Source organism: Scatophagus argus, chromosome 24 (assembly GCF_020382885.2).
Source record: "Scatophagus argus isolate fScaArg1 chromosome 24, fScaArg1.pri, whole genome shotgun sequence".
Classification (NCBI taxonomy): domain Eukaryota; kingdom Metazoa; phylum Chordata; class Actinopteri; family Scatophagidae; genus Scatophagus; species Scatophagus argus.
In genome coordinates this window covers 8,179,607-8,323,785 of record NC_058516.1, presented here as the reverse complement: position 1 = coordinate 8,323,785, position 144,179 = coordinate 8,179,607, and positions in this window count along the sequence as shown.

The following is a 144,179-nucleotide window of genomic DNA, read 5'->3' as shown; positions in this document are numbered from 1 at the left end:
ACAAACACACAGATACACACACACACACACACATACACACACTTCCCATAAGAGAAGGCAAGCAAACTCAGCAACTGTGATTTTGTTTTACCTCATTCATCAACCATGAACATCCAGATGCATGCACATAAACACGCACTTTCTGCGCTCATCTTCGCTCCTGTCCTCTGCACTGGAGTCGGCCATTATCTCGGTGTGCCCTTGTTTGAGTGTGAAACATTTTCATCTGCTATGACTCATTGCTTTGAGAGTATACCAGCTGCCCAATGCCCAAGTGTATGATCATGGCATAAAGCGTACGGAGGCAAGCGGTGGCTGGCAGGGACGCCTCAGCAACGGACTAATTAAGCTTCTAACAGAGAAAAGGCAACAGGCTTGAAACTGCAGATGGTGAGCAAAGGGAAATTGTCATAATATAGGCTTTTCTTTCTGTCAATAATAGATGCACCCTACAAACGTACTACATCCATTATAAACTGAGCTGCAGGATGGGAAATAGAATTGTATGAATGTGTGTAACTGGGTAAATCTGACACATGACATGTGCACAAGCGCCTGGAATAAAGAAGATCAGAATGGTGTTTATGCTTATCTGGGGAAGCCATTATCTGATTAAGTTCAAATGCCAGCTCATGCTGCGGCGTGGTGTAGTATCATTTCCTGCTGGAAACACCAAACGACTCTCTGTTTGCTCCACCGAGTGATTAATTAATTTCACACGACTGTTATGTGACACACGCACTTACTGACTCGTTTTTGTGAGTCCTAACTCTCACGTCAGTTATAACTACTGAGTCTGCAAACTGGCTTTTGTGTGTCACCGTTCATTTGCTGCTTTTCTTTGCCTTATTGTAAAAGGGAACATTGTTGGTTTCTTGGAGAGCTGCTTGAACAAAAGATGCAATCTGTAGGTGTCACCTTGGACTGTAGGAAAAGGTGATGGGCATTTTCTCTCTATTCTATTCTCTGTGGTTTTTAATTTATAGATAATAAAGTGAGGAATTTAATTTTAGAACCATTGGCAGATAATGAAGTAACTGATGAAAATAATCAGACGCATCAGATGATGGGGATGAGGTCAGGGCTCTATATGGGCCAGTCAAGTTCTTCCACACCAAACTCATCCCACCATGTCTTTATAGAGCTTGCAAATAGTAGAGGGCCTTCCCCAAACTGTTGCCACAAAGTTGGAAGCATAGCCTTGACTAAAATGCCTTGGTCTGCTGAAGCATTAAGATTTCCCTTCACTGGAAGTAAGGGGCCGAGCCCAACCCCTGAAAAACAGCCCCATAAAGAAGTCTGCCTGAATACTTTTGTCTATATAGTGTAGCAGAGAGAGGGAACTGAGAAGGAAGCAGTGACAATTTCAAAATAAAATTTCAAAAACATCTTGGATCATGGGGGTCTGGTACCTTTTCTTTTAAGTCTTTAGTTATATTCTGTGCTGTACTTGAACCATTTTTACAGTTAGGCATTCAGAAAATGACAAGTTCACACATACATGTAGGTGGCCAAAGGTTAAATGTGTCATGAAAAGATATCATTAGTCATGTATTTCCGGTCAAGTACTGGAACAAGCAGACTAATGTTATATCAGTGGATGCACAGAGTGGTAGAGGAATTTGCTTAACACATTTCTAAAAATGTTTTCAATCAATAAGTTTCTTATTTTCTGGGAACTCCCTGAAAATCTGTTTGCAGCACTGGTGCCACTATGATGACTGAGTAAGCAGTGGCTGTTCATGATAAGTATGAGAGAGATCTTATAGTGAGATGTACATGATTTTATCAGTCAAGTGTCACTTTAAAAAGCCACGATTGTGACAAAATTCTTTCCGAGTCAGAAAATGTCTGTCTAGACCTAAATGTGCAAAAAAATAAACAAGAAAAAAAAGACAAATGGCTGTTCTGATCCGATCCGATAACTCGATTCAGTTGAGTAGATTTTCAAAAGACAGCACATCTTTTTGACGTGTGTTTATGCTTTTTTTATATCACAAATCAAACATTTTTCTCCTACTATTACAACTCCTGTCCCTGCCCGTACTCTTATGAACTTCAGTATCAGTCAAGAGTACATGTTAGTGTAGATAAGATTAACAGAATCCTTATACACTTTGAGCTTTTTTGCTTTGAGCGTGTGTGTTTGTTCTCTGTGGTCAGCAGCAACTGCTGTTCATGTTGTTCTGCTGCCCAAAATTTCAAACCTAAATAATTTTATCTTGGCTGCCAAACATATGCCTGAGTTGCTAATCAGCCTTTCATCACCTTGTCACTTTGAAGCCGCATTTTCATTGGGCTAAGGGCACTGCTACTTGCGTGATCAGCTGTGTTGTAGCACACTTGTAAGGGTAAAAAGAGCAGAAGAAAAAAGAAGTAAAGCAACAGCTTCCTGTAGAAGATGTTAAAACCCTCGCACTTTATTTTCCATTACTAGAGACCAGCTCAAGGTGTGAAAGTTACAAGCCCATGAGCTGATACTTGATGACACCATTCAACCCCACAAACCTTTTTGGGCTTAACACATCATGAAACGCACATCAAAAACGGTGTGACACTGCAGCAGGTATTCATAGTCAATTCAGCCGGGACCAAAGGGCATCAAATCAGCCTCCATTTGCATGGTGCATTTTAAAAGTTCTGGTGAGGGAGCCGGGCAGGGGATGGGAATGTCTGCGATTGCAAATGACACACTGCAACTGCTCCACACATGTAGAGTGTATTTGTATGTATAGTATATTTCACGCTCTCATGCTGGCATTTTACACACTTTGTGTTCTGCATGTTTGAAACAGAGCGTAAACACGGCCATGCTGTAACATGATTTGTTATATGGCTTCGGGTTTATGTGAGACTCTTCAGTCCATTTTATAATGTAACAGTAATTAGATGCTTCCTCCAGACATCATGCCTGAGTGCATCATCTATTTTCCCGTGTCTGAATTACAAAAGCATTGAAAGAGTAATTAAGTACATAGTCCATCAGGCAGACAAAAAGACGTCCCTTTACTACCAATAAACATGAAAATCACAGTTGTAGTCTTGCATTGTACAGTCCATTATGCTGAGATGAAGAAATATTCCTGACATGACTGTGGTCTTCATGGTAAAATAGGAGTGTACCATCTATTGCATCCTCTGGAAGACAGCTACTGTTTTCCCTAAATCTGTGGTTCAGTCACTTTCAGAGCTGAATTCAAATTACATTAAATGTTGGACCGTAAATCCACAAAAAGCTTTTCATGTTTCCTGTTTTGCCTAATTTTGAGATTTAGATGGAAACTGTTTTGAAGAGCTCATTTAAATAGGAAAATAAAATAAAATTGTCTCTGATAATGGCTCATTGGCTAAAGAGCGCCTCACCCATCTCTCTGTTTGATGCTCCTCAGCACTAATGATTTATGGGTGACACGTCCAGGCCTAATTGGATCTTTGAAATACCTGTCTCCTTTGTCTGAAGTGCTTTAATGGCGAGCCACTGCTGCGCTACCTTGATGTGGTGCTCTAGCTCGCACCACACTTTCCTTCTCTGCTAACACAGGAAAAGACCACTATGCTCACAAATAAACAAAGAAACGCACCCCACTTGCACTTACATTAGCCCATAGAGATGTTCTTGCACACAGACATCCATACGCACACAAATGTCTCCCTGGAGAGATGTTGCTAGGCAACAGAAAGAAACCACCACTCCCCTCCCCTTCTGCACCCCTCATTTCTTTCTCTTTATTATCTTTACTTTCTCTATTAAAGGTGAAAGGATGAGGAAGGCAACAGAGATATCAAATAAAAGCAATATTTCCCTTTGGTGTGGCATATTTGTTGTTTGGCAATCTGTATGTCCATGTGAGCTCATGAAAGTTGTATTGTATTTATTATTATGGGTTTGATGCTTTTATATTGTTAGGATCCAAGCTGCTAAGCCACCTACAAGCACTTGCTTTTGAAACATGCATATTTCCAAACATGTCATGTCAGTAGATGGCATCTCTTTTGATGTCAAAAAAAGTTTGCACACCCATTTTTACATTTTTGGGACTTTGTGGTTCATCAGCTTTGTTGATGGTGCAGAATCACATAATGATGTTTCAAGTCATGGCTTCATAACTTCAGCCCACAATATCAGATTTGTCATTGTGAACTGCTCAGTGGACACTCACAGACAACATCAACATATAAACCCTTCTCACAGATGAATGGACTTATGATTTTCAATATCGAAAAATATGACAGCTATTTCAGGAAGAAGCCCAATTTCCCCCTGAACTACCCTGCAAAATTGATTCCTGGATAAATTTTATGAGAAAAAAAAGGCCATGCAGAACATTCTTGCTTTGCTGATGATTAGTTCATTGGTCTACAGACGGTATCATTAGATGAGGTGGTGCTTGTTATAACATACCAGTCACGTTTAACATTAATTGATCAAGGTAAATTTTAATTGTGTGGCAGCGGAATGTGTATGATGATGACTCAATTTTTCTAAGTGAGCTGATAGGTCAGTCAGTAGGATGATCTTCTAAACAAAACCAAACTAATTCATAAATTAAAATTTGCAATCTTAGAGATGAATACTAAATACTGACTTGCTGAGGCAACATATATATCCATCCATTTTCTATACCGCTTATCCATCAGGGTCGCGGGGGCGACATGTATAGATAAAGATAATATCACCTTTCAATACAAATTTTCAAGCCCGATATTGACCTTACTTTTAGCTCTGCTTTGGTCTCCAATGCCTCCTGAACAAAATATCTGTCTCTTTAGCTGCTAAATGTACCACTACGTTCATTCAATTCAATTCAGTTTATTTATATAGCGTCAATTCACAACAAAAGTTATCTCATGACACTTTCCAATCAGCGCAGGTCTAGACCGAACTCTTTAATTAAGTTGTAATACAGAGAGCCCAACATTCCCTCTTGAGCAAGCACTTGACGACAGTAGCGAGGAAAAAATGCCTTTTAGAAGGCAAAAACCTCAGAGTAGACCCTGGCTCAAGACGGGCGCCCATCTGCCTTGACCAGTTGGGTTGAAAGAGAGAGAGAGAGCAGTAGAGAGAGAGAGAGAGAGAGAGAGAGAGAGAGACAGACAAGGAGAGAGAGAGAGAGGGAGTTGGGACGTGAGAGAAGGAGCACACAAGCAGAGATGCATAGCAGCAGTAATAATACTAGAAATATTGGAACTGTAGATAATGATAATGGAGTACACAGGAGGTACTATGGTGATTATGATAGCAGTATTAGTAACAGTAATAATGGTAGTAGCTGTGAAAAGCAGTAACAGAATTAAAATAGATTATGACTAAACAGTAGTAATTGCAGTGAGTTTTGAGCAGGACTGCAGCAGGAGGACCAACCACGATCCATGGGAATCTGCGAGACGGGAAAGCACAAGGACTCCAGGGAAGAAGTTGGGTTAGTGATATGCATTAATGGGACATAAGGAGAGGGAGAGGAAGAAAGAGCTCAGTGCATCATGGAACGGCCCCCGGCAGTCTAAGTCTATAGCAGCAGAACTTTCCTTTTCCAGGACTTTCCTTTCCAGGAAAGTTTTTAGTCTACTCTTAAATATAGAGAGGGTGTCCGCCTCCCGGACCGAAACCAGAAGATGGTTCCACAGTAGAGAAGCTTGATAACTAAAGGCTCTTGTTCCCAATCTACTTTTGAGGACTCGAGGAACCACAAGTAGCCCTGCATTTTGGGAACGCAAAGCTCTGGTGGGATAATAGGGAACTATCAACTCTTTAAGATAGGATGGTGCCTGACCGTTCAGGGCTTTATATGTGAGGAGGAGAATTTTAAAATCTATCCTGAATTTTACAGGTTTACGTTGGTAAGCTAGATGTGAACTACCGTACCTGTTTGGCTGGGAGCGGCACTGATGATGGTGGTGAGAGTATTCCAAAACAGTAATGTGATTAACCATAAAACAAAAGCAAGGTGCTGAAAGATGCTAAAACGCTCCATCAAGCTGAAGGGAATTGTAGGACTGTGAAAAAATATACTGATTTGTGCTGCTTTTTGTTTCTAATCCAACTTTTCAGGGACTTTAAACTCTGGTTTTGAGATGCTATCCAACAGGGAGAGCCTAGTTCTCTTTAGCAGCCTCATCAATTTTAAAAAAAAAAGTTTCAACTTGTTCAGCAAGCAGCCAGTGAGAAATGTGATTTAACAAAGAGGTCACATAAAGCTTTGTGCTATCACCCATATTCATCAAGCCATATTAAAATCTACTTTACTGAATGCGCTTCCTTCTTAGTCACCTTCAAATTCCCATTCCTAAATGAATCCTATAATTAAAAAATAAAAACAGCCACAAGATCGTTCTCTCATTTTCGGTCACAAAGAAACCCTCCCCACGTCCTTGAGTCCTTGCCAAGACTAATGACAAGTCTTGTCTTCTCTCCATTTGTTTTTCTCATGTCCTCTGCTGCATCGCGACACAGTTGGAGAGAGATTACAGTTGTACTGTTGTACTGGGTGCTGCCTGTCGCTGTACAAATGCCTGTCATTAATTTCACAGGCAGAAGGCAATTTCAGAGAAGTGGATAAGTCCTGATAATGATGCGAGCTCTGTTGTGCTGTCAAGCTGGGGAGAGAAACATCAGGTCAAAGACGTTCCTTCTCCTCATTCGAACTTTTGTCTGCTTGTTTGAATTTAAAAAAAGACAACATTTGCCCCAAAACTTGTGTTGAGTTATCTCACAGAATTGAAATGCTGTAAACTGACAGAGCTGAGATGAATGAGTGAAATAGAGTGGTAGATACTGAATGAATTGCCTTAAGATCAACCTGGAGTTAATGAGGAGCTGACATCTGAAATCAAATGTCTCTTGTAGGTTTGTTTCTGTCTCTCAAAGAGCTGCTCAGAATCATCCCCAACCATGTATTCATCCATCGGGCTGCCTCATTCTCCTCCCTATAATAACTCAGTATGTGTGATTGCATTAGAGTCGTGATAAATGTTAAATAGGAGCTCACAGCTGAGTGCATCATCCCAAATTACTCTGCAGATGACGCCAGTTACAGATGGGACCAGGAGGAGCATGTTGTTTTTAAACGGTCTTGCCCTGTTGTTTTCACACCGAAAGTGAGGACACACAGCTTCTAAATCCACAGAGTCCTCCTCTTGCTGTCGCCTACTGATGAGATTGATGCCTGTTCAACCCCACAAAACATTTGATGAGGTTTCACATATTCTAATGATACATTTCTTTAAGGTATTCTGGGATGGTTTTTGGGTTTTGTCAGCCAATCTTTTTTTTTTTAAAAAAAAATGAGTCCTGCGGACATATTTCCCACTGACTGCACACACTGTGAATGGCAAGAAAGACCAGAATGTACTGCAGGTTTCACAGCCATTACTATACCCTTACAAGCTAAAAGATTTTGCCATTGCCCTACCCATAGACGTTGACATTTATTTTTGGAGCTAGGTTCTTTTCAACCTTCTCCATTGGTGCATGACTTTTTATGGATCTACATAATCTATGTGCTAAAATGAAAAATAGTGAAATATATTAAATGTATTGCTTTAACTTGTATTATCTTCCTTTTTACATGTATCGGCCCATTGGTCGTGCTTTTGGCCCTTTCCTTCAAGACTTGTTACTACATTTTCTTTTGCTTTCCAGTTCTCACTATGGAAACTAGTTTGTGGAGTCTTTGTGGTACAAAGAGTGTTGTCTTATGGGTTGGATGCCAAGGCATTGCTTGTTTTACTGCTATACCCCAATGGGAATGTCAGATGGACTCTGGATAGATTGATAGATAGATAGATACTTTATTGATCCCGAGGGAAATTCAAGCTAGTACCACTTTGTCATGTATGCTTGATGGATGGGAGAACCCTTGTGGAATTATTTGAATGTATTTAACTGCAAAAAAACATATTGTCTGTGTCAAGTTTGATTATCCTCCAAAACACAAATAACTACATATATATATCTTCTATATTTTTTTAACAAGTCAAAACTGAACATGTCAAGATTTATTTAGATCCAAAAGAGTGCAGTAGGATGAGTTCAGCCTACAGAAGAACAAGTTTTTCTTCCGGATGGAAAAATAATTTCTTGAGTATGTTTAAAGAATGTATATTTTTGTTGTATTTCTCATTATTTATGGTGCATTTAATCAAATGTGGCATTTCAGAGATGTTAAATACTGTGTGTCGGCCAACCTCGTATTAAGAGTGTTGCTTATCTTCAAAAGCAGGTGTTGCAAAGGGGATGAAGGGGGTCGACTCATGATCAGGGTCGTTTCACATTCTGGCCAACACGATACGTACACTGGCTTTACTAGTCTGTTATGGCAGAATAAAGGCAAACAGAGCGCACTGAGTGAGTCAGAATTTACTTGGCAGCAGTTGGTGTTTTGACCTATTTTTTAATCTTTGCCTTTCTTCCAGAATACGAACTCCGGGCGTGATGCCCGTTTCCCTGTGCAGCACATCGATAATAAATAAGCCATAACACCTCTGCAGCTTTTACAGAAACAACTGAAAAACTTGTCTCACAAATTTCATAATAATGCTGAAAAGCACCTCAGTACGTCTGATTGTCTCCCCCACTTTGCTGTGCATTTTAATTGGCTGTAGGTGTGGAAAGCAACTATAACCGCAACAGTCAAAGTTGAAGCGCTTTGGCGGCTTGTCTGTGGAGCAGCAAGACCGCTTTCCTCCAGTGCTCTGCAAATCTACAGGCCTGACAAATCCTTATTAGGGGCTTCTACTGTACATCACTGCAATATGTGTGTGTGTGTGTGTGTGTGTGTGTGTGTGTGTGTGTGAGACAGAGATTGTGTGTGTGGATTTATGATTTTGCACAACCAGCCAAGGAAGCCTATTTGACCAATTAAACCAGGATGTATTTGCTCTGAGTGTGTGTGTGCATCTGCCGTGTGGGTGTGAAAATATTTAGAATCCTCTTGACACCCAATTAGGGAGCAACCTGACATGACCTCCAACTTCAAGAGACACCAAAAAGCTCACTTGAAACAACGACTTGGAACTGCTTGACAAAATGGCTCCACTAATGAGCGCCTGTAAACACAACTTTATTCTTGCTGATTGGTATTTATAAGGAAAAAAAGCTGTATATTTGCAGAATATATGACTTTAATTACCATGCATAATAAATGCAGAGAGACCAGTCATTATACCAGTGGTGATCAGACATTTTGACTACATCCTGCCCACCCGGTGTGCATACTGTTCTCTAAAATAAAGGTTTTCAGTTATTACTAACTCAGAGTCTCCGTTTCATCTGATGAAAGTATAAGGACCTAAACAAGTTCAGTCTTTTCTCTCTTGCTCATATAATGAATTAAAAAGAAGAGAATAAGACCTGCTACAAAAGATTATTTTGTGAAAACCTTGAAAACCTTGGGTTTTTGCAATAATGTGGCTGTTCTTTGAAACATACTGCCCACCTAACCTGGACAATGTACCCCATCACATTTGGTAAACATTTCAGGAACGTCTCCAGAACCACAACAACGAAATAAGCCGAACCCACCTCCCCCCTCCAGGTGACCCCAAAACACCCCCAGAGTTCCTATGTCTCTTCCCCTGAGAGGTTAGAGCTATTTTGGCAGCACAACATATTAAGTAGGTGGGATTAATGTTGTGGCTCATCCATGTATACTGCATATTAAAGTGAAAGATCTATTATAGCTTCTCTGGTTTATTGTATTTGTAACAGAGGTTGGACCCCATCCAAAACCAAACTGTGGAAAAGCCTACCCGACCGTTATGTGTATAAATGACCTTTCCAAAAAAGATATGCGGTATGAGCACAACGAGCACTGATCTAAAAGTCAAACTACTTCGAAGAAGTAGAAGTAGAAGTTTTCAAATACACCCTCCCTCAAAGGCTTCTTGTGTATTGTAACTAATCAAAAAGTCTTCCACGTCATGTTCACTTGAACAGCTTATTCTCTGAAGACACTCACCATCTCCGTCAGACGAAAGTAAAAAGATTGATGGTTTTGTTTCCTCTTTGATAAATCAAACGCGGTCGACAGCTGCCTTTATACGTCATGTCAGCCCCGTATGCTGAGCAGTGAAAAGCTTTGTCAGTCTTCGTAAGTTATCTTAAATTTGCTTCCGATCTTTCAATTCAACATTCAATCATTTGTCAAGGGACTCCATCGGAGTAGTGGCCACTTTGATTACATTTAAAGTAGCTATTTTAGGTGGCATATAATTTGCCACCCACACATTCGTTGATGCTGTCACAAACCGACAGACTTTTTTTGTGGCAGTAACACACTGTTTAAGTGATGAAACTGGAAATAAGTCACACTCAGCAGAACCATGACCCTGTCGGCTCCTGTCCAGTCTGGTCATTCGATTTTGCCCCATTGATCATGCTCGTGAAAACAAATAGACCAAGTGATCAAAGCAGACATGGGAGTTCCCATGGTCATGGACTAAGGAACATATCAGCTGAAAGGAGAGAGGAGGCTGGTGAAGGATGAAAAAGAATATGAAAAAGTCAACGGGAGATCAACACTGCTGATCCAGCTTTTTAATCTCCATCTCTTTAATATATATGACACCACACAGGCAACACAATAGTGCTGCGTGTGTCTATCAGCTCTCACACTCGCTACACAAACAGATATGTAGCCACATGGGAATACGTACAGTCTGCAGACAATATCTGTTTTCTCTGCTGCACGCATACCATCAGTCACCTCATACCAAATCACAGTTTGAGATGCAGCCTTTCTATACTTAAAATGCAGAACCTTTTCCAAAAAAGAAGGGGGATTTATACGTACAATGCGCAACTTTTCATCTCTGGCAACATATTCTTTGCATACATGCATCCATAAAGTCATCACAGGAGCTGACAGTGGATGCATTTGCAATTGGTCTTTGCTGTGGTCTTGAACAATTCCAGCTCATATTTAGCTCTGCTGTTCAGTTTTGAGAGACACAAACTGTGGTGTATTGTGTTCTCAGTTTGTATTTACTGTTATTTTAATGAGGGAAAAATCTGCCTTTTACAGCTGATTGTAATAAAGTACATATAGACTTGTTCTATTCTTTTATGGGTCTGAAATTCAAGAGACAAAGAGACTGTGGCACTATAATTAATCAAGTCTTTATTAAATAAGCTGTAATGGGATGCATGTAAGGAGGTCAGGCTTCTGCACAAACACACACACACACACACACACACACGGGGCAAAGCTGCATGAATGCATCCTGCAAAACAAACAACTCATGCACACATTCTATGCACACTCAAACACACACACACACACACACACACACATCCAGTGTACACTCATAATACACACTATACCTAATTGTTAGAGTGCTCAAAGTTGCTGACTGACCACTTTTTCAATCAACCTGTGCATCCCATCGGCCCCCATCTGCCCAATCCATTAAAGTCTCCCTTTGTGTCACACCATCACAGAAGCAGCTTGGACTCCAAGTCAATCTAGACAGAGATGATTACCAAAGGGGTTCTAATTAGTTGGAAGTGATTTTGAACTGTTATTCATCAGCTTTGTGGGACGACTGATCCCAGATCACAGACCAGCATCTCTTTGATGGCCACTTTCATAAAGATGTTAAGAAGACTAAACTGATTACAAACTAAGGCTGATTTAAAAAGCTTTATGGTTGACTTCCTTGAAAGAAAGATCAAGCTAAATAAATAAGTAAAAATTATTAGAGGAGTATTATTAATTTGTAACTTTTTCTGAGTAAAAACAATAACAACAATTGAATTTTACATGTAAATGAAAACTCTTGGTGGGTTTGCATCTATATGCTGTGTCCTCGGGCAACAGATTTCAAATGAATCCTGACCCAAGTTCACTTTCAAAGTTTTCTTCAGCTCACTTTGAAACTAAAATTTGCTAGAACTCTTTTGGTCGACTAAGTGGCATATCAAAAGAAGCATGGAGGGGAAATTATATTATATGCTAATAAGAAGCAGCTTGTGGGAGCAGCGGTTTAAGTCTGGCAGATAGAGACCAAATTTTATTTCAGAATGTGTATTAATCAAACCCAAACTCATCATCATATGATCTCACAGGCAAAACTGCATCAGTATTCATACATCATCACGTGTAATAAGCGCAGGCCCTGCAGGAGTGTTGTTGGCGGAAACATTACTAAATCAAGCATGCTGAACGCAAGAAGCAAAGGTCGGCTTATTGACACCACTTAAAATAATAGATGTTTTTATTTGTGTTTCTGCAACAGACACCCGGGGTTAATAAATGTCTGCATTCATCTGGCAATAATGGCCACAACAGGCTGCAATCATTAATATGGATCGGAGTGCATGTCATGTATGAAGGTGTTGGCAATGAAGCTTCCATCAGATGGAGATGATGCATTAAACACATGATAGGGTTTGTTGTGCAATAGTTTTGATCTCATTAGGGGACAAAACTCTCCTGCAAGCCTCCTGCAGTTTTACTGAAATTTTAAAATAATTACTGAAGTATGAAGTATGTTTTTTGTGGTATAAGATACAGTGTGCAACCAAAAGAAATTAAAAACACTGATTTTTCATTTATCCAATGAAAGATAGCTTTGGCTTCTACCTAGTTCTGGCAGTGATGTTGGACTTGAGCATTATAATGAAGTTCACATTTCTTTTTAATATTTAGAAGCTTCTGCCTGACTGAGTTAAAAAGAAGAGCTCTGGTAGGACTTCACATAAAACATTGGCAGAACAGTTTATTTCTTCCATTAACTATGCTGATTTGTGTATGACAGTGCTGGAAGTGCCAAAAAATACACAATGTATGGGTACACACAATCATTAAAGTTGGGGCAATTTTGTATGGCAATGCTTTGAGTGGTTGCCCAGGTATTTTGTTTTGATATGATGGATAATCTGTGAAAAAAGTCGAAACAGATCAGATAGACTCCTGAATATTAATACCAGATGACAAGCTCATCGTGTTCTTCCCTGTGGAATTATTTTGAATTAGTGTGAAATGAGAAGCTGGTGAGAGAGATTCATGCTAGAGGGGAGGAAGAAAAAGAAAAAAATAGAAATCAAAGTTGAGTTTACTTTGAAAAAATGATATGGGGTTTTCTTTATAGCTTCTGGAGGAAATGGTTCCCCATACCAGGTCAGGGTTAAGTACAGTATGCCTAACAGGTATGGCCTCATGGGTAATTCACCTCAGACCCATAATTCAGGGAAATTAAGCAGCACGCTATCAGGTTATCCAGCTGCCTTACAAATTACGAGCAAGGCCACTTTTAGTCTGCACCAGGAGAGGGACAGTCAGATGTTTCACCTCTGAGCTGCTCTACCCCTCCTGACGCATTTGGCTGGGGAAATCAGAGACATAAGCCTATGAAAGAAAAAAAAAACATTGCAACATGTACCATTACTACATTACGCTATGCATATAAGATGCGATTTGTTTTCAAAATTCAGTTCTCTCAGTCTAAGCTCCAATGGGAGTCTCCTGTATTGTTATATTACAGCAGTACTATTATATACCATAAATGTGCTTGTCATATTTCAATGGATTGATATAGGCTAAAAGAAACCTTTCTATCTGACAGATAAAAAATGAAAACTAAGTGTATTTCTGTCTTCTGTGACTGACAATTAATCTTTTCAATTTATTTTTAGTATTATAAGAGGGACAGGTGTGCTCAGCCAATTTATATACAGCCATAAACTGAGATGATGCTGATGTAACCAATCAGATCTATCAGAATGAGTGTTTCTGTGACTGGTCCAACTTGGCTGCAGCTTTTCTATTCTCACTGCTACTGCTGCTGCCTGCTCGTGTCCAATTTTCAGGCCACGCACAGGAATTATTCAAACTTTGGAGGATTCATGAATTAATTCAAGATGGATCATTGGAATTTGGAATTTAGGCCTAATTCAATTGACACAACACAACAAACTGCAAACTATTATTACTAAACTGTTATTTTTGCAACTACTATTACTAAATTCCTGATATTCAAAACACCCCAGATAACAGATGACCAGCTCCCAGATAATTAAATGTAATGATATTTGCGATTTGGTAGTGGAGAGCAGAGACATTTTGTACGAAACATGGAGACAGAAACCCAAATTACAACAGAGCACTGATATCATCACACGTACAAATGTGTGTGAGAGTGTGTGTTCCTACAGCTTTTATGGTTTCCAGGGCATATGTACTGGGTTTTCAAGTAGGACAACTGGATGAGAGATAAAAGACAAACCCTCTCGATGCTATACAACGTATACACAGTATACTGGCCAGAAATAGCCAAGTTCTTGAGCTTCATCTAGTTGTGCTTCATGCCTTAGTAACAAAGCACAGCTTGAATAAAACCTGCCTTGATCTTTTCATTGGTGTAGTAAATTATTACAATACAATACCTGAGGTATGGAGGTAGAAGAGGGTTTCTCTTCCCTCTAAACGTTTGAACTTCAAGGTTTGATTGCATTATATTGCAAAGCCCTTAACTGGGCTTACGAGATGGTAGAAAGAACTTCTCAGGTGTGCTACTTGACAAACCCTGCTTTGTTGACCATTTTAATTGACAACATCTGTAATCTGAGCAACCTCTGTATTCCTGATGGCTGTCTTGTGTTACCGTGCATTAGCCCCTTTTTTCTGTTTTTCTTCTGCACCACCTACACGCCTCTGAGCTTGTCGACCACACTGACCCCGCTGAGATCAGGGTGGAAATTCAATGGCGCAGTTGGGAGATTATATATGTGTGGGTTTTTTTTTTTGGTTTTTTTTTTAGTTTTCTTGTCTCTGAGTACAATATACCCTCATATTATTTTCCAGGTAGAATTTCCTGTGATCTGGCTGTGCCTTTGGAGTGTGTATATAGTGTGCGTGGGTTGTGCAACTCATATGTGCAGGAGAAAGCGAGAGCGACTTGGTTGCTGTAATGATTAATGGGGGAAACTTTCAGTGCTGATTCCATTCGGATAGTAGTAGCCAGGCGCAAAAAAAGCAATCTTACTTGTCGCTCTGTTCTGCACAATTGATCCAAAAGAAGAAAAAAAGAGGCAGTGGAAATATGGAAAGCTCTCAATTCTGACCCTGTGTTTGATTCTACTATTACACACACACAGAGAGAGGCATGTTTTCCAGCTTCAACTCATAACACAGCCACGTGAGCTCACGGACCCTGAAGAGAATAAACCAACCTTGCTCTGACAATCACTTGCAACAGCTTCTTTTATATTCCAGGCTGATTGATCTAAGCATTCAGCATCTGGCATTTTCACATTTTTTCCCCCCCTCCTTCTAATTAGCTGCTGATGCTGACATAATTAGTTACCACAGATGGACTGAGGATGTCTGGCTGACACTATCTCACTCACACAGCCTTGTGGCGCATTTACAGCTTTGCATTGTGACAGTGCTCGAAGGTGTTTCAGTCTGGACGGCCTTTGTTTGCTTTGGATCTGCTGCATTAGTAAAGCTCACTGACATTGTTAAAAGCCACCTTTGTGCATTTATCTTGGCATTTATCCAGCTTAAATGACAATAGGAAACTTTTTTGTGTGTAGAGTTTGAAGATATTGTTCACACCATTTCATTATTTGATGAGAATTCAGAATTTCCTCTGTTCTTAGGGTACTTTTTATTTCCAGGACATAATGATGAATATGTTAGCCAGCTTACAGCATGTTCCAGCTGTGGACAGCAGTCAGCAGGGAGCAACAGGTGAGACTGACAGCTCTTTATGTGTCACAAAGTATTTTGTGAGCTAAGAGACAAGTCAGGATCACGACTCTTTGTACTGAGAGACTTCTGAATGAAAACTGATAGTGCAGTTTGAATTCTCAATAATAAATCTGGATCTTAAAAGAAGGGAATCTTCGTACTAAAATCTGTTTCTCTGAAAACTATACATTAACAAATAAGTCATTTAAGCTCTTTTAAAATGGAGGGTATTCGTAGCTCTGCAGACTTATTTGGTCGTACTGACAGTGAGTAAAATCTAAACAACTAAATCCACAATGTGCATCACCAAACTTGTTTTTAATGAGGGCTCAGATGACTTAGTGGTAGCCAGACAATTAGAGCCATGGCAGCCACGAACCAAGGCTCTAATTGGCTGCCTTGAGATCTGTATTGTTTTCTTGTTTTTTTTTTTCTTTTTTTTTTTTACATAGTTTTCAGAAGGGAATGATATTCTTTTTGTACTGTGGTGTTCTGATGCAGTTGATGACGTTTGCTTGCTTGTGGTGTGTAACTTTTTGCGATTGCACGCCCACTTTGACCAAAAACTTGTTTTTCCTGACCATAACATGATCTGCGTGTCTGTCCCTGAAAAGTAAACAGCTGAAATATACTCAAATTAGCTGAGGATGTTTAATGGTTCAAGCCAAGTGTCAGCATTATAGAAGGCTCAGGGCTATTATGGTTTTGCTGTTATGTGGAGCAGAGACCCAATATCAGAACATTGCAATATTAATTAACTTATCACAATGTATCACTGTCACCAAGCCTGAAATGCTAAGGCCACTGGGAGAGAGGCTCGCATTATGTTTTTCATATGAATTCTGCTGACTTGGAAAAAAAAAAAAAAAACACGAATAGGTCAAATTGGGGTTAGCATGGTTATTATGCATTCATGCAAAGTTCAACACTGGGAGCCACAAAAGCTTCTTCCACTAATGTGAACAATTTAAAGATCATCGTAAGCAATTATCCCAAAAATGCACTCATTGTAGTGGGTTTGGATGGTAACACTTAGGGGCAAGGCATTGTATTAAAAATGAAAGACTGTTCATATTTAAAGATAGATATCATGGAAATGATAGTATGTGTGCCTCCTAACTGTGGGCTTCATCAAATAACAGCATTTTCACAAAATCCAATTTGATAAAAAGATGATGATAAAACTGGCAATAATGAATCTATTACTGAGGAAGCACAGTCTATGAATTCTGGTATGTTGTTTGGGGGGGAAACTGCACAAGCAAAAGACCATGTGTTGAGGCTTTGTCTGTGTAAAGACCAAATCTCGCTGATGCAGTGCTTGTATATTGCGGTATTGCACTCAATAAAATGAACTGCAGAATGATTCTTTTTCAATGTGGCAGTCTTTGATAGAATTATCTTATATAGTTGTTTAAAATTTCCCAAAAAAAGTCTGCTTTTTTTTTCTTAAATTTTCAAATAGATGCTCAGTGGGGTTGAGGTCTGCTGCCTGCAGAAGGAAATCCTTGCAAGTCAGCTCTTCCTCAAGACTTCAAATAGGCCTGGCACAGCTTTGATGCCTGTTTAGGCTTACGGCGTGTCACTGCAGAACAGAGTGAAAGTTCTCTTTGGTCACTGCGGAGTTCATCCTGTGCAACCAAAGAATTTCACTCTGAACTTTGTCTTGACTTTGTCTATTTCTCTAACATCCTCAATTAACAGGTTTAAACTTAGTTTCATTTTATTTTATTTTTCATGTTTTTTTAGACCTCTGTGGTTGTCCAAAACAAATATAAAAAACCCCAGAATGAGTCACTGTTGCAGTGCTTGACATGTTTGCTTGTTAATATGAACACCGGCTGTGGTAGTTTATTTTAAGTAAACCCCACAATCCCGTGTGCTGCTGCCACACGCACTGGAGCGACAGTAATTGCTATGGCACACTGATAAAATTAGCCTGTTTGGCAGTTCAACATTCATATTCACTATTCATGTACATTTTCGTTCAGGCATGATCACTTTCTGTTTATCCTCCCAACATAAGCCCGAAACAAACAAAGAGGAGAGTAAGGTAAAGCAGAAACTTATAGACAAAAGTACCGGGGTAACTGACCATCACACCGGCAGAGACTTTAATGACATTGCATCCTAAACACAAAAACAGCTTTGCAGCCATAACAGTTTCCTCTTTTCTGGAAAGGCTTTGCACAAGACTTTGGAGTGTTTCTGTGTGAGTGTTTGTCCATTCATGCAGTAGAGCATTTGTGAGGTCAGACACCGATGTTGGACCAAAAAGGTCTGGCTCTCAATCTCCATTCCAGTTCATCCCAAAGCTGTTGGATGGGGTTGAGGTCAGGACTCTGTGTGGGCCAGTGAAGTTCTTCCACACCAAACTCATCCAGCCATGTCTTTATGGAGCTTTGCTTTGTGCACTGGGACACAGTCATGCTGGAATAGGAAAGGGCCTTCAACAAACTGTTACCACAAAGTTGGAAGCATAGCATTGTCCAAAATGTCTTGGTATGCTGAAGCATTAAGATCTCCTTTCACTGGAAGTAAGAGGCCTTATATCATAGCCCCATACCACACCTGAATTCAATAATAAAGAGGTGTGTGCCAATGCTTTTGTCCATATGGTGGACATCCATTTGGCCTGTAGGGTCTTTTAATATATGCAGGGCTAGTTGTTAAGTTAAACAATATACAAGCAGATCTCCCAGTAACAGTCAGATGATTACATACTCTACTGCAACCCTGTCTCTGAGAAATGTTATTTATATATAATTTGTAACAGCAAATATGTTTTCTAGGTAATGCCACCTGGATTGCATTTTTGATTCATATAATTAGTTAATTAAGTAATTGGTGATAAAATGGCAAGTTACAAGCTGTTCTGCCTTACTGGTATTTTTTATATCTGGGCCTTATGCTTCTAGATTTTGGTGTGTAAATGATTCATGCTTAACAAAGTTTGGGAACTGGTCCACAAAAAAAAATCTTGCAGGTTTTCAGTCCAGCTCTGTTAAAAATATATTAACATAATTTCTCAAAGACAGGGTTTACTTCTGAATGCTGAAAGGTAGTAATGATTAATTAATTAAAAGTCTGCATATTGTTCTGAGTGGGACACAGAGTGAAAAGAAAGGGAAATACAACACAGACTGCACCAGACTGAGCAGTATTACTGCAAAAAAGGGCTACTATAGTTTTTAAAGTTACATAATTATTTTCTGATTTTAGTCCTATGATTGGATAATTAAGGCAGCATCTTTGTATTGAACTGTTGTGATGCTTGTTCATACGCCCCATGAAGGTCAAACAGACCAAACTGTCATAAATTATTAAAATACCAGCAGTAACTGGGGCAGCATGCAGGAGGATACTCATTTTTATTCAGATGCTCCTGTCACATACTGAGGTGTGTAGCTGTTTTCATTTTTCGGGACATTTATGACCCTCAATCTGATGCTCTGAGACCTCTTCTGGTCTCCAACCCAAGAACCTGCAGCAGAAAATAGTCCCCAATCATCCATGATTCAGGAGACCAGTCAACCCACACTATGTTTTGGCAGGAAGTTTAAAGGATGTCTGGATGTCAAGAAAGTATTCTAGTGTGGATGACGCATTTAAGCATGCATTTGATCATATAAGTATTGAGTGATATTAAAGGTGACATTGAACCCAGTACCCACAGATCACATGCTGTACCAGCCTTGCTCAAATCATTCACAACTCTGCAAGTTCTGGGGACTCGCACATTTCAAACACCCGTGGGCTGTTTCTCAACCCTGTGTGAGCAGAGCCGTGTCAAGTGTGCTCAACAACCACAGCTGGGAGGAGAGACAAATGCTTCCAGCTTCAACAAGGCCAAAAAGAGGCAGCGTTTTTCCTCGCAAGTTTTATATGCCTCCTTAAAGTTGTTGACTGTATGCATATTCCTCCAATGCCAGCATGTGGAAATGTTCTGTCTCCAAAAAATAACTGGAATCCTTGTATAATTTGTGCTCATGTCATCTTGAAGATTTAACTCGGTCCATTTTAAAAAGTTGGCTCTGTTGCCTTGGTTACCCTGACAGCAGGTCACTGCAGTTCACTGCATCCTACTCATCACTGCAATGAAAGAGCAATTCCTAGAAGTGACTTTGAGATAATGATATATCTTCCTCCCTGGTTTTCCTTTACGCAGTCAAGTTGTTGGGGGCAGTTTTACTCTTTTACACTGTAAACATTATTAGGGACAGATTTCATCCAATATCACCAGACAGTACATCCACATTGAGCATAGATAATCACAGATTTTTAGTATTCTGCACAGTTTATAAAATGAATCACACTTGTTATTTGCAAATGCTGGTGGTATACACATTTGTAACCAGAAATGCATCAAACACCCCTACAACTTACGTTTGTACTGATGAGAGTGAGACTTTGTAATCTGAACTGGAGCATGCAGCTGCAAATTACAAAGGCACACATTAGTTTATGAAAATGAATGTTGACTCCACGCTGTATAGTGTTAAAATTATTGATTTAAAACTTAATTTGAACTCACTGAAACTACAGTAATTAGCATCAAGCCTAACTTAAGGTCGAAAGTAGCATCTTTGAAAATAATTTTGAATTTCGTCTACCAGCTCTTACTTAGTTGTTGTTATTGAACAGCTGGTTTATATTTGTATGAAAAGCTGAAACAGCTGTAAACATGAGCGCTGAAACCTGGAGAGCCACAGCTTTGCAACACTGAAAACATCATACTTTATGAGAGTGAAGCAATTATTTCAGATTTTCAGATCTTACTAACTTTTAAATCTTCATTTAAGTGTTTTGGTATATGACAATAATCTAACCTTATACAGCTGGGAATACTGCATTACAAAACTGAGGTGTGAAGCTTGAAAGAAGTGGTTGTTTAGCAACACAGGAAGAGTCTAATGAAAAATGCTATCAATCTGAGTCATCAGACTGGAGAATAAAAGTTAGGATAACTCTTCTGCTCCAATTTTGGCCATTTTTTTCCCTGCAAATTAAAAAATAAAATGCTGTCATGTCCCTTAAAATAATAACTCAACATCAGCTTAAAATGTTTTTTGCTGACCTGTAGTGGCTGAAGGTTTTTCTGCAGTAATGCAGAATCGCACTTAGGTGCAGTCAATGCACTGTGTAGCTACATATACAGCAGATTAAAAATAAAGTAAATTCATCAGTGAAACAAAGCTTTTAAGCTTAATGATCAGTTCCATTCTAAAACCAGGCAATGGAAACCCCTTGACAGTACTTTGGGAAAAGACTGATAACCAGTATGAACCAATATGCAAACTCAGGTCTCAAAGGAATTGCTATTAAATTTGTAATCTTTATGTTGTGTACTACCAGGCATGAAATGAAATGGTTGGGGTTGTGATTGAGAATGTTTTCCATTTTAACAAGGAACAGAAAAGTACACCCAAAGGACACAAGGTACCTATTAAGAAGGAGTTTGTCTGTTTTGGGTTGTAATCCTCTGATGCCTTTGCTTTAATCTTAACTAACCAGCCATGTTTTATTAGAATCTTTAAATAGTACAAACATACAGATGGGTTTAAACCTTTTAACTGCCAAGAGTCCCTGATTGAAACTAAATCACAAAAGCCCTACTGATTAGGACTTGCCATGCTGGGATATGAATGTTAAGTATGAACAGGATATTGTTACTTTCAGCAGGTGCTGGTTCAGGTGCTGACTTCTCTTTAGCAAACTGTGGGAATCAATTATTTATTTGTGTGTTCCATTAGTGTGGATGGCAATCGGGTGCAGTGAAAAAGCCAAGTGTGTTGAGGTCATCCCAGCCCTCTGCACCAGGTGATTTCACTGATTAGCACGGCTTCAACCAGAGTTGAACTAATCAATAAAAACAACTGGGTGTAGTGCTCTGCTGGGCCCGAAACAAACTCGCTCTCTGCCTTCCATTTGACATGGCTGTTGGGGAATCTGTCATCTTTGCATCCATTTATCAATCCTGGAAAAGAAAAAAAAAATGTGATTAAATTGAAAACATGATTGCAAGCCTGTGAAATACTGTGGCACAGCATTGAGCAACAGGTGAAGGCTGATCAATACTGCCTCAATGTCTCACCTAATATCTCCAGCTATATTGCTTGTCAAAGTATAATGCAGCAAGGATGACATATGATGTTGTTTCAAGGCTTCAGAATGCCAGAGTGGCTTCAGAACAGCACTACCCCTGTGCCGCTGCTTCCTTTTGAATTTGCTGTGGTTAAAATGAGCCTTCTGAAGTTTCAGGGTTTGACAATGAGGATCTAAATTAGGTATCAGCATTAAGTCTTCAGATACCTCAGTCCCCTCAGGTGGAAGAAAAAGGTCTATCCCCACAGTAATTTAACTTCAGGGGTCAATGACATGTCTGCTTGCTTTCATTGTTTTGGAAACGATGTCTTCGCTATCATCCGCTCCTATTACCTGCCGTAACTTTCCTTGTCTTTTCTACCACCCCACCCCAACTCCTGTGATTAACCTCATTTCCAGTCATTCTTATAACACATCTTTTTTTCACTACCTGTCATTTTTCACCTGCCCACTAGCTGTCATTGTAGAGTTCCCTGCTTCAAACATCACCTGATCCTGTCACCTGTGCTCCCAGCTGGGCCTCATTACCTGATTAAGTTCTAGAATATAAAGACCAGCAGTGAGCCAGTTTTCTCTTCTTTGGCATTTCAACATTTAGCTTTTCCCTGCTTCAGTTCCATCATCATTATTATTATTTTGTTTTTATTTTCTGATGCTTTACAAGGCCAAAACAGGCCTTGTATTTTCTGATGCTTTTCCTGATAATCTTTGAATCAAAATCAGAATCAGCTTTATTGGCCAGGTTTGCATATACAAACAAGGAATATGACTTTGGTTAGTCTTTGCTCTCAAAGTACACAACAGAAACTTACCACATTAGAGTAAATAAAACACAAGGGGGCAGTAAGAAACATAAAAGATATTATATACAATAAAGATAAAAGACACTATATACAATAACAATGAAGAGAGAGAGGAAGTAGTAGAAATAATAATAATGCTGTGTGGTTAGAAATAAATGAGGTAGATGAGCAGGACATTTGTGATTGTCTTGTCCAGTGTAAGGATGGGGACTATTCCAAAGTGTTCAACAGAGTGACTGCTTGGGGAAAGAAGCTGTCTTTGTGCCGGCTGGTTTTGCAAACAGTTACCTGTATCGTCTACCAGAGAGAAGGAGTTTAAACAGTTTGTGACCAGGATGTGAGGGGTCTGCAGAGATTTTTTTCTGCCCTTTTCCTGATCCCTGACTTCTCCTAAACTTCACTGTCATATCCACAGTCTCTGTTGTATTTAGCTCCAGGTGGTTCTGATTGCAACAATGGTCCAGCTGTTCCACCTCCTGTCTGTAAGCAGACTCATCACTGTCCTATCAAACCAATGATGGTGGTGTCATCTGCAAACTGTCTAAAATCTTTGATCAGAAATTTCTTTCTTTGGGTTCTAGTTTTATCTGGTTGCAACCAAAGCCCCTTCAGCTGTTTCAGTTTACTTTAGTCATTAGTTCTCAGTGAACAGCTAGCCTTCACGGGCCTCATGAAAATACAGTTCAGTATTAGAGCTTTGCACTCAATACCAATGCAGCTATTAAAATAAATGGCTGGCCTATGCACCTGTTTTCCTCATTCACTGCCAGCCTTGGTGGATTAGTCTCAGAGCCACCTAATTTGCTTGGGGATAATTGGGTGTGCAGGGCTCTTTTTGAGCACTTGTTTGTGCCACAATATGATGTTCATAAATCTGTGTGAAGTTAACTTTTGTGCCCTTGGCATAAATGTCGTTTCTGTCTAATGAACAAATTGTCCTTGTAGTCCAGTGTTGGCTAATTTGGGTCTGTCAGGCTGTGTTACAACTTTGGCCTTGATTGGTCAAAAAATGAACAGATCCCTTAAGTATATTAATGGCCTTGTAAATATATTGTGATCAGTTTTTCAATAACAATGGCAGAGGTTCATTTAAACAAAGGAGTGCATGTGCAAAGTGCTGTAGGAATTATTTGAAGAGTTTGGGATCAAATTTTGAACACAATGGCAGCTCCTCAAAGACTGAGAGTTGAGGAATTGCAAATTATGCAACAATACAAAAGAAACAAGTGAGGTTTTCCAGAAATTATTAATGCACATTGTAAAACGTCTTGAGACTTTGCTGATGAAAAGCTAAATCGGCTTAATTATTTTTTTAAAGAAAGGGAATAAAAACTAATTGAAGGAGTAACACAAATATCCCGCTAGCGCTTGTTGCAACTGCTGGTTGAAACAGAATTACTTGCTGATTTCATTTGATACAGTCTGACAGTCATTTCCGAAAACAGCCAAACTGTGAATGTTAATTTAAAATTTGAAGTTGTGAGACAATTAAAAGTTGGTACTGTCCCAGAGCTTTGGAGAGAGAACACTATCTCCTGTTTCTTTCCCAATCAGTCGGTCTCCCTTCATGCCGTTCCAAGGCGTGTTGCTATTCATAGCATGTGTGTCTCAGACACTGAGGTCTCTGATCAATTAAATATGCCTCTCAAGATAACTACATTAATTACACTGCTGTTTGCATGAGTGTCGTTGCGTTGCAGCACACCTGAGACTTCAGACTGAATGGAAGGCCAGAGGCTAAGGGTTTTCTTTAGGGCTTGATTCTTGGATCATTATGTATTCTTCTGGTGCTGTTATGAGATCATTTGAGATCTAATAAGATAAGATTTAAGACCTTTTTTGTTGTTTTCTGAGCTTAGCAGTAACTTAAATTTCATGAGCAGTGATGAGGTCGCATTAGGCTTAAATTTTTGAAGCTAGAAGTGCAACAAGTTTGCCCACATAAGTAATATTTTGCGCTGAGAGAAAAAGTGAAAGTTAAAGAGGAGGGGAGTTGAAGGGGAGATTTGATGGCATGTCAAAGAAGGAAATCCAAAATTAAGGGCCCCTCTGAACTGTATACAGCTCAGCTAAAACTGCTGAGTTATGCACCACTTGTAGGTCCCTGCAGATACTCTCTCTCTCACTCTCATACACTCACACACTCGAGCATGCACACAAACATTTGAGTCAGCGCTGCCCCGCAGTCTGCATCAAAAAGCTCCTCAAGTGATAAGCTTTGGCGAGAAGAACGAGGATTCCATTGCTAATCTCCTAAACATGATTTTTCATACCGCTTTGCACAACATGCCTCTGGATTAAAGACATTCTATTAAAGAGAAGGGGCTTAACATATGGAAGGGGAAGAAAAGCCAGCTGTACTTGTTTAGCTGTCTGAGCTTGAGTTCAATAGCCCCCCCCACCTGTTTTTAAGTGCATTTTTTCTAGTATGTGCTGTGGGATGATCCTTCAAAGTCATAACACATCTGAGCAAGAGGGGTAAAAAACAGAATTAGATACTTACCAAGTTTTACGTCACTATTTACAAGGATATCGAGGTGTCACAACACCTTTTTTTTTTCCATTTTAGCCAAGTCTCATTTTATGAAAATCCTTAATCCTCACAGAAAATAAAGCAACTATTCTTTTTTAAAAATATTATTTCTTAAATATACTATACTACTGCTTTGTGGTGATTATCTTCCCCTCACAGGTCAGCACAAGCTGATCCCATTTTCCCTCTGGTGCAACCAAATGTTGCGTGGGCTGCAATCCGGATCCTTCATTTGAAAGAAGGGGTTGTACACTGGATTGTTTTCTTCTTGAGCATAATTTTAATGAAAACATCTTTCAATGGATGAAACTTGTTGCCTGTTAGCAGTATGTGACATATGGGTGATGTTCAGCTTGGTATATATTTGGTAACACTGACAGACAGATGCAGTATTAGCAATTCTTTGCTGATATCGCAGTCTTTTGATGGGCCTATGATCAGTATGAGACATATCATCACATTTTAACACACACAGTTACACTCAGTTGTCTTCACGCTTACCTTAACAGTCACAAATACGAACAGACAGTGAGCAGTTTTAATGGCAATAGTCACAATAAGGCGAGTTAAGACATGCAGTCAGTTCCCAGCAGTCCAACAGAGCTGGAATTGATCCCTCACACTCACTGGCTGGTTGATCCCTTTACACAAGGCAAACAATATATTTATTGTGCTTCTTTTGGTATGACTCTGTTAATCCATGATGCAACATTGTGTTTTGTTGCTGTGGCTGAGATGACTTTTGTCCCAGCAGCAGCACAGCCCCATCAGAAGTTGTTGTTACTTTGACCTGTAACTCTTAACTTACTTTACAAACTACAAGTGAGGAGTTTAGTGGGTATATAAAAAAATGTTAGACACACATTGGAAGGATAGCGTGAATAAATTGACAAACTTTTTGCACATACAGTTAACATTTTCTTCACCTGTTTCAGCTCTGCTTCTTGTGTGTGGACAGCAGAGGAAAGAAATAACTGTGGCAGTGAATGACAGAAAGACACAGTAAAGACTTGAACTAAGCTGAAATGAACAGAGATGAACCGGATAAATAATATGCTGGGGATTGTACATCTGAAACTGAGCTGTTGGATAATTGACTACAACAGAAATCCAGTCAGAGAACAGAGTCAGTAGTAGTAATAGTAGTAGTCACATTATCAGTGACAAATGCAGAAACACAGCACAGAGGATGAGCTGAAAGCAAAGCGGAGTGGAAACAAACTCAAATTATATTTCAGTGTTTAGGTAGAAGATTGCTTGAATGCAAAACACAAATGTCCAATGGGAAATGAACTGAGGTTTTCCAACTGAAGACTTTTGTTTGTTGAACATTTTAAATTGCATCTCTCCAATGTCCTTTAATAGTCTAACAACTGTCTTTAGTTTGAAAAGACATTTAAAACACGTGTTGCCTGAACAACGACAAACAAAAACAACAACAAAAAAATGAATGTTCGCTGTATTTAATTATATCTGAAAGAAATAATGAAGACAAAAATACAATGTCCAAGGGCTGGGATACAACAATACAAGTAGGGAGACAGTTCTCAATAATATATTACGTATTTTGAAGACTTAACCGATTTTCAGTGAACTTTAGAGAGGAAGCGAAGCAGTGCAGACTGAGTAACATAATGTCAGACAGCATCCTACCCCAAGCTTGACTCTCGTTTACTGCAGACTATGACGGTTTAGGTAGAAGTGGGAGGAAAAAGGAGGCTCTCAGTAGTATCAGATTATATCTACCTTCTATACCTGCAGGCACTGATATGTGACAGTATGCAATAAATGCACCAGTGCTCTTACTCTTTATAAACTCCTACTGCCGCCCAGTATACACACACACACACACACACACACACACATTTGTCTGAGGCAGAAGTTCATGAGAAGCAGTAATATTCTCTCAGTAGTTAAACCTCAATGTTTAGTGCCACAAAAGCACAGACGGTGCTTGTGTGAGATAGTTACCTGCCAAGTCGAACAGCAAATAAAAGAATCTCGGTCAAAACAGAAATGCAAATTTCGATGCATTTCAATTTTTTTTGTAAGCTGGGGAAATGAGGTTTGCCTTTTCTAAGTGTAGTTACATTGTCCTCCTCTTTCCATTTCGGCTTAGTGTTTATTGTAACTCGCTTTACTGTCTCTCTACGCATTTGCGTATGTTTGTCCATTTACATATCTGTTAATGAAAAGCATACAAATAAAACATTTTGAACACAAAGCAAACTTTTTTTACTCAGTCAAAATGTCCACTTAACTACAAAAATTTGCACAAGAAATAAACTGACATAGATGCTGTCGGCAGGACTCAGGATGAGCACACTATGATGAGTTTCACAACAACTTTCAAGAGTTGACAAAGAGCTGATTTATGGAGCTTTGCTTTGTGCATTGGGCTCAGTCATGCTGGAATAGAAAAGGGCCTTCAGCAAACTGTTGCCACAAAGCTGGAAGCACAGAATTGTCCAAAATGTCTTGGTATGCTGAAGCATTAAGATTTCCCTTCACTGGAAGTAAGGGACGGAGCCCAACACCTGAAAAACAGCCCCATAATGAGGTCTGTCTGAATATTTTGTTCTCTAGAGTGCATCTTTATAAGCATTAAAGTATAAGAAATACAGGAATACAGGACCAGAATACAGGAAAATACTCAAACTGAACCACTCATGTGGCCACGAATATGGAAAACAATCTGTGCTGCCATTACAGTCACATTACTTTTGGAGGGTTTCATGGCAGTGAAACAAAGCTTTCATTTTTCCTTCTCACTCAAATTCCCTCTCTGCACTGGCTTACAAAAAGCAGCAGATTTAGAATTGTTTTGACCCATTACTGTCCTGAAATATGGGGAAGAAATGAGACTGGGAGAAAGTGCATATTTTCTGCCAAGGAATGCATTGTTGTTTCAAATTATTGACCACAGTAAAATGGGTGTTGGTGTGTAGAACACCTTCATTTCATGCAATAGACCAGAATTTGTGTCCTGTCACGCTCAAACAGTTAATCTTTGCTTTTAAAGTGTTTCTTTGTTTATAGAACACTTTTTGTTGCAAAATACATCACACAAAGCAACATCTCGTGATGAGCAGATTAAAAAACAAAAATCTGTTTTTGAGTACTTGGCAAATATACCAAACAAAACCAACAAAAGAACGTGTGATGTTGGAGTCATGGAGGCCTGTCAGATGGTCTCTGTCTCTTTTTGTATGATTACAGAGTTGGTTGTGTAAAGATCAAAATAATGTGCATTTACTATATAATGCCATATTCATTAAAATACCCTGAATTAAATTAAATGGACACAGGGTCTCAAAAGACTTTGGCTGATATGACATTGTCAATGTGAGTGTTGATGATTGCCTATATTAAATTGTCATTGTCAACACAAAATGGCAAAAAAATTGAACTCAATATTCCACCCTTGCTGTGATGGAGGTCATAAAAGCCTTACATCAATGATGTGGACGAAGGTGTTCTCTCTAGTAATATGAAATGAAATTGTTTTCTATTGTATTTTATTCTCTCAGTTAATTTCTCAAAAAAAAAAAAAAAGATATTTATCAGAGTGGAGCTGCCTTTTAAATATGATGGTGACTCGGGACTGATTCATATTCATAGAGCAAGAGGATGCAGTCAAATATTAAACAGCAGTGAGGATCAAGTCAGCTCTCTTGGAGATAATGATCCGTGCAAAAGTTAACCTGCCTCAGTCATACTCAATGATCACTTTTGACCATTCTGTGAACATTATGCCCGATGGTGGTGGTGCTCCTCTTGCTTCAAGTGATGAGTCACCCTGCTTCCCTGTTTCTACCTTTTTGCCTCACGCAGTCTACATGAGGCCTACATACACAGCAAAGGAGAGTTGACTGGGTGAGGTACTACCATAGATGATAAATAAAGTGGGTGTAGCCACAGTGACTTCACCTGTTGCTTTGTGGAGTACAGCTTTAGTTTAAATAAACCCCCCCAGCTTCCTCTTGGCTATTAAGAATGCATTGGCTTCAGCATTGGCTTGACTTGTTCAGACCCAGAGGTTACATCCACTTATTGTATATAGAGAGCATCAATCAGGACATGACAATACAATTTAGCATATACACTATGATTTTAAAAAAATGATATGAGACCCATGATTTTCAAATGAAGAGTCTGAAAGGTTAGTGCAGTGAGAGAGGGAAAGTTCATGGGGTATCAGGAGTGACCTTTTTAACCAGCTTCCTAAGTATTTACTGGCTTTTAATTAATTTACCCCCTTCCAAACCTTTTTAGAGCATTTGATTGGCAGCAGCCCAGGCCCATTTCCTTTGCATGACTGCTAGAAAAACAAATAGTGTGGAGGCTTTCGCTGTAATTGGCATCTGGCCCCCACCAGAGAGAGGCAGCACATAATTTCCATGACAAATTACGCAGGTCGCCTCTTACCTATATGACAAGCAATTAATTAAAGATATAGTGGTCTGATTATGAATTGCTTTTTTGCTAAACATGCATAATTGGAATTTTATGTCAACCTGTTCTATTTTAATTGGGATGTCGCCCCTGTTCAAAGAGCAATGTAATTATTTTTCCTTCCACCTATTTACGGTGGCTCAAAGATTTCACCAAAAGTTGAAATTGCTTTAATTAACTTTATCAGACTTATTTCCATCCACGGACCTGAAATGAACTTATTAACTCCTTTTTTTTTGCTCCCACTGTTTATCACTCCAGATATACAAATGAATTTTAGCTTTGCATATTACGCCTGCAACCTTGGATGGTGTAGTTTCATACCTCAAGGGAGAAACGTCCCTGACATCAGAGATACATTCATGTCATTCTAGTAATATTATACAAAACTCCTTTTGAAAATTAACACAATAAATGAGCATGGCTAATGAGCACAAAGTGTCATTTTAGTGCTTCTACTTCAGCTTTCATATCCCCTCCTTACAAGCACACAGCTCATCTTGCTTTAGAGCCTTTCACAGTGTGCAGTCATGAACTGAAAACATGAAGCTTTACTTTCCAACTCCACACTAAAACATTCTATTTCAATGAGTGTTTCTTTGACTGAAAATGTGCAGCAGGTGTCGTCTGGGAGAACTGTAGAAACCTGCAGAAACTCAAAAAGAGTCATGCTTGATGCTCCAGATCAATTGTCCTTTGGACTGGGTAATATTTTGGTATTCTAGACAGGTGGATAATGATCTTAATTAAGTGAAATGGATATCATTAAGAGAGGGAGACAAGACAATTATATCCTACAAAAACCACATTAATATAGGCAGTCACACACAAAATTAGATGCTATACTTAATGGTGGCAACAAAGATATAGCATCTAAATAAATTTGGATTGTTATCACTCGCACTGTTGTTCAAAATGAATGAAACATTGTCACTCAAGCTTGAAGATGCACACGTTATCCTCACACAATGGCTTAGTTTGTGTCTTTCTCACTGAGTGCAGTCATATTTTGTCCAGATTGGCAGCTTATCAGGAGGGTGCAGTGCAGAGACTCGAGTTTAGCATCCATGTAGGGAAGTCCACACTGTGATGTGGCTCCTGTAGTTGATGACAGTATCGAATGATGTCTGTAAACTGCTGCCCGACCTCCTCAGCTATAGGAAGGAGCAGCAGGAAGTGGGACGCAAGGAAGCTACTTCACCTTCATCTGGGAATTTGCGCCACATTGCAAACCTTGTGTTCCCGATCAATTTCACAGACATCTTCTCTGGCATGTTGAGTTTGGAGAGGTGAAAAGTAGGTAAGGGCAAGATGACATGAGAGCAGGCTGGCGCTGAGTGGTTGCTGTAGCAACAGACAAAGAAGCTTGATAATGGACCTTCCAAGTTTCCCTTGGGAAGATACCACTGTTGCTTCTCAGTTTTATTAGGTTTTGTTGCTGTAGGAGTTTCACATGCATACTCATATACAATCTTGCTGTTTTTCAGCTTTTTTTGGAAACACAACATTAATCAGTTTTGTGGAGGAATGTCTAGCTGAACAATTTCACCATTTCTTTGCTCTTCTGAAGCAGATGGAGCAGCTTTTTACTCATCAGTCAGCCAGCAGACACATATAGTGTGAAGTGTTGGGCCAAATGGCATCATGCCACAACAGAGCTCCTTGGTCATTCTGCCCACCCATGTGATGTCAGTAAACCCAGGGACTGTGGCATTTGTCTACATGACCACTTTTACTGGGTCAGCTGCTTGAGTCAGAGGGATCTGAGAGACACTGCTGCGGCAGCGGAGTAAAAATATTCTTTTTGTTGTTGTGTTGCATGGTTGTGAAAGAGTCTGGTGTTTTGCTCTGTTGAAAGCTGAATTACAGTCATTAGCTTTATGAGATTTGGACAGTCTGAGAACTGACATTTTGAAGTTGTACATTTGCAAGAAAAAACTCACAATTTCATCATATTGTTATTGACAGGAAGGTTTGGATACTTTTCTGAAACCTTGACACCTTGCTGAGGTTGCTCTATGTAAGGATAAACTGAGACTCTGCAGACTGATCTGACATTTGTTTGTCTAAAGGGGGTATCAGGTATCTGGTTCATAGAGGTGAAGGCATGGGACATGACGGAACAGTGTGTGGATTCTACTATGTTCAGTCTGTCCCCACCTGCAGATAGCAGGCTCATGACAAAAAAAACACAAACGGCAGGAACAGACGGTTTGTTTGGGGACATTTTGCTCTATCACTGCTGAAATGAGTTATTCATTTTGAATTTATGTGCTGGACTTAGTGGAGGCATCTGTTACCAAAGCCTCAAAAAATTTTTTCTTTTTTCTTTTTTTTTTTTTGTTATATGCATTAACATGAGAGTCTATATACAAGGGGACCACATGAAATCATCCCCCCACCACCCCCCAAAAAATGTGACGTTCAGTTATGATTCAGTGTTTGGCATTCTGCAGGAAGAGGGGAAAAAAATGTGTATGTGTATACATATACATAAAATCTGTGTAGATTGTATTTTATTAAATCACTTAATTAGGCTGAAGTAAATCTAACACTGCAGTGTATGTAGGGGAAAAAATCACACACCATATAGCAAAAGTAAATATTGGAACACACTGATTCTTACTCGGCCACAATCATAGACATGACATTACAAACATCAAATATGGAATTCCTTGAAATACTTCCACATATGATAACAGCGATTTACCTTGAAATTACATAGCACACATGCACACATACCCTGGGCCTGAGAAAACATCTCAATTTACTGTTTCCTGCTCTAAATTTAACAAGGCACTATTCTAACTTGAGCAAATACATTAATATCAGAATTTTTGAAATCATCTTTAGGGTTTCCTGTACCAGTTTTCCCTGCTGAGAGATAATCTGAGAGAGCAGTGCAATGTTACGTCCCACCATATGTGTTTGTTATTTTTTTTTTCTCTCTCTCTCTCATTAAATCGGGGTTGGGAGTAGAAGCCTGCAGTATCTCATGTATTATTTATGGTGAAGATGTGTCGGCTCTGCTCGTCTTCAACTCAGGCTTTTTGATCTTCTTTCATTAGAGGATGTTCAATATTTATCAGTGCAGTTTCCCATTATTCTGCCCATGGATAGGTCCAACTCTTCTCCCCACTTCACAGATGGGCAGTTATCATGGTTTTCTTCCACACATTTGTTTAGGAAATGGTACTGTTATTCCTCTGAATTACTCTTTCTGTTGGAGAAGAGTTTCAACGACCTTGAAAGCGTTTGAGCAGATGTTAGTTGAGAGTCACTATTCATCTCTTTTGAGCCCAGTGCACGATTTAAACTGCACATAAATGACAGGTGTAAACCACAAAGAGAATATCAAACGCTAGACCTAATTTGGCCATTCCCAAACGTTCAATCAGATTATTTAAACTAGTTTCCAACATATCCATAAGTCCTACAGTGCACATTTAATAAGTCCCAAATGGCTCAGCTACTTGTCTGTCTCCCCAAAGAGTATAGATGATTATGCAGATTCATAGTATTTGCTGAATTTACTATTTTTAAATGAAAGTTGTACGGTTTGTAGGTCTATTGCTAAATGTATCCTTTTTAAAAAATAATTAGAGCTCTAACACAGAATACAGTTGGAGTAAAGCAGTATTAATTGTTGTATCATTTGATAAAACAGTTAGGGGAGCTATAGCCTGAGGTCATTGATACAAGGCCAGCTTGTCTACTCTAACTTCACTCCCTCACATCCAGGGTCTGGCTCTCTTTATGGTTGGTGCACCTCTCTTATTTTTGTGATGCCGCAAGGTCAGATCTCATTGGTACGAGCTGTTGCTAGTCAGACTGCCATGTAAGTAATCAGAGCCGGCTTGACAACGTGGCTGTGTCTGACACCCCAGCTGAGGTCAAGCCTTTCGGCGTGTTGCTGCAGCCCAAATGTAAAATTGCGACCCCGTGCAGGGATGTGAATGGAGTGCTTTACTGGCCACTTTTTATGTGACATGACAGAGCGACCATTACAGGAGGCCAAACACGGACCTGTGGTTTTGTTCAACTGACTGTGAAGGGACAAAAATGTAAAAATGGAAGTGCAATGAAAGAAGAAAACCAGTTGCAGGACTTTTTGATTTTAATGAGATGCTGGTTTTCCTATTTACTTGTGGCAGCCTGTCACAATATTAATAATGCCTGCTTCATGTTAAATTTTCGATTTTTGCAGCTGCCTCACACTATTTAACCCATTTTAGCAGTTTTAATTTATACCTGTCCAAGAAAACAATGCTATTTGTAAGTGATGAAACGTCAATCTTCCCTCTCTCCACCCCTACAGTCTTCAGTCAGGCCTGCTCTGCAGAGAAATCAAGTGTTTCAATCAAGCACTTGCTCAGCCATACCCCAGATTTCCACCAAATACGAACTCTGTAAGTCCTACAAAAACCTAACGAATGCAGGTTTAAAAAAAAAAAAAACAAAACAAACAACAAAAAAAAAATCAACTATCTTCTATCTGGCTATCTGGCTGTGCTCACTGAGGAAGAGCCTCAGCAATAAGTTCAACTTTTTGCTGTATATCTCTTTAGTTACTCCAGTCAGTACTTCCCTCTCATAGACTATGCTTGTCAATCATTGCTGCAATTCTTCCTCAACTCCTGGCCAGTGCAGTGCAACAAACACGAGCTGCCAGGAGCTCCACAACTAAACAATTTGATGTTTATTGCTCTTCCAGGATTATGATATTTTTGTTAGGCCAGTGAGACTGTCTCTGGGCATTCTTTGAGATGCCAAGAAAGAGAGTAAACTGGAACATGGATACACAATCCCCCTTGTGCATGTTGGTGGAGCCATACAGCATCAGTGCACAGCGCATCAGAGCCACATTTGGTCAAGAAATGTATAGGAGTACCTTTTGAATTAGCTTCTCTAAACTGTATTGCACTATCTCAAAATATCAGAAAGAAAAAATCCCTCTGCTGTGTAAAGCTGTCCACCTGTCATACTGGCAGGTACACGTGCAAATGACTAAATGATTTGGAAATATTGCACTCAGGCACTCAGGAGGTCTTTGCAATCGCTGCAAAGCCATGCAGTTAAAACGTTCATGCTTACATAATCTCTAATTGTACCCTTTAGGAGAGGATATGAATGCTCCAGAGGCTTCTGTCAGATTGTAAAGGCTTACACAACAACTTGACAAGGTAGTGTAGCGTAGGTGGCTACAAGGAAAGGCTAGGATGTATGCTGTAATACATTTTGTATTTCTCCTCTTCTTATAGGAGGAATGTTGCAGGCCAAACCTTTTTTAACAACTACTGAGAATTGCCTAATACATCTGAAAAGTGAACACAGCACATCATAGCTCTAAATTGTAATCAGCAGGATTTATGATCTCTGCAGAAGATCTCGTCTCTCTCTTACTCTCAGTGATATACTGTACCAGGTAAGTTGGAGATCGGAAGGGAAATTGAAAAGGCATTTCTGATTTTTTAAAAAAAAAGTCTTGCCAGGGGACTTAAATCTCTCTGTCTCACTCATGCCTCCCTTTTCAAAAGTTGAAAAGGAATGGCAGCAGTACAAAGGAAGGCTAGACAGGGAAAAAAAAAACTCAACTTGGTAGGTCTCTGATGTAGTCTCTGAAAGACTTCTCTTGGATGTTTTCACAGTAACGCCTTTCCTTTGCAGTTAAACAGATTTGTTGATTACCCCCAGAGACAAGACTGTGCACCACACAGAAGAAAATGTTTCTTCCTACATATTGCAGATGTCAGCTACTTTTTTTTTTTTTTATTGCTTTGAATGTTCACATATGATTTTGTGCATGCTTCTCGATTTTGTTCTGGAAAAATGGGTGTCAATTATAATACACTGGAAAGCTGAGCTCTTTCATCACATCGTTTGTCTAGATATACAACCTTTGCAAATGCAAACGTTTCCATTTGCAGGTTCATTTAATGGAAATGGAATAGAAATGCTTCCAATATACGGTTTTACATTTGTTTTATATTTTATAAGTGATTGAAGTTAAGCTGAAATTTGACCTTTTTATTACTTTTTGTTGGCAGAAATTTGGTCCTGTTTCCTAGTGCTGTCAACTTCTGTGGTGTATTCATTAGAGCTGGATGTGATTTTTTTTTTTTTATTCTCACAGTGCGCTGGTTATGTTTGTGATTTTTAAGATGAATGTCCCTTTACAGCAATCTTGGAAGCCATAGTGGTGTGTGTACTTCACTGGGAAAGTGGCAGCCAGTTATCCTAGTCTGCTAATGTTAGCACTCATCAATATAGTCGATGTTGTTTTCTCTGGGGCTTTATGGCTTGTAAATAAACAAGCTACAGGGTCAGATCACAGGTTAATGAGTCTTTTTTTTCTATTAAGGCAATTAAGGGTTGGAATAGGTGAAGAAATGATCAGGCTTTACAAGAAGCTGTTCTGAAAGTAACTTTTTTTAAATCTCCAGCTCAGAGTTGATATGGTTGAAATACTGGTTTAGAAGAACAGCTTGTCATCAATTAGCAGCTCTCATCCAATACAGCATACAGTTTCAATTAGGATTTCATTGACTGAATCAAAAAAGACAAGGTCCTTCTCTACATTTAAAAATAATAATAAAATCTGTGTTGTTTTTAATATTGCCTTTCGTTCACTCAAGCAATCCAATGAGGGGTCAGTTGGTCAAAAATTCAATATAAGAGTGAGAAGAGAAAGCCACAATGGCTGAATGTCTACAGATGATTATACCATTTCCCCGGTAACCCACGAGACCCAGTTGATGTGACTGCGTTTACGGAAACGCAAATATGCATGCCGGTAGAAGTGCTATGTTAACTGTGTAACAGAAGAAAGTTTTTTTTTTATTGAACTTTATTGTATACTTTTTCAAACTGTATTGTCGGTATGTGTGTTGGTGAGTGCATCAGCGTAAGTGTTTTATTATGCATTGTGAAATTGCCTGAGCATAAATTGCTCTGAAGGCTTACGGTGCAATAATCCCTGTGATTAAATCAAGAGCCACTAAAATGAAGCACTAGACTTGACAAGAAGCTGCAGAAGGACCCTACAAACTCTGATATCATGAGAAAATTTATGTAAAATTAATATGCAAGCTTTTTTCCAGATTTTTTTTCTCTCTCCCCAAATGAGTGATCCAAATACCCTGTGTGTCATCCTCTGCTGGATGAGATGATCAGGTTCATTAGGTTTAAGTCATGGCAGATGAAGCCTAGCTCTCAAGTGTTTATGTCTCTGTGAGCTGTTTGTTTTCTTTAACTAATGTGAATACAACTTTAAAACATATGAATGTTTCTGTCTGATGTTTCATATCAGATATTCATTGGCAGTGGTGGTTGTTTAACTAAGAAGACAACAACTCCCATACTCCCATTCGCATATTATTTCATGACATCATCAATTGATGCCTATTGCTGTCATTGATTTAATGAGATGATAAAATGTTCTGTCCCTGTTAAGTTCAAGTTCCCCTGTAGTGTTGGTGATATAGGATGACGGTCCCAATGGTACTCTGTGATTGGTCGGTTTTGACACCATGAAAATTGGCCAGCATTCCATGCAAAATGTTTCCTTCGTTGTCTCGAGACCAAGTGAACTATGTAGAAAAGACCCAGAAAAATATGTATACAGATGCTTCCATAAAGGTGTACCATAAAGGTGACACAATTATCAGGCCCAGCTGACTTCACTGAAGCAGCCCTAAGTGATTTTTATGGGTGCTTTCTGTTCGGCTAATGTGGTCTCTTGCTCTGCTCATTTGCGTCTCTTCCTCGCATCTTAGCTCACTTTGAAATGAAGGGAAGAGTCCAGGGAGAGCAATCAAATTCCCTGCAGAAAGAGCCACAGATGGACCTTATTCCTGCCACCACCTGCTGTAAAAGAGTCAGATAGCTTCTAAATCATTTCGGCTGCAACACCTGATCACTTCTATCTTCTTTTTTTTTCTTACACTGACACAGCAGATAGGCAATCAAACAGCCACTCAGTGCATTGTGTTTTTTGGGAGGACCTCCTCTCTGTGGTGAAAACTCACTGCACATTTTAAAGCACTTTAAAGAATAGGTGAACTGACCGACCTCTACCTCCACAATTAGTTTTGCCTGATGCAGCGCTCTCCTGTATTGATCGAGACTCCCTAGCGCAGGCGGAGAGGGAGTGGATGAATGGCTTGGACCTGCTTTCTCGTCCTGATCTCTGTAACTGTGTTTGCCCCATTGCTTTTCTACAATTATGTTTAAAATCTGTCGATAAACATAAACTAAAATATCCATTCTTTTGTTTTTCCATATGCATTTTACAAACTATATAGATCCCCCGGTTTGTTTTAAGTACATATCGTATTCAGCAGTTCTCTTCGTTCTGCCACAACACAGTGCAAGCACAGCGCAATATGTGTTGCCTTGTGGATTTCTTTTTTACGTTGCCTTTCCACCCCCTGTACCTATAAAGCACTAACGCTCTTGCTGTAATGTTCCAAGCAAACTAAATTAATTCAAGCAATTCTGGTGGGATTTTTTTGGTTTTTTTTTTCAAAGAAGAAAATTTAAAACGAAGCTACATAGGCTTGGTGTGACATTTGCGAGTTGTTTGAGTCACTCAATTAACTGAGAAAGCATCCTTTTGCGTGTGCAATTATTCTCAACTTTTGCTTGTTTCCTACTTTAAAACTTTAATATACCAGCACTCTCTTATCTGGTCAACAGCAAGGGGAGGGAAATGAACACCCTGTGATCAGAAAAATAAACATTTTCAGTCTGCATGGTAACATCTCTCTCTTCTTTACTAAAGCCTTTCAGAAAGTGGATTATTATTATTATTTCGAAAAGACAATGATTGATAATGAAAAGCTTAAGAGTATTATGAATTAATATTCTTTTTTATTTCTACAGTTCATGATGGTTCAGGGTGAGATGGGCAAAGCAGTGACTTATATTTTCCAAGCCTCAGCCTGAGACCATTAAATGAGTCAGTTGCATTTGATAGATGAACGAAACATTAGTAGTCTTTTGACTGAATGACATATTTTAGACTGAGGCCACTGATGAATAAAGTACTGGGCTGATGACAGAAGCCCTCCAATCCCATAATCACCTATGATGAGAGGATCATGGTTTCTCTTTCTGGACTCACTGAGTGCAAATCAAAGTAGGAACATGAAGCAGTGATCGAGAGGGTGCTTCAAATTTAACGTGGTTTCTGATTTGACATTAATAAAAATGTTCCTTCAGAAGAGCTGATGACGATGAATAGAACATTTTTTGTCGTCCTTGATGGAGTTTAGATGTCCTTTTGCCCTTCACAGTTTCAGCATCGTTAGCCAGAAGTTGTATTTACCTTGAAATGCTCTTTCTTAAACAGTTCACTCAACAAGAGAACAGAGGCAATAATCACAAAGTATCCAATCTTAACACTTGTAGTTCTCCTAAATGGCACTAAAGGTTCCAGGCTAAGAGTTTCCTCTTTAGTGCAATTAATGAACCTAGTGTGAGCAGCTTTCCTTTAATGGAAGAAGTAAGAAAAGTAAGGCAAAGCAAGGGGTAGGTTGATAGCATGTTTCATTAATGCACTCCACTGGTCAATATATATAGTCAGCAATTTGTGTTGCAAACAACCAACATTTCATGAGATAATTTAGTAATTTTAATGAGGCCCTGGTCATGCAGGGATGCTGAGAAAGAGGAGCAACAATCCTGCACAGACACTTCCCAGACATAACTTGTTTGTGCAATAAAATTGCATTTCAAAGCCATGCTGCATTGAATTTGTGGAGCAGCTGATACCGAATGAATGATTTGTCATGCATGCAAGTTATTATTCCCAGCCTGCATGGGCTCACAAGACACCACAACTACACTTAGTACAATCTTATTTTCCACTAGCAGAGTAGACCTGTGGATCTCAGTTTCTCCAAAACAGTCATACGTTTGGAGATGAAAAGAAAGCTGAACTAAATATCAGTTTGCGTTATGTGTCTGAGCTCTCAGTTTGCTCTCTGCTATATTTTGAACTCATACATGCTGACAGGCCCCGACCACATGTAGAAAGAGAGAGAGAGAGGGAGAGAGAAACATAAATGCAAAGTTAATTGCATGTCCTCCTCTTGGATATAAAAATCACCAACATCCAACAGTAACATGCTGCTTCATGTGGAAATTTCTGGATGGAACACTGAGTAGGGAAGAAATTCATTTAGGTAGTTATTATAGCACATCATAACCAGCAGTCTGTTAACTCACTGGCATATAACAGTGTTCAGCAGTTGAAGTGGAGGTTGGAAATTGCCAGAGCAAAAGAGACAGATTTTTGTTGGACAAGAAGAGGGAGTGCTTATCATTTGTAACTGTGATCTCCTTTATAAGAGATTAGTTCCATTTTGGAATCCATATTTTCAATTATTGCTTTGACAGTAATTAAAACTTCCTTGTTTTTGTTTTTCACAAGAGACACAATTTGAACCTCCATTAATGAAGTCGCACAAACGGGCAACAGGAAATGGGAAAGGAACAGGAAATAACAGCATTCAGTGAGACTGTTCACTTTAGTCATGACAAGTCTGTTGCAAACAAACGGGAGAAGTGCAGCAACAAAAATGGATGTGACATATTTTGCTTTGTTATTGCCACTGTGTATCTTTTCAGCTTGGCTGTCAGCTTGCGTTGGTGTCAGGTATGGCCGACATCCTTAAACAAATGTGAACAGTCAAACAGACGATGAGTTTGGAGCGGAGTCTCTGGTATAAACACAGCATATGTGATGCTTTTTTCATTTCACTACTTGTGTGGGCTTTCATTTGACCAACACCACATTTACAAGCCTAATAGCACCTGCTGCTCTGTAATCAGTAGTCACTGGACAGAATTAAGCCTAATTTACTGGATGTGCAGTTTATTTGACACCACTGGCTACAAGTCTTATCGGTTAAATGTGCTTGTGGTCACTATTGTGGTCAATATTCAAATTCTTAATTTTCAGTTCAGCGTTAAACCAAAGTAGCAAGCCTTTATGATTTAATAGCTCTCCACTTATGACTGTGCTGTGCTGGACAGCTTTGTATGACTCCGCACCAGCAGCAGTGGCTGGCAAGCCCCCAGCAAGCATGCCAAGCTTTAAAGCTGATTTGACATAGTGGCCAAACTATGTAATTACAATGTCAAGTGACACCACACACTGGCCCAAAAGACTTTTCTCCCATGAGCTTACTTTGAGAAATAGGAAGTTGTAAAATGGGAGATAATCTTTTTTTAATTATTATTTTATTTTATTTTTGAGCATCACATCCCTCGGAGAGCGACTTGTTTCAGTTTCAGAATAAGATTCGTATAGTCTGGAAGAGTCATGTGAATAAGTCATGGATAATTACGTGGAAGTCGAACGTCTTTGGCTGAGCAACTTTTGTTTTAAGAGATCCGTGGTGGCCTGTGGAATTATATTTTGGTTTGTCCATCTATCTGTCCATTCCTCCATATCATTCTCAAGAAACTTCTTGCAAGAATTCCTTAGAACTTGGGTCAAACGTTCACTTGGACCAGAAGGAATTATTAGAATTTGCAGGTCAAAGGCCACTGTGAGATTGTAGATTTTTTGTGATATGAGGATCAGCTTCATAAACCAAACATGTAAGCACACAGAAGAAACTTTTTCAGCATTTTTCTCAATGGAAATCGTTCACTGAATTTCAACATGTCGTGATTGCAATAACTTGCATTATCACCAAGAGCTACATGCGTTTCCTTCTTTAATCAAATGCATTCAGTCTTCGCTACTTGATGGGTTGGTAGGCGTGATGAGGTAATTCAAGTTTGTTGATGCGTTATTTATGACCTTTTGGCGATATAGAAGCTGTCTGTATAGACAGCTTATACATCATGGCGATGTGTGTGCATAGGCTAACTTGTCAATTCTGGAAAAAAGCCAAGGTTCCCCTGGTGTGTCAAGAAATTAACAAAGTGCCGGAAAAAATCCAGGGTGATTGAGAGAGGAGGGAGTAAAGAAGAATCAAGGGTGAAAGGAGGATCGGAGGTGAAGTGTAAAATCACTATAATTATGCTTTGATATCAAATTACCATGTATAATTGAAATAAAGTTGGCAGCACTATCGTCTCCCTTAATAGCAGTTATATTGCTAAGTTCTGTTTAATAACCTGCTAGTTATTGCCTGTCCTGTGTAGGATTAGAAGTCAAACCATCATTACAAAACCCATCTACCCTTCATTTTCTATATTGGATCCGGGCTTCACACACTCCCTGTGGTTTTAATTATGGCCTGGTACTTCCCCTGTGTACACTTATGCACAGCACTGGATCTAAGTTGCAGTGATGTGAGTTAGATACAACTAAAAACGAATGTGACTTTACTAATTGATTATAATTGACACAAAGCATTAAGTTGCATTACAACAGTGGAAAATGAAGAGCAAGCTAATTAGAATACAGATCCCACAGTCTTATCTAGAGTTAATCCATGTCACCACTTTAAACTGTTTCAAAAGTTTTGAAAGTCTGAAAAAGTTAAAATGTCTTTATTGTGTAACTGTTGTTGATTTTAAAACCATCCAGGTAGATTATAATATGAGATACAGCAGTGTGGCATGCTATCTTGAACCATTCATCACTGTAAAAGTATTCAACTGTATGTAACTTTTCTCCCAAAGAGCAGCCTCTGTTGACACACAACAGAAACATGAAAAATGATAAAACATATTGTGAAACACTTTGAGACAAGAGCCATTAAATAAAAAATATATATACTGTATATATTGAACCAAGTTTGTTAAATTTGGCTAATATTAGCCACCATACATTTCTAGCCATATATATATATATATATGTTTAATTTTAAATTATGGTTATGGCTGTAAAAAAGGAAACGAGAATGCTTACACAAACAAGTTTTGCCCAACCTTTTAAGAATCTCAGTGGATATAATCTGAATTTATGTAGCCAGATAGTGGCTTTGAATTAGAAGCAACGTGGAGGTGATAAATTCACACCAAAAGGAAAATGCTTGCATGCTGAGAAAATTGTGCTTATACCCATAAAGTACAGCACAAGCGCCTGCAATGCATCTGGTGAGACAGCTTCTATACATGAACCCTGTAAAACTATACACTATCCTCTGTAAATACAATTATCATGTTCATGTAAAATGAATTATAAGGAAACAACTGGATGAAACCATGTGTTATTTCCTTTATGCAAGTATTGGTGAGTGCATTCAAACTGAGATCTGCAGTCAGAATCCCTGACCTACCCGGAGGTCATGTAGATATAATCAAAGAGATGTTGTGTAACATGTCACATGGCCCAAACTGGTAGTACTCGGAGCAAACATTTACAGTAATTCATCATGAAAGCAGACTTCTTTTAACATTTCTACACCTCTACCCTGAAAGAGACGTGCACTTCTGTGGGGAGAAGTGACTTTGTCTCAGCAGTGTGTGACCTGCTGTCCTCCCAAGACCAACCCCGGAATAATGGTTAACCACACTTGCCAGAAGTGAATGTGCCATGAAAATTTCACTGGAAAAAGCACAGCTCAGTCTGCCTGGCAGTGTTTATTTTTTTGAAACATATACATTTTTTTTAACTTGCCTAGAGCCCTCAGAGTACTTAAGGAATTGCCAGTCTATTTTTTTGCTGATACCATGTATTTTTGAATTAATACAGTCTTTTAAAAGCATATTTTAAAAGAATAGTTTAAAATATATGCAGGGTATGCATTTCTATGCTGAATATATTGCTGGTAATAATATATTATCAGGGTTATCAGAGAATGGGCAGCTCTCAGGTCCCCTGAGCAAAGACTAGAGACACATGATTCCACAAACATCGCTCCGTAAATGAAATTTAGTTTGATGTCAACAATTTGACTCAGTCAATCAATCAATTCCATGTATCTTTTGCTAGTAGAGCTGCAACAGTTAGTCAATTTATAATCAATTAGTTAACCGAAGGAAAATGAATCCACGAGTATTTCATAACAAATCAGTCATATGCGAAAATGCAAAAGATTTGCTGCTTTAGCTTCTCAAATATAAAGATTTGCTGCTTTTTCTTGTCATTTATGATAGCAAATGAATGATCTTAGGCTGTGAGTTCCATAAGCTTCTGAATTTAACTTTTCATTTGTAAGCGGAAGAATGTTTGACACCTATACTATATGTCCAGTGATATAAATGGCCTGAGTTTAAATTGTATTCCTTCTTTCTTTCTCTCCACCCAAGCAGTGATGCTAGATACTGCAAATAATAAGTGTTCACATGATATTTTTGTTGAACTGATTTCTGCTGGAGAGTATAAATAACAAAAATAAAAATCAATATTTACTATGCTTTATATTGCATGCATATAGCCATTATTTTTTTCTAACCAGAGGCACGACAACTTCAATCAAGCACTGCCTCTGCAGACAGATGGATTGATAAGCCATAGTGTCAATCATACCTCCAGGTGACACTGTTTGGGGGGGGGGAGCACAACAAATTAGTGTCTGTCAGAGGTTGTCAGACAGGGAGCCACAATGCTGGGTCAACAGCTGCCAGGGATTTGATTAAAGTAGCTGCCAAGTAAACGTGAAAAGCCTCAGAAAATAGACTGCTACTCAATTAAAAATGCATTACCAGCAGATCACTTCTATCCTGGATGTTGAGAAAACAATTTGTAGACCATTGACGGAATTCTGTTTGAGCAACACTATTTATTACAATTTGCTCCAAGTCTGAGTAACAAAAGCAGTACTCTTTCTGACTTTGAAAGTGCACATAATTACCAGTTTTACTTTGGAATTATGACTCGTGGAAACAATTTTTTGTTGAATTTGGGTACCTGTTGACATAAAAGCAGAGCCTTCTTTTAAAGGATGAAATGAAAGTTGCTCTGACAACAGAGAGCCTGCTTTATAGGCTGTCACGATCCCTATAAGCGCTGCTTAGAAGTGACAGTAAAGGTACCATCCTTAATATATAAATCCTTCTCACCAACCAATTGAATGGAGAGCAGATGCCGTGACTTTAATAGGGGTCCTTGCTGAAGGCGATGCTTATAGTGACTGATGTTAGGGACCCACGCCTGGCTGGTCACTCTGAGATCCTTCTGTCTTCCTGTCGCCGTGCATTCATTCACCAGCACCACCCCTCTCTCCTCTCCCCAGTTTCTGTGATTGGAGGTCATCAGTGGAACTGTCAGCATGCAATTTTTCACCAAAAAATGAAATAAAAAAAATTGTAGGCAGACAAGCAAATGGAGTGTCCCATAAGTGTCAGTTTATCCTGTAATACATAATGTTTTGTTGTGCTGTTAGAATATAAAGCTTGCAACACTGGCACAGTTGATCCCCTCAGATCTGAAATTGAGTTTCTCGCCTTAATGAATGTGTGGTCAATAGCACAAGGGGAAGCATTTTGAGATTCTTTTTTTTTTTTTTTTTTTTTTTTTTTTTTGAGTTATGTGACTATTGATTGGTTTGTCGTGTAGACGAACAGAGCTACAAGGCTCTTACTGCAGTCTATTGCTACAGGTCAGAGGTGGGTTACAGCTGCCCTGGAGCTGTTGCTAATTCAATCCAGTGCCATTCTCAGTTTGAATTTCTTTCATTTTTGTCAGAATTTATACACTGAATATTGCAAATACAAAGCTTTCTAAAAAAAAAAAAAAAAAGGAGAGAAAATGTGTTTGTATTTACATACAGTTTCAGAAATAGAGCCTACTATATTAAACTGCAGCAGTGACGAATGGAAATAGATTAGGAGTGAGTGTGATCAATAACTACACCCCAAGTGATGCCAGGGAGTGTCATGTCAAGGTCTCGTTCTCAGGCATCTTTTTATTTTGGTCAGTCTTGTGGGGGATTGATGTGCTGAATAAGATCTTAAAACACTGACCTTTTTAAAGGTTGGAGGACTTATACAGCCCTCTAAAGTGCTATTGAGTGAAAGAAGCAGACATGAAAAATAGTTTCATGATTTAGGGAAAGGTTTGTAAGTACTGTGTGTTTGAAAGCTTTTTAAATGTGACGATTTGCTTCTTTTCTTTGTCATTCAAGATTGTAAATGTAGACTCTTTGGGTTTTCAACCATTGGACAAATGAAGCGACACGAAGACAATACTTTGCACTCTTGGAAATTGTCAGTGTCATGGGTTGAAAACTAAGTCTTTGTTTAGAGTCAAAAACCAAAACTCCTGCCCTGAAATCTTGCAAGAGTTGAGTTGTTGTCATTGTTGCCTCATCCAGACTGTCAAACTCAGCTAAATATTCAGCCCTCGCATTGCACATACATTTTTGCTGAATTTAAAAAAGACAATCTCTGCAATCCAGTCATGTTGTGTACAGTCAGTCAGACTGATCACTGAAGACTGATTTTAGATAAATTGAATCAGAAAGATGATAACATAATTTGAGAGGAGACAGACTTAAGACTAGGTAGACAACAAATAAAGACATCGCAATTTAGGTTACATCGCAAGTCTTCCAGTGAGAAAATATGCATACAGTGAACTAAGATTCAGTGCAGTGATTCATAACAGCAGAAAGTGCATTAACAGACATTCAAGGCAATGACGCAGAAGCAATGTGCAAAATTACTAGGACTTTGAAATCCATCACTGTATTGTATTATTTTCATAGTGGGTGAATACAAAAGAATAGATTTATGTATGAGATGAACTAGAGTAGGCCAGCATTTAGCAGCCACATGTGAGGACAAGCACATTTTCAAGCTATCCTTGCTGCATGATCTGATGTGTATGTGAGTGTGTGCGTTTGCCTGTATGGGATGGATTCAGTGTTCACATTTGTTCGCTGTCATTTATTAGAAGAACCAGACTGCGGCTTCAACCTGCTGGAGGCAATGCGAGCTATTTAAAGAAATCAGAGCCACACCAAGTCTCTAAATGAAGTAGGGGGCGAATGAGGGTAAGACAGAGACAGAGAGGGGAGGGGAGGGATGGGAGGGACAGAAACGGAGGCGCAGAGGAAATGAAAATGACAAGGCGTGTGATGGAAGAAAAGGAGAGGGAATTACGGAAGTCGGGGAAGGAAGAGGGAGAAAGGTGCTGAGAGAAAATGGTTGGGAGGGGAGTATGAGCTGCAAAGTGTTGCCAAGACAAGAAAGGTGCAGGGGTCAGAGTTGGAGAGATGGAAATTTGAAAAGATGGGAGGCAAACTGCCAGAGTGAGCAAGCAGGATATGAAGGAAGAAAGGAAGGGAGCAAACAGTCCTTACTTTGAACTGAAAAGGAAGGGAGACGTAAAGGAGGAATGGATGGAGCAGTAGACAGATTTGAAATGCAGAATTAGAAGGCAAAATGGAGCTGGGAAGGAGCTATTTCAGGGATGATTAAGCCAAGAAAGATGTTTGAAATGCTCCCACAATTTAGCTGATTGTTTATGTGATTTTCTAGGTGCAGGTTGATCTCTGGGTAGCCCATGCTTGGACCAGGTGCAGCCACGACTCAGTCACTCGCTGACATACTTCATGCAAATTGTCGTGTAGAAAAAATTCAGTTGATTATGTCATTTTGGCCCAACCTAAGGATTATAATTATAAATCAAATTATTGGACATTTTTTTTTTTTTACCTTTAAAGGGTTTTACTAGATAGAAGTTTTTACAAGTCAATGCAAAAAAACATAAACGTCCACTAAATTTTATGGTGACCTACACATCACATGCCAAGGTCTTTCTTCTCAAAATCATAAATGTGATCCAAAGGGTGAGACAGGCAATGTCGTAGGTGCTATAGATGGTGGATCATCATGACGCCAGCTTGTTACAAACAAAAGAAACGTCAGGATTAGGATGTTCTACTAGCATTTTTTCCTATCCAATTCCCAACTTGAGCAGATTCGATACCAGCAGTTCAAAGCATTCTGGCTTGCTGAACAAAGTTCATTACTGTAACAACTCTACCCAAAGCATAATATCAACTACAGTACTTGTTTTTGCTTTACAGCAACACTTTAATGTTTGCTATTGTCAAAATGCTGCTTCAGTGCAGCCTTTTGTCAGCAAGAAATTAGACCCCAAGCCAGAAAATAAATTGGGTGCTTTTTTTGTTTTGCTTTGTTTGAACTAAAACCGCAATTAAGCCAAGTCTGCTTGTTTTTAAAGGTGATTCAAATGATGGTGTGCCTCACTGCCCCCAGATATAATGTGATTTAACTGCCTTCATTTTGCCAGCAAGAAAGGAAATTTCCCCAAACAGCAGTATTCTCACAACTGGAAGCTGTGAGAAAGTATTGAGTTTTGTGAATTATTGTGAAAGGTAAAATTTATTAATTTTATTAATCCTGTAGTTTTGCAAAATCCGTGCATTTCATTCATTCTGCTAAGTTCATTTTAAATAATTTATTCTTCATTTTTTATTACTATTATTTGTTATTTTGTATGGTGCACAGGGGAGAGAAAAATCCGGAGTCAAATCCCTTGTATGGTCACACGTACTTGGCAAATAAAGCTGATTCTGATTCTGATTCAACATGATTACATTTTGTCACACGCAAAAAAAGCAAGAAGTGCTAGAAACAGTTTATTTCCAAGAACTGATGGTTAAAAATGTTTTCAAACTGCCCAAGATACTGGTTCTTGGAATGACAGTTTTCAGTGTATTTTTGGATGTACTGTTAAACTCAGCCTCAGTCTGCAGGAGCATTGTTAGCACAATCTACAACTTGAGCACCACATAATTAAGCAGTCATTTAGATAGCAGGCCAATATGCTGAGATTAATGAGAAAACTGTTTCAGCACTCTGCTGCTGAGTGGCTGAGGGGAAGCAACTTGAAGAAACCTTGTTTTTCCATTATTTAATGGTTTGACAAGTGAGAATTACTGACATGACTTTGAAAGCAATACAGTACATTCAAAATCATATTTGGTGTGAAATTAGAGTGAAGAATGATGGGAATTTTCACAACAAATCACAAAGATTTGTGGCACAGGGGAAGAAAAAGGTTTATTCTCTGTTGGATTATTGTCAGATTAAGTGTGATAAAGTGAGACAACACTGAAATTAACTTTAAATTAGCATCAGTACCAGCCAGGATATAATTACTGATCAGTTCTTCACATATGATTTTTATTATATGAGAGGTTCTTAACTTGACATGCTGTATTACATTACACACAATGCAATGCAATTATGTCACATTCAATAGCAGTTCAGGATCAGGTGGGGGGAAGCAGAAAACAGAATGTGCCTGTAGAATAAGAGCAGGAGTACAAACAAACCGAGGCTGGGAGAGTTATCCCAGTTAAGACTCTGAGCCAGGGAAAATCAATATTCCAGAGGAGGGTCAATGGATTAGTTAAGGCCCAGCGACACAGGGGAAGAAACCTTTAAATGATTAAGAAAATGAGAGCGCAGTAATACAAGTGAACAAAAACACAGACAAACGGAAGTCTTGCCAGGCTGGTGTATCACCAACAACTCGAGGGTGGATGGCTATTGGACTACAGGGAACAATGTTGTATCTCTGGCGAATGTTATGCCAAAAATTAAAAATTGGTTGGGTTAGCCTACAGTGGCGTAACATAGAGGGGTTGTGTCTCGAGCAGATATGGCAGCAGCATTTATATTCTGAGCGTAAATTAATCACGCCCTCATGTGGCCCCGGTGTACAGCGGTGTTTGTGACATTGAATGCAAAGGCCTCTTTTGCTCATCAGCTAATTGAAAGGCTAAATGTTATTCTCAGTCATTTCACTGCACTTCAAGGCACACAAAGCCTTGTTATAACATAATTAATGCACATTGGAGGCATCATTAAGAGTCTAATTTAATCCATCTGTCTGCTGGTGATTGCACAGAGCAGGATTTGGAATAAGGAACACTTTGTGTGATTTAGATACACAATACTTTGATAATATTGTGCCCTCGTATTCGGCTATTAGCATATCTCAAGTCACAGTTAAAAATATTTTACAGCTGAACTCCAGTACGGAGTTCTCTTCAGAATGATGTTAAACACTTCAGGGTTGGATCCACAGAGGACACACACAGAGAGAGAATCACACCCAAAACAATCTTCAACAACCCCCCTCCCCCAAAACCAAGCAGCAGTAATAGGACAGGATATGAGGATTATAGGGACAATCCTGAAAGGCTTTTTTGAATGACACTCATGGGGCTGGCCAACTGAGAGTTTGAAAAGGATTATGAGAGACCACTGGATTTATGAGTTACAAAGACATTGTTATCCAGGGCTTGTAGGTCTCTCTTTCTTTATTTGTTTTTCCACTTTTACAGCTTCAAATCCATATTAATACCAGGAATCTGATGACTGATGACATTATCATGTTAGTATTAGTGGGTTTTTCCTGTTCTGGATATGTTTTGTAATTCCAAACACAAATGTATGTCATATGTTCTGACATAATTTAAATCACAAACCCACCAGTCATTGGCTCATTTCCTGCTTCATCCCAGCTGCTGCATCTCTGGCACCCGGCATTACCAGGTGTTCTGCATCCTTATTAAAAAGTAATTTAGGGTATGATTTACACGTGTCGTTTGACTATATTTTCATATGCTCATATACTGGAATCCAATTTGTCCAGATATCTCTGTGCATTTCTGCTTAACTTTCTTTCAAGTTTTGTTTTTTTACTATTATTTTTAACTGTTCATCCTTCATGAATGAACATAGTTGTCAAGCTGCATTGGTGTAGCAACATGCATACTTGACAACCTCCTGAGGTGTCTCAGGTAAGGAGATTACATTCTATAGTACATTTAAAGATCCAATAATGCTGCATTTTCAAGTGAGTCTGTGCTATTCAGTTAGTCTTGAAATTAAAAAAGAAAAAAATTATACTAATTGCAAAGAACAAATATCATGGCCTGTTCTTTCTTGAGATCTTTTATGTCCAGTAGCAGCAGTTAAAGTAGCAGTACTTTAATACAGCTCTGACAGTATAAACAGTGAACATTAAGAAGTGAAGCTGATATCGGTTGCATATAATTAAGCTGGATAACAAACATGACATTTTTTCTGTGAATCCCTTGCACATGTGAGGCCAATCTGAATTCAAAAGGATGAAGCACAAGCTGAAATGAATCTCAGTGGTCCTAATGGAATATGACCAAGGCGTGAATAACTTGAAATGACTTCATGAAATCACTTTGGATCAGAACTTCCAGATCCTTCTGAGATGAAAGGATTCTGGCTGAAGCAGTTCAGTGATATGCTGACTGAAATGCAGAGAAGAATCAAAAATACAGCCCAAATTTCTTAGATACTGGCTTTACATTGATAGATAGGGAGCCCAGGGATTGCTGAACTGCCTCTGAGATGGGATGGGGACAGATGATTAAAACTTCTGTCTTATCAGTGTCAACTACAGCAGAATATCAACCATGCATGAGTTTATGTCGAGGAGAAAAATGTGGATTATAGTTGTTTTTTGTCAGTGTGGTTTGGCCAAAGGCACTTCTCCACATATTGTTCTGATTTCACATGTGCATTTAGCTCGCAAAGCGCATGTGTTGAATACACATTATTTTTTTCAGCCACAGGATTAAACTGTAAACTTAACAAGCACCAAGGGGCTCATTTAATTGTTTATTCCTTTCCAAGGACAACTCTAACTTAATGATATTATCCATAAAGTGCTTCACATTTGTTTGATCTGTGTCATACTGAATAAATTGCTTGTAATATATGCATATTGTATCATCATGAAAGTCCTTCATGTGGACTCTCAACTTACGTACATGAACACACACGCTTTGGTAATCCCATGAGGGAAATTTAGCAAAAGCACACCTGTTGAAGCACAAAGGCTGAGCGTGCCACGGCCAGCGTTTAGCTGTATCGTTTTACATGACGTGAGGCTAATTTAACTTTATGGCGAATACACGGTTCTCATAGTTTTTAATCACGCATCTGCAATTCAAATGCACATTGTGAGATTGCCTCTAAATGAGATCATTCAAAATTAAAATTGAAGTACCTGCGCTGCCCCTTTTTTCAGTTTATTCATTTTCTTCTGCCAACAGGAAAAAGATCATGCTGAGTGTATGCAAAAGAATTTCCCCCATGGGTTATATTCCTACCACTGTGAACATTAATGTTTCTGCTAATATAATAACAATAATTATGTACTATGTATGTAATTATGTATTATGTACTTTTTGCTAATTTCTTTATTGTACCCATTTCTTGACACAGTGACCACAGGCCTCAGATTCACTTCTGCCTTCACATCATTAAAAACTGTATTATTCTGAATAGAACTACAAATGATTCATGAATATTGTTTTAGCTGACAACACATATCTTTTAATTACAATATGTGATCACCTGAAACCTAAATGGCACCTTACAATCAAAGGGACAGAGGACCTACTAGTTTTCAGAGTCATGCTCAGAACAGCACTGACTGTAATTACAGAACAGAGCTTAATTAGAGCTGTGCACTCTGAGTGTGCCAGTGGTAACTAAAGCACCCTTTCAGCCACATGTTGAGGCTGAAGTGAGCATTTAGAGTGATTTTCCCACCACCTTGGGGAGCCCTAGACTTTAATCACAGGGTGTTTGTCTGTTATGATGAACCTACAGCTGTAGCGCCACTGATCAAGTGCTAAATTTACCATATGAATGAGTGCTAAAAAACCTCATCCAATGGAAAGCCTTGCTGAAAAAACTCTTGGACTTTACCACCTGCAGTGTGAGTACAAGCTGCAGAATTCATGCCTTTTACTGAGATTTCTGCCTTGTTTATTTCAGTTTAGTCTAAAATATGAAAACATCATTATTATGCGTGTGACCGCATAAAATAATTTAAAAAGCCTTAAGATGATTTATAATTAGCGTACAACTTGCAAAGTGTGACATTTGAATTTATAATCATCACAGAGTGATTCACAATCTCGTCTTACAACAAGACAAATAAATGCACTTTAGAGAAATGTGTTTTGGACAGTGCATTGCACATAAATGGAAGATAAATAATACACAAATATGAATGCCTAAGCAATTTACAGAATATTTCTCTCTGTTTAGAATGCTGAGCAAATGTTTAACCATGCATTGCAAATACAAGCAACGCTTGTTTTTACTAATTAAACATTGTTGTGCAACATGGTAAAGCCTGGCAGACAGCAATGCCTCACTAAAGATGCTTTCATTCCAATGAGGAAGACTGAGAGCTTGGTGCAGCCATGCGATGTCCACAAGCCACTGTGTACATATAATATAAAAGTCATCTCATGCTGTTTCTGTCACTCACTGCAGCAGGGAAGAAAATATCGTGATTGGCAAAATAAGTGCTTTTCTTTACAAAGCCAACTGAAACATGAATATATAATTAAGCATTCTTTAACAGCCGTGGCTTTGAATGCAGAAGAGTCAATAGTCCTTTTCATGGTTTCAACTAGTAGAAGGAAATAACAGTAAAAGTTTGAAGATTAACAGCTTGTAATTGCTGCCAATATGAATCCATTTCAAGACTGGGCTACTGCTGTGTGCTGAAAACAGGTGCAAATTTCTCTATGATAAGCAGACTTCTTACCACTTAACTGTAGAACAAGCCATCACTTCTAACTACTGCTGGTGTCGTTGGGTCTGACCTTCTGCTTTATTTCTAAAAGGCTCTTCTTCTTGTGTGTATGGCCGCACTGATTTTATCTACCTCCAGCCTACTGCTGGTAGTTATTAGTCCACTTTATTTTTATTTCTACTCTATTTTTTTATTATTAGGTTATTTCATTTTCTCTTCTCCTGCAGCATCCACCAAATTCAAACTAAACAGAGAAATAGCTCCAGTCCACTGTATTGTGTGGATGCTGATATTCAACAGAACAGGAATAACAAGAAAAACAGCTTCAATAATGCTCCGAGTGAACAGAAGGCTGTGTGGCTTGCAGCGCTCTTGCCCTACATGGTGTCTGGGGACCATTTCTAGACATGATCATTTCCACGACTGAATGATGTGATGCAGGCAGCGCCATTCGTGCTCGCTTTGGGTTATCTGCCATTATTAGAGATGACCTTTTCATTACAGGTGAAAATAGTGAATGTTGACAGGAATGGTTCACACCAGCCACTGATCAGCTGCAGTGTGAGGCTCCAGGAAAAAAAAAAACACAGAAAGCCAACAGAAAGCCCCATTTTTCACCTCTTAAACCGTTCCAAAAATTGTTATCTGTGCACAACCAGATGTGACTTTCAGAGCAAGTTCTATATCATCTGTGCATGATAGCGTAAGCAGTACAACAGTGCGTTGTACTGCTTACTAAAAAGTGCTGATCCTTTGCTATCAGCTGGAACAGATTATTCACCTACAAAATGCCAACTGCATCATGTCATGAGCATTTTACCTTTTATCCTTAAAGTGTAGCCAGCCTCGGTGTGGTGACACAACCGGAGCATTAAAATCAATAAAAGTGACCAGGTTGTATTTACTTGGACAGGTAGCTATGTAGATTTCTAATATTTTCACAGGCAAACTAATCAATTTATGTCTAATTTTTTTCTCCAGGGATGTGACAGGTAAACTACCTTCAGTGTTCAGAGAGCACAATTGCCATTTTCTAATCTTTTTTTTTTTAGTTCTCTTGTCAAGTCGACTCCACAGAATTTCAACGTTGGAAAGGAATAAGATAATTAGGGACCTTCAGTCTTTGTAGATATCTTCTCTTTTTTTCCCTCCCTATAACCTCTAGTGACAGAACAATTTGGACTGAAACATTGAACACAGCCAAGACCAAATTATAGCAACAGCACCAGGAGCCGATAACCAATTTTCAACTTGTAACGCTGCAGCTTTGTTCTCAAAGTCATCAAATGGTAATTAAGCTTTCCCCGCTGGGGCTCACAGTTTAGTTTGAGTGGACTAGACAACAGAGTACACAAGTACAAAGAGCCCACAGTGCAGAAAACATATGTAACGAAAAAAGGTACTTTAAATTTAAAGTGCATTTTGAAAAGACCTTTATATTTCAAGTACCTTTATCGTCCATAGTCTCTCACTGTTTTCCAGTGAGTGTGGAAATGATTCAACTTTCCCCTTGGAAAAGACTCACTCAACTGTAACATTAAGTTTCCCAAGTATCTATTACTCCACCTCAGAAGTAGTTTGAGAAAAGGGATGCGATCCAGTGACAGACACTGTCAGAGATTCACAAAGACCTTCAATCTCCAGATATCGGGCTCTGGCAGGGAGTGAGACTTGATAAATGAAAAGGAGTAGAACAAAAGTGCGAAAAGCACTTCAGCGAGTGGCTCCTCCTCGGAGGCCTTTTGACATGTCGACAGCTGATGCTCAGGCAGTAATGGGGGTTAGACATCGGGCTGATGGGCACCCACCTAGCACAACTGAGGTGAAAGCCTGTCCCTTATGCCTACTGTGGATGTGGCAGGTGGCTGCCACCTCTCCTGCGAGCTTGGGTATCCTCAGCCCAACAAACTACTGACAGGGGACAAGTTAGGTCGAAAAAATACTCTGGATGAAGATAACTCCTGTGGGAATTTTAAGATTCAGGAAATTCTCTCTGTGCACCGATTTTGCAACAAGAAATATTCCACTGAGACACATATGATGAACACGTTAATGTCATAATTTTGTCATCTGACAGATTTTTATGTAGTTTAGGTAAGATAAGAACAGTTTCTGAATTTCATTTAATCATTTGACAGTTTAGCTTACTTTAGTTTCAGTTTCCTTTGTCTTGTACCGTTGTAAACTAAGGTATTTTTGTTTACAATATATTTTAGTTTACAAGATCAATCAACAATATTTATACCTACCCTAACTGAAGACTTCAGTTTCTGCTGATAAATATTTTATGTAGGTAATAAAAGAGAGGTTGAAGTGGTTTCCTGCTTGTAGGGCATACCTCTTAACTGATAGAGATAAAGGTGAAAGGATCAATCATACATCACCTCTTACGGCCGTTGTCGTACTGGTCCTTGAATTACATCAAAGCAGTCTGATGTTATCCAGAGAAAATCTGTCTGATCCTCTTGGATCAAATGTTTGAGCAGCTCTATGATGAAAAGACTAGAAACTGACAAAGGCTGCTGGTTGATGTGGCACAGTTTTTAGTCTTTTGTAAGCTTTTGCACAGTACAATAGACAGTGTCTTCCTGCTGTTTCAAAACTTACCAAAGCATTGTATTTATGTTTTAACAGGCTGAACATCCAACTTTGCTTTCAGCTTAGCCCCTCCACCCATCCCCCCTCTGGGCACACCATCTTTAGCCTAATGTCTAAAGCTCTGAACTTTCTCTAAGATCATTTCTTTCATCTCCCTGCATTTTGCTCAATATGCTGAGGCGCAATTAGGCAGACAAGAGCTAATTTATACTCAGTGGTGACAAATGGTCAGTGAATCGTAAAACGATATAATTACCTTTCAAAAAATATGTCGGACCTCATTTAACTGACGTTAATTAGTCAAACTGCTTGAAACTATAGTTGAAATTCTTCCAACTGCGAATGGTCATACAAGTCCTACTCATAATTAGGCTCTAAACTTCTGCAGATATTATCTTCTGGTCCAATATCTTGTTAAGGGTATAATCTGGGGATTTGTTTCCAGTTTTTCAGAATATGTTCAGATATTGGAAAGGGTTGAATGGGTTTCAGGCTTTCCCAGTCTGGTCTGGTGTACAAACTCATACCTGTTGGATTTATTTCAAACCGACTGAGCCGGCACTTTAGGTCAGGTGTAGGTGGAGAAGAGCTAGCAGCGTACAGCTAGTTAGCAGGAGCCCCAGGAGGCCGACTATTGTTCCAGAATTGAGTATTGTACACAGTGCTGCTATACTACTCTGACTGATGCCTGAAGAGTGAATGGTTATCAGTATAGTATTGAGTTGGTGCACACACTTGTGTTTTAATTACAATACGACATAATACCTATCTGAACACCCGAAATGTAGCTGCTGCCATCTTTTCTCAAGTGGCACCAGCCTGAAGTCATATTTCATTTATATCATTTTGATCTCAAATTTTAGAAGAAGAAAAGTTAAGTTGAATCGTTGTTCAACTTAACTTAAGAAATAAAAAATACTATGTGTCACAGGCGTCTGGATGGATTGTGTTGGTGCTACACTGTCATTCATTAAGCTTAGCACATGAACCGTTGTGTCACATGTGCCACCGAGTGGTACAATTTGGTGTGATGAGTTTGTTTTAGTCTATGGATTAATATTTAACTGGTATAAAAATGTATATATTAATCCAACCCTATCATTATTACAAAAAAAGAAAAATCACCAGAAATGTACAAATTGCATATATTTCATTTAAATGTAAGGGATGCTTACTGAGATCTGTAGTACCATTATGTTTTGTACATCAAATAATGTCAGCAAGTAATGGTCATGCTATATATCATATCTATGTTTTACACAACATCCATGCACCAGGGTTGAGAATATTCTTGTTCCTCCCTGATTTTGTTAAAGCAGAAGACTCCTTGACTTATTATTCAGCAGTTTTCATCTTTCATAGTCCCCCGGTACTGATGGGACTAATTTCTGTGTCTGCTATGATTACCCCTCAGTTGGCATCCATTACGGGTGCACGACTCTCATCTCAAGCCAAGTCATCTTCTCCTCACACCCAGCCCGCCCATTACAGGGCCACTGAAATCCATTCCCCGCTCACAGTTCAATCACATGCTGCAGGTTTCCAAATGTTTCGTACCCTCACAGAGGCAAACCCCCATCAGTCAGCTACATCCACAGCTGTGTATAGTTTTTTTTTTGTCTGTTTGTTTTTCTTTTATTTTTCCATTTTTGCTTGCTCACTACACAAATGATGTGTGCAAATATGTTACTGGGAGTTAACGAATTGATGGCCCAGGAACTCAAATGAATGTGTCCCCTTAGTAACTCCACTCTTAATGTAGAGGTCATTAAACTGTTCAACCAGCCCCCTCTTACATCTATCAGGACTGGATTCAGTCAAATTAAAGCACTGGGTTGGCACTAAAAAGCATTTGATATAGTTTGTCGAATTTAGCAAAAGAGACAAGGGAAGTTTGGAGAAATTGTACTGAGTCTATGGTGGCAGTGCATACAAGGAAGGCGGTAAATCCAGTGGCTTACAGTAAGTCTGTAGAGGGAGGTGAAAGGAAGTTTTTCTGTTTAATGCCATTTTATGTACAGCAAAACAGGCTAAACTTGTGTGTTTTTGTGTATGTGTGTCACACCAGGAAATTTACATCATTTCTTCACCTTTGTCCCTGCTTGGTATTTATGAGCACTGTGACAGTGGAATGGTCCAGATTTACTCCAATCAATGGCCGTCACAGAAATGTCTCACAAGAGCTGTTGTGCTGAGAATTATTTTCCTCTCTGCTTTACATAAATGTCGTGCCTTTTTAGCAAGAACTGGCTGACCTTGGAGCAATTTACGCAATTTTAGATTACTTTGTTCGCTTCTCTCTCTCTTGCTTTTGTGTGTACACAGCTCCAAATGGACCCCCAGAAAAACTGGAAAAAGTAAATTCAACACATGGAAAACCTCAGCTGAGTGTCTTGGGTCTTTAAAGTGGTTGCAATAGAAAAACAAGTAATAGGGAGTGAGTAGACTGAAGTTAACATGTTGTTTTTGAACAATTTTGTCCATGCATGCCAACGACTGCAGAACTTCCACTTACTTATAATGACAAGTAATGAGAAGTAAATAAGGTAAAACCTTGATCTCTGTCGTATCAAAGGAGAGGACTCTTAGCTCTCCACCTCACCATGCAGCACCCTTCTCCTACTCTGTAATGGTGTCAAATATATTATTTAGCTGTCTGGTGTCCGGTGAACAGACTGCAGGCCTCCGAGAATGGCTGAATCAATGAAGACGCTTGCAGCATCAAAGCAGAAATATCCCAACTGCCGAGCGGGGACAACAAGGCTGAGAATCAAAAGGCGATATGCTCCCCAGCTTGTTCGTCACTCTGAGATAATTGTTGTTCCAAAGAGTGCTGCTGTACAGGCTGCAAAACAGATTTATGATATAATTACACAAACAAAAGACAAGCAAGCACTCTATCTTGGATGCACATACATGCTTTCAAAAGGTCCCCTCGGTGGGTTGCAAAATGAAAAATAGGAAATCTTTCAAACGTGTCCATGGTAACAGAGCAGCCGAGAACCAACCTTGGGCTTTTTTTTTCTCTTTTCCCAAGTCTACTCCTTCAGAAAATCGTCCAAATTGGTTTGAGGTCTTGTGTTCTCACCAAGAGGGAGTGAAACGCAAATTATTTTTTGCATAACAGCTGAAATGAAACATCTGAGAAAGTCCCAGATGAAGGAGACAAATAGTGACAAGAAGGCTAGAATGGACATTCAGATCGGCCACACGCTCTATGCACGTCTGTCAGCTAGCATCTCAGCTGCTCTCTGTCACCTTCTTTCAGTGTGTGGGCTGATTGTTCAGTGGTCCGTGAAGGGGATTAAAGGACTGGAGAGAAGGAAAGAGGACGGATGGAAGGCAGATCTTTTACTTGTTCATATTCATTTATTTATTTGCTTGAGTTTTTTTGACTTGTCACCTGCCTCTGGTCTCTGAATTCCAATATTCCATGACTGCTAAAATGAGCATAGATACAGTATGTGTGTGCATATGCATTTTGTGAGCATATATGCATGTTTGCATGCTTACATATTTATATTAGACTCCTAAAAATACAAAAATGCCATAATTGACCTTTGCTTTTCATTTGATGCCAACCATGCGGAAAGGCTTTACCATCTTCAGGTCATGCATCAAGGGCTCGACATTAAAGGATGACTTGTCACAAAGAATGTCATGCATCCTGTGGAGTTACATATTGGCTGGCTTTGATGTTTACTCTCTTTGTAAAGCCGCTGGTGTTTGCACTCACATTTTCAGGTGATGTAGTCCATCAAGGAGTGGAATAACAATGTGAGCAAATCATAGAGTCCAATTGCACAGTTCCATCCTTGGGACTGCTTCAAAGACAATAAACGTGTGAAATTTATGCAAATTAATTATCTTTTGTTGTAGGCTAATAAATAAGCTGTTGGTGGCCTAAAGGCTTATTTATGGCCTGGAGCAGAATTTACATTTACATGGACTCCAACACTATACTTAAGTGTAGCTACCTGTACTTAGTTTATATCCATCATCAGTTACTTTATAATTATAATTGTCTTTATTCCAAATTGGAAATTTCACTTTTCCCGGTACATTTAATACCTGTACATCAATGAACCCAGTCACTCCCAAAATGTTTGGCCTGTGAAGCCAAACTTGCTCTTCCTTCTTGCCCATTATTCAATTATATATTCCTCTGCCTTAGCTTGATATTCTTCTGCAGTAAAATGCTGCTTACATTTTGATGGATCAGTAATAATAAGCTTATGTAAGATACCAGTGAGAAGATGAAATATAATCCAGGAAAGCTGATATGACTAATAGATCCAAGAGTTTTAAGGCTTGTTGGGTGCATAAACACCACACAGTGGTTTTTAACACTGCTGCTGGATGACCATGCATTTCTATGACAGATCTCTGCGTTAGCATCCACGCTGTGCCAACATAACGACCTCATTGGAATGAATGGCCAGGTTGCATTTTTTCCACATGCTGTCTGAACACAATCTTAATTCATACAGATCTGCCAGTGAGTGGAAATGTCATTGTTGTATCAATACTTGGCAAGACCAGGAAGAACAAAAAAAAAGTTCATATATTCCAAACATGCTTGGTTTACAGATGCAAGTGTCCCACAGCATCATAAATCTTTGGTACAGTACATTCAATTTATTCTTGGCAGGAGCAGCTATCTTTTCTGCAGGCAATACAAAAAACCTCCAGCACAGGACAGCTTAAAATGAGCACAAATGATAACAGCAATGATAAATATAAGCTTAACAGAATTGTACATGTTTACATTGCTCCTGGCTTGTTTAGTTTTAGCATTTATTGGCTGGTCTTGTGCCAACAAGTGAAATGCCATCGAGGGATTATAACACAATTAAGTTGTATGCAGTGCGACAAAGTTGACTAATATTTTCTAAGCAGTTAATTTCCTGTCTCTCTAGCTGCTGATAAGGCCTGAATGCAATGATGAAATTTCATCTAATAAAAGGCCTCTAGACGGACAATGAGAGCTCTGCGTTTCTGGCACATTAAATGCATTCTGAATTGATCTCGGCATTGATTCATTCAAAGTCTGACCTCTGCAATCTCCAATTACACACATGCAGTGTAGGATTAGACGATATGCAGCACTGTGTCCTCTGGAGTAGAGCAGCGTGCATTTTTATATTATCGGCTGTAATGCATGTCCTTCCCTGAGCAAAGTGAAACTGTCAGCTCCCCGGATAGCGTGTGCATCTTTTTCAATATCACCAGAGAGTGAATCCCGAAAAAGCCTTGATCACCCCCTGTTTGAAATCAGCAATGGATGAACCACCCACTTTTTTAGGGCTTGGTCGACATCAGTCACATTCACTGAAGGTACAAAAGGAGCTTTTCAAATCTTCTGAACTTTGCTGCAACATATGCTGTCACCTCAGTGCCCTGTCACAATGAATTGGGTTGCTCTTTGGTAAACATATTTCCTGCTCGTACTTTGAAGACCAGTTTCTTCCTCTTTTACTCTGTGTGGGCTTGGCAAGTTGAAGTGGGAACAAAATAAAAAGGTCCAACATACTATAGAAGAATAATTTATAATGACTATCTTTCCATCTTTAGCTAAAAAAATAATCTAAACCGAATAATGGATAATTAATCAAGATTTTTACCGTTTCATTCCTCCATTATCCTTGTACTGTAAATCAATATGCTTCTTTTCTGCTAACTCACTTAATACCCATTTACTTAAACATCAGTGTTATATACAGTCTCTCTGTGTGTGTATGTGGGTGTACTTCTGAGCCTCTAAACAAGCTGCATCAACATGAATCTTCCTTTTGATTTCATTGGCTCCATTAGGGGAATGAGGCTGTGGACGAACAACATAGCCCTCGTTAGGGAGGCAGAAAGAGAGGGAGAGAAAGAGGAAGTGAGGGAATCAGAGGTTGTTCTTGTGACATGGCAGAGGGCCAGGGTCGGTGACGGCTGACTAATGACTTTCACTGAAGGTGTCAACCTCGGATTTATGTTGCCCCCCGCCTGAATCCACTCTCAGTATCTTCAAGCAAGAGTTATTCATGAACTATAGGGGCAGGTATGCTGGCAAAAAAAGGCACATGCGCCCTCTTAGATTTAGAGTTGGAGCTGTTTGCCAAAACGAATGCGAGTGTGCGGACGTTGATGTAGCAGTTAATAAAATGCTGGGCAAACTACAAGCTCCAGACGGTGATCATCATAAGGTATCAAGACCACAAATTTAAACAAATGTCAGTTAGAGACACGTGAAAGCATTAATGTGTGCCCTTTCCCCCTCTGCAAAGGATTATGGCAAGCGTTGGAGGGATCGCCCCGTTGACATTGACCTTTAAATGATGAAATCGCACAGTATTATCCAGGGGCTAACTTGTTTGGTCTGCTGTACACAAGGAAGCACTAACAAGTTGGTAATGGTTAATATAATAATAATAATAATAATAATAATAAAGCCTGACAACCTCAAGCAATAATTAACCAGGTTATTGTTAAGGACAAAAAACACACAAAATGACATGAAATACTGGAGGTGCTCTCCTTTCAGCTCGGCTCTCCACAGAGTCAATGAGCTTTGGCTCGCTGCACTAGACGGCTTCTCAGTGAGGTTGTGTGACCTGTGCAGAATAAAAAGGCTCTGAGTGTGGACTACACAAGTCTCTCATAGCTGAACCTTTTTCCACATTCGGGTTATCACTATGCCAGCACTAGAGGGTGCTTCTTTTCATAAATTTGAAGTCTCCAAGCTCAAACAACCTGGCGACATCACTCAGGTTATTTTCTCAGACTTAAGAAAGCTCCTTCAGCGCTCCAGAGGCCATTATGCAGCTGTTTTACAGGCTGAGTGGTTCTCCTCGTGATGAATAAACTGACCTTTAAATCGGCTGAGTGTCTCCTGAAATGGCAGGTTTTGTGGGTGTCCGGGGATAAAACAATTGGGCACAAACTGGAAAAATCCCCATCCAGCTCCCTTCAGCGAGGTCTTAACTTGGCTGCTTTAACACTGTTGGCACTGGTTGCCAGTGAGATGCCAGCATGGCATCAAATTACCTATCCTTTTTGCAGCACCATTGTTGTCTACTAAACATGATAAACCTTCTTTGAATCAGCTTATGAGTGGCAGGTAACCATGTGCACAGTAACGTGTGTCTGAGCCCAATGAACAGAATTGGCAAATTCCAAAATTCCCAGGAGAAGGATTTTAAAATAATCTTAAATGTCTATTTCCAGCTACATCACTGAATAGCTATCACTACTGTACATGCAGAAGCACATTAAGAAGACACATTAAAAGATACTCAGAAATAACAGGTTTTTCCAAGGTGCGATAATCAGTTAATTTGCATACAGTGGCTGAGTCAAGCAACTCCTGCTGCTTGATAGCAAGATGCAGAGGTGCCTTTGAGCATAAACAGGGAGAGAGAGAGAGAGAGAGAGAGTTTCGCATGTCACACATGGCGGATGCTTTTTAATCCAAATAGCTTTCCTGTGCTCTGAATACATAACAGCTCAGGAGGTGTGAATGAGATGGGGGTGGGGGGTTGCAAGAAATGAAAGGGGTGTTGCTAAGACATGATGAGTCAATCATCTGAGACATGTTTGTGTGTCTGCCCGTCTATGGAGCCTGCTCCTCTTGACTGCTCCCGTTAAACCTACGGGTTAAATGCCAAGAACAGTAATCAAAGTGGAATGGTCTCAACGCAGGCCTAATCCAGACTGGCACCAAGAAACAGGCAATCTAAATGTTTTCACTTGGTGATCATCAATCGTGCACAGGGTTGGTTTGGGCCTCACAAAGACACACACACATTTGCACAGACAGACTCATTCATACTGGAAGATTAACTGTGATGTGCTCACACACACACAGACAGAATTTGTGAACATTTCCACAGTGTGATTATCAAGCGCATAAGGACATTTGAGAGTAGGGAGCTGGAGAGCCCAGCCGGTTAGTGAGTGTTTGGCAAGCAAGGCAGGGGAACCGTGATTATGGCCTAAGTGCTATTTTTCCATAGACCCCCAGATGGCTAATTTAGAAAGGTTTAATGCCACCATCATTTGCAAGAAAATGGACAAAATAACCCTGTAGGTATGAAACGAAACAGATATCATGTGCTATTTCTGTGCACATTTCTACAGCAATGGTTCCCAATTCCCCAGCTTTTCTCTCTCTCTCTCTCATAGATACACACGTCATGAGCAATAAATTCAATTAATCAATAAAAATATGTTCTTTTTTTTTTTTAGTTGATTAAATTTTAATAATTTTATAAAAGTGGTTATGTTTTTCATTTTATAGTTGAACTATTAATATAATTTCTCCACAGTTTACCATTTATTTAAACATTTTGCAAACTATTTCAACTATTTATTCATTCCTTTTAGCTGTCAATTTAAGTTGGTAACCCATAACTTTTAGCTTCATTTATCCAGTACTTTTAGCCATCTAAAGAAAAATAAAAACAATCATTTGAACCCTAACTCTACTATCTTTCCACACACCTTCTGCAGCTGAAGTACTAGTATGACTACCTGTGTTTCGGAATCACTGTTGTACAGTGCTTTTGGCTCAATGTCCAGCAATTTTGATTCACCCAGTGGTAAATAACTTTTTTGCTCCCATGCTGCTCTTCATGAACAACTTACTAGCCACCTTGAGGGTTTTCTTAGATCTTTCATGGATTCATCGATGAGAACTCCAACACAGGATGAAATGAAAGAGCACACCAAGTCATTGAGGCCCCCAGGCTTGGTTCATAACGGTCAGCGTCACTTTTTCCAAAGAAATTGTGATGATCAGCCGGCATCACACAACTTGAATGAACAAAGACTCGTATAGAACATTATACATTACAATATACAGAACAATATATTACATTTTGGAGATGAATGAAGATAATGAATAAAACCCTTTTTAAAAATATCTTTTGAAAGATTCTAAGAAGCAGCAAAATTTCACCTTTGGGGAAACTGTAACACCATATTCAAAAGAGCTAACTTAATAATAACATTTATTTGTTATTGAACATGTTGTATATAACTAAAAGCCCAAACAGCTATGAATTTGTTTATTATACCTCAAGCAGTCTTGTGCTTGATGCCAATTAAGTGTGAATTCCAAGAACCGCAGAGTTAGCACAACTTTACAAATAGAGCCATTACATCCAAAAACAAAATGTGCCTGAATAGGTTTTAATCTAATGTCTCTTGAAATCAAAACAGCTTCTAGATTGGTGTGGCTTCATGCTTTTGCACAGTATGTGCATGTTCTTCCTGTCTTTACATGCTTTTTTTCCTTGAATTTTGGGCCATTTAGGACTGATTTTTGTCTTTTCCTTTTTTAAATTAAGTTACTGATACTAGTGAATCAGGGATTTCTGACACTTAATTTGATCTATTAATGCTTTCAACACAAATGTTCTGGTTCATGGACAGTCTCAGTACTCACTGATCCTGTTGTCCTGGAAAAGCAGAGGCATGTCAAAGACGAAAGCTAATTTAGAGCTTTACTTTGAGTCTCACTGTGTACTCGTGCAATGAGTCAGACTAAAACTGCAGCAAAATGAGCAAATTGCAGCTTCAGTTTGATTAGCAGGGTTAAAGAAAAAAAAAGCCCCACTGAATTTTAAGGCAACATCTTGTACTGTACATATAAGAACAAATTGTACAGTGTTTTCTATTTTTAACAAAAAAAAATAAAAACGAAATAAAACGCTGGGGCATTATTCTCTTTTTCCTCTAGTTTTCCCCCCAGTTTGCTACAGACATCTGAACAGAAATGCGTCTGCAGTTTTCTCTGCCAGGCCTTACTTGCAGTGTGTCTCAGTGAAAGGTTCAAAATTTGTCTGTCGGCTGTGTTTAAAAATAGCCTTCACGTGTGCAGTGAAAAGTATTGCATATTGCCAGCTGCAAGCATGCAAACTGCCATGCCAGTAGGAGTGATCATGTGTTTAAATAAGAAACACTGGCTATCATATCAAATTGTTTACTGCAGCTGAGCCAAAAACTTGAAGAATTTTAGTGCTGGATGCTGAAATGTTTTGTTGCATGCCAATATGGGTAGAGGAAAAAGCTTGTTCTTCCAAACTCACTGAGCACACATTTTACCAATAAAGCCTAACAGTGACGTGAAATAAATGACTTTCATTAAAGGCCAAATTGAACTGTAGGACATATTTAAAGAATATTAAATCATGTCCATTGTCTATCACCCAGTGAAATGTTTATGCAACATTCGTGCTTGCCAATCAGTTTAGACGATTAGTAACAGCTATTGGTAGGAAAACAAGTTCAAATGCTCACATGGCCAGAAGGTGCGTGGGCTGGGCCTACGCAGCCATCACGTGCTTAATTTGAAAACTAGACATGGCAGATTGACTTGGGTCAAGGGCAGAACAAAAGTACCTTTGCTGCACCAGCTCTGTTACAACTCCAGGCCAAAAACAAACATTTGGTTATTGACACACACGTGCTGGCCTGCACAAAGCCCGGGTGTGTGCGTGCCCAAGTCTGGGTGGTACACACACACATGTCGTCCCAATAAGCAAACAACCTGCTGTAAGACTTCATGGCTCGACTTTTTTCTGTGAGTTTTGTCACTTCGGTGTGTCGAAGTGTTACTGCTGGAAGCATAAAAGGGGAATCACCAGTCGTCTTGCAGTAGATGTGACAGAGTCATATACACACACACACACACACACACACACACAGGCGCACACATTGCAAAGCTCACACTCAGCTGTAAGAGAGAGATGACACATTATTAAACCCTCGCGGTGATGTACTGAGTCCCACCATCATCTACAGCTTGTATTGTTCCAGTTCCTACTTTGTTGGATCGGTGTGCTGGTTAGCTGGGGGGCTTACAGATGGAAAACTACTATCTGATCTATATGTAAATTTGACAGAGCATATCTGCAGTTTAAATGTATTCAGATATCCTGTCAGAGGTTGAGAATGAGGGTGCAAAGTCCTTATTTGCTGTATGCTGAACGCCTTTTAATATCCCAGAGTAGAGGAGAATTTTCAAATACTGTATGACGTTGACTCCTTTAAACATTATTTACATTATTTGGCACTTACTGAGTAAACTACTGTATATTGTACATCATTAGGATTTTACTGAGGATCTGAGACTCCTTCCTTTAGTTTTTGTTGGTTGTCAATTGTCAATACACCATATCTCCGAAATACCAGAATCACCTTGTAAAATTGATTGTGGACTTAAGTTAGCTCAGGCCTTGGATTTATCAAGTGTCTTATAGCGGAAAATCAGTCCTATCAGTCCCCAAATTCTCACACTGGTGTTTTTGGTCCTACATTTTTCAACTTAATCTAGAAAATGCCCAACATTCAGCAGAGGTGTCCAGAGACCTGGTAGTTTCAGTTTACTAAAAATTAGTTTCCTCATGCTGGATGTAAATGAGAACATAAGCTGTCGCTGAGGAAACACAGTTCCTTGCAGCCTTATGCCTTTTCGTCGAAAACAGAGCTTTGCAGCTGTGATGATACTCAGATTCTGCTGCAGTTTTTGATATTTTTAGTTCTCAGATGAATTTCAGTGTGATTCTGAAAGGCTTGATAAATTTGAGTACAGGTCTGTAAAAAGAAAAAGTGCAATGTCTCTGATTTGATGTTAAATATTTCATGATGTGATACAAGCTATAGGCCAACCATTTTTATCATAGTTCAAAATTAATGTCATTTGAGCACATCATGCTGGTGAGTTCTGTTTACATGTCCTCCTTTGTCCTTCCACCCACAAACTAGTTCCCAAGTGTCCCCGGGCCCCGTGAGTCTTGACAAAGATTAATCTGTTTGTGCCCGTGTACATGTGTGTATATGTGTGTCTAAGTGTGTCTCTTGAAGTTAGTGCTGTCTGTCTCTGAAAGAACCTCTGGTCCCATGAGTAACCAAACTGACACACACACAAAAACATGCACTCACCCCACCCCACCCCCCACCCCCATCCTTACCATAGTATATTCTTGAGGCATGACTAACCAGTGTTGGAAGCATCAAGAGACGACCTTGCATCTAAAACTGAATGCCCCTCTTCACAAATGATTTGTGTCCAAAAGCCACACTTGTCCTCCCTCACACCCTTGTTTTTTCTGCAGGCTCCTTTGAGGAGACTCAGCTTTGACTTGGACTTCCTTTACATTTCTTTTCTTGCACTTTCTCCACTGAGAAATGTTGCATAATACTTTGCTTTAGTCACCAAAATGTCTTAAATGAGAAATATTTTGCAGCTTTTTGTTTTCTTGGGATGCAACCAATAATGAATTGATGTTGGCAACTCAGCTCTGCAACTTTGACTGATGGAACTTTTACTTTTATCCATACTCACAATGCTTTCAGTTGACTGAGACTGAACTAAGGGACTGTCCACTCCTTTGCCTGAGTTTGTAATTTAGTCGGTGTTTAGTGATGTCAGTCTCATTGAGATGGAGTTAAAACACATTTACTTCAGCTGACTCTCACACACACAGGATAGAATGTCATCCTAATACTGTGGATGGTAATCACATTATTTTTCACATTTATTGTAAAATCCCTTGAAAATGAACCAAGTACTTAATCTCGTCATCACTGCAAAATTGTACCTGTACTTTTGCAGGCTCTATTTAGCTTGCAATTTGAGATTACTTTAAGAAACTGAATCAAACTTTACAAAGATGTGTAACACTTGCAGCACCTAATGTAGCTTCAAGCTGCTAGCCTTGGGCAGAGATGAAAAGCTGTCTGTTCACAAATTCACCAGGTCCACACTCCCAAAAATGGTGGTATTCAGACCCAACAGACTCAAGTGATATCACTCTGAGGCAATTTATCACTTTTCCTTTAAGAACTGTTAAGTATTACCCTCAATTATGGCCTTAAATGACTGTTATGGACCTAAAGAGAAACTGATTGAGAAATTTTCTTTAATAATTGATAGAAAGATACAATCTGGAAGATGAACTAAACGTTCTCTGCCTTCAGCACAGCAGAATTTACTTGTATTTGATATAACTAAAGACATGTTTTTACTCTTTTCATCTATCTTCTCTTGTCTTTCAAATCATAGATTTTTTTTCCTCTGCACTAGCAGTATAATAGTTAACCCAGCTGGTGCTATACCCCTCTGCTCCCAGCAGGCCAAATAAATCCTTGCTTTTGTGACATGCTCTGGTATTTGAGCAGAATGCATGCAGACACCCCTCAGCAGACAACATTGATCAAGGGTTGGAGAGACACTGATCTAAATATCTTCACTGCTGGTGGCCTGGTTGCAAACTTTCTGCCGTGTCATTTGTTTTTTCCCCCTTCCTTCGGCTCAGCATAAGGAATCAGAAAAGCTGCCTTTTGGCTAATCTGCTGCTACTTTGTTGCACAACATGGTATTTTTCCATCATGAGCTTTTCCAATACAGCTTTAATGTCATTCTCAAATGCAGAAACACTCACCGTAATTCACATTTTCAATCATATCATCAGCTTAAATCAAAAACGAGGCATGGTGCAGGGGAAAATGTGCTACAGGTAATGTGGTGTTGGACTATTATTATCTTATGTCATCCTACTTGGTTGAAAGCGCTACACAAAAATACATCAGTTGGGCTTTAGTAAGCACCACACTGCCACTGATAGTCTGTCTCTTCAAAACATTACAGATTTGACAGACAAAACTTGTCAATGGCAGCTCCACTCAGAAATACTTATCTTCTTCTGCTCATTTTTATTTTTTTGCACAAAATGATCACAGATCAACTTCTTCTTTGACAGATCAGCTCCTTTAATACAAGTCAAACTCATCAAAGACGTAGTTTCACACAGCAGACTTTTTCAATTTATTAGTGTGGGTATATTCTACCTGAAATAGATAGTTGTGTGTCAACTTTGTTCACAGGGAGCAAAACTGACAAATTATACATGAATTAGCAGGTTCAATCCACAGCGCTGACAGCAGGGTGTTATCCCGCTGTGATATGTCACACAGCGGCAGGCGTGCATTTGATCTGTGTTGCCCACCATCAAAGTGGTAGCTCACAAACCACGAAAAAGCACTGAACTTTGCTAATGGTGCTGCACTGTGGGTAAACTTGCTCTAGTCATTTCAATAAAACACATGATATCCATGTTTGCACTGTAGTCAGCTGTGGACTCACGCTATTACAGGGCACCAGCTACATGCAGTGAAGCCCCAGAAAGATGTGATGCATTAAGATTAAAACTGTTTTATCATTTGAGGTACAATTTAGAGACACATGCAGGCCAACTAATTTTCTAACATATGCACTTTTGTTGAAAAAGCACCAAAGAGACTACCTTATCATATTTTATCTTCCATAGGGGCATCCAAGACTGAGTAAATGAACAACACATACAAGCGTTTTCTGATATTACACCTCTATCAACATGATGACATTTGTCACTGCTACAAATCATTGTTCAAAAGTAAATCACTGAGAAAAACATTAAACTCCAATTTTTTGTTTACCCATCCACCCTTTACTCCCTTCCTAGGTGAAGTTTGTCACTCAATAACAACTTAATTCTAACAACTTCATAATGACGTCCTCATTTACTCCAGTCATAATGACTGTGGCTGTGAGAAGGCTTTGTCATTTGAACATACTTCATTTCTGGGCTTAAACCACTGGTGCTGTCTTTAAAAGACAGTCTCCTACTAGTCTCGTCCTCCTAAAACTAGTACACCAATCAATGCACCTCATTAGACTTTTCAGACATCTTTCAGATTACTGTTTTGATATTTAAATAAAACTGTGCAAAACTGACAAAAACAGACTCAAAAAACAGATATATTCTTCTTCTGAGACAAATGATATCAAGTCCAAATGCGTCTATAACATGCAAATTGCTGAACAGAGTCAGGCGAGGACAGCAGGAACAATGCTTATAATGCTTGTTTGTTGTGTTCACTTTTTGTTGCCAGCGCCTGAAAAATGAGCAGTCTGAATTTTATTAACCAAGATTAAATTGGCCGTAATAAAGTTTGCGTGACGTTATGTTTTGATATTGATTAAAGGGGGGTTAAGATGGATGACCACTGCAGAGGCACTCACGATGGATTGATGCTACACTTCGGAGTGTCTCATGATTCAAAACCATGACGGTAATTCCTTACATTTTCTGGTGGCACTGACAATGCAGCCTGTGAAAACACCCAGATGTCTATTCACAACCATAATTAATTTGAAACTGAATCTGAAATGGATCTCAAAACAGTATTCATCATTTAAGGAAAGCGCACAGTGACATACGTGGAAGTATATTTATCCCTGCTGGTTTTACACGCCCTTCTAGAATAAAGATGCTTTTATTCAAAGGAGCTCTCTGTGCTCTTGTCAAGCCTAATTTGTTCTCCTGCAATGGATCTGTGCATATCAGAGTGACACTACAACCTCTGCCAGCCAGAGATAAGTTCATAATGGAGAAGTGAAACGAGTTCGTCCACAAGAGTGAACAGGTGGGAGGAATGACCTGACGTACTGTAATGAGCATAGGCTTTGTGTATTATCTGAATTTATAATAGCGGCCTAAAACAGTCAAGCATGTTTAGATAGAAATAACAACATAACTTGATTCTTTAGGTTTGTATTGTGCTATTATTTTGATAGCTTTCTATACCTGAATACTAAAATAAAGATTTCTCATCAAGGCAGATTGCAAAGCTTTTATGTTTATGCTTTTTTTTACTCGCCAGGAGTTTTACTGTTTGATTAGTTTATCTGGATGAAGGATCTGAGCTAACATTTTAGATCAGATGGCAATGGTTAAGTCTTCTTTATGAAGATGATTACAAAGACTGAGGCTTTTTGAGATTCAGCCAATATATAGCCAAAAACATCTGGCTTCCCAGAGATCATACTTTCTATAAACCTGGCATAGGTTTACGGTGCGCACTAAGTCAAATTTTTGTCTGACAAGACTTAAACCTGGAGTACCAAAGAGGAGTATGGTGAAGGGAAAAAAGTAGGATCTGATACCAATCAAATAGTTAATAAAAAGTGCTGTCATCATCGATTTGCAGAATATTTTCTCAAGCATGATGTCTGCTGTTCTAAAGGTCAGAGTAGAAAAATCTGACCCCAACCCCGACAGGCAGTTATTGGTTTGAGAGGTAAGGAGCGGAAAACACAAGTGAACACAAGCCTGGATCCTAATCTGAGAAAAATATCCACATCAAGACACTGAAATGGGCAGCCTTGTCAAGTGACTGTGCTCTCTAATCATGTTCACAACATAAGGAACCTTCCTGTATCAGTTGCAAAGTTTACAGTAGAATTTTGAGATGCTGAGACAGGAAGAGAATCAGTGCTGGTTTGAGTAAAACTTAAAAATGTCAGCCCATCAAATTGTTGCTTTGATGTTGCTTTTCATATACTTTAAAGAGGCAAGAATTGGATGGAGCATCTACAGTAAAGATACAGCAACAAACTGTACAGACATTTTACTGGGATTCTATAGAATATGCCCATAGGCATAGTGAATATGTGCATATGTTTGGGGAAATTAAATGCAAATCCTTATCATCACTTCGGCTTTGCCTTCTCAGACAACAGATATTGTGATGTGGAAAAGCACTGGTGATCAACTCTGCTATTCCCAGCTTAGACTTCTCTCTGGAGTGGAAAGCCAGGAAGCAGTAGCTAGACACCTTTTGTCTCATAGCAGCTTCCTAGTTGATTTTCTTGGCAATTGCAGGCAGTGCAACAAGCTGTAAACATATTTGCATATTTTCACCTTTTATGAGGTGTTTTATCAAAGTTTTTATGCCAAGTGAGTTAGAAAGTGGTTGTCTTTTTTTCACATCAGAAGGTACATTTGCATTCATTTTTTTCTGGCCACCTTGGTCAGTGTAAGCTGCAGTTACTTTTACCTCTGTTTTGGTCTCCTCTCTTTTAAGGGAAGCTCTGAAAGATCAGCATCATGAGACTGAAACAAAAACAGCAAAGTTGTGGGATGTAAAATCAAAACAGAGTTTTCAGTGCGCTGAAAGATGCTAAAATGCCCCATAAAGCTCAGGGAGACTCCAAATTGGGATGATTATTTTGTGTTGTGGTCTGTCACTACGAGAGGCACTTTTTCACCTTGCATATATTTATTCCATCCTTTGTTAATAAAATATATTTAAGAGTGCAGCTTTAAAGAAAGTGTTGATGTCACTTAAGAAAACTCAAGGAGTTGCTGTCATTTTATAATTTCATCCCTCACAGGGTTGACCATGATCCTGTTCAGTAAGGCAAACATGGCACATTTAAATTCCGGTTCCATTAGTGCTCAATTAAAAGGGGCAGTCTGTGTGAAAGAGGAATTTAGAAATAACTGTCATGTCGTGACTTCATTAAACATTACTCCCTGTCCATTCTGTCCAGAGATAAGCTGACTAATAGGTCCAATATGAATGGTCTGTCCACCATTATACTCCACCCCTGATTTTATTTTTTTTTTTCCTCTGTAGACCCTCCAGATGCATCTCTGTGGCAAGGCAAATGTCACTAAATGCCAGGCCAGGCTTACCATTCCAGAAGCTAAATGTTAGTTCATCCGTTGTGTCAATTTCCACTCAGCCTGACCAGCTGTTCTCTGGGTTGGCCCTTTTTAACCTCAGTGACAGGAATATGAGATTGACCCTGTGGTCTGCACTGGCTTCAGGATGTCATATATGAGCAATAGATGCTGTGGAGGTGGCAGTGGAGGTTCCCCGCAAAGTTGGGGGGGTTAAATGAAAAAACAGATTTTACCCTCGTGGATATGTAATTTTTGTTTCTAATAGCTCATATAAAGCATAAGTGCCAGATCTAACCAATTGTTGGAGCCCTGAACAATTTGCTTCTTACTGTCAGTCAGTAGAACATTTTATAAGGAAATTAGACAGCTTGTTGTCCCTTTTAAAGTGCACCCCTTTGTTCACTACAAGGGTGATTCATCAAAACATTGGTAGCGTATTTTCACATCCTTTTATGAATACTATATGACTGAAAACAGTTTGTTACATTCTCTTTTGGCTTCAAACTTTGGGATTCAAACTTCCTGGCAGTTTTTACATCTGAACTTATCCATTGAGTGATGGCATACAGAGGACAATGAACCTTTGTTGTTAATTAAAGCTTCATGAAATGAGGCAATTGAAGAATACGCAAGGCCTCAAGCCTCAGTCAGGCATGTTGTTGGAATAAGAATATTGCTTCCACATAATTAGGTTTAATATTGTACTGAGAGGAGTGAATCCGGCTTTATGAGAATTCAAAGCCAAACAGGGGGACCCCAATCAAATATTGAAACAAAGATAACTGCAGAAGAATATAGTAAATAATGAATCATATATAAGGTATGCAGAAAACAGGACTGTTGAAGATTATGGGTGAAATGCCCCTTCAAAAAGGGAGAAGACTACTCTGAGAGCAGACACATCTAGCGGGTATTGCATGCACTGTTAGTTGGCTATGAAGTGAAAATGAGCCTCCTCCTCTGTGGGATTCAGCCTGACAAGTATGTGCAAATGGAGTGAATCTTTTCAAGTATACCCTGGGCAAAAGTTGCCTCTCTTTCCACGGTCTCTCCATCTCTCCTTCTCCCACAGTGACATTCAACATCTGTAGCCACTGTGACACAATCTGCAAGTAATCCATAACCATATATCCGATGACATCTCATCTGAGGGTGGGGTTTACATTCCCGCGAACACAGGGGCAATATCACAGTCCACCAGCCAAGCATCTCCAGCACCTCCAGAACCTTGAAATTAGAACAGCCGAGCAGTGGATATCATTTGCACACATTCAGCTTTTTTTTTTTTTAATCCTCTCTGACACACATTTCCAAGCACACACTAAACTGGGTTGGATGTCCTGTATGTTCCATTTCATCAGCTAATAAATCAAGATAATTTTGACATTGTATTAAAAATCAAATACGGGCTGGTCAGTGCCTTTCAACACCAGTGTCGTGTAGGTTCTTCCGTGACCACAGCTTGTAAATACATCACTGTCCACTGAAAGCAATTCCAGCATGACGTGGTCATGTATTTCTCAGCCGCTTCAGAGGCAACTGTCTCTAATCCTGTAATGAAACACGCCTCATCCTGCCTTAAAGTGACACTTTTGAAAGAGGGAATTACGCATGCTCCATGCTCAACTGAAAAGTTTAGTTCAGCAATAAAACATACCCATGCTCAGTTTAGTACACGAAGAGCTTTTGCAGCTACAGTCTTGCTTAGTCTTGGTCTGGTATGTTTGCACACTTTAGAGAGATAATACTGTTTTATGCTTTTTTCATGTTTATGTTTTCACTTAATGTGTTATGTACCTGAGAGTGGACTACTGATTTCTTCTTCTATCTAGATTGAATCAGTCATTTTTTTCTTGTTCTGTGATACACACAGTGCACTGCACTGTAAAATCCATTAATCAAGGAAAATATCTGGGAAGTACAGAGAATTCTTTTCTCTCTAAAACAGCCGCTCTTATATTGTCCAGTAATGTGTTTTAAGTCTCCATGATAGCATCAAGTTCAGGCTGTATCTCGCTCCAAGGCTATCTCTATGGTAAAGGGTCTGCAATAACTATCCCTATTATGTGTGATGCTGCCAAGTTGTCACCATCTATGAAATAATACCACGATTAGCAGCTAATGGTGAGCCCCTCAAAAGACAGATTTCGAGGAAAGACGCTATTAATTCTTCAGGGGTCAAAAACAAGTTGTGCTGGTGTGTGTGTGTGTGTGTGTGTGTGTGCGTGTACAGTATGAGATTGTATAATGGTGTCCTTTAATCACAATTGGGGTCACTGGAGTATTCCTGAGCAACAGAGAATGTTGTGCTAAAGACATCGCATCAGTACCGAAGATTAGTGTAGATACATAGTGTAGATCGATGGTCTGGAATGGCAGTGTAATTAGAGCTTGTTATGGCAATTTATGATGGGGTAAAAATATCTCAGAGAAGCTATCAGATTAAGATGGTTAATATTTCATTGTTAGAACACTGGGTGATGCAGAAAAACTGCAAAAAAAACGGCATAATGTAAGGTGTTGAATGGATTGGAGAATGCAGTTCTAGTTCTATAGCTGATACGCTATATAGACAAAAGTATCAATCAGGTATCAAGAATGCTATGCTTCTACCTTTGTGGCAACAGTTTGTTGAAGGCCTTTTTCTATTCCAGCATGACTGTGCCCAAATATACAAAGCAAAGCTCCATAAAGACATGTTTGAATGAGTTTGGTGTGGAACTTGACCGGCCCACACAGAGCCCTGACCTCAACCCCAACACCTTTGGGATGAACTAGGATGGAGATTGTGAGCCAGACCTTTTGGTCCAACATCAGTGTCCAAATGGCTTGTAGAATTAAGTGAAAATCTGCTTGGTGAAAAAAATCATATATGTAGTTCTAACGGGAGTGTAGGTGACTGTTCTATAGCACCCATGTTGCTTTGTAAAAAGATGGCTTAAAGGTAGCTGTGCTGTTTTTATGGCTACTAATGTTAGGAGATGACAGCTTTCGGACTCATGCAGAGATCTGAGAGGGTTTTATAAGACTAAAATATCACTAACAATCTGCTGTGGCGGACAGATGCACTAATTACAAGTTCCAGGCCTCAGTATGGCATGATAGAGGTATTTCTAAAGGGACTCTTTGGGAAGAGAGTTTGAAGACAGATTGTTTGATTACTCATTAATGTGAATTCTCAGCAGGTTAGAGTTTCAGTTCGAAAGATATCTGACAGAAGCAAAGTTGCTCTGGAGGAAGGTACGAATCAAAGATGACAGAGTTTTCTAAGTTTTAGTGGTTGCCCTGTTAACCCAGCCAAGCTTCCAAGTTTAAACTCAAACTGTGAATGAATGAATGAATTACTGAGAACGATGGGTCAAGAGTTAATACCGTATAGCGATTAGTTGGTGCACAAACAAAATAATGATCAGTATCTATTTTGATATTAGTCATTTTAAAAAGTCAAAGAAACATTTTCTTGTTCCATTGTCTTTGTTATTGGGATTTGCTGCTTTTCTTTGCCTTGTGTGACAATAACAGAATATCTTTGGGTTTAGAGTGTTATTTGGACAAAATACACAATTTAATAGAACCACCGTGGGTTTTAAGAAATTGAGATGGGCATTTCTCACGACATTTTTCCAATGGCTTAAAAAAGAAAACACCAAAATAATTAGCCAAAAAGAGGCTGAGTCGATTGATGTATTTGTGCGTTCACACTACACCAAGCCATTTGAATTAGTGTTCAAGTTTAACCATAGATAGCTAGAAGTGCAGCTTTAATATGACTAACTTGTGTTCTGTTCAATTTGAGAATAAAATGAATTCTCCTTTGTCAATTCAGCTCCAATTCTCAGCATGGCAAGTGACTTGCTGTGCTTTTTACTAATACCGGCTTGTCTAATAGCTGAAGATGGTGAACAGTCTGAATAATGCAGCTCCAAGTGCCATGCACAAGGAGTGCAAGCGGCCTGGGAGATGAATTGGCTCTTTGTAGACTGGTTCAATGATTGCCCAAATGTTTTATTGAATGAAATGTTTTGACCAATGATATATGAACTATAAATATGTATTGAACACATTGTTTGATGAATAGGTTAACAATGTTTAGACTCACCTCAGGATTTTCATTCTCCATTGCGTGAGATCACTAGGGAGGCACAATGGATGGAAAAAAATAAATTGGAAAAGCAGAATTAGAAGTGAATCTATTACTATGCATCAATACAAAGTGATCTGGGGCTGTGGGCGTTTTTGAATGCAGAGAAAATGGTTTGGACTGAGAAAAACATAGAAGAGCTCAGAGAGGATGTTTGATTGTGTTTGGCCCGTCTGCAGCATTTCGATTGGCCTGAAATTGCCCAGCAGACTCAAATTAAATCAAACACCCACAAATAAAACATGGTTTTGGTTCAAGACGATCAAATCAAGTACTACCAAATAAACAAAGTGTACTAGTTTTTATCTGTTTGGTCATTTGAAATAAGCTGCATTTGCCTTGACAAAATGTCAAGCCTGAGGAACAAATGTACCTTACAAGGACACACAAGCTGTTAAGTCAAACTGACAAAAGTTAAGAAAAAACTGACATCACACTCTTCAAACCGAAGAAAATGCATCTTTCTGTAGATGGTGAGGTTTATCATTTCAGGGGCCAGATGCATAAACTGTGTGGATTCGAAACTAAACTACATCCGCACAGAGACAGTAAATGCCTAATTCTTGAGAGACTTATAAAACTGTATGTACGTATGTGTATGTCGACAATCATATAAATCACTCATTTGTTTTTCATTAAAAAGACTAGAAAAAGAAAGGGGTGAGATCTTTCATTTGCATCATTCAAAACAATCTGAACTATAGGTCCAGAGAAATCATTAAAATGAAATGAATGAATTACATCATCTGACACATTTTCTTCTTTTACACTTATCATAGGTTGTGTGAGAAATGGCTCCGGGATGGTAAAGACAGTTAGACCTAAATATACTTTTATATTCTTTTATCTGAAATGTTGCACTTGTTCCAGTTGAATACTACTACTAATGAGTACTGCAATTTACTATTCCTTCCATGAAGATGAGAAACTTCACAATCCCATAATACTTACTCGCTCAGCAGTGGCCTGTAATGCCGTCCTCTTAACAGTAGCATTTCTTGTGAAGAGTAAACAGAACTTCATGTGTGAAACCGTTTTTTTTTTTAATCAAGAGTCACTTTAAGGTGACAGTTTGATGCCCAGTTACACAGAGCAGAAGGCTTGAGGCTGTGATAAGGTGCAAAGCAACCAGAAAAGCAAACTAGATCCTGGTCACAAATTACTGTGAAGCAGCATGTAGTCCTCTCAGCTGCAGCATCCGTTGGAAACTGGCAGCTTTTTATAACCTGACCTCACCCTACTAAAAAAGAGTCGTCCATTCCTGTCTTCACCTTCAAAGTGACTAGAATAATAGTTTGATGATGCAGATACTGTCCTATAACACTTGGCTAGTTGCACCAAAATCCAAGAGGACATCTTTAAAAATAACAAAACCTCCTCCTTGGAGTGAATCATTGTTTTCTTTTGAGATGCTATGAGACATTTTATTTTCAAAGGTCAGTCTTTGACTAGACTGACCCTTATGCATTACACCATAGCAATGTTAAAGAACTACATATTTCGATTCATTGCAGAATCCAAAAAAAAGTGCAGTAGCAGGTCAAATTGGGGTTTTTATTCTTTTCCAAAGTCCTGGCTCATGCTGCATCCCATAGCTGCTGCACTGTGTGTTAATCTTTTTTTGTCAGGTTTGATCTTCATGAAGGTTCCATCTCTCGAGGTGGTCCCAAATCTTTTTTTTTCTTTTCTTCTTTTTTTTTTTATCTACAATGTCGAAAAATCTGAAACAAAATAATGAAACACGGCCATTACTATCTACAAGTTCACTGCCCTTTGCCAAGTGCTCTCCCATGTGTTCCAGTAGTCTGACATGCTCTCTCGTGTGCATTGGGATTTCCCCTGTACTTTTAAATTTTTCTTCTCTTGTTAAGGGCAGCTGTACTTTATCTAGTCTGGAGTTAAGGTTATAATGAGTGGAAGAAGTGCATTTGTTTTCTATCCTCTCGACTTGATGTCTCATTTTTACACAGATCCCTCACCATCACTGATAACAAGCTAACATAACCTGAACCAGTAACACCTGTGTATTGAATGCATGGCAGTGGCTAAATCTCTGATGAAATAGGCTGGTTTTGCTTATGATCCAAAACTAGCTATATTTTAAATTTACCTGAACAACTTCCCTACTTCAATAATTTACTTACTTTCCAAGATTGTTGTATGCAATTACTCAGAAGAGGAGTATCTTTCACAGGAATGACCTACCACCTTAAAGCATCCGTTTGAAATGCGGTATCTGAAAAAAATAAATGAATAAAAAAAATAGAAAACAGCAGAACATATATTTATGTGAACATGTATTGGATTTTTATGACACAGTATGCAGAAGGTACTGAGGATCAACTCAGTGCGAATGTCACAGTATGAAACTGCAAAGCATTTATGCTGCGTGGGTGTAAACTGAATTTTAATTGACTCTGTGGTTTATTTCAAGCTACCTTTTTCAGAATGGTGGCTAAACTGTATGTCACTCTGAGATTAATCTTTTAGACAAATTTGTTCTTGGTTGACAACATTTAAAAATTGATAATGGTAACTTTTCTGCATCGGGTAGGTTTATTCATTGTTTGAAGACACAGTGTAATCACATATTGTTATTGTTAGTAGTCAAAGCGTGTGTTGATGTCTACCGCCTAAAAGCTCAAAACATTGCAACTAAAGAAAATAGATAGAAAAAGACAAAAAAATTACTTTCTGTTATGTAATTTCTATACAACAGCTTAGTTTAAATAATAATAGTATTGTATCACTGAAATACTTTAGAAACTACCTGTTCAGGTTAACAGAAGGGCTTGTTTAAATAATACAATCAGTTATTGTGACATTAAATACCTGAGTTTAGATCGTGCATGTCACAGTGCTAACATCTCAGGTCCCTCTGACACAGTGAAGAAAATGCGAAGGGGAGTAGTAGGGGAGAAGACTCCTCAGTAATATGCATCATCGACATGGATTACAAGTAAACTACTCGGTGGGGGACCTGGGCCATTACTGTAATGATGAAAGGCAGGCGAGCGTTGGCTTGTCAGCGAAGGAGAGCGTGCACTTTTTACCTCCGGACTTCATTAAAAGGAGATTCACTGGGCTTAGCCCGAAAGACCACTGCTGTGAAGGGAATGGGCGATGGGAGTGCAAGGACTGCAGTGCATGTGTAGCTGCATCAAAGGCCGTATGTGTGGGCTTGAATGTGCATGCACTCCTCATCCCATGTATGGGTTTTTTTGTGTTTGTTGTGTCTCTGTTCACACACTTCCTGTCCATACTTTGCAGAACTGTTCATTATGCAGTGGCCTCTCACTCCCTTCACCTTGCTGGTCAAAGACGAAAGACATCTGCTCCTCTGATGAGGGCTGTGGAGCACGAGATATTCCTTATCAGTTCTGCCACGTGGCCTAGGGATTAACATTGATAACTGTCAAGTGAAATGGTTTGTTTGAGTTTTAATTAGTGGTGTCAATTCAGCAGAAACTAAGGTGTTGCAAGGTCACCTGTAGGTACATAAACTTTCATTCCCTGCATAGGAAGAGCAAAGACAGCGACCACCTCATCTCTTATATTACACTGCTTTCAGAATTGTTAATTTGTAAAAACAATACATGTATATGTATTAGCATATTAACAAGCTGATGTTAGCATTGAGCTCATAGCGCTGCTGTAACTGTTGGGCTTGTTATGTTTTATTGCCTGTTTTATTAGTCCATTTTACAGGAGCAGCACTTACAGTCCACCTTTTCCATTCTATTAATTGACTGATCATATTAAATACGTTGTTTTTTTCAATCTAGTTGTCCCCTTATTATATGTTAGTTGGTATGCTATAGTGTTGGCAACGTCTTTAATACGCTATTTGCCTGCTGTTGACTTGTGTCTCTTCTGTTTTTTTCACTGTGCATGAGCGACCATACTAGTTTCTCCCTTGGGGATTTCTACAATATCTACACTGAAACCGCTGTTGAATAAGACAGAAAGTAATAGAAACAGGGCTGCATAGCTTCAAAAGCACCTCCAAACCCCCATCAGTAGGGACGCAAAAGATGTAAGGAAGGAATGAGAAGAAGGGTCTAACAAAGGAAAGAAAATCAGATCGTTAAGATTATTGCCTCCCTTAAATTAACTCGACTGCATTTAATGCAATTGCAAGCAATTAATCATTCGGAGATTACTGGCAAAGCTTCAAATTGGCAAAGTTACTGATAGTTCTCAGTTCATCAAGAGGTGGAGTTTTTACAGCTGCTAGTTCCACATTAGCACAGGATGAGTTAATCTTTCAGGGCTCCCAGTGGTCCTCAGGTAGCACAGTGAGCACTGTGGGAGCATATCAGGCACTCAGTGTTCCTCTTGCTTGACTAGCTAATTCTAATTAGCATTACGCGCTGACCCAGTGACCCAACACCAACTATGCCTGACGCACAAACCGTCATTTGGTGTCAGGGCAAAGTGTGATATTTTTAAAAAAGGTGGGAGGGGAGTTGTAGCTTGTACGTATGAAACATTTCTTTAACCAGTGAATCAATATACACAAATTTACAAACAGCTCTTGTCTCTCCCTGGCTCTTATCTGGTGTCCTCAGATGTAATCCCCAATGGAGAGCTGACAAGCTGGATGGCTAATTTCCTGACTGGGAAGCCTCAGTATGTCCATGTGGAAAGTACAATGTCAGAGTCGTTCCATCAGTCGCCACCCCACAGGGCAGTGTACTAGCATCTTAATTCTGGTTTGGGAATACAAGGTTTGGCTAAATTTACTACATGTAAACAACTCAGTGGTCTGACTTGGGACTTGACCTCTTTCAAAAGGAGTTGTTCACATGTGCTATGCTCTGTCTGTGTCCCTTTATGCCTGAGTTGATCAGTGGAGTGATTTAGCAGTATGGTTTTCAGATTTCTTTTAGAATATTACAATTGTTGCCTGAAAATTTTAAACTTTTTTTTTCTGTCCTGCATCCTGTATCTACTGATTCAACAAACTCGTTCACTTGTCTATGGAGCAGTGCTGGTGTACAAAATGAGCATGTGATATTTTTCATGTTACGTCCCAAACATAACCTTTGACTATCCATTTAAACTTTAATCAAAGGTGTTTGGTACCATCATGGAGTCATAACATATTAATTTCTGTAAAATTCTGTATTTTCTTCAGACTTTCAGGTATTTGAGTTGAAATTGCGCTAAACTGTCAAAATGTGTTTCATATTGACAATACATAAACAGGATGGAGTCATAAAGTAGAGGAGAGAAGCACTTACATATTGAACTGTCAATTCTCAGGAACGATATTTCCATCTGTAAAATTATTATTGTAAAGTCCCCAGAGAACGACCTAACCACTCAGGTTCAAGTGCATATGAAACTGCAAAAGAAAAAAAATTAAAAAGCAAGTAGAAGCAGGGATTATAATAAATCAAATGAATACAGCCGGTATTTATCCTCACTGTGTACAGTGTAACCTTGACCTTATCTTGTGCTTTGGTTAAATACAGCCGTGTTGCATTATTGTCTGAAGGCAGGGATCAAAAGGATCTGCCCAACACAATCCACTCAACTGACAAGTCTTTTCACTATTAAATAGGCCATGTAGTCTCATGACTCCTGCAAAGCTTGAGTTTATGTTTGTTACAATACATTCCACAATGATCACCAGGTTATGCTGGTAATGCTTACACGGTTATGATTTGAAGGTATAATATCATATTATCATGTTCATCATCTTAGTTTAGTGTCTTAGCATGCAGACATTTGCCAATTAGTGTCAAACACAGCTGAAGTTGCTAATTTTGCATTATTTCTTCATTAAGTCAGAGCATTGGACAAACTAATTTTATTTAGTGCTTTACTTAAAGCTTCACTATATTATAGTCCATTAGTGGAGGCTGACATTATATGCATTGCTGTCTGAATTAAACCACAAACATAGAGGGCTGACTTGACTTGTTTGATTTTTTTTTTTTTTTTTCAAAACATTAAAAAATGTGTTGACTACTGTAGCTCTGAGCAAAGTAAACAACACTATCATAGCATGTGTTGGAGGCTGAATTTGTTCCAAGATTGGCATCAGGCATTATTTACTGGTTGGAGAAAACAGCAGGACAATGAATTATTTCACAAGCTTGTTAGCCAGTTGAACTCTGCGCAGATCCTTTCTGTAGGCCAAAACAGTGCATTCAACAGCTTCTCTTTTGGGTGGTTACAATATGCACATTGAATGTCTAGATTTATGGAAGAATTTAGCTTTTCTTTTTTTCAAACGTACAAACAAAATACACACTTAGATTAGGTGTGTATTCATATAGAAAATAACAAAAAATTAACAATAAGTCACATTTTCTCAGACTGAAGACACCTGAGCTGTAGTTTAAGTGCAGCTTAATTTGTTGTTATACTTAACAATCATAACACAACAGGCCCTATTAGAGCAATTAGCTTTGACAATTGCATTTATTAGACATTAAGTCTTACGCCGACTGTGTCATACCCATCAGACATTCACATCTCTTCACAGCACTAAAACTGCCTCTCATTTCAAGTAGAAATGGATGCCAAACTGAGTGTTGTCTTCTGTCTGCTCAGCGTCCCCATCCATCTATAGTGTAATACCTGTGTGCACGAACAGCTGCTCACAAACTATGATTGTGCTGAATGGAGGACACGAAGACAGAAAAAAAAAACATTTGTGAGTTGAGAATTTTTCTTTTTCTGTTTAGTGGGCAAACCTCTGTTTTTTGAGGCACATAATTGCTATCTGCCTCATGCAAAGCACTGACAGTTAAGACGATGAACAGCAATCAAACCCAATCCTCTGCAGCACACAGTATCGTCTGTAGTTTTACATATACAAATGCATGCCTCGGGGGGTAAGCCAGCTAATATTCCACAAATGAGATCATATGATCAAAGAGGTCAACCAATGGAATATGTAAAAAACCACCAGGTCAGCTAACAGGCAAAAAATGGCTGTATGTACAATGCCATGTCTACTAGCTGTCCTTGATTTTGTAATGAGGCTGTTTGGGCTCTCATGATTATACATAGCTGGTGGGTGGGCATCATTGCTGTCACTGTCAGCAATGCAAATGACTGTAGCTCGCACGTCATGAACATGAGGGACAGATGTGGAATGTTCACACGCGGCTCTGTCAGTAGTAGGACGGAAGCTGCATGACCAGGTATCACAAGAAATACATCTGTAGAAATATTTCAGCAACAGCGACTGCTACAACTGCTTCTGTCCCCTGATTACAATCAGCCCTGCTGAGGGTAACACTGAGTCTATTCGTGTAAAGGGAATTACTTAGCAGCGCAGTCATTTTAGTTTTTCACAATAATATATGAATGTCTAAAACAATTGCAGTGCTGAGCTTCTTGCAACCCCAGAAGCCCTCAGACACAAAATTGTGTAAGAGCTGTAGAAATGATGTCACAGATCTTAGCATCACACTTGAAGCTAAACTTGTTGAACTGTGTTGTTTTTTTTGCCTTTTTACTTCCTTAAAGAATGGGTGCAATGATGCAAGAGTGCTTTCATTTTTTCTTTTCTTTTTGGCATCAATTTTCAAATGGAAGTTTGGTTTGGAAAGAGAAGCTTCCGGTGTTCAAATGATTCCTGTCAGAATCACAAGGTGGAACCTCTCCTTTACAATGTAATTTCATTGAAAAAGGTCCTGCGTGTAGGATTCAGGGATAAAAATGAAATATATATATATATTGGTGTATAATCACCCAAAACCAAGTACTGTTGTGTTTTTGTTCTTTGAATGAGCCTTTCATATCTACAGAGGGAGCGGGTATTCTTTCACAGAGTCTCAAAGCCTTAAAGTGAGACTTTTGAAAGAAGCAACTTATGTGGCCCAAGTCACAATTACAAAGTCAGATTACCGGTTATATCAGACCAAAGAAATGTCATATTAGTAAAACCTCTAAGTGTGCTAATTTCAGGATGTTAAGATGATAAGGTATGTTCAGCAGCTCATTATTTCTACCTTTTATTTTATTTTATTTATACATTTTTATATTAATTTATTATCCAGATAACCAATGTGTTATTTCATCAAAGGTTACACGGTTTCCACTGAGACATGAGAGTTATCTTGTCTAAGCTCACTTCAGGCACCATGGAAACAGATATATCTATCATAAATACCAATTTATTTCTACTTCCACTAAAAGTATTATTAATGTCTCACAATGCGTCAACTTTGCACAAACTTTAAGCTAATAGCAAAAGAAAAATGTTTGAAGGCAGCTGCGTGTGAATGGGCCACAAGGAAAGAAAAGCTGAAAAGCTTTTCCATGAGTTTTCACCTTCTCTATTTATGATGCAGCCGTTCAATGTGTCAGTTTCCTGAAAGGCAATGAGGTGTTCTGGTACATTCCTCCAGTCACAAGAACAACTTTGCATGGAAAAAAGCAGCTAGTTCATCATTGAGGCGTACCCTGAAGCCCACAGCAGGGCCACTAATGGCCTCAAAGAAAGCTCTGATCTGAATCTCCCCCTCTCTGTCTCTCTTTTTTTTTTTTGCAAGAATGCTGCCTCTGAATCACAACCACATTTTTTCCCCCCATCGGCTTTTTATTCCCTCTCACCCATCATCTTTTACGCAAACCTCCACCATAGCCACATCGTCTGCTTTTCTCCCGGAGATGTCGTTCATCACCCTCCTCTGTTTCCTCAAGCTGAGTTTTAAACTTGTCGGCCAGCCGAGCTGATGCTGAGCAACTCGTTTCTCAGCTGGAGTGATAATATCTTCTGCATGCATGGTGCAGGGCAGGCCTGCAAACCGCTCCCCGAGGCCAGCAGAGCATTATTGATTGGAAAGTTTTCTTGATTAATTCAGGTTAGGCTATGATGTAAGTGCCGCTGTGCTTGTTTTGGTTTGTTGTCATCCAAGTTGTGTCCACATTCACACATAAATACACACGCACACACTCACAAGGAAAGAGCTCTGTCCAGCATGCTAAGCTCCATGACAACAAATTGTTATGTAGGATTTGGATTTGGATTCACTTGAGCTTACACAACAGCAGAGCAGGCTCAGACCAAAATACTGTGGTCCGTGTGATTTGCTTTGCTCCAAAAAGCCCTTTGCAATTGCTTTTGGTTTGTTTGTTTGTTTGTTTGTAATTGTTTAAGCATCCTGCAAAATGAATTTCTCATTTTTGTATGAAAGTATGATTTCAGTGTTTGTGATAGAATTGGATTTTCCTCTTAAAATGGATTATTTTGCTTATTTGGAAATGCATGCTGTTTAATTTGTGAACCACTTTCACATTTGGCATCAGTTCAAGTGTGTCAAGAATGCATGAAGACCCAGTTCTTGCATAAGAAATGAGAAACTAATTCTGTAGTGAGCACCGCAAATGCGTACATAAATGAAGGAATGATTACACAAACAGTATTCCTACCAACAAAACTCGCTGTAGCTCAGTCCTTAGGATATGTGATGTTCCAGCAGAACACAACCATGCCTCTATCTTCCATTTATTTATGGTTGCACTTCTCTGGACATGGGCTTGAGTGAATATTTAATGCAACTTATTTGCCCTTTGTAATAGCCTTGACTTAAGTCTGACTCTGGCATCCTTGAAGGGAGCCCTTGCCAATTGGACAGCTAACCTTTTTCTACCCAAAGCATAAAACTTGGTCCTTAGAAAGAATGAGAGGTCTTATTCCGCTTGCAGTGCCTGAAATGCAGTGTGCACCACTGCTGGTCCAGATGTGCTTCTTCAGAATCCTTACTGTGTCCACAATTATATTGCTTCACTAAGAATTTACATGCTGTAGCCAATTGTGCGATCAAAGTGCAAATGTTTCATGTAAAGCTCTTATAGACATGATATGACAAACAGACGTTTAAATTTCAAGGCAGCCGCTGGCTTTCAGTCATTTCATTACAGTATGAAAGAGAAGTTACAGAAACATAAAAGTTCCTTGAGATACTAAATGGATTTTTGGTAATCTATCACTGTCAGGGGAAAGAAAAAACTTACACAATACTGAACCAAGCTTATTCACACATCAAATATACAAGACACTGTATTTTGACAGTGGCAGTGAAAACCAAAGAGCTCAGCTTCAAAGTAGCTCTTGACAAGTGTGAAATAGTGTAACATTAAGATTCTTCTAATACTATGTACTTCAGCTGATAAATGTTTTAAGTGTCTAAAGCACCGTGTAAATTGTATAAATGTTTAAAATGTGCAAAATGTACATGGTTTGATAATAACTAATGACTCTGAAAGCTGACTTGTATGTGTGTCACATGAATTTTGTACAGTCCAGTGCAGCATACATGAATCGTGAAGTGTTTTTTTTTGTTTGTTTTTGTTTTTAGGTTATAATTTTAGCAATTAAGGCTTTTGATTGCGTGATTGGCTGTGCGTAGGTGGTGCAGTCCGTTTAAACAGTGAAGGTGAGGACTGAGAAACATGATATTTTTTTCCTGTTATTTTTCAAAAAACAGTAGGTTTATGTAGGCCTCTTTTATAAATGTCTCTATAGTAATGTCACTTAACATGAATATGACTGGAAAACCTGTGGAGATGAGTGAGGAGCTTTCTTGCTACACATGTGAAATATACAGTATTCACACACACACACACACACACACTGAACTTCACAAAGCGGCTTGGATGAAACTCAAAATGCTGAGGGGGAAGAAACCATATTCATCCATCTTTCACACTGTGGGGGCTAACATAATCCACCCATGGGTACAACTCCGGGAGCCTTGTGTCCCAGCACTGACAACAAGTGCCTCCAGTCACCGGAGAAAAATGAAGAGAATAGGATGAGTGCATCACATAGAATTTCAGCTTGCAAATATGTGCACATCCGGGGTTGAATTCTTTATTGAAAGCTTTCAGGCAACAAGGTCATTCTTTAAGGAACAGGATAAGAAATACTGATGTTCAAATGCCACAGTTATTGATTGAAAACTTTTAATAGTGAATGTCTGGAAGTTTTCTGTTTGTGAGGTTTACTCTGGGCCATAACTTGCTCTAATGGACTGTTTGTGCACAGCCTTCCTGTTTTTATCAAACAGATTTGAATGCGCATCCTTTTCATCGGATCTATAAAGTCACTTGTACGTCTGGTTCTTGGTCAAAAATCACAGCCATCATGGAGCAGGACTCTCGGTTCATTCTATTATCTGTGAGTGGATGTAGAAACACTCTTAAACATCTTTTTGTACAACAGTATCAGCTCCACCACTCACTGGACCTGTCACTGAAAAGAAGAGCATAGAAATAAAAGTGCAGAGTACAGACAAAAGTACAGATTGTTTTGCATCAGCCAGGGTCTCCAGCAGCACCACAACAGCTGTCATCATCACAGCTGTGGCTATCAAAAGCACCCTTATCATTAATTCATCACATGTATCCGTAAACCATCACCATGATGATATCTCAGTAATCGTTATTAAAAGGCAGAGGGACGATCAATGAGCTCATATTGAAACAGACTGCTTCACAGTCCATGATGAAGTGAAAAGATAATCAAAAGTGAAATTATGGCTCGAATGCAAAGAAAAGAATCACTCCTTCATTCATCCATAAGTTTGATAGTATTTACAGGATATGGTGCAGACTACAGAAAAATAATAATCAGTGAAATTGGCAGGAAAAACTAAAACGACAGTTTTGTAGGTTACATCTATCGCCTTGAGAAAACTGTGTCTGAAGAGGTGCTCACATTGTCATGTAAATACCGGTTTATGTGTGGGGGATGGTGTATGTGTGTTTCATGTATTCATCTGACTCTAGAAGTAGAAAACCTCTTGAATCAAAATCACATTATGTACCTTCAGTGTGAATGACCGCACTAAAAAATATTATTGTTACTAGTTATTATACTTTTATTTTTTTCCTAATAATCTTCACTCTGTATTTGACCTTTCCACTCATAATGGAATATGTTTTCAACAACCCATTAGTCAAATTAAGATTTCTCCTCTTGAAAGAATATTGGCTATTTAATTGAGTCATTTTTTTATTTTTTCTCCAAACAGCACATGTTCTCCACTTCGCTCTGGTCTGCCTTTCAGTACTGGTGACTTATCAGATTTGTCCATTTTATTTATTTATTTATTCTGCAAAGAGTTCCTACGTAATGAGCACCAAATGAGTCTTATAGTGAAATGGTTGAGAGCATAAGCAATGCACTGTACTGCTTCTCCTACGTCCTCTGCTGAAATATGACAGCTGCTGTTTTCCTTTTATTTTTTATTTCTAAAACATAAAAATATCCAGCTTTAACAGATATCTTATTTTGTGCTATGATTCTTCATATTTAGGTCATTTCACAATGTCTTTGCAGACACTTTAAATGTCCTGATAGTGGAGGACACTGCAGCACCCACAGGCAAGTTTCTTCAGTTATGAGAACCATCATCATTTCTGTGCAAGATTTCTGGAAGTTTGCACACAATGGACATCAGACATAATAGTATCTTTGGAAAATGTAAATACCACTTAATATATTTGTTGACATCATGTTGTGTACTATTCTTTATGCAAATTGTCGAAATCGAGCTGAGAGTTTTAGAGTACCTTATTTGAGCCTATGACCTGCTACAGCAACTGTTTGTGCTGGTGAGCAGGCCAAAATACACAGAAGTGGCTGATCATAAAATCTTGTATCTCAGTCTGTCAGATTATCAGTTAGATACCTGGAGTTGAGCTGCAGTGGCAACGGCCTAAGTAGGAAAAGCCAGAGGTCCCTCTTTACAGCAACTTTTCCCATCTGCTCCTGGGGGATTCCAAGACTTTCCCAGGAAGAGATATGTAATTCCCCCCAGCAATTTCTGGGTCTAACACGTCAAGACCCAGTTGGATGTGCCTGGAAAAACAATTTCAGTACCCAAAGCTCATGATGATCGATAAGGATTGGAATGTAGATAGATAGATAAAAAGAAAAGTTTGTCTTCCAACTCATCACCACAATGATTCAGTACAATAACCACATTACTCCCAGTGCTGCACCAAACTACCTGTCCATCTCATGCTCCATTTTCCCATCACTCATGACTAAGACCCAGAGACTCTTAAACTCCTTCACTTGGAGCAAGGCCCTCAAGTAAGATTTAATTAGTTTCTGCATGTTTTTACTCATTAAATTAGCAGAAAACCAAGACAGCAGTTTATAGTTAATGTCGTGTGTAAATGCATGATTATTTAATAGTTTTGCCATCCGTGCAGGAACATGCTTTCTGTATGTATGAGTTTAAATATGAAAATGTTTCCAATGCTGCTGTATTTGAGAACAAAAATAGCAAAATGGGCTTAATCTTTGCACACAAATCCAAATACTACTTTTACACACAGTGAACAGTGAGGCAGATGAGAGGGAAAGTAATCCCCAGTAACCTATTTGAAATCCAGGCCAAAACAACAGCCTTTTGCAGATAAAAGTCTGCTTGATCCCCTCACAAACATGACCGCAACCTTGAATATCTTAACTCATTCTCCTTGCGATTGATAGATTCAATTGAAGCTGCTGCATCATTTCACGGCGAAGAAACGATTTATTTTCACCCTGGGAGGAAGTCATGATAGTGCTTCAATATTTTCCTGAGCCCAACTGACTGAGCTCATTATCAGCTGATGCCGGCTGAAGTGCATGTGTGCATACATGCAAGCATACACACACACACACACACTCTTGACACTGCTTTATCAGTGCAGCACCGGTCCAGCCCACTTCTCTTTCATTAACATCCTAATTAACTTTTCATGAAGTCCATTTCCTGCTTGCTTAATTAACTGACCATCCCTCTGGCCAACTCAAACCAGACCCGAGGGGAATGAGGTGGAGGAGACAACCAAAACAAAACTTCAGAGTTCATACTGGCTCCCAGTTGAAGTTTCTGGTTCCTAACTTGACCTTCCCGGATTTTTTAATGAAGTGTGTTTTGTGTGACATTCATAATTCAGCCCCTTAAGTTGTGCAGCTTCTCTCCAATGCTGAAAAGTAATGAAGTATTCATTATTTATGGCACCATTATGACATGTCAAAGTTGTAGATGCACACTTTGGTTGCAAGTTTGCGGTAAAAGTATAATTTATATCTTCGCCTTGAAGATAGTCTAGAGGAATGTGTGTGTTTGCTTATCACATTCTATTACCTTCACCCGTTCAATCATCAGCAGAATCAGCAGACACATACACACCCGTAATGGACTTAAATCATACAAGTGGAGACCTATTAGATTAACCCATATGATCTATCATCACCCTTCTCTGTCTTATCGAGAATGCAAGTACAATTTACCCCTGCGGCAGCCATTAGACCCACGAGCGGCGACCCTGTATCTTTCTGCAGGATGAGAGGGACCTTCAAGAGGCAGCAGTGTGTGAAAATTAAAATGCCCCCACCCCACCCTCCCCCTTTTTGTTAGCTATGCCGGGGTTTTTAATCAGATATGGCCGATGGGAAATACAGATCCCCTTCACGCCAATCCTCCCGCCTCGTCGCGATGGCAAGCGTTTCCATGGTAACACGGGGAGAGACGTCAGTGAGCGGCAGGAGTCGCTGTAATTATGACTGATCTCGGGGAGATCTATGGGAGGAGGAGAGGCACTGCCTAAACTCCTGGCTGTAGTCTGGCTCACCACCCTGATGAGAGCAACACAGACAGAGAAAAGAGAGTTGGAGCTATTGAGTGACATTATTGTCATGACTGTGTGCATATTATTAGTCCTATTTCTGCTTATAATTTCTGATGTGTGGCTGTAATACAGCCTTGAGGTGCCATTTTTGATTTGGCTGGTTTGTACATAGGATTTTGCCATGAAGAAAATGCTTACCTCTTTTTTAGAACACATTTTTGTAAAGCTAATCACAAGTATAATTAGGCCTAATTACAGCTGTAAATGAGTATTATAAGTCTACAATCTGTATGCACTGACAGTTATGGGATTTTTAGCAGATCTTTCTTGCACTTCTTTGTTTCAGTAACTTCATTTGAGATAAATATCTGATAAATATCTGACTGCTGGGGAAAAAAGGTATATACAGCTACATATAACGTGTGTGTTGAAGGCCAGCACTTCAGGGGGTCAACAAAGTTATTTAGATTCATGTTCTGGACACCATGAATGTACAAACCTACATGGCAATCTATCATCTGCCTTCCCCAGAGCCTTGCTGCTTGCAAAATGAATGATAATAGAATGATGATAAAAGATCAGAGTGAATGAGTCACTGAATAAAAGTGCGAGAGAATAACCTTACATGTAATTTTGTGTGTGTTTATTTTTGATTGTGTCCTTGCATTTCTGCAGAGTGAACTCAACTCACCTTCTAAAACCCAGGATCTAAATAATCTTAAATTGGACCCACAGCAACAAAGAGCATCAACCTGTAGCAACTAATGACTTCATGTTTTACCACACAGGAAGTATCATAAAGTATCATCAGCGTAAAGTATTGAATATCATTGAGTAACTGCCTGATCAAAGACTTGCATATTCCACATGCTGTTTTAAGCCATACATTCAATGTGAATTTTATATGGACAGAGACAAATGGAGTGGTGGTCCAACTCATTAGCTGGGACCCCCACTGACCGACATCACAGTGAAACATAGATCTCGTTATCTTGTAAATCAGGATGGGTTGGAGCCAAACCTCATCTCACCTCAAAGTGAAGGAGAAAGTGTATTCTGCAGAAAAGTAAATGATCAGAACCTGCAGTGATATGAAAGAGATACCAACATGGTTCTTGTGCGGCAGATGGCCATAAAAATAAATAAATAAATAAACAAACCAAAAAAAAAAAAGAAAAACATCCATAATCAAAATCGATTTACAAAATTGGCTATCAAAATGGAGAGTGAATCAGATCCCATGAGTCTCAGTTGTTATGAACTTAACTTAAGGGAACAGATGGTTGAGCACAGTAGAGTTCTGGGAGCTACTTTCAAAATTCAATATGTATGTGGCTGTACTCTCTTCTAACCTTTCTCCCGCCTGGTTCAGCTATGTACAATGAAAGCCATAATAATCGATGGTACATTTAATATTAATTCAAATCCCATAAGATGTATATATTGCAGAATACAATTGTAGACCATAAGACATATGGACAACATGTTTCAGTAATTTTGGTCAGGACAAAAATATTCTGCATAGGCTACACATAGTGCTGTGATTTCACTCAATTAGCTGATTAATTTAGCAAGTGCCATTACAGTTAAGGAATGAGATCAATAATGAGGGGTTGGCAGGCTCCATCAGTCTCTACACTACCTTTGACCATGAGAGCCACAAGGTCGACTTTGTATGAGAAACTTGTCTGATAGCTGGAGGCTGATTTCAGCAGCTGAAATATGCAACATTATTTTAGCTTTAAACTCGAGCTGGAACCAGTAAAGACGAAACTTTCAGCTACAAGTTGCTTTTCTCAAAGCATCTATAATCAATACTTTTGTATTCACAGTGCAACACATAACCACATGTCTGAAAACTTGCACAAAGTGCTGCAGATGTGATAAAACAACACGAAGAAAAAAAAATACAAAAATGCAAATATGGAGATGAAACTGCATATGTAACATTGGAAATACACAAAACCTCATAGACAAAATATATTACATGTATGTAACCATGTGCATGTGAAAATAAACAGACTTCGAAAGCTGATACGAGTAGATATGCTTTTATGAGTCAACAGGACTGCACTTTCAAATTCCAAGTGGAAGACAAGGAGTAAGAAAGAACAGTGGAGGAGAAAAGAAGAAGATGTAGGAAAGAGAGAATGGGACACATCTTGGCAATATTTTGCAAATGGAAATATTGGAAATGGAAAGATTTCTAAGAGGAGGGCTTTGTGAAATTGTGGGAGAAGCTGAGTTCAGAGTGAGATATCTGAATTTTAATCTAATCTGCTTATAAGATCTTTTAATGGTTTGGTTCAGTCCTCTCATCAGCACCATTTCCATTAATAGCAGGATGAAAAAAGGTAATAAACCGAGTGTACTGCTACGTGCCTGTCACCAAATCACAAGATAATGTTCTCAGAAGCTGATAGAGGTCAGAAAACAAAGCTCCAGTGAGAGAAAATATTGGATTTCTATTCAGCAGGTGACCAGAAACACAGCTTCAAAACAATGTTTACTTTCAGTATTGTTTTACTTTCTTGGCATCTTCTATTTTCTGCGTCAGCATCTGCGTGGCCTCTGTCTGCACTGGGGTCCTATTTTTCCCATTCCTGTCAGAGTGATGTCAGAATTATTTTTTATACTAATGTGTGATGGGATGACTATTATTAGACCTATATATTGTGTTGCTTTTGAATCAACTGCAGTGCTTGTAGTAGGCATATGATGCTTGAAATCAAATTTTAAATGTCCATGTCTAGCCTTCACTTTTGCATTTAGTAGACTTATCAAAGCCCCACTCATAAATAATTAACTCCCCAAACATATAATCAAAGCATGTGTTACAGTATGTGTGTGTGTGTGTGTGTGTGTGTGTGTCTGTATGAGTGGCAGTGTTATTGCTATCATTCTCTGACTGTCAGGCCAAAAGAGCAGATCTGACATGTGATGAATTGTGAGCATCTGCACTCAATTTTATCAAGCCTATGGGCATCATTTTCCGTCAATATTAACACTCTGTCTGTGTGTGCGTGTGTGTGTGTGTGTGTGTTTGTGTGTGTGTGTACCTCATTTGAGTTCTGGTACAGAATGAATCCCTTGATCCTTGGTCTCATCATTGATCCTGATGATGAGCAAAGAGGCGCATGTGTTTGTGTGTAGCTGGATTCGTCTGTGCGCATGAATTATGTAGAATAACTGCAGGCGCTGAAATTTAACAGGTCAACCTCATTATCACTATGTTGAACAGACATCATGGTGGTTCTCTACAGAATGTGCTTCTGTCCTGTGGATTGATGTTTTTGCTCCTATTACAGCATATCATTTATATAACCAGATCCTTTCTGTGTCTTTCAGTTTTTTCAGTAATTGCTAACTTAGTATAATATGATTTTGAACTGTAGTTTAAGTCAAAAGTTGATACAGTTTTGACTAGTATAAAATGAATTTCACTTCAAAAGATGCACACCAGGGACTAAGACACTCTCAGATCTGGCTGTGGGTCTTTCTGGGGCATGTGCCAATGCTTTCAGAGCACATATTGTAGTGATACCATATCCTGCACAGCGGGATAATTTTTTTGGAGAAAGTGTTGTGCTTGTGTGAACTTAACATACCCGACTGATGAGAACAGTGAGGGAACCGTGCCCTTGGTCCGTCTCCAGCATTGTCAGAGCGCCGAGCCAGCCGTAGAGCCGAGCGAGGAGGTTGATAACTCTGCTCATGTACGTGCACACCTTGGTTACATGCTGCACGGCACACTGGGGTGTGTGGCAAAACTTGCGAGCGCACACAACCGGTACCCAGTACTAGCTGAGCCTGCATGTGTGTTCGTGTTTTTTGCTGTGTCTGTCTGTCCGTCTGTAACCAGGTGTTAAAGCAGTGAGGCAGAGGCAAGAATCTAAGCTAAAATTATCAGACACAAGCCGGGGATGCACGGTGCATGCCTGCATAATCAGTGACTCAGGCATGAAGCAAGGCCGTGCTTCCTCCCTGCATTGGAAGCAGGTGCTCTGCCCATCGCTCTGTACCAGAAGGGCTCGGCCCAGCAGTTGAGACATGTGTAATGAATGGCCGAGCAGGTCAGGAAAGGTCCACCTTTTTAAAGCTAATTTCAAAAGCTTTCAGTCCAGCAGAGAAATTGCTTTAGGCTTAGTTTATCTGACAGTTCTAACTTGAGTATAAAGTGAATCTTCATTTTTGTAAATCTATCTCCAAAATATGCTAAAAGGAGCTCTGATAGACAAATAATTAGAGCTTCTGGAGGTAGAAACAATCCGACTGGTTGACTTATACCTCAGAAAGTTAAAGAGCTGCTATTTTTTTCTGGCTTAGCAACATCAGACAATTTAACCATCCTAAAATATGTAAATTCAGCAATTAGCAGACTTGACATTAAGCTAGCCATATTAGAATTTAGCATTCTCGGCTTGGGTTCCATCTGCATATTATTTTGGTCATGTTTTAAGTAAACACTCCAGTCATGCTTAATAAATTATCCTCAAAAAAGAGACAGCATTCATCATAAAACATTTGAATCTAAATGTATGCTGCTGTTCTGCAATGCAATGCACAGCGTTAATGATGAGGCTAATGACAGCTGGAATCCTGCGCTCTGTTTGGCCGTACTGCTTGTTATATAATGGCAAATGCAGGCCAACTGCATGTGGGGGGAGACAGGGGTTGTTCAGTCCAAACAGCAGCAGGTGGTGGAGATTCAGTGCTAAACCTTTGCTGTATGTTTTAACACCTATTAGGTGACAGTGTGCGGCATCTTTTCCATTTGGATTCAGCCGTGGCAAGACAACATCTGTTTTCTAGTCTGTATTGTTTGCAGTGACGTTTACCTGTGACGTAAGCCATCAATTTAAGTGCTGTGCTGTGCTGAGCTGAAGTGAAATGGAAACCAGGCACCTCCAGCTCTGTCTGTCAGGGTTGGAGCGCTCCCTTTGTAAGCAAAAAAAAAATTTTAAAAAGCGTTTCTTCCAATTTAGCAATGCTAGGTGTGGCTCTCAGGGTCCATCAGTCTGTCCAGCTGTCACCATGCATATGACATTTGTTGTTCTGAGTGAAATATCATGGTCATTGTGAGGATTACCATGAAATTGCAGAAATTCAGCTTCCCCTCAGGAGAAACTGTAATAGCTTTGGGAATATCTTCATCTTTCATCCATCATCAGATGGACTTTCCATTAACATTGTTCTCAGTTGTACTCTGACCTAATGAACAAATGTTAGTGTACGCAAGTTGCCCGTTAACATCATTAGAATTAGAATTGTCTGAGGTAGTTTTCCAGACTTTCATGGGTAGTTGGATATATCTGATGTGTTTGTACAAAATGTTGCTCATGAAAACTTTGTACTTTATAATGTGAATCCTCAGGGTCGGCCCTGCCTTGCACTGACAACTCTGACAGGTTTATAAGCTTTGTTATACAGGTGTTGCAGTAACATTAAATGTTTGCTTGCTTTCTATTTTCTTTTTTACTGCGTAGCTTACAGGCCTGTTAAAATGCCACGGCTTGGAGGATTTCGACAGGACACGCAGTCAAATCCCAGGTGTCATGATTGCCTTCCACCAGCATCTGACAGATAGACATTTACTCATACACACATACAGATGCAGTAGCCTGGAGATTGCAACTACAGCTGAGGAAACAGGACGGGTTTTTACTGTTGTGTTGTGTTGTACTGTGTTGTTTTGTTGTTTTCTTGAACTGTCCAAAATGTCAACCGGCTGCTTAGCCCACTCTAGCTGTCTGTGTCTCACTTGTGATGAGAGAGCAGACATTCAGAGGTGTGGATAGAAATGTTAACCCACTGGTTTGACTGGTGAGTGAATGCATGGTGTGCACATAAAGAGCAAAGTCCTACAGATCAGTAAGATGGACAGGGAACTGTTCAGCAGATTCGCCTTCTCAAATAGTCAGAAATGTGTTCTTTAAACATACTTTTTTGTATGGAAGAATTCAGACTGAACTGGAATGGTTCACTTGCTGCTTACAGCGTGTGACTGATGTGTCTGCCTTCCCTTTCTGGCAATGGCTGTTCAATTGTTAGCGCTAGAGTTGACACAACAGGTGTTTTGGTAGTGGCTAAGAGGTTGCATTTGCTACTTTATAGGCCTGATGAATCTGCCATGTTGACTGCCAGCTGTTAAATAGTTTTTTTTGTTTTCACTATAATGCTTTTAGAATAACATAAGGGGACCTCCAATAACCATGAGTATAAAATGCTTAAAAACCGGTTGAAGGTTTATTGAGTGCTTACCAGTGAAATACTTCCTCAAACTATTGTGTGTAAACAGAAGCACTCATGCTTAATGAGAGGAGGTCTCATAAACTGGACTCAGTCATCAAGAATAACAACCAGTGGCAAGTCCAGATTAATGTAACTGGATCTTGTGCTTGTTACATAAGGGAAGATTTCCTGGGCTGGACATTATCTGCTCGCAGCCCGTGTTACTGTGATGTTAACTATACAAAAACGGAATCTAGCTGGCTTAATGTTCGGCAAAAATAAAATAAAATTTAAAAAATCCCACCATGTTCCAACCTTAAACATCTGTCACAAGGATAATATGCCTGTAATGCAGATGAATAATACAAATCCAATGTGATGGCAATGCACATGACTTAAAAAATAGAAAAACCCAAACCTAAACCTGTTTCGGCATGTTGGAACCCCTGAGTCCCATGCAGACCCCTAAATTCTATTCATAAAACATTAAATTCTTTTTTATTTTATTCTTAAACAACATACATATATACAGTATATAACAAACATTTGCAAACCAAACACAAAAAAGGAATGAAAAGAAAAAAAGCAAACCTGTCAACTGAGTTTAATACTTTTTTAAGTGCATGTCACAGTTTATGGTTAGTAGAAACAAATTTATTGCATGGTGTATGTGTTATGAGTCAGGCACACTGATACCAGTCCAACAACAATCAGGAAATAATCTTGTCAAATGAGTCTTCAACTCCCCTCTTCAGAAGACTAAACCCTATTAACTTCGACCAAATACCAATCGCTTTCTACATTTTGGACGCCCTGGTGCTTCTTCCTTCTCCTGTTATCATCTCACGGCCACGCTTCCAAATAATATTATGCTCAGCCTGTCGAAAATGGACTTAATGGAACCATTCATATTGAAATTTATTCCAGCGTTCACCTACTCTAACTAGGTCTAGAGGCTTTCTTGCATCTTGTGGATTTAGTCGGTTAGTGGAGCAGAGAGTGAGGAAATGAGGCTATTTGCATCACGAACATTGCAAACTTTTCTCACTCAATGACAGTGCCGGGTTAAAAAGACTCCTTAGGCTAAATATAGCCACATGGTCTTGTATGTTCTCTTTGACCTACACAGTTCCTTCATCCTTTAACAAGCTTGAGAGAAACAAACTGCATAATAAAATCATAATGCCATTAAACCTGGGGATGTTGGAGCCATTACGCATGGCCAAATTACTCTTATTACCTCCCAACAGCAAGAATTAATCACTGTACAAGTGCAACTTTGCTCACACGTGCATGCCCACACACATACACAAGCGTGCTGGCACACGGATAAGGGCATACACAGTGTATTAGTTGCAAGGTGCAGTGATTAGTCTTGTCATTTAGATGGAAAAGATCGTAATGATTTCATAATTCTGACCTTGGCCGAAGGCTCGATTATACACATGGTCCTAATGTGCTGGGGCAAATGATGATTGATATCAGTAATGACTCCTGCCAATCATTGCTCATAATACCTTCAGGATCCAGGTGGTGGAAATCCTATTAAGCCTGCCAAGCTGGATGAGGAAAACAAGGTAGTCTAAACCTGCTAAACTTTTGCAGACTTTACATAACAAAAAGATATTTATTAGATATTCTTCAATAAGGAGCAAATTTTTATATCCTCCTCCAGGCAAAATTGTTTTCATAATGTTTTATTCCCTTCATTTGTTGTTAATTTCAGAGGCCATGTCAATAATTGCTGCCTTTTCATCTGCAATGTGACAGAAAGTGAAAGAAATCAGAGCCATCTCTATTGTCCACAGGATTTCTAACTCGGGAACAATGTGTTGCATCAGATGCGACAGTACCATTGTTCCATTAGCCCCCCCCACCCCCCCGGCTTCTCTTTTGTTTGATGTCTCTGAAATACAAGCAAAACGTAAAAAGAAAACATACACACACACACGCACAAATGAGAGACATTCAAATCCACAGTTGAAGGCAATTGTATATGGGTTTGAAATGACTGCACTGCAGCTCTGACTGGATCCATCCAAACTCAGACAGAGATGTATCAGCAATATTGTATTGTCCAAAACACATGATTTTAGATTTGTTTTCACCCACATCTTTCTTCAAATCTCCTTCCTTAGTGCCCACAGGTCTGCTACAATAATATACCGCAGGTGTTGTTGTTCACCTTTGTTCTCTTGTATCCCTCGACATGCACCCCCACCACGCCGCTACTTATTTTTCAGGAGCACTCAGGTGGAAAAGCATTTCATTTGCTAAACAAAGTGGAAGGCTGCCACAACACAGGGGCGTAATGGAGAGTGATGGGTGGCCCCCCGTACCGGGAACCATGGGACAAAGCATAATTACTCCTCCTGTCAACATTGCAGCATCCATCACTTACTGCTGTCGCTCGCTAAAGGCTCAGTACCACAGCGTTCTATAAGACAAGGAGCGTGTGTGTGTGTGTGTGTGAAAGGTGTGTATTCATATTTGTGTGTCTGTTAAGGATTGTGTGCACTTGATTGATCACACGTGGGCACGTGTGTGTGTCAGTTTTACAGTTAAGGGTGTGTTTGTTTGCTTTCAACTAACCAAGTGAAACCTCATAGGCAACAAATCAGCATTCGAAAAGCAGAAAAAAAACTCTAAGGAGAGCAGCAGAGATTTTAAGTTTCTTAAAATTACTTTACTCAAAGCGTGACTGTAAAGTGTGCAACAACAACAACAAGGAGAATCCATTTTGTAGTGTGTACCAAGTGAAATGCCCCAGTCATCAGAATAAATTTCACATGAAGTGTGTGTTTGTCTTCTCAACCCAGAGCCTTTTGGCTCTCTTTTGTAAAAGCATACAGACACCATTTGAGGAACTCTTGTGGGCTTCATTTTCAGGATGGGATACATTATTGATGGATCAGAGAGTTAGATTGCGGAAAAAAAAAAAAAAAAAGGTTTTGTGCTTGGGTTACTAGAATATTCAAAAAGAGTAAAGCAGAAGCAGCTGTAACGTGGGGTACCATATGATGATCATTAACTAGGACTTCAGTTCAAAAAATGCTGTAAAATCAAAATATAACATCTCCAAGATATTTTATAAATGGATAAAGTAGTAGTTAAAGGATAAAGTTGAGCAATATTAATGTATTAGTCCATCTCATCTGAATCAGCCCCCAAATCCACTGCTTCCTATTGAAGACGTAGATATTAAAAAAAAGAAGAAAAAACTGGCTTGCAAATGTAGTTTCTTCTTTTATTAAAGTGGCTACGTGTTTCTAAAGCAGATGGATGCGTTAATTTTATGCTGACATTACTGAAACATAATGGCACAATGGCTAGGGACACAGCCGTGGCTATTTATGGCACTGGCACAATGCTTGTGGGTTTAACTCATAATAAACTGCAGTTTCCGTGTTCATTGTAATTCTCCTGCAAGTGTGGCTCGCTGATGTGTTTTTAATAGCTTTTGATCAACAGTGGAGCTCTATGGCAGAGAGCAATGAGATATATCATTGTATATATTGTATATACTGTTGATACACAGAAGATCAAATACTATTTGTAGTTTTTAAGGCATTTAACAGCAGTACTAAAGATACACTATATAGACAAAAGTGTTGGGATTTTAATAAGATCACATTCTAAATACATACACAGCTTTACAGCTAGAACAGCTTCAATTGTCCTGATTTGGCATTCCACAAGAGTGTTTCTATGGGAAGTTTTGCCCATTCATGCAGTAAAGCATTTTGTGAGGACCAAAAGGCCTGGCTCACAATCTCTGTTCTAGTTCATCCTAAAGGTGCTGGGTGGGGTTAAGGTCAGGGTCTCACACCTGAATTCAATAATAAAGAGGTTTGTCCCAGTAGTTTTGTCCATATAGTGTATTTTTTTTTTATAGTGTATGTTTTTGTTGTTCTTTTTAATGAATCTGATAGCAGTATGAAAGATATATGTAATATTTGGGAATCACACTGTAGCTGAAGTGGAGATCTCCTGAGAACCTTTTTTTTTCAGGTCTTGCTCACACCCACCCATCTGCACACCTGCTCTCAATCTTCTCATCAGCTCCTCAGTATTCTTATAGCGGCCTCTTTGCCGTAGTTCTTCACCAGATGTGTCCTAGTCTTCCTGCCCTTTCATACTGCCTAGTTGCTATGATTGTTTTAGCCACTGCCTTGTATTTGACCAAGAAATCTTGCCTTTACTTTTCCTGTTCTTGCTGGAATTAATACTTTAAGCTTCCAAGAGTTCAAAAGTTCAATTTTATTTTAAAGCTTTAAACGAGACAGCTTTCTTAATATGTGTATAAATTTCAATCAGATGTCATGAAAAGAATTTGTTTTATGCCAGTTCCAAGCAGCAGCAATTACCCATCAACTCAGATATGAAGATATGTATTTTACAGTCCACTGGACCTAAATTACCCCACCCATCTGTCTTTTGACTGCACCATTCATGTTCCTTTCCATAACATATCAGGGATCTCAGAACAAGAGGTTATTTAGCGTCTCAAACCCAAAATAGGCTGCTCATTTTTATTTTATTCCTGTCCAGTGCTGACGTGTCCCAGGCCAAAAAAACCCACTCTCCTCTTCTTTAATTAGTTTGCCTTTTCTTCCACCTCTATCAGTCCTCTTTAGAGTTATCCAGTGTGTTTGTCGAGACATGTCACACTCGCTGGTTGGCTATTCTTTCCTTTTACTATTTAAAAACTCTTACATATATACATACAAATGACGCTCTCTGTTTTTTTTGGTTTTTTTTACCTTTTACATTTTGCTGAGTGTGTAGTGCTCTTCTTCTGCACCATCCTTCGTCACACTAAACCAGCTGCAGACACAATACACTGAACAACAGCAGCTAGCTTCCTTTGCTCAGGGGTATGTTGGTGGCAGCAGCTGAAGGATAGTGAGCTTTGTGTGTGTGTGTGTGTGTATGTGAGTCCAAGCCTCTCTATGATCTTGGATTCCAAAAAAAAAAATCACTCAGGCATGACAGTGGTAATGGATGCATGGTAACATTTGTTCGCAATATTTAGATATTTTTGCTTGTTCATTTCAGCATACTGCAAGCAGATGTGGTTGCATATTCCTCTTCATTATGATATGCAGATGCCGTTTATATTGTTGTTTCCTTGTGTCTGTCACATTCACAGACTGAGGGGAATCTGTTAAGACCTGCACAGCTGGTACAAGGCAGTACCTCTGTCTTTCCAGTGTGCCTTAACTTACTCAAAAAGCTTTTCCTCTTTTTGTCTTCATTCCACAGAGTCAAACACCAATTGTGTCAGAATAAAGGTGCAAGTGATGACAGTATGAACTGGGAATATGGAAAGCAATGTTTTTTCATTGCATCCTTTATCAGAAGGCATCTGTTCACACTTAAGGAAAGCCAGAGAGCACCTGCCTTCACATGATTATAAAGACACTTCAGTGGATGCAAATGTGAGGTGACCAATTAAGAAACACACATCTTGTGGTCCTGCAGAGAAACGAAGAAAATTAACACAGGAAAATAACCTGAAGTGTTCACTCAGAAGTACCTTTAAAATTAACTCGATGTATTGCCAAGTATGCAAGGAGTCAATAAAGAATAAACAACAAAACACAACATGTTCAGACTCTTACTCCAGGCTTTTGTCAGAACCAAGGTGGTTAGTTACTCCTGGCTTTATGACTGTCCTCCATCTCTCAAAGCAATTTGAAGCAGCCATGAGAACAGAGCAATTATCCTCTCCTTTCTCCTGGCTGTTGAAATGAAGGATTGACTCATCAAGACTGCCTCAAGGGGTCCATAGCTGTCCAGGCTGGAGACACCTTCTCACAAATTGTCACCTTTCCCCTGGTGTCATTAAATCTTGCTGAGTCTCCCACAACTTGCAGCTGTTCTTTGCTGGGACATTCACAAAAGTGCAAATGATAGAGGTCAATACGCAGTGTACCTCAAACAGACTGGTGCCGGCCCCTGAAAACCCTGGTGTAAATGAAAGCAGAAACGTTGTATGGATATGAATATACAGGGAACAGTAGTCGTTTATTTGTGGTAACCCTTTACAATTCCAGAACTTGGCTCATTCCAAATCTGACTTGTGTTTTCCTGGTGTTTAGGATTCAAGGATTCAATGATTCTTTATTGTCAACTTCACAATCTGGGCTCTAAAAAAGAATTTTTAGTGTATAGACTGGACAAACATGTCGTGCAAATGTCCTCAGAATTCCACACAACACACCTTCAGGTCCCTTTGCTGACACTGACAAGATGTGGACATTTTCACAGCTACAGTTTTGCAGATTGTAGCTAGATTTATTTGGCTAACCTGTCAAAGTTAGCTGTAAGAACCTTTAAAGAATATCCCATCACCTTTTCGAAAAACCCCTACACCAACACCTGAACACCTAAACCATCTGTCAGAAGTCATTAAAAAGACATATGACTAATAAACCCATGGCATCACTTTGCATACTGTCAAAGTCCCCGACAATGTGCGTTTGAATGCCTGTAATTCATTTATTCAGCAGTTTTGCATATTATGGGATTTGCATACAAATAAGTGCACAAGTTCATGAACCACTGAGCTCTGCTGTCCTTAGCAGCAGCAGCACTGTAGCACAACGTCTTAAAACAGCAAGAGAAGCAGCAACACTATTATCTTAAGTATTAAAAATCATGACATTGCACAGCGTAAATCCCAAGGCCAATTGTTCCTTCCTTAAGATGTTGCTGGGCATGAAAATAAAGGCACATGGATCCCTACAGGGGCTTTACAAATGGTTCAGCAGTGGCTCTACAGACCACAGATAATGCCCTTGTAAGGCTGACAAAGTCTTCACCCCCGTCGCTTTTCTTCAAACTGGGTTGACTCAAGACATGTCAAGCTTAAGATTATCTGATCACTGGCTCTTAACATTTTGCAGCTGTGCCTGGTGGAGAATAAGGGACAAGCAGAAAATCCTTAACCTCATTAGACACAGATGATTCAACAGTGCTGTGGAAAATTCCTCAATCAGACCAAACAAAAAGGCTTGCATGGTCTTCTTTTTCTTTTCCCTGTGAGTGTTATGAATTCTGGAAGTGGCATTTTGTAATATTCTGTTTGTTACTTGAAAATGCTGAGACAATATCCAACCCAGATGTTCAATCAAAAGTGCCGTTGTCTAACAATCAAGAGGCCTGTTGTGGATGCCTGCAAAATTCCCAATATGCTAAATACTGCTTCTCAATCAGTGCCAATTCCCAGAACTCAGTACAGTGAGCAATTGCGCAAAGTGGTGGAGGCAGCAACAGCGGAGGCCTTGTTCTCTTTCTGCTTCCTCAACGACAAGTGTCTCATAGTCCCTCAGATCTTGTCCCAGCCAAACAGGAGGAGTGCATCAATTGCTCTGCTGAATTTCCATCCATCTTTGTGGATGATTTCCCCCGTGGTCTCTCGCGTCAAGCATTCAGGGGAAGGGCAGGTTTTTTGCTTTTTTTTTTTTGTCTTTTCCAGACATCATCTGTCTACTCTGTGACCTCATCTGAGAGGAGTCTTCCCAAAGTGTGACTGAATGCTGAGTTGAGTGGTTGATGGCAAAGAGCCTTCCTGGTTCCTTTGCCTGATGAGGTGAGGGCCATTTCTGCAACGGCAAGCAGAGGGACCAGGGATGCTTCCCTTTCAATTAGTTCCAGCAATCAATGCAATCTGTGTTTGGTGATCTGCTGTACCGTTGTTCTGGCGGGTGGCAATCGGAAAAAGCACATGTGAAAACGGCCAGGACGGGGAAGAAGTAGTTTTGAGAATGAGGACGCATACAAAACTATGGAAATGACTGTCTTGAAATGAAATGAATTTTTTTTTGCAGTGATTGATCTTTGCTGGCTCAATGTAGGAAAGTGTATTGTTCCCAAAGTTATTTTGCTACCATATGGTACTGCTGGCAGGCAAAAACAAACACTGAAAGAGAATGAATTCACTTCGATTTCATTATAAGTCAGGGGAAGTATTGATAATGAAGAACCTGTGTAGACTTGGAACTAGCAAGGTTAAGAAGATACAATTAGATCAAAACAGAAGTCCATCCAGATAGGAAGGAATACAATTTAGGAGGGAATTCACGGTTTCTCTTGCCATGGAGAAAAAAATAAGATAAAATTTAAACACCACCACCCATAGATCTGACTTTGCATAGAGGAAGACCTCCACATACTTACCATCAAGCTTATTGAAAGTCCTCTGAGATATGCTTCGGATAAATGAATGTTGGTTGCACACTGTACATTTTCTTGGAACTGTCTGTCTTATATTCCAGATGACACATTAGATGTGTCATATAAACCATGAAAGGTAGAACAAAAAGTAGACCTAATTATCTTATTTGGCTCAGACAGTGTGACTGTAAGGAGGACAGTGTTGGATGTTAGCCTGTTGACATACTAAACTTATGCGGTGAACATGAACATCACCCTGTTTGCTCCTCTGTAGAACGTGCTTACAAACCTGGTAGCCACACCCAGTGGCCAAAGGTTGACGGCCAGAAATGTGTTCTGCCAACAATAATCTTTTCCTGTTTGTTCCTGTTGCATTAATTAAAAAGTTAATTACGAGAACACAAACTCCTCCAACTTGCAGCATGAGCAGTCCACAGTGCTAAATAAAGAATGCACTACTTCCTGATTTGTTGATGTGTTTAAGAAGCAATTGGGAATCCTACAAATCCAAGGGCCAAACATAGCTGACGTTTGCAGAGGTTTAGAACTTCACGTAGTCACTGCTGCTGCTTAAACATCTTAATGGGAACAAAGGAAAAATGATTCTTAAAGATGTGATAAGAACCTGTTAATACTGAAAGGGACAAGCAGTTCTTAGCTTCTGTTTCTGCACGCTTTCTTATTTTGAATAACACCTTTACAGGACAGATATGGTACATGCTGCTCTTATTTAAGTGGAAAAGGAAGATAACCAGTCACAGACGATATCCCAGGAACCTGGTAATTTCATGGGAAGTGATGCAGGCATTAACGGTTATATTTAAGAAAAGTGTGAGTTAAGTAGTATAAAGTCTACAACTTTACTGAACATTTAATAGAATAAGTCACAGAAGTTGCATCAAGTTTATTTTGACTTTCAGACTCAGAGGATACATGGGGAATTTGGTATTAAAGCTCTTACACAGCTCATCTGGAAAACATCATACAGCAAAGATCATTCTGTTTTACACTTTGCAGTATTTCACCGAATCAATCATTCTGCAACACACTTTGCAAAAAAAGACTGAAATACTGATTATCATAAATCTGAAAGCAAACACAGCACAGCATGTTTTAAAGTGCACTCTCAGTGCTGCAAAAATGTCAGCTTGTGTAAGAGAAGACGAGGTGCTGCCTCATAATTTAAAGAAGCTGACCGATGACATTTGAATATAGTAAATGCTCCGAGCATCAACGTGAAAAATAAAAGCTCATTCTATCCACTGATTGCAGTATCTATCTCATGATACACGTGCTTTGTCATCAGAATAATGTACATCCATCATGACTGACACATCTCTCACGTGTAGAGAAACAGGAGACGACTTGGTGCTAATTTCACACTTAGGGTTGGCCTCGTCTCTCTTGTTTCAAGTCAAACTGTAATGTAGAAGTGAAGCGATATGTTAAATTAAATGAAAAGTGGTTGTTGACGCTATTAATCTAAAACAACACTGATAACGTCACACTCGGGTTGTCAGCTCGCTCGTTTATTATGTTTGTGTATACCATTTTAATTGCGCCTTTCACCACGCTCTTTCTCTCTCTCCCTCTACTTCGTTAGTGTCATCTTCCCAGGTAAAATAATTGTGTAACTTCATTGTATATATTTTTTTCTCATTAAGTTGTTGCAAAATATTTCCCAAGCTTATTTGAGCCAAAAAATCCACATTAACACACATTCAGCGATTCACCTCTTTTCAATATTGCTTATACAATATTAGTTATTCCACGTACAAAATAAGACCATATATATATATTTTTTTCCACACTAATATGCAACACATGGTTCACAATGAAGAAAACTGAACTATTTTTCCTATTGGGAAACAACCTCATTATGTGACACTTAATGTTTAAACATTTGAGAAACGTCTGCATTTTTTATTGAAACCCATTAACACATTATTCTCCTGAATGGAGCACGTACTCTGTTGCTGGTGCCGCATATGAAGCAATAAGTATTTCCACTCATGCTTCGACTTTGCTTGGTGTTGCTTCAATATACTTTGATGCAAAATAGCTTTCATTAAGATTAATGTGGTTTGGCATTGCCACACGGAAATGCATGATTCATTCTCATGGATCGGCGCAGGAGAAACATCTCCCTTATTTGCATGACGGGAAGCCAGCTTGCTAGAATTTGATGGAAAATCCATTTTGCTTACTCTGTAGGTACAGACCAACAAACAAATCAATTAAAGTGTGAAAGCTCTCTTGTGTGCAATTAGCACCTTTTGTCATGGTTACAAAAGTTGCTTTATATCAAATTTCCGTCCTCGCAGCGTGATAATTCATCTGCTTTTGAATATTATCATTGTGATTTTTCAGAGTTTGTCATACTGTATCAAATTGCTGTTGGTCACCTATTGGCCCACACCCTCAGGTATTTTATCAGTAATCTGTCACCTCCAAGATCCCTTCATGTTTGGTACACAAAGCCGATTTTACACGAAAGCTCAGTTTTCACTTGTCATTCCAACTGTTAAATTCAGTTGCGTTTGTGTGCACATGTGAGGCTCTGCTGGCCAAGTCACGGCTTTCCTGGACTTGCTTCACGATAATTCACCTGAAGTTGTCAAAACTATCTGAAGAATGACTGCTGTACTTCACTGGGTGAATTACAACAGAAAAAGTTAAGCGAATGAGCTAACAGATATCCATAATAGATCGCAAACATGAATGAATTATAGTTCTGTGCAAGTACAGCCTTGCAATTATCATTGCTTTTGTTATTAATTTCATAATAATTATGAAGGAATCAAAAATGGGTGTCCGGTTCATTTAATCACACCTGATATCAGCCTTCAAGATCACAGTCATGACTGTCAGTGAGAATTTGTAACAGAACAATACATTTACATGCATTTCAGGAGGATCGGTCACTTTTAGCTGTCCATACCTCTGAGCTACAAGTGCAACAAAAGTTTTATAGTCTTGACAAGTTGCAATTCATCCACACAGATCACTTAGTGGTCAAACTGATCAGGGATCAGAAATGCTACAGCAGCTTTTTCATGTAGTCATTTGTTGCAGTCAAGTTGAATATCAACCGTGCCGCTGTTCCTAGAATATTAAAGACAAATCCAATTGTAAAGGTCATCTTGGACACATTCATGTGCCACTGTGGAACTATGAAATGTCAATCAAAAAGTGCCGACGTTGGTGCATGTCAAGTTGTGTGCTCTTCAGCGAGGGGGGGTGGAAGCAAAAGAGTTCAGATTGACTCTGCGAAACACAAAGCTTTTGCTGCATTTATCATGATGTCTTCTTCCAAACTTCATATTGGAATATACACAATCAAAACAGACACACTCGGCTATACACACATTCATTATTCATAATGCTGTCATTGTCTCTTTGTTCTCATTATGCTAACAGCCATCTCAAGTCCCCGGTGCTGAGAACTGAACCTCTCAGAGCCTGAGTCTGTCTTTCTTAAACTCCCTGTCAAACTTTGGCAAGTAAAAGATGCACTGCAGCACAAACCAAATCATGCTAGCATGACTGCATTTTTAGCCATCCATTTCCCTGCTCGCATTTAGGACGCTCCTCAAGGGCAAACGCCGTCACTGCCTTCTGTTTGTGCCACTGTCCTCCTCTTCACCTTCTTTAGGTTTAGGACAACAACATTAAACACCAGAAAGACATGTCGAAGCTGTAAGCAAAAGTTCTTTTTCCTAAAATTCTTGTGGGTTCCTCTTTTATATCAAGTTTTAAATGCTTTTAAATTAAAAGTATTTGTTAGATCATTCGGTTTCAAAAAGAAAGCTCTTTGAGTCTTTCTGTGGTTTCCAACAAGTGAAGAGAAGTGAGGAAAGCATCTCTGATTATCAACTCTTAATAAGATTACCTATATTTTTCATTGCTGCTTTGCAAGCTTTACATATTGCCAACCTTCATCAAACTGTCACGTTCAAGTTCAAAAAGGCTTCAGATTCATGGTAAGGTCGAGGAGTACATGCATCATTCTGGGCATAACAGAAAGGCCCTCCTTCACAGCATTGAATGTTTTTTGGGTAAATATGAACATCTTGTGTGCAGTTTACTAACATCATGTCATGGGATTTCTGAGAATTGAAGTTAAGTTTACTGTTGTGCTCGCTGCCAATGCACTGCTTAGCTTTATTTGTGCTGTCTTTTTACTCTAAGGTATTTCTTCCTTCAAATTGTGAATAGGCTCATTTTAAGCTACACTTTGTCGTCTAAATGAAAAGTTCAGTTTATTCAAATAATAATCACCCAGTCCTTAAAAACAGAACAAAATATTGATGTAAAAAAAGGATACTATGCTGTGCAAAAGTACCATAGAGAGGAGACAGTAGTCTCCAGTTGTATGTCATCTGCAATACTTCATCATATCTGAAATGACATACATAAAATAATTGAACTAATTAGTCAATAAACTGATTAACGGTTAAGTAAATGGATGAAATGTTAACTTTTACTCTCTCTCTCTTTCTCTCAGGAACAGTTACTTTTTTTTTTCTCTTTAAACAAATTGCTACGTTGGCTTGCTTCTGGTCATAAGCCTAAAAATTTATGCACAAGAGCCTTTTTTATAAATTGCATCTCCTGGAATCATATGCAGGCCATCTCTCAAAAGCCCAGAGTTCAAATGAAGGTCTTACACTTCAAGACACAAGTCGCTTCTCATCTGGTGCACAGTCCTGATAGCCAGCCGCTGCACTTCATAAACAGTCTGGGAGTAAGCCACTGTTCTCTGATATCCTGTCTGGGGAGGCAGCCAGACAGCAAATGAAAACGCATTACAACACATCTTCATGTCTCTGTGATGACTGGAGTCAATGTGATGGGAATATTTGGTTTGAAATGTATCAGCAGGTAACCCCCCCCCCCCACCAAACCTGCCCTGTCCTGTCTTTCTGTGTCTCTCTTTTTCTTTGACAGGAATTTATAAGTGCTTGTTCTTGTAAAAACACACATTCATGCCAGATAAATGAGACTGTCAATGGTTATCTGAGGTTAATCTGCCTCATTTTAAAAAGGTCTTTGATGTATGACTTGAAAACAAAACTCGCTTGATCGAGGGACAAGGCCGTGTCCTTGTCATTTTCATCAAGTATCTGAGAACGGCACATTCTCTCATTAGTGCTGCAGTACCATCATATATTAAAATAAGTGCTGCCAGCAGATTTCTTTTATATAAAAAAATATATATATGTTTCTTAACAAGCCACTCAGTGCCAAAATATAAATAATTACCACTGCAAAACTATTCAGCCCTGCAGGATTGTGATCTCATCATGACCTTTTAGAGCTACTGTACTCAAATGTAACTTTGAAAATTTGGTATGTCAGCATTAAGAGTAGCTCCAAAACCCAAACCGGGGGCAGGAGGGTGCAAACGCTCTGCATTCAGCCGACGGGGTAACTGGCTGAAGTTGGAGACTTTAAGTGAGAGATAAGGCGAGCAGATAAGAAGACTGGAGGCAAAGTAAGGTGGAACTGAGTGGATGTCTTTCATGGAGACTCAGCATAAATGAGAGGGAAAGAGGGAGAATCAATTTGACTCTGCAGGGCTTACTGAAATATTTCGAAAAAATATCAGTGTGCACTTTGTAGTTTTCGTGAATTGCGAATCTGTGTTGCCTTATTGATTCTTATTTATCCAGTTTGGGGTTTATACCTGCAGAAGAAAAAAAAAATCTGAAAATTAAGCAAGTAGCCTGATTTATTAGGCCCTATTATCATGTACATCTGTAGGACCACTTTCTGGTTTTGGACAAGCTCATCGCACTGTATGTTTCCTTTGGAGCATCTGAGATCAACAGCAGGTCTGGCAAAGGGACAGAGAGAGAAATCAACTAAAACCCTCTTGTGGTTGAATCTTGAGAAACTCTGTGAAACACTCTTCCACACACACACACACACTCACTTGTCAGGCAGATTACTGCCTCTGCGCAGATGCAACAGTTCATGAGGGGGAAATGCTATCCACTCACTGGCTCCGCTGACACGCACAGTGCTGTAAGGAGAACTATTCTCATCATGCCTCTGCAGCTTGCTGCAGGTTAACTTGCACTGAGGCATAATTAGACCATATTAATGTCAGTGTGTGTGTGTGTGTGTGTGTGTGTGCGTGCGTGCGCTCACATGCATGAGTTTACTCAGGCACTCTTCAACAGCTCCATCATGGTCAGTAATGGTCTTTGACTGTTACAACATCGAAGGTTTTAAATTAAGCACAGTGAATTTATAGGCTAATATATTAAAATAAGAAGTTAAGGGTCCTTTGTTTCCCATCAATGTCTATTAGGGATGACAAGGGCACCTCTGAACTGCAGACCCTGTGCATAAAAATGTAGCTGAATATGTATTTATAGTTAAAACTCCTTTTTCATAAGAGTTTGATTTATTTTGTCAGACACTTCAGGGGCTTAAAAGTGCTCATGTAGCTTGGAAGAGAACATAAATCAAGCAGTTCACATGATAAGTATTTAATATAGCTGCTTTTTCCCAGACTGAGTTTTGCTCTAAAGGTGTTTCATAAATTCCTGGATCTTCCGGTCACGTTTTTGCTTCAGTTTGGGGGTTTATCTGTTTGGCAGCAGGATTGCAGGAAAGCTACAGGGATTTTCATAAAACTTGGGGGAAAGAACCCATTAAATTTTAGAGCGGATGCATGAAGTATTTTTTCTCTTTTGTAGAATGTACATAGGTTGAGGGTTGACCCGTTATCTCCACCAATTGAAATTATTCACTATGTTTTTAGTCTGTAGCTCAATCCAAATGCTGATGAACAGAAATGTCTGCTTTAGATATGTACAACCGTAATCTACCACAATTCTAAAACTTTTGGAAATCTGTCCAGGCATAGTGGTGGTGTTTGCATAAATTTGCATTTTACAGAGCTTGTGACTATTTTGGTCACATGTTTCATACACTTTCTGGAATAAAACATAAAGCAAAATTCAGATGGGGGACCCTTAGACAAGTAATTGTTAGAAATAAATTGTAAATTCCAAAACCGCTGCCACAGAAAAGCTGAGTGTAGGCCTCGGAGGACATATGTGCCCATCTGTTTTTTGGGTTTTTTTTTGCATGATTTCACTGACTAGAGAGAGCATTTCAAGCCCAGAGAGCCACAGTCCAGACCAGAACCAGCTCTTTGAGGTGTGGAGGATCATGTTCCCTGACAGAAAATCCCAAACACTGCTGGATAATATTTGAGGGCATGTGCTTATCACACATTAGCAAGTAGTTTTCACACTTCATTAAATGTTTCCCATGGTTGCTTTTTGATTGCTGCATCAACGTATCCTCAGGATCAATTCGACCTGAGCCAATAATCCAAAAATAGTGAGCCAGGGATTTTTTTTTTCTTTTTTTTGGTTTAATAATTTATATAACTGAGGGAAATACTTGTGATCAATGTTTTTTCAAGGAGACAATGAGGTGCGATGTTTCCTTCATATGCTGAGTGAACAGATGTGATTCCTTCTTTTCCATCTGAGGATTTTGTCTTCATCAAAAGGAGGTGGAAGCATTCTTTCTGCAAAAGAATTGTGGACACACTTCTCCCTAATTTATATGCTCAGCAGTGATGAAATATTCTATTTGGGTTTGAAATTCATATCTCATCCCCTCGCTGGGTCTCACCCCCCCTTCCCTTGCCAAAACCAACGTGAATTTCATTCGTACATTTTAAACCAAATATTCACTTCACAGTAGTTGTAGTCATCGCAGGCCATGAGACATGAAGATGTGCTGTAATGTGTTTTCATTCGGTGTCTGGTTGCCTCTCTTGACAGGATATCAGAGCAGAGTGGGTGACTCCCAGACTGTTTATTAGGATGCAGACTCTGCCTCTCAGGACTGTATTATTTTAGGCTGAGGGCCATTCAAATGAGAATAACAATGTCTTTCTGGCTTATTTGCATCGTCATCGAACCGATACTGTTTTACGGGATTCACTGGCCATTTCCTGCAGAAAAAGAACAATAAAAACGAGAGGAAAAAAACAGCTTGCAGCTGTTACGCCCACTATGAACACTCCACAAAATCTCTATCTTTTCAAGTCATTTTTTTATTTCACGTCTGTAATTTGGCTTTTAGTCTATACCCCCCCAACCTTAAGCCTTTTGACTAAGGATCGTTACTCCACCTGTCCATGAGATGTCATTGGACTTTACCTGCCTTTTCTGAACACTTGATCACACCCACATGCTCCTAATTACCTCATCAAGAAACACATGTGCCTCATTAACCCCAGTGGCTAAATGCATGTATGCTCTGCCTTACAGCCTTTTGCCAGATCTTCTGTTGTACCATAGCATCTCTGCTGGGTCAGTCTGTGTGCCTGGCTGTTCATGAGCTGTGCTTGTCTTAGCATTCAGTCTGTTTGCTTCCTCCTCTTTTAGATTTGTTTGCCCTCACTAACAGACTGCCTGTTCCCTACCTATTCTCTAAGCATTGACCAAAGCAGGGTTGATTTAACCTTTTTGGGTCAGCATCACACTCAACAGAAATTTTAGCCAACAATAACTTGTTTTATCAATGAGTCTTGTAGCTTGTATGACAAGACTTGTATGACAGAAGGGCAGATTGCTGAACAGAAAATGAAAAATGGTGTGTAATTTACTAATGTGCTTTGCCACATACACTTTGGCAGAAACGTTGACTAAAAAGCAAGTAGAATGTGACACGAGATGAATGTGCACATGCTGCATTACATGTTATTTGGTACAAGCTACTGAAACACTTGGCAAAGATTTGGGAGTTTTGGAAGAACACAATTATTCCCCCCAACCTTTAACCAGTTGCTCTGAATTGCTGCAGTAAAGCTATAAAATTCAGACATGTTTTAGTGTTTGGAAGATGTGCTCAGTATAAACATTGCTTTTTTTTTTATAACTTACTTAAATGAATAATTCTACAAGTGCAGTACAATTACCTGAACATATTGAGTAACCAAAGATTCAATTTGTTTCACAATTGTGACAAGAGTTCAGTAAAATGACTTCTTGAGACGAGCTTCATTTGTTGCAGAGATGAATTCAATGATATCTCAGCATCTTTATTCACAAGTCAAAAACACTACTTTCTAAGACCCGAGAGGCATGGATGAGGATTTTTACAGTGACAATAGATGATGCAAATGATGATGCACATTCAAATGGAATCAACCAAGGAGAAGAGGATTTATGGAAAAAGAAGCACTAATGAGTCTAGATTACAGTCATTTGGAAGCTCTGACTTGCAGGTGTTCAAGTAGTTACTTCAGCATTGCTTTAATCACATGAAGACATTTTCACGCTAGAATTAGTCAAAATGAGAGTCTGGGTCGTGTCTGCCTGCCAGACTCCCTTGTCTCAAAAACAGCCCCCCCACCGTCCCTGTCCCTCCTGGCATTAACATCTCTGCTGTCATATATTTACATTTTGACAAATGAGTCACTTTTATACGGTACGTGTGAAAATCGGAATGCTTAGTCCTTCACTGCACACAGATTTTTGTCATGCATATCACTTCTTTTTGACACAGTTCTGTCCTGTAAGACTGAGACTGACAGTAAACAACTCACCTCACTTGCTCTCCACAACAAGTATCTTGACAATTCAGTGTTGACAAGTGCGTTATAAGTTCAGGTCATGCAAATCAAGCAGGTGACAGTCAAATCTCCAAGTGGGATTTGTGCTGAAGGATCTTGTGTTTTCAAATTTAGGGCTCTCCTAATTGCATTGACACCTCCAGCATGAATACAAACGGAATCGTGCAAGTGCAAATAGAAACATGATGCATGTTGATTTTTAGGTGAAAAGTGTTCATATGAAATCACATTTTCTATTAGTTGCAAGACAACCAACCAAGACAGTCCCAGCCCCAAGATAGTCTTTGTTTGCATTGTGATCATGAAATCACACTTTCGCATTCATGTCACGGATGATATGAAATAGATTTCCTGTGATATGACTTCAAATATTAGCATGCCAAACAGAACATTATAGCAGATAGAAGGGTAGAGAGTAAAAGGTTACCCTTAAGGAACATGATAAGCACTCAACAGTGTCATCTACAGCGTCAGCCAACCTCTGAGGGTTTGAATCAGAGTATGATGTGAAGTGTATGGGCTAATATATATATGTAAAAGTGTATAATTTTTTAAACTGAAAGTTTTTTAAGGGGATTTAACCTTTTGGGAGGCTCAGTTCTCTGCACGAAGGTCTTGAGATGACTGTGTAATGAGATCAAAGAGATAATGACAGTACTATGAATAAGTTACCCTAACAGACAGGCAGTCTGTGCGTGCATTTATGTGAATGAGTGACATTATTTCATAGGTGGAGTTAAGGTGAGCTAATTTCCACAAGAACTGTTGTTCCTCTGACGATAATGGGTATTGTGAGGTTGTTGACAGATTTTCACACCTCTATAATGAAGTTTCTAGGAGTGGAAGGACAAAATTATAGTATGATGTATGATCATATTACGTATGTTCAAACACTTAAAGTGACAAGCAACCTTTTGTGGCTGTGCACCTAGTGACTGCCTTGGCTGTCTCTTTGAGGTGTCCAAACTGTAGCCCTAAGTGCGAATTGAGGTTTCACTTGGCTGGGATGAAAAAGTCAGTAATTTCACATGCAGTGCCTTGGCACAGAACAGTGGTTTGCTTCCTGTTGGAATGAAAAAGTGAATGAGTGTGGGTTTCTCATGGTTTTCTTCATGAGTGTGGATAAGATGGAGCATGAGGTGGATTCAATTTTAAGTTGAGTCATCCCTCACCTGGTCAAAAGGAATATGGATATAAGCAACCAAATTCCTTTTCCTTGACAAGGTGTCAGACAGGGATGTGCTGATCCAATTCTTTAAATCCCAACTGAGTATCTCTCCATACAAGTACAGACACCAGTGCTATTCCATCCAAATTTAAAATCCTTATACCTCGCTGCAAAGAGTTCCTAGACGAAACCAGGGTTTGGTGTAGCTCTAAAATCTGAGTGGGCGGCAGACCATGACTGAATGAATGCAACTGACAGCGGAAGCGCAGAATTTTTAGAATGACATTGACAAACAAATGTGTTTACTGTGGATACTGAGGTAATGTCATGGATGATACTGAGCTGGCATATCAGTTTTGAGCATCCCTAACATCTGGGCTGACCCTGAGAGAGAGGGCGAGAAGCTTTGAGTTCCTTGGGGTATGACTGATGTTCCTTCGCATTTAAAAGAAGCAAGTTGAAAGGTTTTGGACATTTGATTTGGTTAGGATGCCTTCCAGGTGCTGTCTTGTGGAGGTATTCTGGACACGTTTAGCTGGAAGGAGACCTTAGGCAGGCCCAGAAACATAGTAAAGATTATATATCTACATCAGTCCTTGGAACGATTTGGAATCCTAGCTTGAGGAAGTAGCCAGTGAGAAGGGTTTTAGAGCTTCTCTGCTTGGCCTGCTACCACTATAGTCCAGACTCTAATAAGTGTCTATGGAGGGATGAATGGATTGCTGCTAATGTTCAGTTGCAATGGTGCAAAAACCTGTGACATTGTATGTTGTCAGGAAGGTGGGGTCGATGAGGCCTACAAAGCGTGTTTGCGTTAAGATTCAAAGCGTTTATTGTCATATGCACAGCAGTAAAAACAAAAAAACATGGAACAATCTGTCCACTTATGTGTGACGTCCAGATGTTAATGTAACAAAGTTACAGAGTGCGTAGTCGGTGACTGACACCGCAGGCTTCGTCAACTAGTGAAAAATATAGAAGAGCCAGCCAGGAGTCAAACCTAGAATCTTCTGATTCGTAGTCAGATGTGTTATCCATTGTGCCACTGGCCCATGGTACCAAGCAGTGGAGACTGAGATTGTGGTATCCTGTCTACCAACAGTCCATGTTGGTTTCTCTTAATCCTGAATACAATGTTTCTCTGATTATTAACAAAGCACTTTTCATTGGCTAAACTTCACCAGACCTTAAGATCAGAAAATGCAATTTGTGTTGTATTTGAAGGCCACTGGTAAATGATCTTCTTGGCTTAAAGGGTTTAACAGGACTTGCTGAGGTAATAAATAGCTACATTCTCCATTTTGGAATTGGTGAGGAAAATGCCTATGCTTATGTGGGTGTTACTTTGATTCTGTATACCACAACGCAACTGTTTTTTTCTTTATTGTTGTTTTTTGTTTGTTTGTTTTGTTTTGTTTTAATCACATGCTGAGAAATATTTTCATCTCCATTCTCTACAGAGAAACAAACTTCTTTTTTCCTTTGGCAGCCCTTTTCGTCTTTCACACACAAAGCAACGTAAGAAAGGATGATGGTCTGAGGGCCAACATGATAAATTCGAATGTATTTTTTGTCAGTGATAAGAAATGTTAGAAAATAAAAAAAACTCACAGCTAGAGACCCTTATGTTCTGGCCATTTTGTGAGTAGTGGGAGTACCATCTGTTTGATTCATGATAGTTTTAGAAATATTTTCACTTATGTGAACTTTACAAGTGACAAAATAACAGAAAATTGAGTGACAATTATAAAACAGAAAAATAAGATTTAGAATCATAATTCATGCTTAGTGAATGTGTTTTAAAGATCCCTGAAATGGGAATTTTTTTGCATATTCATCCATGAAAAGTTTTTTATGATAAATACTGCATAGAAAGAGATTGTACAGGCTAATGGTGTGTTTTATTCACATGCAGACGAAGGTCAATCCAAGGGCTTCCATTTTCCTACAAGCATTCTATTACTATTAACTATTCAGCTGGGTATATCAATGTCCTTGTGACAGTGGTAAAATGAGATATTGCAGCCACCGGCAAAACACACAAAACTCCCTGATGCCACGCACTTCTTTTCATTTTAACAAGTTTTATTTTTCTGAAGATCATCCACAAATGTTAATAGTTTAGACAGAATTGCTTACAAAGCCTTAACAGTGATGCTTTAGTGCTGACAGGGAGAAACATTCAAAGCTGCTCTCATGCCTCTCACGAACATCAGACATGTCAAACTTGCATTTTTATTAGCCTCTTGCACAGCAGCACAGGATATATGAGAGCTAATAGCCGCTTCCAAAAATATATCTTGTCAAAATAAATCCTTTCAAGGACCGGCTGAGATGAGGCTAACCCCTCTTCGTGTGAGATAATATAGCTTTATTTGAACTAAAGCAAGAAGGAGATCCATTTTACAGCCTGTTCCTGATATCCATCAGCATTTTAAACTTATGCTACAAAGCTGCTGAAAAAAAAGTGTTTTTCCAAGAGGAAAAAGTACTTTTTGGGTGGTAAATAGAAGATCTTCCTCAAAGCTAGACTCCACGATGTCAATGTCAATTCAAGATCAAAGGTTTTGTTGAATGTAGAGTTTTCGGCGGAGTGGCAGAATGTGTGCACATATCCCAGTAGAGTCACCATGTGAGTCATTATTGTGCTCTATAATGCTGTCTATGGAGCCGCTCCAGGGTTTGCCTCTAGACGACGTCATCACGGCGTGTCTCTATGGTTAATGGTTAGATTAAACGATATTTTGGGATGGATTTACAATTTAAATCTTTAAATCCACATAATACCATGACGCTTCTATTTCCAGACAAAACTTAATGAAATGTACTAGATCATTTGAAACACCAAGTGTACCAGCTGGCAGCAGTTCAGACATTCAACCATATCCCTCTTTACTTTTTTCTTTTTTTTAAAAAAAAAAGCCCGCCAGTCATTTTGAAGCCGTCAGTGTATATATATATATATATATATACATCTTTTCTTCAGGGTTGTCCCCACATCATGCTTTTGAATGCTTTTCTGACTGACATTACATTTGAAGTGTCCTTTAGATTTCATAGAGTGCTGTGCTGTTAAACAAAAGGCTTTAGATTATTTGAGTGATGTTGCTGTACATCTCACAAAGACAAAAAGTGCTAAAACAGTGTAAAGCAGACATTGTTAGCACATTTGGCATATGGTAGTGTCACATTATATTCTCTTTCCTTGTGCTCCTTATTCAGTGAAATGCAAATTGTGCAGACAAGGACTCTGTAAGATGTAAAACTCAGTCACTCTCAAGAAACACTGCTGGATCAAAACTAAACGAGACTCCGAATGTGACCCTCATCTGAGACAGTGAACTCTATGAATCCCCTTACAACCATAATGTCATGTAGCTTTGAAGATTTTTTTTTTTTTTGGACAAAGCAGTTTAAGTACCCAATGACACCAGAAAGTTGCAAAGCGAAAGACTTTTGTGAATCTTTAAGGTGCAAGCCACAAGCTTTATTTCTAAAACTCTGCACAGAATCCACACTAAATGTTTGCATATGTACTAATGAGGAAATAAACTGTGCCAAAAAAAGTATTCAAAACCTTGGTATGTCTGCCAGTGCTCAGTTTCCTTTTATAAATCCCAAATCAACTTGGAATTGTCCGCAAGTGGATTACGCCCCCCGTACGCCAACATTCGATCTTAAATGGTCATTGCACCTCGTGAATGCTGATGCACAGAAATGAGCCTGCTGATTATTGGTTCTTTGCTGTGAATCCTGGCAACAACTGTGAGGAAGATGAAGAAAAGGAATTTTTCTGACACAGAAATCAAGCTTTTGGCAAGTAAGATGGAGGTTTAAAAACAAATGTTGTTTCCTCCATTCTCCATGCAGCATTACACAAGAGTGTCACTGCATATTTATGTGTTTATAGCATGACTGACTGCTTCTCAGCTTGTCAAACTGATCATGATGACTGCCGGTGTCCCCCACCTTGGGATATAATTTGAAAATGGAAGTTTGATGGGTGAGCACAATTTATTTGTTTAAATTTTGTTATGGTGAACTTGGCCTGCATTATGATGAGGACTCCTAATGAGGACAAGGAGGGTAATGATTTGACTTTATTTCCAGACTTCACACAATTCAGATGTGCAGGTGGTGAAGATGTGCTGGGGAGTGTGTGAGCTTTGTACGCCTGACAGCTGGCTACATTTCCTTCTAAAGTTTTTTTTTTTTTTTTTTTTTTTTAAATCCTTAGAAAGTGGCATATGTCAGGCCCTCACTCTGATACAAAGAGAGGAGCTCTATTGGTGTTGCTTTTCGCTCAGTCACTAACATAATAGCTTCCATTTTGGACTTAAAGGTCAGCACTGTCAAGACTGTTCATATATGGTCAGCAGCTGCGGGGGTTGTGGGAGGAGGCCCAGGGGGGGCGGCAGTGCCCTTGTGGCAACAAGCCCCCTCCGGTGGACCTTTATCCAAAATAGATGTGACTGTCATTTTAACAATAATCTTCTGTGTCATATAGAAAACCTGTCTTACTTCACTGTCATGTCTTCCCATATTTCATTATTTGCTTGAATGGGCAAAATGGCTCCTCCTTTGGGCTGTAACGGTTGCCAAAAGTCAGCCTAAGTCAGCAAAAGTACTACTACAACACTGAAAATGCTCCACTTCAAGCACGTCCTGCAATCAAAACATTTTTATTTTCAGAAACATTCAAAATCATTTTGGAGGCACATGATTTTCATTAAACAGGAAGGGATGTGAAAAATTGTAACAATGACTAGTAATTTTAACAGCTGAACAAATGCATTGGAGTGAAGCTTCAATATGTGTGTTGTATGATTAAAATACTTGAGTACTTAATACATTCCACCACTGTCTACAGGCTTCCTTTTTTTTAATTGCCCCTTTTAAAATAACTGCTGGCCTCAGTTTGTGTTTTAATTGGACTAGAACTGCCACTGGTCAATGAAGAGTCTAAGGTGAATTGATTTTGGCCCAAAATGTTGCTGTGAACAAAATAACAAATCTGACTGGGCTAGAATCCAACCAAGGTTGCATCTCTGTATTCCCCATCACTCTAGACTGCTTCCAGTCTCATGAAGGCAAAATAGCATAAAGAAAATAACATACTAATGCTGCTACTGTACCAATTGATGAATCTCAGGAAGTTGATAATCAATGCTGAATTTCAGTAGACATTTCTGACTGTATTGGTGTGACTGTGAAAATTATTTTATGTTGTGCGATCATTTTCTGCACGCTGACACATTTCAATTAATCACACACAAGTCGAGACGTGACAAAATCAAACATGTCTAACCACAAGGGGTACAGCACGATCAGTTTGTGCCCAGTTGGCACCTAATATTCACAGTCATTCCAACATGGCCATGACATATGGCAGCCAGACGGCGTTTTCCATCACCTGTAAGCTCTCTATTGCGGTGAAACATCGCGGATGTATCGCTGGGCGAACACAGAGGAGGATTCGAGGAGATCAAGATATGGGAAAGTCAAACAGAGCCCGGTGATAACGCTGTTTGTTATTCCTTGGCTTCATGCACACTCGCACACTGTGAGATGAGAGTGTATTAATTGTCACCCGCTGGCTACTCCTGAGCGCTGCAAACACACGCATACTGTTCCAATGTCACCTGCTGCTGCAATCCCTCCCAAACCCCATCCCCCGCTGTCTCTCTCTTACTTTCTCTCTCACGCCTTCTTCTTCACCTTTCCACCTCTCTCCACCACCACCTCCTCCTCCCAACTGACAAGAACACACATACACACACAGACACACGTTGCACACCACACATCGCCTCCTTCTCCTGTCTGGGCAAGGACACAGTCAAGCTGACTCACCCAGAATTGAGCTGTCATCTGTGTCACTTCAGGCTTGTGTGCGTGCATGTGTGTGTGTGTGTGTGTGAGCGTCACCTTGGGCTGGGAGTGTACTGTGGGAGGTTACTGTCAACACGCACAAGCTGGGGTGTATGGGCAGAGACACGGGACTTGATTTGATCATCATCTCAGAGACGGAGAGAACATGACTAATATGCCTGTATATGCTTGTCTATGGGTGAGAGAAAGTCCTCCTGGCTTTCAAAGAGCATAACCCTCCCCCCTCCTACACACTCGCAGCGCACAAACACGCTTGAGCACTTGTGGGTTGTGTGCACAGACACGGAGCAGGGTCGCAAACAAAATTAATCATGAGAAAATAAATTAAAGATAGATAAAGAAGATTCAAAGTCATGCTTACAGGGGGAAATTAATTCAGAATTGGTTTAAAGTTAGCTCGCCCAGAGATGCACCACACAATCACACCTGGTATGGGCAAACTATCCTGCTTTTGTCTGGTCCCACACACACACACATACACACACACACAAAGGCAAAACCTTTCCTATGAGCATCTGGGCAACAGACAGGCCTATTAGCCCACAGGGTCTCGCAGTGCCAAAATAACAACTGCAGCATATGCCTGCGTAATAATTGCATTAATGTTGAACATGTCTCTCCAGGGGGTGGCTGTGGTTGACGACTTGGGGGAAATTAGTTCTTGCTTTAGCTTGTTCTTGAAAGCATGAAATTAGAATTTAGTAAATGTTGGAATGGAAGAGGGTACAGCTAATGATCACTAACTGCACAGTAATGGATGACGAGTTTGTTCCCAAAATGCCGGATGTTTGTGCTGGGAAACAGATCATTACCTGGAGCCCTGTGCTCAATATCTCCGTAATACAGAAGGTGCAGCCTCCCAATGTGCTGCAGTGTTGATGTCAGCTCAGTAAATCCTAAAACGATTTCCCAGTTCATGTGAGTGGTGCTGTAATTGTGAAATGTGTTTTTCCTATCTTTCAGGGGCCCATTAGTTTTAGTTCATTTTACCGCGCCATCAGAATCAACTCGTAGGGCCTTGAAACTTGCTCATGATGCAGCTAATGCATCATAATGAAACACACGCCTGCACTGGTTTTTGTTAAAGTCGCAAGTTTTTATTTTTTATTTTTTTTTAACATTTTATTAGTGTTTAAAATGGCACAGTCATCTGTAAACCCTTCCTGGTGGTGCTTTCATGGCCTTATGACAGAGCTTGACTTTTCAGCTACCTGTAGCACTGAAACCATAAACTATAATGTTTGGAAACTCAACTCAGCCATGCAAATGATTATCAGACATGAATCTTGCTAAATAAATATGACAGTTAGCTGAAGTAAATGAGCTACAGAAATTATTTTGGTGATTTCAGCAGCATATAAATGAACCATAACTCTTTTGTTTCTTGCTTTGGGAATCCCCCACTCATTCTGCAATGGTAGTCAATGTCTGACAGTACTTGTAGTCAATGTCTGACAGTACTGACTGAAACAGGATGTACAGCAGCACTAAAATGAATTGACAACAGGTGCCAAGAAATATGCAGTAACACGCAGAAGGAAAACAAAAACATTTTTTTATTTACAGCTAACTTCATCGGAAGGCATGACAAACTGTTGTGTTGTAGGCAGTATATAAATTTCCCTGAGCACATAAGTTTTTTTGTAGGGAGTCTGGGATCTGGGGGCTTTGAAATGTTTATGGTCATATGCTGCCAAGCTGTAGCTAAGACACAGATCACACACATCAGTGCTGTAGCTGTTGGCATTCTGGTGTGGCCAATTATAGCTGTTCAAATTTATATTTTACATAAAGACTCATTTATATTCAAACACAGCAGCTCTGCTCTCCTTCTGAACGTTTGAATATGTAGAATGTGACATCATAACTGTGAAAAACAAAACATGTCAAAGTACCACATCACTGGCAATATAATGGTATGAATTTGGACAGACTGTGGGCACTTTTTGCTATTATTCCTGCTGTGGAACTCATGCATTTTCTACTTGATCATGCCAAGCTGCATCTGAGGTGAAGCTCACAAAGGGTTGGCGTATTTATTTATTTATTTACTTATTTTTTTCCTAATCAGAGAATGACAAGCTCGAGCAAATATCTAGCTGGAAGCTGATTGTAAATTCCTAGCCTGGCTATATCCAGATGAGATTGTTTTGACTATACAGAATGACTGCAGTGTGAGGAAACACGCTCAAAGGGCATTTTAACATCCTGTCTTCATGATAAACCATTTAGCATGGTGAGGTAGATGGTAGCAGGTATGAGCAGACGAGCCGTTACCCCCCAAAAGAATCCATTTAGTGGCGACATCACCTTCTGAAGTTACAAATTGTTTTTGTGCCCTGCAGCCAAACATAATGAAGATTCAAGGCGTGCCAGGGAAGGCAGTGATGTGTGTCCAAACACTCACACAAGCAAGGGAACACACGCACTCCACATAGGCGTGCACGTACACACTTTTGTACATACTTCTCCCACCACCTCAACACACGCAAGCACACATCCCTTTGCCTGGTGGACATTCATTAGGATGCAGAGTGGAGGGATAATGTGGTTTAAGCAATCAAGGGCCTGGCAGACCTGTTCCCCAGCTGAATTAAAGATAAGTCCAAACACCTTGAGAGACCAGATTATAGGTCCATATGTGGATTTGGCCCAAAGTAGCCAAATTTGTGTGTGCATGCAGTGCATGCATGTGTGTCTGTGAGCAGATATGTGGCATGTTTGCACACATGTCCAGCATTGAACAGCATGTACCAGTATGTGGATTAGTGGGAGAGGAATGTGAAATCAATAACGTGTGTTGCATATGCGGGAATAATCTTCTAGAAATGTGACACCAAGTTGAATATACAAGCATAAACTACCCTACCCTACAGGTGGTACATTTAGCTATTAGAAACATTCAGGGATGAAAATTTCTCACCACAGCATGTGTATATATATTCTTCCAAACTCAATAAAAGAAGCAAGTGTTATTTGTGGTTTATGCTGAAGGTTCAGGGTTGTTCATTATGATAAACAGATCTTGGTGATTTCATTGGGCTTAGAATCTTGTGATCTAACATGTGCAGTTTTCTTCATCCTACCTTCCACTGCTCTGTATTGGATACAACAGCCACAGGTGACTGCAATGAGTTGTATTCTCCTTAACATGCAAAAAACCTGAGAGAGCATCTTTCAAACAAATTTCCCAGTTATTACACATTGTCGCTCGGTTGCATGGGCATATAAGACTTAGTGTCATCCACAGGAGAGGAGTTACTGGATTGTATAAAAAATGTGTATGTTTTTGTACATTGTTTCTTATAGCACTGTCATATCCAATAATGATGAGTCTATAAAAATAAGAGACACGAATCAAGTTCATAAGGATTTAGCTGAGCTAAGCACTCATCACTGTTATGTTCGTGAAGCCTCACTTGCCCACTACTGTGAGTTCATCCCCGCTGACACATTCTCTTCTATTCTCTCACAAAATACATGAGCAAACATACACTTACACAGCCAAACATCTAGTCACATGTTAACCCCATGTGAGCACATTTTGCGTGCATGACATGTCGGATCAAGTAGGATGGAATCAGATTGGATCAGATTTTTATCATGCTTATTATCACAGTTGTAATGCTGTGTATATATATTTTTTTCCGCGCATGTTAATTTATGGTAAAGAGAAAGTAACAACAACTCGTGTACAGGTTACCTTGGAAACAAGCCCCCAGTGCAGTGTCTGAGCTTCAAAAGAAATGTCAATCAAATGTTACACCCCCAAGTTTGGTTTGATTAAGCTAACCTTGCTGCATTTAAAGGGCCTTTCTGTCGGAAAAGGCTCTGCTGACAATTCAAAATAGATTTTCTTCAGACTGAAAAACTAAATACCTTGTGATAACATGAACACTGCTGTGATTTAGGAAGCAAACACATGCAACACAGCCAAAAATGCTTTGCTGAAACATGCACTCTACATCTCACATCATCTGCTGTAATTAGATCAGGTTAGTGATGCAACCACTGGCCATTTTTTTTCTGGCAAATAGATTAAGCCTCATCGCCAAACAAATTGATACCTTGAGATAATCACTGTAATTAAATGTGACTGTGGTGGAGACATCTGGTGGGCTGTGTCACATGCCAGGGTTAACACAGCTGCCATACATCCATTTGCATTCAAAGAGGTTATCATTTTCGTTTTAAAACCTACCAGTTGTGAAAGAAGCATTTGGATTCTTTAGTTAAGCAGCAAGGAATATTATTTGTAAAATGTACAAATAATTGAAAGCAAGGGAAAATATACTCCATATGCACAACAACCCACTGTGAGTGCTAGAATATCTATTACAGGATTAGTATGACATGATTCTTTCATGGGTAAGGATTTTGCAGCCAGTGGAGGCACAATCGGCAATTTGAGGAGGGCTGAAACCATTGCCCCTCCTGCCTCCATCTCCTGATAGCTGAGAGAATACAGCAGCAGAGATGTCATTTGGTTGAGTATGTTTTGTCCTCCTGACTCATTAATTCTTTATCTGACTGAGGTTTGTCTGAGTTAGAAACAATGGCCCTGGCCACAACTCTGATATACACTATATGTGGTCAAAAATATTGGAACACCAATAGAAACTAAACACACAGGCAGCTTTACAACTATAACAGCTTCCACTCTCCTGTGAAGGCTTTCCATAAAACTTTGTTGTTTGGTGTTTCTCTGGCAAATCCTGCCCATTCATGCGGTAGAACATTTGTGAGGTCAGGACCTGATGTTGGACCAAAAGGCCTGACTCGCAATTTCCGTTCCAGTTCATCTCAAAGGTGCCAGATGGGGTTCAGGTGAGGGCTCTGTGAGGGCCAGTCAAGTACACCAAACTCATCCAACTATGTCTTTACTGAGCTTTGCTTTGTGCACTGGGGCACAGTCATGCTGGAATAGAAAAGGGCCTTCAACAAACTGTTGCCACAAAGTTGGAAGCACAACATTGTCCAAAATGTCTTGGTATGCTGAATCATTAAGATTTCCCTTCACTGGAAGTAAAGGGCTGAACCCAACCCATCAACACAGCTCATAAAGAGGATTGTCTGGATACTTTTGGCTATATAGTGTATCAGTAATCTGACTGGGCTGATGGTGCTGTCCGTGGTGCTGAAGTAACCAGTGGGTTTGTCAATATGCCTGCTTCTCTCACTCCCACCCTACTGTCATACTGTTAGATTTGTCTTAGATCTATAGTGGTATCTAAACCATACATTATAAATACACAATTCTGTTTTGTTCTATATGTTCTCACTTTCATGATCAAAGTGACTAGTGCCAATGTGAGAGAGAGGAGAGGGAGAGAGAGACATCCTGCTGCTTGTGGTATTCCTTTCATTTTCATTTTCAGATATTTCTATGATCTCTGCTGCTGAAAATACTTTCACACCACGTGTGTGATGAAATACTTTAGAGGTGACATGACAGCATATATGGTTTTAATTATAGATGTTTGGTGAGCTAAGAGCAGGAGATGTCGCTGAAAAATTAACCTGCACTGACCGCACTGCACTCAGCTGCTACAGTTACATAATTCAAGGAAAAGTTACATCCAGAACACTGTCAAAAAAAATAACAACAATGACTTTTGGGAGGTGTACGTGTGTAGGTATCGTAAACACAAACTCTCACTGTCATGCAAATAGCTTAAGTTCCATTTGGACCATTTTTGATTTCTATCAAAATACAGTGAAGTAAAATATAAATTCTCAAAAAAAGTAAAGCAAAAAGCCTCAATCCGCTAATTTGGGCTAAATTCCATACTTTATCTTGCTGTCAAAACTTCAAGTAACAAAAAATGCATGCGGGCCCTGTACATCTTTTGTACATCTTTTGGGGGACTATTTTCACCTGCGGATTCATTCACATTTGTTGTGCAGGTGGATACTTACAGCACCATTCCAGTACTGTGGCATGAAATGTAGAAGTACATGCAGCCAATATTCTCAGCAATGGTCTCATTTGCGGACTGTAATTATATAAATGTCTAATTATGTAATGACTGAAGGTACAAGTTTTGTTGATGTTAAAATGCTGCGCACCAAATCTTTTGAGGGCACAAACATTTTGGATGAGAGTTTATGGAGGTATGTTTGCCGCTGGCCGCCTCACTGCTTTTCATATTAACAACCGCTGTAGTCAACTGGCATGATTTTTGCCCACCTGCTACATTGTGTGTGCTTTCGTGGGTCGTGTCAGTGTGTCTGCGTGTTAAAGAATTAAAGGGTTATCAGTCTTTATTTCTCCAAACTGGGGCAGGCCGCATTATGTAAAGTGCTGAATTATATATCAGATCTGCCTGCACGTCGGTTTAGCCAAAGGGAGAGTGGCGAAAGAGAGACACAGACACACACACACTGTCTCTCACACACTCTTGCAGTTACCTTCCCTAAATAAGAGCACATGCACACAGAACATCTCCATCTTTTGTACGTAGTACACACAGATACAGCACACATGTATTGTATATTATCTTATGTAGAACCTCAGTGAACACACATACACACACACATGCTCTACGTTATCTCACACAGGCACACTCAGGCTGACAGATGGGAGCACCAGATGATGAGCGCCACCAGATTTGTGTCTCACGGTGGGAGCCATCGCTGACACCATTTAAGCTGAGAGAACACTCAGGCTTGCATTAGCACCCTAAATGTTTGTGTGTGTGTGTGTGTGTATGTGTATGTGAGCATGAATGGCTGTATGTGTATATGTAAACTGTGTAAGGTATGCAGCAAGTGTCTGAATGGACAAGGTTGTATGTGATTCGTGCAGGGAACTCCAGAGGCATCTAGACAGTTGAATTAGGGTGTATGCATTGTGGATTTTGGTCTAATGTTAACATCTTAATTCTCGCGCAGCTATGCAAACGAACAAGTGGGTTTGACATTTTCTGCTCACTCAAGCTGCTTTCATCTTGGCAATAAAGAACAATGACCTATTAGCAAATCTCTCAAGCACATGTTGGGCTCTCCGGGCCAGCTTTGCTTGGGCTATTTACTCGCTCTCTGGGTTTCTGCTTCAACCCTCCCCTCCCTTTTCTTTTCTGTCTTTCTCGCTCTGCCTCTGCGCCCTCTTACTCCCCGCAGACCCTGAGTCTGAGCAGCCAGCCTTTGAGACGGGCTGAACTTAACCAAACTAATCTTTAGGAGGAGAGAAGGAACAACCGCCCTCCTCTTCTTCTTCTTCTTCTTCTTCTCTTGAGACACTGCTGACATTTCACGATGAGAAAGTGTGTCATATTGGAGGGGTGGAGGGCTAAAGAGAAAACAGTAGAGCACAAGAGAGTTGTCTCAACTCCGAGTGCATAATACTCCTCAGGGACCTGGCTCCCACATTGTAGATGGCAGCTCTCAATGAGCTCTTGGCGGCAAATAATGACCTCTCACGCTCTGATAATATCCCATTGTGCGCCAAAGGGGGTTTCAAGTCACCAGCCGCAGCAACTGTTGCAAAGTGGGGAAACCTTAGTGCCTAAGTGCTTCAACATAGGCCTTGACCAATAATAGATTTTCCTGTTTTTCTTTGTATTTGATTCGGGCCACTGCAGATTGTTTATGATTTATCAAACTATTTAAAACAATACCAGAGGTTACATTAAGAGGTTATATCGTTATCCAAAAGAAAAAGGCTTTTCGTGTATGTATTCACCCCATAAAGGGTTAAGTATGCTTCAAATAAGTGAGGTTGCCCAATGCAAACTGATCATGTCTAAAGGCAAAAGTTGTTTGACCTATTCCAAATGTCGTCACTAACTGAAAAAATGAAAAGGGTGACAAAAGTAGTGTGAAGAATGACAAATGAGAGCTCGAGGAAGGAGTCAGACCTTGCTTGCCTTTACACCTCGGCACACCTGGCCAGCCAGAGGTTAAAAATATGATTGGATTGTCTGCTTTGGAAAGTTCGGATCGGATGCATCTCCTACCTGATTCTGCTGTCGAAAGGATAGGATGGTGGCAAAAAATAACTACTGACACTGGAAAGAAAGGAAATGGAGACATCTTTTTCCCCCTTACCAAACTGGGAAATGGGCAGTATGGACTGAATGCTGCACCTTTCACATTCTTGGCAGTGCTGGTGGTAGATGATCCAAATCAATATGGTTTTAATGTGTCCTTTCTGTGTCATGATCTATTATTTTAAATTCACTCCATGATCTTTGTATCTGATTCTTGAATAAGTGCAACTGAACTGCTGTCTAAACAGTCACTTTAATGTCCAATGTGCAGGGCTTCTTGCACTTTAGAATGCAGCTGAGTGCTAAGGTTAACAGTCTCGCTACGCTTGTATTGTTCACGTTCTAAGGTTAATATCACCTGCTGGCCCTATAAAACTAAGCTATAATATTTCAATGGGATGCTGCCCTTCTCTGCAATTCTGAATGGTAAATGGAAGTTTGTTAGGCATGTCGAACAGTTTAAGGGAGCCTTTTACCATTCTCTGTGCACAGTTTCATTTGTGAAAGCTGCCTGTCCACACCTCTCTCCCTCTTTCTCGCCTTGCAAGCACACATGCTTGCTTGCTTCTGAAATGGCCCTCTGAAAGGCCTACAGCTGTGTGTCTCAGCAACAGTTGTGATTTATGCCCCAGTGGAAGCCATCTCTCTATGGACTGTATCGGACTATGAATGTCAGTTCCAAGCTGCGCCAGATCCCATCCATCACCGGAAAAACAATCTGACAATAGACCCGTTCAACCACAGGCTCTCAGTCGCCTGCTCGAAATCCTTTCCACCCGGTGCAGAATCATGTCAAGCAGAACGTCATCTGTAGTACTGGCTATAAAGATGAAGATCAGCTTGGGAAAAAAAAAATTATGTGGATTTAAATTAAAAAATTGTCTATCTAAATCTAGAATTGTTTGCTACATATTTTGGTGAATTGTGTGTACTGTTTTTAACAATGTTCAATCCCAGAGAATCTCACGCTAACTTCTTTCGGTCCTCACTGTTACTTCAAGGAGAGTCAGCTTGGGGAAGGACATCGGCGACAAAATGCAACATAAATCAAACTTTAAAACACTTCCTTGTCTGTGACCAGCTCTACCAGAGCCCCATCAGATTCTCATGGTGGTTTTTTTAACAATGAAGACAACAACTGCCATAATTCAATGCTATGATTGAGAAGCTCATAGCTGTAGAAAAATTATTTAAACTGCATACTCAGTGGTTAATAATAATTTTATTTGACTGCAGTTTAGATTACTGCTAGATGAGTTTATTGTTGATGTTGAGGTTTGACTTATTCGGCTCATCTTGGCTCCGACTTCCTCTGTGTGAGAGAAGAGAAACTGGAATTCAGCATCTGCTTGTTTGTATAGCTGTTAAACCTCTTCGTCTAATTTAGCATAAAGGACAAGCCTGCTCCATTGCAGATGTAATTAATGCTTTATGAACCAACTGTTAATAGTACCTAAAGTATGCAGAGTTTTCTTCCTGGCTAATTTCACTGAAATGATAAATTATGAAATGGTGTGGGCGTGTGTGTGTGTGTGTGTGTGTGTATGTTGTGGGGAATCTGCATTAACCCTATACTTACCAAACTACCTGACTGCCTATGCTCCTCCTTCCTGCAGTCATATCTCGGCAGCAAGCTCCCAACATTAGCACCATCTGTTAAGTGTCCCTGCTCTGGAGGGGAAAGAAAGAAACATGGATGTTGGGTGTTCAACACAGTCTATAATATACAGAAATGGCAAGTCAGGTTAGGCCTAAATTTAGCCACTCTTTGCAGTTTAGAGATTCGTCCCCTGTGAGATTTCTTGCCTCCACAGCTCTGAATTCATGATATTCCAAAAGTCTTAACAAGAAAGATGTTCTCACATCTTTTGAGATAATTCAGTTTTAATTTGTCATGCATCATAAAACTCTCATAATTTATTCAACGCAGTGAATACTGCATCAAGCCCTGGGGTCACTGCCTTTCTTGAGGCAACACCTTCAACTTTCTTCAGCAGACTGACACTATAACATCTCACTTTACAACATGCATCCAACCTCATCCCTAGAGTTAACCCCATGTGCCTTCCTCCCAACTACAATGTGATAAAAATGTATTAAACACTGATTTCAGAGTTGGGTCACTGAGAGAGAATTTCTGTATAAAATGACGTCACATTAAATTTAAATGGCTTTAATTGTTTCTAACAGATATTGAAAATACTGCAGACATCTTTAAGAACGTTGTATTCAACCAAAGTGTTCTCCAAAGAGGCCACATAATTACAGAGTAGTGTACTCGGGTGAAAATTGGAAGAGATGCAGGAGACACACATCTAAGATTACCATATTTAATTTTCAAAACATTCGAACTTAAAAACCCTTTTAAACATCTGAGAAGTAAGAATAAATATGCCACCATGTGATAAATCGACCACAACAATGTCCTCAGCTCATCTACCTGATTACTGCATGGTGATTGTACTTCATTATAATCTGACCTCATGTGGATTACACTTTCTAATTAGCTACTGCCTCTGTCTGATCTTAACTCTGCCCTCTTTCACCAGGGCTCTGGCTGACTGTACAACCACAAATATAACATTAACAGGTGGAAAGTCACCCATGTCCTCATCAGTTATTTTGAGTCACAGGCACTCAAGAAGTCCAGTGAAATACATCAAATATCATGTTCACATACAATACAAAACCTCAGATATCTTTTAAGTGCATCAGCAACAGTTACACAGTCTTATCTTTTCACAAACACTGGGCTTTAAGTTAATAATGTAAGTAAGCAAGTAAGCAATTTTCTTGAAAATGTTTAAAATACAGCCGCAGCATTCATTATTGTTGTTAGTTCAATTATAACGCATTTGAGGGGCCACCAGACAAGGTTACTCAACTTCTACAAAGATAAGAACTTTAAGACATGAGCAGAAAAAGTTGCAAAAGATAATCAACGTATATGTTCTGTGGGTTTTAAGAAACTCTGCATTCAAGAAAATCAAAACCCTAACAGGTCCGAAATCCAAATGCAGAGGAAAAACTGTTGCATTGATTTATTCGCCAGTTTCGTTCATTTAAAATAACAAAATCTGAGTGAAAACAATACAATGTGGGGATAACCACTGAATACTACAAATACACAAGGCCTTCCTGGCTGAGAGTACTGCCAGCTCTTGCTCTCAAACCAAAATTTCCAGCCAGTGTCTCTGAAATATCAACAGTCCAAAATGAAGTAATCAGGCCTCACTTGCATGAGAGGCACAAATTGTTCCAAATTGCACCCTAACTGTATAGCTGTATACAAGCCAGTTCTGTGATAGTTTTTCCAGGCCTTTTGTTGCCCTCAGTGCATTTGTGTAAACAGCTTAAAATCCAGCATTTTCTAAATCCTGCATTAATTTTGGGAAGCACAAATAGACTCTCAACGGGAAGGATTTGCAGATGGGTAAATATAATCTCAATTTAAATCTGAACTCCAGATCCCGTTGCAATGCCATAACAGAGGGAAGGGATCCAGTTGATGAAATCCTTGACTTGAGACTTTCACAATGCAACACACTTTTTAATTTTTAATCACAGCAGCAGACACTTAGTGAAAGCTAACACACAAAAACAAAGAACAAAGTGTTAGCTTTTTCGTTTCCGATTTTGATGCTGTCCAAGTCCACACACCCAACACTTTCCACTTCGGTGGAGTCATCTGAGCGTGTGACTCCAATGAGCCCCCCTTATTCTCACCTGGATTGGCTCTTCACTGTGTGTTCATGTGTTAGATACATGTAGTCACTGTAAGCGACACACACACATACACACACACCTCCAACCTTATCCATTCCCACCTCAACTGTCCAAACAGGGACAGCTGAGGAGGGAAGACGTTGCAAGGAAACAAACTTCTCAGCAGCAGAATGGCATGTGATTTTATTTCTGTTGGCACCAAAAGCCATGGATACAAACACTGCAGTTTAGCATCACAGTTGGAACTTTGTTTTCCTTTTTCTTTAGCATCTCATCATCATTCAGTGTTGTGGTGTTACTGTGCTGCAGGTGTATCATCTCTTCCAATTTCTTCCAATTGCTTCATGTGGGGGTGGGTAGGTGTCCATGAAGCAAGCCATGTCCACTTTGGTTTCAGTTCCCATCGAGGCACGAGTGGCCCACCATCTTAGCTTGGTTTCATGATAAATGCAGTAATTTCATGAAGAACAGGAACATACCAAGCACATCTTTTACAACTGACAATCTTAACAAAGGTAAAATCGTAGTTTCATGCATTGCATTGTGTGACAAAGTGAGAACTAGTGCAGCCTGATGTGTGCAGAGCTCTGTTCTTATTCTCCTTTTCACTCCATTGTGTCAAATAAGGAAAATGTTTTTCTTTTCCAAAACCTACAATAGCAGCCATTTCTTTCAGGAAACCAGGAATTTGGTCTTTGTCACACAGCCATTGTCTCCAGCTGATAATGAAAAGATCAAACAAAGAGATTAGCGATGTCTTAGAGCGTGCAAAGTCCACTGTTCACCTTTGGAAAATGTGTTCGCATTCTGAATCTTTCAAAGAAGTTTGTGTGTGCACCAAGTGTACTTCACGGGCAGGGGAGGGATTTTCTTGAGGAATAAAAGGTCTGCAGTCAAGGACACTTAAAGACAAGCATACAGGCAAGCATGAATATACATCCTCATGCACAAACACAATGCGTTGAGCTGCGTCCACATAGGGTGCATGTGACTGACTACTGACAAAAGCGGTGGGTTCTCACCCTCTCGCTTCGTTCTCATGATACATGAAATCATTCTCACATTCATTTGTTATCAGTTAACAGTTTAAAATAGAATGTTAATGAACTGCTGCACTGTTTTGTTTGTTTTTTGGTTGTTTTTTTTGGAAAAAAACATAGTACATTCACATTAACTGTAAATTTTATCACGCAGTAAAAATCAAATTCTCTCCTTCCTTCTGAAAATCTTGAAAGCCTTTATTAATAGCACTGCATTATGAAAGCCAAAATTCTTTGAATTTTTTTACAGTCTGTATTATTCACTGGAACAGGCTCACCTTGGATTCTTTGAATTTCTTTCTGGTACTAACTTATAATTTTTCTCCTTTCAGAGCTGCGAGCCTTAGATTCTCAAAAGAAGTGAAAAGATAATACCGTAAATTGGACGTAAGAAACGAGAAACAACTACTGCTCTTTGTAACAGCACCACTTAGCATGCTGGAGCAAACTGCGTGGCTGTTGAGTGTGTTGCCCACCTGCTGGTTGATTTGCTACAGTTTCCTCCATGTAGAAGACTGACATTTTCTGGCCGACTGAATTGAAGACATTTCAGGTTATGAAAACATTCATCCTGAGGTGCTCTGAGTAGATGTTCTGAGTTCAGTCGACTTCGCCAATTATATTTTAACTGGACATTGCTCTAAATTGCATTTGGCCTGTCTAATACATCTGGGAATGAGCCAAATTAAGCCATCCGACACATTGAGCTGCTGCTTAGGCAAGACTGCAGTGTCCTCGACTTGTATGAAATATCCCATTTGCAGGACACCAAAGGGTTGACAGGAGCTGCTGAAGGGCCAGGATTTCATGGCTTCTGTGTGTGTGTGTCTGAAGGAGAGGGTCCAGTTCACTAAAGAGACTCAAGGAAAATTCTCATTAGCTAGTCATTATGCCGGGCCAAAAATGTGGCTAAGTGGACCTCTGTGTCACTTTGTGTTTTCAGTGCCTTCAAATCACAGCGAGCAGCAGAGTTTCACAGACATACAATTGAATCGGTTAGTTTCTTTTTTTTTTACTGAAACATGCAGGTGAGACGATGCTGCACTTACCTGTCTGCTGAAATTACTGAAAAACAAAGCTGATCAGTAATTTCAAATTGTTAAAAGTTCACCATAACAGCTATTCTCCCTTACTGCAGTTTGCTTAGAAAGTTGTGCAATGTGATTTTTATGCAGAGACACATTTCATATGTCTGCCCTCAGGGGCAGGCAGAGAGAGCGAGGGAGAGAGAGCAAAAGCACGTACAGATGAATCAAAAGAGAACACATGCAGGCTATGAATCAGAAACAACAGTCACCTTCAAACTGATACCTTCAGCTTTAAAACTCACCATCTCTCGACGTACACAAGCAAGCACTGATACAACCTGAAACAACAAGAGTACCAGCAACTAGAATGTTTAACCAGATGTTAAGCTCTGTGACTACATATATATATATATATATATCTACATACATCCTGCTGAGTTCCTGCCAGCTCCGATGGCGCTTCACTGAGGCTGAAACTACAATTTCACCAAGGTTATCAGTTCTCTGTTGGGCTCAATAGTCTATATTATCATCTTCTTTCTTTTTCAGAAAACATTCAGTGTGTGACTGACAGCTACAAGTCAGAGTGACAACAAGGTAAAATGTCATACATTTGCTTAGGCTTACAGAAGAAGAAGTGCATCTCCCAAAACACACCACTCTTCCCATCAACATCAGCATGACTTTTGCTCTCTGCCTTTAAATATCACATTATTCCCTTGTGCTTGACTGCTGGTATTTCAAGTTTTTTAAGCAGAAAATTATACACAGAGGTGAAAATTACAAACCTTACTTGCAGTATAAATTTTAACCTGGGTTTTTTATTCTCACAAAATGGTTTACCTTTAACTGTAAAGGTTACTAGCCTGACAACATTAGTCACCTGGGATCCAAGTGAATAAAATGCCAATCAACTTTCTGGAAAAATGGCATCACGACTCCTATTGTAGTGCTCACAGTTATTATAAATTAGTTTTACAAAACTGCACAGATGGATGCTAACAGACTCAAAACATAATGACTTTTTGAAATCAGTTTTACTTTTAACATTTGGTGATTTATTGCATCAGATTCTACTGAATGTCTGTAGTATTTTTTATACCTGTTTGCTCACTCAGTGCCACCTCTACCAAATGGAAGGTCGTTAGTACCAAATGGAAGGTCGTTAGTACTTCATATGAATTTAATATGTAGCTGCATATTAAGTAGACTTGACTCTTTCATAGGAATCCCAAGTGTGATCTGATGTAATACATATTGGTCCCATAATCCCATCACCGCCCTCAGGCAAGTTGTGCAGACTTTGTGAATAGCAAAGCTCCATAGCCTCAATGTGACAAGACAATATAAATGATACCCTCTGTGGTTTAAAAGAGGTGGTGATAAGACTATGTACTTACATTTACACCACGTACATTTTTCCTCCACTGATGCTCACTTGCTGCAAACTTTCTCGTCACTGTCGGAGTTTTTATTGCCTGAATTATGCAAGAAAATTACATAAGTTCCCTCCAATTGGAGCAATGATGCTGTTGGGTTATTTGTGCTTGTGTTTGATCAGTCAAGGACATTTAGTAGTTTGAACTTCAGTTGAACAATTGCATGAGTTGCTAGCTGGTAGTCATGACCACTTAACCAAAAGATAGCAGAGTACCAGACAGAAAGGGACTAACATTTCAGAGTATTTATCTTCATTATCAAGAGGAAGTAATGCCCACCTGTTTTAGACTCAAAGCACTTTAAACCAAAAAAGAGTTGTTTAAAACTGAACCTTGAACCTCTTTGTAGGAGTATTGTCTCCAACTTAATGGCCTAAGAATGGACATAATAAATCAACCGTGATGTAAACTTCCACACCGAAATGATCCGAGCTGGCCCCCTGGTGCCATCAATCCCTGGATGATTAAACTGCGGTAAATTCAACCTAATCTTCCAGCAGCTCGGGCTGACAAGGTGATAATGCAATCTAATAGCAGTGAGGAAACTTGGGGAGGAGCTTCAAAGAGGGTCGCCCCTCGAGAACTCTTCAGCCCATGTATAAAGACTTACTTTGGCGCTCTTCTCATCAGTCAAACAAGACACCCCCTGCTAAAGCGCTAATCTGCCTGATGGAGGATAACCTACGAGGAAGTTCAGGCCACACAGGGATCTCGAAAGCAGGCTAACCCAAGAGTGGGAGCTCCACTGCATAAGTAATGGTTTGTGATTAGACCTGTGTGATAAAGGTCCTTATCATATGACCTGGCTGGGAACTATGGGGAGAGAGTTCACCTCCCTCAGATGAACTTCTCTAATGATTCCCTCCTTGCAGCCATAATTAAATCCTTTGCCCATTGTCTTGATTCATTAGCTCCACAACTCGGTTTGCCAACCTTGATCAATTACGTGACCACCTATCTCAGCCAAGCTCTTTAGTTTACACTCTCACGTAGCTTTGTCGTCTCGCAAGTGACAGCTCGAGAGTGAGGCTGTGTGTGTGTGTGTGTCTGTGTGTGTGTGGGTGGGTGTGTGAAAGCGAGTGAGAGTGGGAAGCATTACCATTTCAAACTGTGATTAGGGAAACCTTAATGGACGTCTAAAGAGCGACAACGCTAAGATGAGACAGACATTTAGTACATGTCTAGGCTGAAGCTGTGTGCATGTGTGTGTGCGAGAGAGAGAGTGGGTAATGTCAGCAATGGCGATTCGATGCTTTAACAGTGTGAATGACTCTGTAACCAATTTGCTCAGTTGTTTTATCTCAGGCTAATGTTGGCATGTTTTTTTCTTTATTTAATGTGTTTTTATTGTAATGTCTGGTTGGGTGCAGCAAGTCCCTTTAATGCAAGATAATTTTCTTTTCCTGTTACAATGAAGTAGCTGTAACCTTAACCTTAAGCTCTTTAATTCTTCCTAAACTGAATAAATTCCTATGACTCTGGTGCTAATAAATGCACAGTTGTATTTCATTTTTTCTTCACACAGCCTTTAACGAGGGGAATAGAGCGAGGAGAGGTGGATAAGGTGCCGGTGGTATTGTAGGAAAACAGAATACAGTGTAGGTGGCGGATCACACGATGCTGCATGACAGATCAATACAATAGTCCACACTCAATCACAGACACGCATGCAGCTTTTAATCACGCTCTGCTTGAAAGAAGTACAGAACCAGCAATGGAGAAAGTGACTAAGGTGCTGTAATCGCACGATAAAAACAAAACAATCAATACTGAGATGTCAGATCATTTCAATATGATTGTCTTGTATCATACAGTTCTTTTGATATTGTGTTTGCTTCTTATCCTTTGCCATATTATTCATTGTTTCTTCCTAGCATCCTGCCCGCTTTAGTTTTAGCATACTAACTCTTTTAAAATCTTCTCTTGTCTGCCAGTGCCACTTTGGCCACTGTTTAATGGCACCTGGCTAAATTTCTGCCCACAACTATTTATTTCCATGAAATAATAATGTTGGCGTAGTTGTTTGTGAAGTACTTTTTATGTTTTTCTTGTGGATTATCTGAAAATTTTGGTTAAAATTTGCATTACATTTGATTTTGACATATTAATCAACATAAAGTTAATATGGCTAAGTGACATTAACATTTGGAGTTGTGATTCGGGCCATGTAATGACTTAAATCCAATATCTCATGTTTTTTCGACCCACTATTGATCTCTACCAACTTCTGGGGGAAATAGCTGGCTCTTTAGCTGCTAAATGCTCCATGTTCAACAGCTACATGCTACCTTTATGGTTACTGTGGCAGCACACTGTGGGTTTATCAGCACAAGGTTTTCAAGGTTTAGATGGAGTTGATGAAACTACTGCTGGTTAAGAAACCAAAACCAAGAGCAAAAACTTAAAGGCCATAGATGCTCCTTATAACAAAGGGGAAATTAAGGCCGTTTATAATCACGTGCATACAATACAGTACCGGAGTCTGGATATGAAGTAGATTATTTTCTCGTCATTTTTCATTCATGTATTTTGGACATGAATGAACATGTTCCCCTGACACAGAACAGTTCATAAGGATTCAGTGGTGCCATAGCTGAAACGCTTGTATGTTGACGTTAAACCAGGGAGTCACATTTTGAACAAACACTTCGTATTTATAGACAGCAGCTCGGGATTAACATAAAGACTCAGGGAGACATGACAAAGGGGCAACAGAAACACAGAAACAAACAGCAGATAAGGTCAGAAAGAGATAATGTACCAAGAAAAGATAGCAGCAGAGCGAGCAGCTGAGTGGAGCAAACAAATACTACATACTGAAAAGCTTTTCAGCTAAACAATAAGTTCAGTAACAGTATTTGTACAACCAATTTTAAACTGATTTAATACAAACATATATTTAACAGCAATTTAAGCATTGCATTTTTCCCTCCACCAAAGGGGTTCCCTTGGGGTGATAATACAGCTGCTGTACAGAATACCTCCTTCTAGTCAAAACTCTGAATTGAATTAGATTCTGGAGTTAAATACATATCATCATTTGTGAAAGACAGATATCAGATGGTGAACAGCTGTAAAATAAAAGGATGCATGTATGTAAATGCCTGACCTTAAAAAAATGCATATATTACACAAATACAGACAAGTGAAGACAAACTAGGCTTATTTGCATACTGGTGCATACCGGTTGCTTATTTTAATGGCTTTTCCCTGCAATATATACCCTCCCAATCACATCATAATGGAAATCCCTGCAGCCAGACAGCTTCCATGTTGGACCCACTCAAGCCAAACATAAGGACAGACTCTGGCTTTCAGTCCTTGCTGTGGCTTTTGGACAGCTTGATAAACACCCACAGACCCTTTTTTCCATACCCCCCGAAACCCCAAGCAGATTTTCTAGCTTTTCTGCAATCACAATCTCCACATGGCCTCCAAGAAACATATTTGCCAAAAAGATAGGAGTGTGAGGACTGCTGTCATTTTCTGATTATCAAATCTGATGAGACAGCTCCTCATGTTTGGAGCAAACAGCAGGGATTACTATATTCTGCAGGATGTGGGTGCATTCAGACATTTGGTCTGGTCTAACCTTAGCCATTTGGGGTCTGAAAGAACCAAACATGGTTTGATGCAGCCCGGTCTTACCAAATGTTGTATGAATAACATGCCAAAGTCCATTTTGCATGTCATCACTACAGACTTTTTTGTATTTTTCATGTAGTTTAAAGTTGTTGAAACTAAGCTTTTCTAGGCATAAATTTCACTGAGAAAAGTGTCATGTGGTAGGAGTATAAAGAGCACACTGAGGAAGTTAGGGTGGTGGATGGGTCAAACAAACGCTGGACTTCACCAAGGATACCATGTCCTGTGTGAAACCCAAAGTAAAAATTGACCCACTTTAAGGTACATCCATATTTTAACTTCTGTAACGTTTTTACATAAAGTTGATTTTGACCGTAAAGATTGTGGAAAGAGAGGGATGATGTCTCAAAGTAGGCTAAGTTTTAAAGTTTCTTTTCTTTTGCAGATTTAACTTCTTGAACCAGCAAAAAAAAAATATATATCATGACGATCAACAGCTATCATTTTCCACATTAAATGCATCTTGTTTATGTCAGAAATAATTGGAACATATTCTTTTTAAATCAGAAAACTGAAAAAAAAAAAAAAAGTACAAGTAGAGCTGACAAAATATGTGCTCCCCGGGCGCTTGACGCTGCCCACTGCTCCTGTGTGTGTTTCACTGCATGTAATTTGCTGGGTGTTGCATATGTGTTCAACTAAGGATGGGTCAAATGCAGAAGACAAATTCAGTGTGTGCATGTAAATATATATATCCTGCCAATAAAGCCATTCTTCTTCTTCTTAATACTGAACCCTGAACAGCTTAATGGTTATTTTATCCTCACTGAACTTGGCGGTGAAACATACTAGAGAGCTGTGATATCCGCCTCTGATTGGCAGGCAGCGACAGCCCCTCTGACTCATATGATGCAAACCTGTGAGTGGAGGCAAACGTGTGAAATGAAATGCTGCAAACCTGGAGGAACCGAAAGGATTTACACGGTTCCTTAAGGCGGAAGTGTCAATCATGATTGGGTCCTCTTGTGACAGTACTGCTAAAAATAACATGCAGCTGCTTGTTAAAGCGAATGTATACATTTTGTAGATGAGATAAGATTCTGAATACAACAAAGTCAGTAATGTCCCTACCGAATATAATGTTTAGCGTATAAATCTGCGGATTTTTTTCAGCAACCCTGTGTTGCATAAAGTCCCATGTACTTCTATTACAATAGTATTTTCCCACAGCAATGGTGTGACATACTTTCCCTGAAGGCTCTTTATGCATTATGAGTTTTATTGATGTCTCTTTCCTTATTTATGTGACCACAGTGGAAATGAAGCCTATATGATAAATTAATGAGTCCTGTTGCTCCAGTTTTTTTGTGATGTCTTTAAAGCAACCGAGAGGCCCTATTGGATGTTGGAGGCTGATTTCCATATCGCAGCTTTAAAGTATTCGTGCTGGTGAAGTGCTTTGCCTATTTTTACATCCAGGGATTTTATAGTCCCATGAGGCTGTTTAATCAGAGTTAACTCTGTCTGGAACTGAATTACAGGGCAGCCCTTCTCCCTGAGCCAGCACACACACACACACATATTGTATATATACACGCAGAAACCCAGACAATCCCTATCTCCCAGCCCACTCATATAACACACACAAACACACACACACCTACATGGAGGGTCATAAAGCGCTCTCACTCTGGACAGAGTGATAGAGGGTGGTGCAGAGAGTGATCAATATGTTTGTGCTATAAATAGCCAGTAGCGCAGTGTGGTGCTAAGGAGAAGGGATGCAGGGGTAATATATTTGACGAGGGGGAACCTAGTGCTGCTCAGCATGGAAATGTTGCTTTGAATTCACAAAGCTTAGGCAGGGATGGAAGTATTACAGCTATTTGTTCCCTGGCCAAGACTTTGAAAGGCATTTGAAACAAAGCAGTGAAGAACAGCATAAAAACGTCATTAATATTGTGATGCAAATGATACTGTTTGAGGAAGAAAAAGGAAAAGATCATCTGGCTTAATACAATATAAAAGCAAATTTCCTTTCCAAACACAAGAAATAGCAAAGAGAAGTATTGCTGTACGTCGTCCCACTGTAGCCACCATGTAGGGTGATGGCTTGGTTTGAAAAACATTGTGTGAATGGGAGAATAGCTAAGCACCATCACCGTGCTTACATGAAGACAGTGCTGAAACACGTTGATTTTGGCAGGAAAAATGTTTGCAACTAATGTTGCAAGTAATGATTTTTTTCAATTAATCATATTTGGTTAGTTCTAAAATAATGATACTCTCATTAATTAATATGTGGGTTTATTTCCCTGGATGATTGAATATTGAGTTACTGTAAGTGGAGCTACATGAAAAAAGG